At 57.7% G+C, this 140,128-nt stretch overlaps 1 protein-coding gene across 2 annotated transcripts; it reads left to right on the top strand.

Moving 5' to 3' along the window:
• Window positions 1-88,557: 88,557 nt before the first annotated feature.
• On the top strand, window positions 88,558-139,915 carry WNT7B (Wnt family member 7B). Of its 2 annotated transcripts, none has more exons than XM_068971848.1 (4): window positions 88,558-88,628; window positions 115,112-115,338; window positions 133,356-133,627; window positions 139,436-139,915. In XM_068971848.1, exons 1-4 carry the CDS (start codon window positions 88,558-88,560, stop codon window positions 139,913-139,915), a joined length of 1,050 nt encoding a protein of 349 aa, XP_068827949.1. The 2 variants fall into 2 exon arrangements, with proteins under 2 accessions (XP_068827949.1, XP_068827948.1); XM_068971847.1 differs by lacking the exon at window positions 88,558-88,628 and adding an exon at window positions 92,851-92,933.
• The last annotated feature ends 213 nt before the right edge of the window (window positions 139,916-140,128 follow it).

Raw genomic sequence — 140,128 nt, 5'->3', positions numbered from 1 at the left:
CAAAAACAGGAGTGGCAGGGCCACCCTCCCACCAGCCCACCGCAGTCCTTAAGACCCTGCCCCTGCTTAGCACACTCTTTCCCCGAAACCCCATGAGAAAAACCAGGCAGGCACCAGATCCATTTTCCGAACTTTGTGTCATGTACACATCCTCAAAAATGCATTTTCTCCAGATGAGACTGTCCCGCATGGTGAGAAGACCTCCCCGCATGGTGAGAAGACCTCCCTACGTAGTAAGAAGTCCCTGGCCGGGACTCGGGTCTCCACGAGGAGTCTCCAGGGTGTCGGGCTGGCCCTAAGGACAAGGACAAAGGCAGGACAGGATGGCGTGGTGCCGAGGCAGAGCCTCCCTCCACGGGGCCGACCCGGCTGTTGGCTGTGGCCTCTCAGCCCCAATACATCCCCTGTGCCGGGGTGGGGAGGGGGGCGGTGCTGGGCCCCTGGAGCTGAGTGGCCCTGGGGGTGCCTCCTCGGATGTTCAGGCCTCTCTGTACTCCTGGTGTCTGGCCCGTGGGCTCTCAGAGGGAGCAACCAACACCCCTTATTTTGGGGTCTGCTTTAACCCTGGGGGAATGCCCAACAGTCTAAGCAGAACACCACACCATGCCTGCCCATCGTGCGCTACACTACAGGTCATCTGTGGACCCAGGAGAATGTCTCCTGCATTTTACAAGCAAGGCCCCAGCGGAACCCGGGCTTTTTGTAATTACTAACCCATCGCTGCCAACACCACGGCCAGCGTCAGCTCCTGGCCAGAGGGGCAAGCCACCCTCCATGTCTGAGGCCACTCCCCAGGGTCTCTCCCCGTGTTTCAAGTCTACTAGCTGCCTCTGATAAAGTCATAAAGACAAATTCAAAACAGGGCACTGGGGTAAGGGGCGATGGCCTAGCTAAAAAGATGGCGAGGATGGCTCTACAGTAGTTCACAGAAGCAAACCTTCAGCCTCGGAGCCCGGTGAGCAGGACCTTACTGAAACCGTCTCTTCGTTCCTCTGGGTTCTCCTCTCAGTTCTGGAAACCAGGCAGCCCTGGGAGAGGGAGGCATGAGGCAGGCCTGGGCTACGCAGGCCTCTGTCCACGTTCCCGGAAACATGGCCTCTGAGCACCAGCTCACAGCACTGAGGAGTTATGGAAACAGGCCCCCCTCCCCATTATGTTGTGGTCAAAGCACCCCGCAAGGCTGTCCAAACCACATCAATAAGATGAGGCAGAGTAAAGGGGAAATCGCACCTGTGATACGATCATATTAAAAAGCAGGTTTAATCTCCCAGTTATGGGTTTCATTTTAACAGGGTAAGTAACACGCAAACATGCTTTTTAAAAATCCCAAACAGCTAAAACCAACGAACTAAATAAAATGAACATAGTGCTGGCCTACAGAGACTGTCGTGGCCTCTGAAGCCCAACTTTGAAGAAATTAATTTCAGCGTTACCTTAAAACCCTGTAATTACGGCAAACGTGCATTCCTTTACCCCTTTCTTGCTCCCCACAAATTCCCCAGGGCTGTGGGCTGGGCCCGTGTGTGACCCATCTATAAAGAGGGATTTATTATGAAAAATTATGAGTTGTTTTTGTTTTATGCCACCATAAACAACAGCATCCACACACGGGGCTTTCACTCCAAGGGCCAGAGCGGCCAGTCCTTGACCCAGGGCCGCCCTAAACCAGCTCTCCATAAATGCCTGACCAGCAGGGATTAAAAAAAAAAAAAAAGCAGCACTGATGGTTTAGGAAGTGAATGAAAGATTTCAGTTTTTCAAGAAAGGGCTGTGGCTTCCAAACAACCTTTCAGAACACGTCTGATCTAAAAACTGTTGTTTTCTCTTTTCCTTATGTTCTATTTAGGAGGCCTGCTATTTGACGTGTTCAACCAAATTCTCTCTGGCAAATGGCCGGGACACATCTGAGATTAAAAGCTGTATTTCACAAATTCCAAGTTCCAAAATTTTAACGACGGCCATGGAGTTGCTGCAAGCTGGGGCAGCTTCGGGTCCAAGATCAACCTTCCTTCCCAGGTCCCCGGGTCTGCGGAAGGCCTGCCCTCTTCTTAGAAATCCCTTCATCAATATTTAAATATTCACTAAGTAGCGAAAGTGAGAAATGCACTTACCATCCTCAAGTGTCGCCTTGAACCCGACCGAGCCTGGGGCGCGCTGGTCGGCAGCTCTGCCCTTGCCGGAGGATCGCGCTCGGACGCAGCCGGCACTGCGCTATCGCACCCACGGCTGCACAGGCCCTGGCCCATCGGTCCGAGTCCTGGCTTCCAAAATGATTCTCCCCTTCACGCGGCGACAGGGGCAGAGAGCAAAGCGGTGCCATCTCCCACAACTCTTTCCAAGGCGGGACAGCTCCGGGACGGCGCGGGCGAAGCGCACGGCCAGGCCCCACTCCCCGGGTCCCGCACCGCGCCTCCGACCGCGCCGCTCGTCCTCTTCTCGCTCCGGCTTCCCCCGGTTGAACGATCGGACCAACCCGCAGAGTGACCCACAGGACACGGTCTCCACGTCCGCGACCTGCGCCGCGAGGGACCTTTGTCCGGGGCGAAAACGAAAGCGCGCGGGGCCGGGGGCGCCCACGCCCTGCCGCGGAGGTCCGCGCCAGCGCGCCCGGCGACTTTCTCCAAGTTCACGTGCATCCCGGGGCGGGCGGGCGAGTGCCGTGGGCCCAAACTTCCAGCGCCCGGCCGTCGGGCGCGCTGCGGGGCGCGGGCGGTCACCGGACGGCCCGGGGCGCAGGCCCGGGGCACAATGGGAGCCGGCCGGCCGGCGGACCGGCGGGTGAGCGCGGGGACAGCGCGGGCTCGGCCTCCGCGCGGCCGCTCATCTAGCGCGGCCGGGGCGCCGAATGCCGCGGCGGCGGCGGCGGCGACTGGGCACAGACGCGCCGCGCGCCCGGTGCATGCTAATGGCCGGCGGCCGCGCCATGAATTATTCAGCAGCGGCGCGGAGAGGGCGAGCGCGGCGCGGAGGGCGGCCCGGCCCGCGTGTCCCCCGCCGCCGCGAAGCCGCCGCGGCGACTTCCCAAACTTTCCCCGATCAGCACCGCGGATGCGGCCCCCGCGGCGCCTCCGTCCCCGCCCGAGCGCGCCGGCCGCGCTTCCCCCGTTGCCGCCTATTTTATGTCTTTTGTCTCGGAGTTGGCACCTGTCCCAGAGAGCGCGTTTCCCTGCCCACCCCTTCGCCGCCGGATCAGGGCGGGGGAGGGGGTCCGGGGGACCTGGAGAGGAGGGGATGGGCGGGGGGAGCGAGGCGCCTACGGCCCCGCAGCCTGGGGGAGACCGCCCGGGGGGGCGGCCGTGCAGCGCTCCCGGGCGCCCCAGTTCCGCGGGGAGATCAGGGCTTCGGCTGTGCCCGGAATACCAACAAGGCCTCCCGGGGCCCCCGGCCGTGCCCGCTGCGGGCAAGGACCCGGCGCGGCCCCTCCCCGACTCCCCCTCCGCCGCGCACCCCCCTCCCCGGGCCGGCGCGCGCGGGCGGGGCGGGCGGCGCGAGCCGCGGATTCGCCGCCCGGGCCCCGCGCCTCGCCCCGCAGCCCCGCGTGCGCGCCCCCGCGGGCACGCCGCCCCGGGGTCTCCCCACCCGCGCGGTCCCGCGGGGCTGGGGGCACCGCTTCGCGGGGACTCATCAGCCTTCGGCTTCGCGCCGTGCGGCCCGTAAGCCCGGGCCCCGGCCCGCCCCCGCCGCCCTGGCACCGAAGCAGCGGCCGGAGCGCGCTCGGCGGCTGCGCTCCGAGGCGCCGGCTGCCATGATTGCGGGCAGCGGAGCGCGCGCGCGCACGCTCGGGCCCGGCTTGGGGACCCGGGGCGGACCGACGGTCCCTGGCCTGACCGCAGCCCAGCCCGGCGGCGGAGTGGCGGCTAGACCTCCGGCCTCCTCCCTGCGAGGCTAGGGCTCGCCGCGGAGCTCTAGACGAAGCTCTAGGACACGGCTTGGGATCGCGGGTGGCAGCGGGCTTCCCCCAGGGCACGGTGCGCACCCGGAGGAGCCCGCGGCGGCTTGTCCCGACCCTGCCTGCGGGGCTGCGGGAGGGGCGCGGGGTCCAGTGGGGTGGGAGACGAAGTGCAGGGGATCTGGTGCAACGGAGGGGGCAGCGCGCTGTGCCCAGAGATGGGGGCCGCAAGGTGCCTGGCAGAGGGGGGCCCTCATGGTGCCCGGGGAAGGCATGAAACGGGCGGGGGCACCGTGCCCGGAGCCGCTGCCCAGCTCCAAGCTCTCTCTCTTCCTTCCCCGCAGAAACAACTTCCTGCCACCCCCCACACCCCCCATCCCCCGGCCCAGGGTGCAGGAGCTGCGGGGAGAAGTTCTAGGCCGCAGCTTTGCTATCTGGCGGCCGGACGACGACGCTGCTGTCCCCGGGCCGCGCGGTTCCTGCCCGCGCCCTCTGCCGCAGTCGCGAGCGGCCCGGGGCTCCAGGGTCCGGACCCTGGAATGACAAGAAAGCCACAGCTGCTTTTTTTTTTTTTTTTTTTGGCTATTCTGTAAGGGCGCCTGAGTGATTCCTGGCGCTTGGGGACGCCGACACGGGGTCACCCTGCATGGACCCCATCCCCCTACCCGGGGCATGCCCTCTCTCAGAGCCAAATGGACCTGGTTGTACCCAGTGCCCGCGACAGGGGCCCAAGTGAAACGAGGCCTCCTGGGCCCCATCCCAGTGTCTCTCTGTGCCTGTCTCTCCCCACCCCCCCCCCACCCCAGCCGGCCTTGGCATTCTAACCAGTGTCCCTTGACGTCACATCTCGCCATCTCTGTCAACCAATTAAAACTTGCCCGTTGTCATAAAAATATATATACTTTTTATGCCATTGGTAAATTCAAAAGTTCCTCGTGCGCCCTGCTTCCCAGGAAACTTCATTCCACACTGGACTGCCCAGGCAGGGGGTACCAGCCATGGTGCCAGGCTGGGCTGGGGCAGGCGAAGCAGCTCAGGCCAGGGCCTCCCTTGCCCACTGACCCACCTAGGAGGCTCCCTAGGCCCACCCTGACCTTGGCGTTGAATCGTGCTAGACACACACACACACACACATTACTGCCACCACCGTATGACATATACGATGTGGGGAGGAGGAAGGGAAGGAGGGGGGGAAATAGGATGGATTAAGAAATCTTCCAAAATTACTTTCTTGTGTGTTAGAATCTTCCTAATGGCCTCTTCTTTGTAGGGACAGACATTCCACCCCCCACCCCCAGCCATGAGAAAATTCAGTTTTAGAGAATGGAGTGGAAATGTTTTCTGATTAATCTTTTCACCAAAACCCTGACCAACTTTCACTTTCTATGGCTGCTGACACCAAGCGAGAGGGCCCAAGCTGGGGTAGTTCCACGATGGAGTGGGTTTTGCTCCTGCCCCGAGGAAGTTTCGGGGTGACCCTTCCCAGCTTCCAGGGCTGTGGGGTCCCCTTGGGAAGCCCAGGAATTCTGTGCTCCCCTTCCTCAGAAAAGGACTCCCAGCAGCCGTAGCCACGTTCCAACAAGACGGCAGGAAAAACCAATCTCTCCTTAGCGCAGTCCTTTATAATTTTCTCCACTGTGACAGTTGCCAGCCCTGACCAGGACGTATGGGGGAAGAGGACACACTCCCATGAGATGAGTACTGCAGGGCGCCCCCGCCAAAGCCACACAGGCCCTGCCGTCACCTCCTCCTGCTCTGGCCACACCAAGGAAGAACCCAACCACTAACTGCCATTATAAAGTCCCCCTTTCCCCGTCTTTACTGTATGGTTCAACTACTTTATAAAAAAACATATTAAAGACATTTTGTGGTTTAGCAACTTTGGGGACTAGAACAACAGAAATGCCTCAGAGACCAGGCTGGATACAGAGAGCTAAACACTGGACGTACTGGGCCCTTTTAATACCAAATCTCTGTTTTTCCAAAATAATCAGCCAGCTTGGTAAGGACCAAATGGAGATTTTGAAAATAAATATCTGGTGACTCTTCTCACGGAAAACCATTCCCAAGTGCAAACTCCAGAAAGGCTTCATACCTTCGAGATAAATTCACACACACACACACACACACACACACACACACAGACAAATACTACAACCAACACATTCAACCACCACACTATAATCTATTTATAATCACTTTCCTAAACACTATAAATATTATAACTAATGTGATATATGTTGTGTGATTAAATGGGTGGATTAAAACACTGAATTTAAAAAGCCACAAAGAAAAAGATTATCTTCCATTATGCCACTTACAACTCTTGTTCCATTGGCACAAATACCGATTTGACAACTGTATCATTATGAAGGCAATGACTAAATGCCAAGATATTAGCTTTGTAATTTTCACCTGAAATCACTGTGTAATCGTACTGGCTTGCTAACCTTTTTATTAGCTGATTTTTTTTTTTCTTGCTCTCACACACAGTAATAAGTTAATTTTTCCTCCTCCCAATTTTTATTTGGTAAAACAAGAAATTGGGTGAGTCAGAATAATATTCAAGAACACACACTTTTTTATCCTCTCTATACTTGGCAAGGATTTACATATAATTTGGTTGCAAATTCAGAAATCAAATTCTGCTTTACGTAAAGAAAATAATAGCACTCCTGTTCTGTTGGGTATTTTTCAGGTTTCAGGTTTGTAAAGTCTTTTTCCAACTCCCTATCATATTGTATTATTCAAAGTAAATGAATTTTTAAAAGGGCGCTCACATTAGCAAAAATGAAACGTGGAAATTGACTTTGTTGGATGAATATTCTGATGAACAGCTTTCTTGGAGGAAGAACTTGGTCTCTGCCTGTGGGCCGCACCATGCCCATGGTCAGATATTTGAAAAATAAGTCATAGGAAGGCTCTCGCTATACCAGGATGTTTATAGTACCAGCCTTATACAGTTATTTTTTCCTGATTTCTCCCAAGATTTGCCTAATGGGAATGCGGCCGGCCACTTCCTGCTGTGCTCCAGCACAGCTTTCGGCCACAGTCCAGCCTCACAAGGCCGGGGCACTTGAGTTTAGTTTCCCTGTTCTTAACCTAGCGACGTTAAATAGTTTAAAATTTTCGGTGTGCAAAGCATTAGGAGGACTTGGTACACAGATGCATTTAATCTAATTAAAGTAAGAAGGATGAAGTGTGAGTGAAAACTTACATGTTCGGTTGGGTTTTAGACATTCGACTTGCCCACCCCAAGACTCCGATGCTTTAAAAACTAGCCCAGTAAACCGGAGGTGGCCAGTTTGTGGCAGCTCGTGGGTAAGATGCCACCCTTTCAGCCATCCCAGACAGTGCCCTTTTGGACAGCCTCTGCAGAGCTCTGAGCGCCGTGCGGAAAAGCAGCCCAGGCTCGCGGTTTTATTTCTTCCTTTTGCCTTTGTCACAAAGTACTTTGTAGGTTTGGGATTCCATTTTGATCCATCTATTTCGTAATAACTTGCACCCTTGCTTTCTGAAGCCTTCATTTTAACCTGCAAACCTATTAGCATCAATTTACCTTAGGTAAGCTTTTTTTTTTTTTTTTTTTCTTACAGAGAGGGGACAGAAGCCTTCAGGTGAGTAAAATAGTTTCTCCGGTCTCAGAGTAGTTAAAGAAAAGTGAGCAAGTATCCATAGAAAGGATTCTTTCCTTCCAAACGTAAAGAAGCATTTTTCAGAACCTTTTGCTTTAGGTTACTTGGTTTTTGAGTTAACGAACAATAGAAAGGAAACTCCGGGCATGGGACAAGCATATCTGAGGGACAAAGCACAGGGCAGGATACTGCACTGGTCGCCAGCCCTCGTCCCCACAAAAAAAGCATGCTGGCAGGGCACTTCTATGCTTGCTTTCTTAAAAAGAAATGTGCACACATACAAAGAACAGACTCAGTGTGCCCGCTTCCGACAGCGACGCGAGACTGGCGGGGGAGCGCCACACCACGCAGTCACCTGCCTGGGTAGAAAGCTTCTGTGAGTGGCTGTTTTCATCGTATTAAACACGCTTTGGAAGTCTACACGTTCACGTTCCATAATGTTACCTGTGCGTGTATATCAAAAAAGTATATTAACCCCGAGGGCATTCTTTAAGGAGTTAATATTTTTCAATTAAGAGGAGAGCATCCAACAACTAGAAGTCTAAAATAAATGTGTGTTCGATCATGGATATAAATATGTGAATATACTGTATATAATACGTATGTGTTAGTATGAGAAATTTCCCCTTACCAATGAGGAATTACAATGCATCTTTTCCATTCCAAAATAGTGAGAAGCACAAATCAGAAAATACGAATTAAAGAAGATGGGCCAGTATCCCTGGTTATATATGCATGTATCAAACGCCAAAGCTATATTCCTGGCTTAATATAAGGAATGAGAAAAAGCAAAGTACAAAGTAAATTTTTTAAAACATCAAAATTACCTTTCAAAAAGATGTGGGTGATGAATTTATGCATTTAGGTTGCTCAATTCTGCAATTTCTAAACTGGAATCATCATAAATTGGGAAATTAACATTTTTCTAAAGAATTTATTGTGCGGCTCATAGCAATTTTTTTTTTTTAACAATTAAAGATATATTAGAATTTGAACTGTAACAGTTTCTGGTAGAAGGAGGTACTAATTTCCACAAGAACTAAAAGACATCAGAAAATCTGAAAAGAATTTCACTCCCTCAGTTTTCCAGGAATGTCTTCCTTTCATGGTTGAAAACTATCGATTTTTTGGAAGTACTTTTTATATCTTATCAATCCTTTATAGGAGTCTGATAGTCATTGTTAGTCATTATTCTTTTAAAATTATATCTAAGCAGAATTTAGCAGTTAAGAATTGAAAGCAGTTTTTAAAACTGTCAAATGTTTATATTATTTTTAGTTTAAATAATGCTGAAATGCTAATGAAGATCAGTATAGAATTTTTTTTCTTCCCCGCAGACAAAATGGGAATTTTAATATCATTTCTTAGTCCTTCAGTGAGCTAGATAAATTATAACCCCTCTAGACTAAAGAAAAAAAGAAAGGAAAAAACCCTGATTTAGAATTCAGATGGTTCACTGCTAAATTGTAAGGCATAGCAGGAACTTATTTTTTAAATAAAGATTTCACAGATTACATCTTTAAAATGACTGCAACAAGACCTAAACTGCCTGCAGAATGAATCCATACAGAAAGAAGGACTTAGGGAATGGGAGTGTCAATTACAAATTGTTTGAAATTTGACCACACTGGTCTTATTTATTGAAATATTCCCTTTTTCTTTAAAACTCTAACATGATTTCACAGAGCAGAAGTACTTCACCTTATGCATAATGACAGTTTCATTTTCCTGACTATGTATAAATATTATAGCTTTTAGATCTGGTTAACAGAAAGATAAGATTAAGGTTGGATTTTTCACATATGCCCTTTCTATAAAAAGTGAAAAAATGTCTCACCTAAATTTATCACAAGATAATATTTAATGGCTGCAAAATAAAATACTAAAAAAGAAAGCCAATGCTTTTGTTCTGTTTTGTTTCTTGCTATTTATAGAGCAACTTTTGGTGTAATTCCTAATTTTAAAGAAACATGAAGTTCATTTTTTTTTAACCAAAAGAAAGAGGTCATGTAAGCAATCAGACAGTGGATGACATTAGACTTGAAAATGAGGGTCTAAATAATTTTTACATGATGAACATATATTTTTTAGATATATTTGAAAATAACCAGAGATGTGGACAAGCATTTTCACAGCTGTGCTTGGCTTCCAACGATGTTCAGAGAGAGGGATTTTCAGCTACCGTCAATGTAGCTGCTAACATTTCAGCCATTCACCCATTTTTCAGCTCTGTATTCTAAACAAGCTACAAGATTCTGCTTCCAAAGTCCTTCCCAGACTCGGTGTCTGAGGGGAGGCAGTGGACGCAGGCACGGCCACGTCTTCCTCTCACTCACAGCTTCTCTGAAATTGGCAGTCTCTCACACACACATTTCTAGGAGGACCCCAAGGCTCACGGGGAAACATCTTGCGTTGGGAAAAAACTTCGCAGTGCACACCTGGATGTACAGATTCGGAAAAATTAACCAGCTGCAGCCAAAAGCCGAAACACAACCACCCGAACACAGCCTGCGAGAAACACAGAGCTCTTTGACGTGACAAGAAGACTTATAAATAAAATAGCTCCAAGGCAGACAGGCTGAACGAGCTTTTCAAGACAGCCTGTCGGTGCCTCAAACTTGAATATTAGAACATGAAAACATTGGCAGCATGAAGACAGTATCCTGGGATGTGTGCATGTGCGTGCACACGCGTGGACTCCCATGTATGTGTGTGTGTCTACGTGTACGTGTATGTGTAGGGACATAGGTTTTGCGGCTCTTACGGCCTGGGGGCTCCCCTGAGGTCCTGGTGGCCAGCGCCGAGCCCAGATGAAGGGCAGGCCCTACCTGTATTTTTGGGGGGATCACTCCTATCACGACACATGTGCAAACATCAAAAGCCAGTGAAAACATAACCTGCTGTAGGCATGAAGGACCGACCTCAGATATAGAAACACTTTCCCTGTAATTAAAAATCATGTTTTGTGAATGGGAAACCAAGCTGACCTCATTCAGCGTAGTCAGGACTAAAGCGGCCAGGCCAGCTTCGGGCAGCGCGGCTAGGGCCCGGGGCCGGGGCGTGTTCTCTGGCCTGTAGCTCTGAAGCTGGGTGAGCCTGATCCCTCAGGAGAGGAGGTCAGGCTGGGTTCAGGCCCCAAATATCACTACCTAAGCCAGGCTGGGTGAGGCTGCACACAGAGCCGTGGGCCCTGGGATGAAGGTACCCAGGCCCTCAGTAAACACGCCAGGAGGAGGAGGGTCTCCAAAGCACACAGTCTAATCCTCCAAATCGGGGGCCATCTTGCTGGCAGGATCGAAGGCCTTGAGGGCGCCAGGATGCTCCGCATCTTGTCCAGACTCTCCCCACGCTCAGCCCACACCCTGCTCACATCACTGCACAGCGTTTTCGATACAGTTCAAATCAACAAAAGCACCCCAAGCGTTTAGTCAGTGCCAGGTATCACAAAACATGTTCAGAAAGCAGCGACTCGCAGTGAAGATTTTTGCTAAGGTAGCAGGGATAGCATCTCGTGTGAGTGTGTAGCAAGCGTCTCGTCACTTACACGGCGAGTTCCGACCCCCATCCCACGTGATCCTCACAACCCGAGTGGCAGACAGAACAAGAATGGTCGAACCTCCTTAAAGACGAGAGAAACTGAGGCCCAAGTGGCTGGAACAGAGACTCTGGCCCAGCGTCACAGAGGGCACACACAGTGCTTTGTTATTTTTGCTTTTTTTTTTTTTAACAGAAAACATCACCGCTACCCCTTCGCACTCATGCACGCTCAGGCTTTATATATATATATAGGTAAGAACAGTTCCCAGGAAAAACAGAGCTCCATTGAAATCTGGATCCCAAGACTGTCTTGAGCTGGCCAGCTTGGGCAATCTCCCGCCCCCCACAACCAGCTCTGGTCATCTGAGGCGTCCACCCTTCCCCGCCAGGTGCATCACCCTCAAAGCTGGGCTGGACCAACCGACCTCCTGATGTAAAATTGCACCCGAGCTGGGCCTGCCAGAGTCCTCAGAACAAAGCCGCCTCACCTGAGCTGAGGGGTCAGAGTGCCCCCTGTCCACCATCCCTTCTGTTGGGGTGCCAACACTCCGCAACCAGAGACTCCCCCGCCATGCAGCCAGGAAAGCGCAGAGCCCCCACCCGAGCCTTCCCTGGCTCTCGGCCCTCTGTGAACCCGGCAGGTCCCAGCCCATAGTCTCAATGTAAAAGGCCAAACGGGTGACGAAGATGGCCTGGGAGAACCTCAGAGCGACCATCCCTAATGACCAGCTCCTCGTGGAGAGGCTCCGAGGGCTGCTCTCTTCAGGAGGGGCAGCCAAGGTCCTGTGCCCAGATGCCAGCGGTCTGCAGGGGCACATGCGTTCCCGTCAGACGGTTCCTGCTTCTCAGAAATGGGAAAGCACAGCGGAAACTGCTGTAATTGGGGAGGGGCCAGGACCACAAGGAAGGGGTAAAGAAAGAGGGAACCAGCTTATTTGGGAAATGGTTGTACTGAAGGTGATGCTAGCAGGGCGGGTCGCCATGGTGTTGCCCTCTCCAGCAGAGACCTGCACCACGGGGAGAAATTTCCTCAAGCGCCTGCCTCCTCCCGGGGCTCCTGGTACACGCTGACCCCACCAGATCACCCTCAGGATAGCAGGTCTTCCCCAAAAGCCAATTTCCATCTCAGAATATTGCACCCCACAAACGACCAGCTCAGAAACAAACTCAGCATTTTATAAAGTTTCCTCGGCAAAGCCAGGTGAACAAAACCCACAGGACACAATGAGGCACAGGCCAGAGGGTCTGGCTTGGCCAAGAACTTGAAGCCGCCACCCTGTTCACTTTCAAAGGCAAAGTCTTCCAAGCCTCCTTTTACTTGCTTTCTTTTTCACTTAGTTACAAGACAACAGGCTTAAAAAAGAAAAAAAAAGACAAAACGTTTAAAAATTTTGGAAAAAGGTTACAAGGCGCTAAGTCTCAAAAGCTGCTTGGGATAAAAATTATAACGTTGTTCAACATTGGAGGAAAAAACAAAGAATGCGGACGACAATGCTCGAGGCTGAGTGTAGCCTCAACTGCCTCCAGCACGTCCTGCTTGAGGGCTCACCTGGACCTCCCCCGGGGCCTCTGTAAGGCAGTGATTCGGAGGAAAAGGCAGGGCTGGGAGGGGTGGGGGCCGCATCCCAGAGCAGAAGCGTGGGAAGGTCTCTGTGTCCCCGCTGAGGACTCTGGACTAGGCACTCCTGGAGCACTTCTGCTTTTCCGACGGCAGGATGCCACAGAAACCGAGGCGGGCAGAAAGGAAAACTCGGCACCGCAGACCCTCCTCCGCACCTCGGGCGGCGGCTCGCGGTCCCTAAAGGCCCTGCAGAGGCGCCTCCAGCCGGGCGACGGCCTGGACCGGGCTGCGGCCGCTTGGGGTCCGTCGTCGAACCGGCGCATCGGCGACCTGGGCGGGCGGCGGGGGCCGGGGCTCTTCCCCTCCGGGCGGGTCCGCACGGCCCTGGAGGCTGGGCGGCCTCGTGCGCCTCCTCCAGGCGGGGCCAGGGCCGGGCAGGCGGCTCGAGATCTGGGGCTTGGGGTCCCCATCGGGTGGGGAGCGGGGCGGCGGCCGGGTCCACGCGGCTGGGGGTCCTGGAGTCAGTCTGGGGCGGGTCCGGCAGGCAGGGATCAGGGTCCGAGCAGGGGCCGAGCGCCCGCCGGATCGGATGCGCGCCGGGGTCCTCAGGGCCGGGGTCGGAGGGCCTGTCCCAGTCCAGGTCCGAGGCGGGCCGGGGGTCGCGGCGGCGGCACGCGCCCCAATTAGCCGCGGGCTGGCGGCGGGGCGGCCCCATTGAGGGCGAACAAAGGGCGCGACCCTGGGGTCAGGGAGTCGCGGGCCGCCGGCCGCTGCCCGGTGGGCCCGCCTTGTTTACTTTGCCCAAGCAAAGCACACAATATAGCGACTAAAGCGGATTAGAGGGTCGCGCCCCGGAGGCCGCGGGACCTCCCCGCCCGGCGCCTCCCCGCCGGCCCTTTCCCGGGTTCCCCGCCGCCTGGGCCGCCCCGACCGGCGCAGCCGGCGGGAATACGGAGGCGGCGGGTCAGCGCGCGCGGGCGGCTGTCCGGGGGGCCCCCGGGGCCCGGCTCACCTGCGCCCCGCGGCGGCCCGGGCGGGGGTCACTCTGGGAACCGCCCCCCTCCACCGAGCCTTGTAAACCAACCTCGGGCAGGGAGTCATTGATTTCCGGACCCTTTCCAACACTGCAGGTCCAGGGAATTCATTTAATTCATTTTACGGGACAGCAAACGGCACTTGCTTGAAGGCTGATGTTTTTAGATGCAAACACGGACAGCGTTTTTCAGGTCACACCATCCTGCAGCGTTAGGGTTAAAAAAGAAAATGCCCGCCTCTTGTCTGGACACAGATATGCACCGCCCGGCAGCAGGTGACTTAAGGCTGCAGAATAATATACATTTTAAAAATAATATGTTGAGGTAGAGAAGTCCCGGGAAGTACAAGCTGGGGGAAAAAATTACCTTTTCTTTCTTGTAAAAGAAAGCACATGAGTGTATAAATAAACCCTAAGATTTCCACCCAAAGACCACAGTGTATCATCTGGCATGCTGAATTCAAGATCATGTTCTCCAGATAGGAACTTACAGGATCTTTTTAATCGCCCTTTAAAAACAAGCAGCAGGAGCAGAAAGCACAAACTCGAAATCAAGCAGAGTCTAACCATGGTGGGGGCGGGGGAGGCCACTGGACCAAATGTCCACGAAGAATAAGAATGCCTTTCCCCCATTCTCGATGCTGTTGCTTATGGGGACAAAAATACTCCTCCTTAAGTTCAAACAAAATCCTAGTTGACATTTTTATGCCCTAGCTGTTCAAGTATATATGTTTGACTAGGAAACTCATATAGGGTTTGATTAATAAGCTATCAACATAGCTTTTATAAGAGAAATCTTTTATACGAGAACAAATACTATTTACTGACTATACATATTTGTTGACCTAACGAATATTTCTGCTACATGCCATCTATCCACAACTATTGAAGGAAAATATGCCATTTGTCTAGATTTCTACTCACAAGACTTTAAAAATGATTTTTCCTTGCTTATAAAAATACCACATGTTTAGAGAAGGCACAGCCTAATCTAAAACATAAGTAATTTAAAAGTAAAATATGAAGATAGACATTTTAGAGATAATTTAAGTAATAAGAAGTATAAATAATCCAAGTCTAAACTACAGGGAAAAAGGAAAATTCACCTATATGCCATTATCTAGAAAATAATATTCATTAAAAAAAAAAAGAAAATAATATTCAATTGCATTTCCTTCCCAACAGTGAACATATGCATACAATATTAATGCATAATTTACATACATATTTACTGTTTGGGAAGTATTGGCTCCCATACGTCCCTACACGCTGACAAACTCTTTGTCAACACTATTTTATCAGTGACATAATTAATATTCCATTATACTATTAAGTGATAATTTACCCCAGAACTCCCTATATTATTACAAACTTCAGTTCTTGCTAGTATTTCTGTACCGTAACTAACACTATGACCAATGACCTTGCCTGTGAAGTTTGTCTGCGATGTGGGTTGTTAACAAATCTCTTAAGGATCCATTGGTAATCTGACGTTGAAGCCACAGCGTTATCTGAGGGGGTCAAGACAGAGCTTCGGAGACTTCACAGTAGCAACAATGAACTCACAAAGTCTAGAATTCGCTTCAGATGACAGTCACTGCAGATAGTGATGTGGAAGTTAGTTTGTTTCCCCTCCAGAGGCCTGGTAACTGTGGAACTTTTGCCTGATGGGTTTGTGGGACCAGCTGAGGCACATGCCTGATTGCAACACAGCATTTGGGAACTGTGCCCTTGCATGAAAGCCCTGGCCTCTGTGTGCCTACCGAGTCACTTGGCACTAAAGGCCATCCACTTGGTGAGTTTAAGTCAGGACCAGAGAGCTGAACACCTTGGAAACATTATCTCAACAGCTCTGTCGAAATTCTGCACATCTGAGGAGTGCTTTGGCCTGAGGGGCTTTCTTTGGGAGAATTCAAAACCTCAGGCCCGCTTTTCAGCACCGCCTGCCGGGGTGCCTGCCATCCTCCCACCACCCGGCCCTGATCAGCTCGGAGGAGGCCCAGCCAAGCTGCTGCCCATCACCACCGTGGGCACCGTGAGAGGCTGTGTTTTCAGCCACTTGCCCTTGTCCCCGAGGTCCTGGGAGAGGCTGGGCTCTGCCTTGGGGCCTCGCTGGCGGCCTGGTCTTCTGCTGACACAGCTCCCAGGAGGACTGGGGAAGGAGCCCCAGGACCACAGAGCCGAGGTCTTCTCTCCAAACACCAGGACTTGCATGAAGGAGGTGGCCTGGAGCTGGGCGCTGCCACCAGAAAACAGAAACACAAAGAGGCCAGGTGGCCCCAACCCAAAAGTGCCGTGGAGTCATCAGAAAGTAGATGCTACGACTAGGCAGAGAAGATAGGCTCGAAGGAAATCTGTAGACGTGACCAGAGCTTTTGTGGGTGCTGAACGATTTCTCCCTGTCATGCCTTTCCCTGCATCTTCCAATTATTTGCTTTCATAATAGAAAGGGATCCTATTGCTAATACAACTATTATAAGTCCAATAGACAGAATTCATCTTAAGACTAAGATAAATGATTATTACTACTCAAGGGTTGAACATAAACAATAAGAACCATATATTGTTGCCAGGCAAGTTTTCAAGATGATAACGCTCAGTCGCGTGTCTCTGGCACTTTACCCTTTTAGAGAAACGCTTTCAAACAGAAAATGAAACCCGGCAGCCTTGCTATGCAAATACTGGCCACCGGGTGATTAATTCTCACAACAATTCTTGACAGTGAGCAAGGAAGGACACCTTCCTCCTCTTCAATTTGGGAGACTCAGGAGTGGAGGAGCCGAGTTAAGAGCCGCAAGATTTGAATGGAGGCTCAGAGTTGCCCCCCCCACCCCCCACCACCGCCCCCACCCCACTGTCCCTCTGGGAGCTTCCGGGACTCCATCTTAGCACCTTCCTGCAGGGGAGATATTTCCCCATGGATCCAGTGTGTTTCCCGTTTTTTCCATTATTTTTCCTCATGACTGGAGGTGGTGCCTATGGCCGGGGCGGAACTGCAATGAATGAAGATTGTGTTGGGTTTGCTCGAAAACAATGGTATTTGCCCAGGATCCAGTTATCTCAAGAGGTGTGTTGCAGCGAAGCGGCCTGGCAGAGGTGTGACAGCGTCTCCGAAAGGCAGGGGCTGTCCTGTTTCCATATGATGACACTATAGCTGAACGCCGCACTCCTCTTGGGAAGGAAAAACATCCCTGTGGCCCCTCTGGGGCTTGAGTCCACCCTGAAGCACTCTCTCTGCCTGAGTGGGCACACTCCTTTTCCTATCGTACTTTGTTGAAGTGGGCCATTTCCAGCCCCTAGATAACAATGGATGGGAGCAAATCCACAAAGCAAATACATTTGATCTTCGGTGTCTTTCTTTCCAAGGGAGTTAAAAGGCAAACCAGAATGCTGTTTTCTACTCTAAAAGGCAATTTCTAAATTTGGATTTTGAAAAAAAAAAAATTGTACTCCAGCTTGAAAATCCAGTGGCCCTCAGAAAGCAAGTAAGCTATACCACTCTGTGTGAAAATCATCTTAACTGGTTTAAAATACATCAGAATGAAAGGGTATGAGCTGACCATAGGTCTCCCATCACGCATGATCTGAAAGTGGGATGTACACAGACCGTATGCTCTGTCCCGAGAGCAGGCTGGGCCCAGAGGCAGCGTTCAGTGATTTTTAAGAGAGAGTCACCAACATCGGAGGGGCCAAACAGGTCTAACCTTGTGATATTCCAAAGCCATCCTCAATTTTTAGATAAATAATTACAAAATGTCACCCACAGGTAAGGTGAATACATTGGAGACATCTATTTCCTCCAAGAAAACACGTCTGGCTCTTGGCTTTTTAAGCTGTCAGGAGATGGGCACATTTTCACAGGACCTTTTCTTTTACTTCCCCTTGTTACCCAGGGCACAGCAAACCATCTCTGCCTTCTAAAATAAAAACACATGCCACTTTAATTTCACAAAGAAAGCCAACATGCAGAATCTCTGCACGGATCATTTTTAAATTAGAGAGAGAGGGGGGAGACTGTTAACTGTGTTTTATACCTTTTGTGTGTGTGGGGGGGGGGCAGTTACCTTCTCCACGTGTTAATAATTTAACTGTCAAATCACAACAAACAGCTAATTCCATTTCTGAGATGCCAGGATTGCAACCTACAAGGGGAGATTTTAATTGTAACTGCTAAATAGCAAATGCTGACAGAAGTCCTGTTTTCAATCCCCAGACAAGGCTGGGACATGACTAATTTATTTTATCTTATCCATCTATCTGTACACAGGATTAAAATATTTATATCAGTCTGTTCACTCTAAAACACGCAGTGCAGGCACCAGGGCCACTCCTCAATTTTTCACAGTTTTGGCTTTTCATTGTTTCCAGAAACGCACATTCCCTGTGTGGCGAGTACTCTCAAATGCTGATGGGATCTTTAAGTCACACGGATCCAGTCCCAGAGCCACACAAATGCCCCTGGCCACGCTGACAGCGACAGAGCTGTCCTGACGCCACTGTCCCCAGAGATGCCAATGAAATCACGCAGGCCTGAGCCCAACTTCAAGAGGAAAGCTTGCCTCTGGCCGGGGTGGCTGATGGAAACCAGAGCCTGGGAACACTGTCCCGGCCAGGTGGCCAGGTAGGCAGCGGGCAGCAGGGGGTTAAGCAACGAGTGGGGAAGGGTGCAAACAAAAGGCCACGGGCAGGGCAAACCGGGCTGCAGGGCCCAGCCCGAACAGGCGCAGACACAGGGAGCTCTGTCTGCCCGCCCGCTGCCCGGCACTGTGACTAACCGCCCCACTATTGTGCCCTGAAGCCAGCCCTTTGTACCATCCCCCTGGCGTCTGGGAGCGCGGCCGAGGAACCTTCCTTGTCCTGGAAACTTGCAGCCTCGACACCCATTCTTTCAGCTCTCAGGGCTGCTGGGGGCATGACTAGCCAGTGGCAGCGTCCTTTCCCCTGGTCAAGAAGGGATATCAGCAAAGAAAAAAAAAGAAGCAGAAAAACCAGTCTCCCCAACTCTGGGGGAGGGGAGCCCTAGGTACCGCTAAACTTGCCCTGCCCAGTGCCATGGCCCTTCCCGACACACGGCCACTGAACCTTTGAACTGCAGAGAGTCCCTCAGAATGAAGATGTATGTGCAAAATACACTCTGGATTTTAAAGACTTAATACAAAACCAGGGGTGGGGGGGGCAGGGAAGGGAAAATATCTCATTAATAATTTCGTATTAATTACACATTGAAATACATTATTTCGGAAGTATGTTAAAGAAGTCATATTGTTAAAGTGAATTCCACCTGTCTATTTTTACTTTTGTAAAAATGTGGAACATGTTAAATTACAGATGCGGCTGCCTTGGCAGCTCACGCGATGTTTCTACCGGACAGAGCTACACTGGGCTGTGGGTACTGGGGTCTGGGAATGGGCCTTGCCCGCAGCCCGCTTCCTCCTGGACACCACTGTCCCTCCCCACCCAGGGACAAAACCCTTCGCCCAGCGGCCAGGAACCCAGGCCCTCACGGCCTCACCTGTGTGCATTGCCTGTGTGCATTGACTCGGGGATGGGTCTTGCACACTCAGGTGTCTGGGACTCCTTTGTAAAGCATGTAAGTGTGCATAGGAACACGCACACGCGTGCTCGAGGGCCCTGACTCTCCACTGCAGGCCGTGTCAACTGTGCCGGCTGGTGTTCAGAGAGAGTCGGTTCACAGGGCACCGAAAGGCCATCTGACCCTTTGCTCTGGGACTCGCCCAAGGCCCCATCATGACTTTCCTGGACTCAAGCACTTTCGCTTTCATGGCTCCTTCCTCCGTAAATATTAAAAATTATATTTTATGACTGCATTGGTGTCAAGAACAATATAACCCACACTGAATTCATCATTATGTGTTCATTATTGCTATAGTCATTTTTTTTTCTTCTGATTAAAATTAAAACATATTTCTGAACCCTGGGTACTGTGCTCGCCTGGACCATCACTCCGAGCACCCCTGACCACTCACTGAGCAGCGTCCTCACCCACAGAGGTGCGCCGGCCTCTCTTTCTGCATTTGGGGCTTCCCTGCCACCCCTCCAGTGACCAGATCACCCTCTAGAATTCCTTCCTTAAGTCCTGCCCTGGATGAATGGCTTGTGAAGTCCCACTAGACACCAAAAACCTTTCTACATTATTTTAAAAATACAAATATTGATCATGAGCAAGGCCCAGGATTGCAGCATGACTGAAGGCCCCAAGTCGGCGAGAACCAAGCCCCCCCATTCCCACCCAGCTCAGCGCTGGGGTCCGCGACCGGGTGCTCTGGGTGCCACATTCACCACCAAGAGACGAGCCCACTAAATATGTGATGGCAACCCAAGGGGTAGCTGTTAGGGTGTGCAGTGGGCCACCACCAGCCAGCTCTGGGCACCCATGCCCTCCAGGCCTCACACCCCCGTGTGGGGCCCAGCTTCTGAAACTGGGGTGAGGAGGCTGGGCTTCTCAGCCCCTCTCGGAAGGAGGCATCCAAAGCTCTGGCCACCCACCCCTCCTCTGGCGCCACCGTGCAGGGCCTGGGCCACCCTGTGGGGGAAGACGGTGCAGGAGATGGTTAAAATTCTGCATCCTTTTTGCATCCGCCTCCAGAGGAAGCGCTGCTTTTTTTTTTTTTCTCTCTCTCTCTCTCTCAAGCAGGAGGAGAAAAAAAAAAAGCTGAGAGCAGCAATTTGCAGGCCTTGGGATGTTTTTCTCCTTGACAGTCCTGGGCCCCGCCTCGCTGGGCCTTCCTCCGGCCAGAGCGGCCACAGCGCGGTCTGCAGCGGCTGGCCGGCCCCGTGCACGCGCAGCCTCCCCGCGGAGCCGGGCCGGCAGGGCGGGCGGGCGGGAGGCAGCGATGCCTGGCACTGCCCGGCTTTGTGGCCTCGTCCTCTGCCCGCCTCCCCTCCACCCACCCCGGGCCTGTTCCAGGCTGGCCGTGCCACCCGCGGCCTGCTGCTGGGCCACCCTGTGCCCACCCGGGGGTCCCTCACCTTCTGGGCTCCGGCCTCCGGGCCTTGGGTCCTGCTGGCGCCCAGGGTGCCCGGCCACGTCCTCAGTGTCGCCGCTGCTCACCCCACCCGGCTGCCCGCGCTCGGCGGCGAGCCTGGCATGGCGCCAAGCTGCCTGGGAGCCCGGCCCGGGCTGGGGAACTTTCCTGTGAGGGTGTGTGTGCGGGGAGGGGCGGGGGTGCACTGGTGCTGGGGGACAAGAGAGGCCCAGATGCCCGCCGGCCGCCCCCCCACCCCCGGCCCCCGTCTCCCGAGTCCCATAAAGGCACAGACAACACGAGCGGTTTAGTCAAAACAGTCATGTGCAGGAGCCGGCAAACAAACAAAAGCCCTTATTTATTTATTTAGTTCACACACTCAGATGAGGAGACGCCTTTTGTGCACGTAATTTCACACACACCAGAAAGGGGGCGATGCCACCATGCTCCCCGCAGCCCAGGGCCCGCCCGGACAGCCCGCCTGGCCGGAGGAATAATTGCCTTGCCCGGCCTGGGCATTTCCATATTTAAATTGGGCAGTAGCGTATGATTAATTAAGAAGGAAAAAAGGCAAAAAGGGAAGAAAAGCAGTGGGGGTGGGGAGCCGGACGTTCTGGGCGGCACGACGTGCCAAGGTGCCCGCGGCGGCTTAACTCCTCCCATGCCAGGCCAGGCCCGGTGCGGAGGCGGCTGCAGCAGGCGGTGGTGGGGAAGGGTCCAGGCCTGGGTGAGGCACACCCTCAGCCGCCCTTGAGCCACCCCAGCTTCAAAGGAGGCCCGTGGAACATCCTCTTCCTCATTTTCTTGTCCCGAGTGGCTCAGCTCTGTGCCGGTGGCGGGGAGGGACGCCCCAAAGCCCCCGGCAGGGCACTGGCCTGTGAAGAGCTCTGGGACCACTTGTCCTTTGCCCTCGGCACCCTGACCCTCCCTACCGACATGCAGCCTGCAGTGAGGCCCTGCCCACCGTGAACCCCCCCAGATCCCTCCACACTCACATAAGCCCCCTGCCCAGGGCTGCCCCAAGGCCCTTCTGTCCCCTACAGCAGTGGCCTATACTGAAAACAGGGCAGGAAGCCTCGCCACCCTTCTGGAAAGAATCATGAACTATGTCTGAGAGCTGAGAAAGACCACATTCCTGGAAGCAAGTGGTAGGTCCCCTGGATCCCTGGTTTAAGATCCAGCCATCTGAGCCCTGCCCCTTGCCAGCTGTATGGCCTTGGACAAGTTATCTGGCCTGTCTGGGCCTCTGTTTGCCCATCTGTAAAATGGGGATGATAGCAGTGCCCACTGCGCCTGCCCCACAGAGCTGAGGAAGAGAAAGGGGAGCTCCCAAATTGGCACAGAAGCTGCCAGAGTCCCCAGATCCTCTGCCTTTGAGGTGGACAAGAGCCTGGAGCCGGAGCAGCCTCAGGCAGGAAGCTCCGCAGCCCAGGAATAAATCCGAAACAGTGAATCCACTCTGGAAGTGATGAAGTTAAAGGCCTGGAGCTGGGAGAGCAGCTGGATTATCCAGGTGGGGACGAGCTGACGACAGAACTCCTTCCCAGCTACCAGCAGAGAAAGCAACACGCCGCTCTCTCTGAAGATGAAGGAAGGGGCCATGAGCCAAGGAATGTGGGCACCTCCAGAAGCTGGAAGAGGCCAGGAAACGGATTCTCCTCTGGAGCCTCCAGAAGAAGGCAATCCTGCCCCCACCTGATCTGAGGCCCAGAAGACACTGCGGACTTCAGCCTCCATAACCTCTGACCGCTTGAGACATCAGATCAGTGGACTTTGTCACGACAGCACCAGGAAAGTGACGCCCCACCCTGCCCCCAGCAAGCCCAGGTGCCTCCGAAGGAGACCCTGGGGGTGCGGCCCATTCACTGCACACACGGAGCTCTGTGGCGCCAGGCAGCGCTGGGCTGGGGTCAGCAGATCTCACTCCTGCGCTCAGGAGCCTTTGGGTGGGTGGCCGGTTGTTCTGATAGCCCTCCTCGCCCAAGGGGCTGTAACCTCACCTCCTGGCTCCCCCTCCTTCTACTCCCCACCTCCTCCTCCTCCTGGTCACCTCTTATTGCACATCGCCCACGAGTGGGCACCTCGCTAAACCTTGTCTCATTCTGCCCCCAGCCTGACAGCCTTGGGGTTCTAGGCAGCCTGGACCCCCAGATCCTCCCAGGAGTCTGCTGGGGAGAGGGACCGCTTCCTGCTTCATCATCACGGACGTGGCCTTCTCAGCACAGGGCAGGCAGGAAGCCCCGGGCCAGTGCCTCTGGCCTTTTCTGTGAAGGGGGCTGGTCACAGCCCCTCACGGGGCAGCCGTGCCGTGTGTGATCACCACTGCCCGGTCGAGTCAGCTCCGGCAAGGGCTAAGTCTAAAAGTCAAAAGAGGTCCAGCAGGCCCTCCCCTCAGTACTGTTGCTGTGCAGATACGCTGGGGGCTGAGCCCCTGGCCAAGGTAGAATTTCAGACAACCTCCAAAGGCTTCTGGAACCTGAAAGTCTCTCCTAACAGCCTTCTATCTCTTAGGAAATAAGCCCCAACGGGCACACAGACATTCCCCAAACAATACAAAAAACCGGAAATAATTGGGAATAACCAAAGTGAAAGTGAAAGTGAAGTCGCTCAGTCGTGTCCGACTCTTTCCGACCCCGTGGACGGTAGCCCACCAGGCTCTTCCGTCCATGGCATTCTCCAGGCAAGAATACTGGAGTGAGTTGCCATTTCCTTCTCCAGGGGATCTTCCCGACCCAGGGATCAAACCCAGGTCTCCCACATTGCAGGCAGACACTTTAACCTCTGAGCCACCAAAGTGTCCAGTAATAAGGGGTTAGTTAAAGAGCTTCGGGGCTTCCCCGGGTGCTCAGTGGTAAAGAGTCCCTCTGCCAACGCAGAAGACACAGGAGACGTGGGTTCGATCCCTGGGTCAGGAAGATCCCCTGGAGAAGGAAATGGCAACCCACTCCAGTATTCGTGCCTGGGAAATCCCATGGACAGGGGAGCCTGGCGGGCTACAGTCCATGGGGTCACAGACGGTCGGACACGGCTGAGCGACTGAGCCCGTAAGGGGCTTCAGCAACGGAATATTAAACAGTCGTTAAAAACCAACTTACAGAAAAGCATCTTCTGACTTGCAGAAGGAGTTGTGATCAAATACTTAGTGAAACAAGCAGAAGACAAAATGATACATATAATCAGATGCTAAGATGCTCGTTCTGCTTAAAATTATGTTTCACAGAAGCTAGATGAAGTGTTCCCACTGGCTATTTCTGAGGGTGGTTTCACAGGTGATTGAAGACTTCTTTTCTTCTTTTATGAGGATTCAAAAAGTTCTAAAATTAGCATGTAACATCAGGGATGGAAAAAAATCATTGCAGGAGAAGAGTCATGCTCCTTCAATAGAGCTGCCGGCAGGCCCTCCCCGGCCCTCGGCACGCGGCAAGAACACGTGCAGGGAGCCGGGCCAGCTTGGGGCGGGGGGGCGGAGGGGAGGGCGGTCTGTGGCCTCTGCCACACAGGGCCCCACACTCAGCAAGGCCCTGCATTCCGAAGCTCCCATACTTGCTTTAATGCTCTGCTGTCACCGTCCTGAAATTCTTAACACTTTCAAGTTTTAATTTTGCCCTGGGTTCTGCACCGATGTTGGGCTTCCCTAGTGGCTCAGGAAGTAAAGAATCTGCCTGCAATGCAGAAGGCCCAGGTTCAATGCCAGGGTCGGGAAGGTCCCCTGGAGAAGGGCAACCCACCCCAGTATTCTTGCCTGGAGAATCCCACAGACAGAGGAGCCTTTGGGCCACAGTCCACGGGGTGGCAAAGAGTCGGGCACGACAAGCGACTGACACCGCTGCAGCCAGCCCCAGCGAGGAGCCCGGGGTCTCGAGCCTGCCTGTACTTTCCAGCTGCCTGCTCGCGGGCAGCGGCCAGCTTTCTGCCCTCGGTTTGTCTTAGTCCCCACTCCGTGGCCCTTTTCTTCTGCCTCTCCTTGCAGCACATACTATTGGCAAAAATAGGAAACAGGGCTCTGTTCTGCAAAAACGTGCATCAATCATGTGCGGTGCTTTCCCTGGAGACTGAGAATCAGCATCTCGCCAAGTTTTCAGGGCCTTCTTTCCAGGTGTGTGTTTTCCCCAGGAAAACCAAATGCCTTGGACCCAGAACCACTGCTGCAGTCCTGTCTCCCTCTGGTCCTACCAGTGAAGGCTCCTAAGAGCCTTCTAGGAGGCTTCCTCTGACAGCTTCTACAGAAACACTGCTAAAGAGGTAGTGAGCTGCTCACCCCTGGGGGCATTCAACAAAGACTGCACAGCCAGCAACAGGGGCATTGCAGAAAACAACCTTGTCTGGACAGCAAGTGAGCTGAGAGAGGCTCATCCTGGTGTTACAGTTGCACAGGGCACCCTGCAGCTTCTCAAGGCAGGGTCTATGTCAGACTCGCCGCTTGACCCGCTGTATCCAGCACAGGGCTATAAACACAAGGGAGTGACTCGGTTATGGTTTCTTTAGGGGTAAGAAAAGAAACACAAAAAGTGGGGAGAGGCAAGCAGTTGAGAGTTGATACAAGATTTGAGAAGCTGCCCCAGAAGTAGGTGCAGTCTCAGAGAAGCAGGAAGCCACAGTCCACCTCAAATAACAGCAGCTAGATTTACCGGGTGCCTCCGCATGCTCAAGCCACGCTGAGCAGTCACACGCCTGTCACAACTCTCCCCCAGGACTCCACTGAATCAGAACTGCTATTTAGCCCACTTTATGAGTGAGGAAGTTGAGGCTCAGAGAGGTTAGATTACTGGCCCAGGGTCATCCAGCCATCACAAGACAAGGGTCTAAGTGCAGGCCTGCCTCACAAAAGAGCTGACCCTCGTTGCAACAATACACCCAGGCTATCTTAACCAGCAGCAGCAGTGGCTTAATTGCCTGGGACATAAGAAAGTTCAAGTTCAGGTTCACTTTCTGCATCCTGCCTCTCCTTCCTCACTTGCAGAGCACCAGGGGCCCAGCTCGAGTGGACAGGCAGGTTGCCCAGAGGATTGGGTACTTCAGTTTAGGAAGATTTTAATTTCAGAACAGTTCAATTAAGCAGATCAGGTCTTAAAGAGACAAACCAGCTTCAGCCAACTGAATGACTCAGTATATGGAGGTGACTCCTCTGAGATGAGAAATAAATGAGGCACAAACTCCCCCTTTCCTGCACCCCAGATCTACAGGGCTTCCTTGTCATAGCTTGGGCTGGGGCTGGGGTCTTTAAGAAACCTGCCCCCCCTTAAACACTAAACAGCTCACGGGGACACAGGGGCTGCAACCCAGGGGGCCACGGGCTGGCTTCACCCCAGGGATGCGTTTCCTCTGTCCTGCATTTGGGGTTTTCAGATTCTGGGCATCCTGTGCACAAATCTAGATTTCCTTCCCCCAAAGAGCCAGAAGCTCTGGAACCATAGGCTTTTACCCACTGGGCAGCAAGTGGCCAGAGTTGGCACAAGGCCTCCTCTTAGGGCAGGTCTGGGCTCTCTGTTTCCACCGTCCCCCAAACTCTGCACTGCACCCCACCTGATCCCTGTAGACTGTCCACTCGAGGCCCCTGCTGGAATGTCCAGGGTGCTGAGGGCAGTGACCGGTCCAGCCCCTGGACCAGCCCAGGCCTTTTCAATTCATGGCCTTCTGTGGAGAGGACACTGGGGTCCAGGTGTCCTGGAGATGGAAGTGACCTTAGCCATGGCCTCTGGAAGGTTGGGAACTGGCCCACGGGCAAGAGCAGGCCCAGTCAGGCCTTCCCTGCTGGGGTTTGGGGGATCTGGCCTGGGACAGGGGGAAACGGGTGGTAGTCAACCTCAGAGCCTCAGAGGCCGGGCACTGCTCTGGGGGTCTAGGACGCTCTGCCACCACCCACTGCCGAGGTGTCCCCCAGGGATCAAGCCACTCACAGGGGCCTTGTCTCAGGCAAACGGAGGAGGAAGGTGCAGAGAAATTGGCCCGAGGGGGCCTAGGTCTGTGGGCAGAAGCCAGTGGGGGCACAGTGTCCCTAGCCCTGCTTCCCGGGGACAAGGCCCCACAGGGCCCAGGCCGACCCCTTCCCTCAGGCCCTGACCACGCTGCGAGGTTGTGTCCCCCAAACCAACCACTGCACTTGGCACTGATGTTGCCTGGGCACAGCAGCCTCCCCGCAGAGCACGGTGGGGGGTGGGGAGAGCTGGTGGCAACTGGGGGTCCACTCCGGAGGGTCACCCCGGAGGGCCACAGGGAGGCAGCTCAGGCAGAAGGGGAGGATCAGAAGCTCCCAGGACCCCCTGGCATGGCAGTGGCCGGGGTCAACACGGCAGGGGTCCAGGGCTGTGTCCCCTGGCTGCGGGGGTCTTCTACCCCACAGGCCCTGATCCGCTTGCAGCCCCAGGCTGGCCCGGACCTGGGTGGGGGCGGGGGTGGTGCTTAACACCTGAAAGCTGGAGCGGCAAGGTGCCCCCTTCTTCTACTCCGGCCAACGCGGGTGGGGGTCGAGCAAGACCGGAGAACAGAGAAAACCAGAGCGAGCTTCTGTCCCCTTTAAGAGCCCTGATGGCCGCCGCCCAGACCCAGCGGCCGAGGGTGGCGGAGGTGGAGAGGGGGACGAAAATGTCGGGAAAGATTCCCTTCCCAACTTCCCGAGTCTTTGTTCGCAAGGCCAGGGCGGGCGGCTTCGCTGGGCGGAGGGCCGCGGGCTCGGCCGTGCGCTCCATGGCGGCCACGGTCACGGCGGCGCCCCCCGCGCCCGCGCCCGCACCCCGGGCGCCCCCTCCCGGCCCGATCCCCGGCCCCGAACCCCAGCCCAGCCCCGGACCCCGGCGGCCGCGGGGGGCGCCGAGGGCGAGGGCGGCAGAGCCGGGCGCCGCTTACCAGGTCATCCCCGGTGCCCCGCGGTCCCTACCGGAGTCAAGTTCACGTCCGGCCTGCGCACGGTCCAAGGTCCAGGCGCGGCCGGGCCGAGTGAGGCCGCGAGAGGCCGCCGGCCCCGGGGCACGCCGCACCCGTCCCCGCGGCGCCGCTGTCACCCCGGTCCCGCGACCCCAACTTTGCGCACAGTCGCGGAGCTGGAAGTTTCCGGGCTTCGCGGGGCTCTGGGCTGGGTTTCAGCAGCGTCGTCTGAGCTTGGCAACAAAGAGGGAACGCAGGCCTGGAGAGGGGAGGAAAGAAAGAAATACGATGGGGAGACGCCTGGCTACTCAGAAATCTCCAGGACCTGAAATTCCACCCAGAAACTGTTTGGGGATGTTCTTTTCCTAAGTGGTAAACAACCGCCCCCAGCTCAGGGCGGGGCTGTTTCCAGGGCCCCTGCTGCCGCGGCTGAGGCACCTTCCTCGGGCACCTGCCTGTTTTATAACCCATGCCAGTGCATCCTGGGCAAATTTTTGGCGGGGGCGGGGGTGGGGAGTGAGGTGGCCCCAGATTTTCCCGGAAGGTGGTGGACCCCAGTGCAGCAGCAGCAGGCCTGGGCTCTGAGGGGCTCCCTGCTGTTTGTCCCCCCAGCACACTGGCCAGGTCAGCTGCTGCAAGCAGCTCCCTGTGCTTCTGTCTGAGAGCAGGGGGACAGCTGGGACGCAGGTGCCCAGAGAGGACCTGGGCTCCATACAGGGTCCGGGGTCCTGCCCACCTGCTCCCGGCCACGTGTGCGGTGAATGTAAGACCGTCTTTGCCCTCTGGGCAGCTGTCCTGGGCAAGGCAGGGGGGTTCACAGGCTTGCTCTCACCTGGAAGCGCAGGCCTCCTCTTCTCGGGAGCTCCCTGGATGCTGGCACCATTTTCTGTCCTTTGGGCTCTGCTTGGCAGGGTCCTAGGGACGTGTCTGGGGCTAGAAGAGGCAGCCAATGTCCCCGCGGCTGGGAACCTTCTGAGCGGCCAAGCCCAGTCCCGTTAAGGGCCATGTGAACCCTGAAACAGGAGCAGAGGGACACGGAGCGTCCGTTGTCACTCGGCCTTGGGATACTCGAGCCCTGTTCGTCAGTTTGTCTGTCTTTCCCAGGAAGATGTGTTCATAGAGAAAACAGTCCCTGGCCCACTATTCCAGAGCTCTATGAGAGGCTGGGAGAATGGGGTGGGTTGCTCTTTTAAAGAAAAATAGGCAAGGGAACTGTTGGAGACAGGTTGGGGCTGGAGAGGGGGCGTATGTTGTCTCTTGTCCCAGGAAAGTGGGTATTCCCTCCAAGTGTCAGAGAACTTCTCCCCGCAGTGGATATTTGCCCCCAATGCCCCCCCTCCACCAGTGACTTCTCAAATGTGACCCTTTGCGGAGTCAGTCCTGGATGTCTACAAGCAGGTCACAGAAGAGGCTGCACATGGGGCCACCTGGTGGGTGCCGCCCATTCATCTGGAAACTTCAGAACTTGACATGGACACAGTGGTGGCGGAGGCAGGCAGGTCAGCCTGGGGCTGCCCAGGGCGGTGTGTGGAGCAGGTGTTCAGAGCCTCGGGCATCTGTCAGCTTACGGACCTAGGCTGCCGGTTCACCCCCTACAGTACCTGCAGTTTGCCTCACCTGGAAAAGAACCCACCTACTGATGAAGCCCAGGAGCCTTCCCCAGAAGTGGTGTTTTCACAGGACCAAGCATTTCTCCCTAAGACCTACTCGGTCAGGCCCACACTCAGGCAATGCGCTGAAGTTCCACCCGGCTCAGTGTTGAGGTGCGTGCCACAGTAGGTATCTCTCATTGACACGAAAGCCCCTCGCTCAGAGGCCAGGTCCTTTCTAGGAGTGGGGACCAGCTGCCTGTTCTCTCCCCGGCATCCTCACTGGGGACTCCACTCCCGAGCTACAATCACTTTGTGTTTCCAAGACTGAAAAATGCACCCATAACTGCATGGCTTCCTGAAGCTTGAGCCCACCCATTTGCTTTCAAATATGTGGTCGCTGGTGGTCAGCTTGTTCCCAAAGGGGACATCACCTTAGCTTTGCCAAAAACTGCCAAGATCTTGTTTACTGGTATGTAGCTTGCACAGTTATGCTCTATGCTCCGCTGTCCCTGTCTTACATTTATTTTTTAACCAAATTTTAAAAATTTAAGTACAGTTGATTTACAATGCTGTGTCAATTTCTGCTGTACACCAAAGTGACTCAGTGATACAGATATTTATGTATATATACACATGCATATATATATGTTCTTTTTTTACATTGTTTTCCATTATGATTTATCAGGACCTCGTTGTTTTTAAAATTCTTAATCCTTTTTGAACAAGGGGCCTTGCATTTTCATTTTGCCCTGGGTCCTGGGCTGTTGCCTACTTTGCCCGTTGGCTAACAGGGTCATAAAGTTAAAGGCAAAAAAAAGAGACGATTTTCATATTTGGTTTATTAAATTTTGTATATAGAAATAACTTCAGATTCTATCTAAACAAGATAAAATATTTGAATGAAAGGTCATTGTATGTAGGAAAAACGTTCACCTTGAAGAGGCAGAAAATTGTTTCGGAAAATAATGTAGTTCTAAGAATTGGAACCATCCATGTTCAGCCCCCAGCTCTGCCACGTGGGTGCATGCAGGACTCAGGGCCTCGGCTGGCGTGTGCGGGGGTGACACCCCCCGCCTGTGGAGCGTCTGAGGAGCCAGGATGGTGGGAGAGTTTGGCAGAATATCTGGCACATATCAGATACTCAATAAAAAATACCCTGGATTGTCTGTTGTGTTATGTCATTTGCCGTGAAAGCTCAGATGAAATTTGACTAGTTTTAATAAGAGTATATTCTGTCCCTTCTTGGTATAAAATCAATACAGACGACACTATGCGCACACACACAGAAAGCAAGCATGTCCCTCTTAATCCTTTTAATTGAAAGCCACCTTTGGCCACTCACACTACGGTTCATTTCTTTATATACATTGACATACAAACACATTTCGCGTTTTAAAACTTAGCTTCGATTGGAGAATAGTTCCTTCACAGTGTTGTGTTAGTTTCTGCTGTATAGCAAGATGAATCAGCTCTGTGTACACCTGTAGCCCCTCTTTTTTGGATTTCCTTCCCATCTAGGTCCCCACAGAGCACTGAGTTCCCTGTGGCATACAGCCAGTTGTCATTAGTTACCTATTTTATACATAGTGTCAGTCGTGTGTAGTCCTGTAGTGTAATAGTCAATGCTAACTTCCCGATCCATCCTATCCCCCTGCACTTCATTTAAAAATTGTTTTCTTTGACTCCATCGACTTGTTTTCAAATGGGAACCCTGTGAGGCCCCACAGAAGAATCCAAGCAGAACGAATGGCCCCCGCACTGTGAACTGAAGCCAGGCTGAGCACAGTTCTGCGCAGCTTCACACACGGGTGTGAACCCCTAGTTTCTACTGCTGCCTGCTCCCAAGGACCATAAATTGTGACATTCACAGTCACCAAAGTGCCGGGTGATAAAAACTCTATATCACAAAATGTCCTTAACCTGCTGTGCCTCATCTTTCCCATTTGTGACTTGGTTAAAAAAAAAATTTTTTTTTAACAGTTTCAGGCTCTTATTTTTAATTTCCACAGTCTGTTGTCAAATCTGCTCAGTTGAAGAGGGCAAAAACCCCCATTCAGTCAAGTCTCCTCCTCAGCACCTTTGTGAAGCCAGGTGGTTGGAGGGGAGAGGCCCGATAGGGGAGGGGATCCCAGCAGCTCTAAACTCGGGCAGAGCCCTGCGCTCAGAGGAGCGCACGTTCAGCCATTCAGCCCAGCTGACCGGTCCACCAAAACTGTAGTAGATGGTAAATCGCACGATACCAAGAGCAGACAACAGGCACAAGAAAAACACAGCCTGTGACCCCCAAACCCATGCTGTGCTCATGAGCTGTTTGGGTCCCAGAAGCTCCTGGGAGCTGAAATTTAAAGGCAGTAGAAACCCAGGCATTGGGTCAAATCTGAGCTGCCAGGGGCTACCAACAGGTTGACTCTGGGCAAGTCACTTCTCCATTCAGTGTCCCCCAGCTTGGAGGGAGTGGGAGTAATAAACAATAGCCCCAGCCTCCTGAGGCCGCAGGGGCAGGAGACTGCTGCTCATTTGCTGGCACCGGGTCTGCCACCCCCTCGGCCCCTCTGCAGACCTCCCCAAGGAGGACCTCTGGTAGCAGGGACAGTGGCACTGGGGCAGAGACCAGAACCCCCACCTGCCCTTGCCCACGGCAGCAGAGAAGACTGGCACACTTGCAGCAGGGAGGGCTTGGAGTCACAGGTTCCTGTCACTCCAAACAGGAAGGTCTGGCTTCCCGCTTACCCAGGCTGGCCCAGGGACCCTGCTTCTCCCTGCATGCATACTGCCCAGTGGGCATGGCAGCTCTCAAGAATAACCCAGCACAGAACCTGGGCCAAAGGGGTGGGGCAGAGAGCCCCACCCTCATGCTCCCATCGCCACTACTGCCTTCCAGGCAGTTCCCTTTCGCTGGACCCGGGCATAGTCACTGTTCTGTCCCAGAGCACAGCCCCGTGTCCCTGGCCTGCTACAGCTGGAAGAAGGGACAGGAGATGTATTTGATTTTATTTAATCTGTTTACAAAAGGAAAAGTGTTTGTTGTAGAAAATTTGGAAATACAGAAAAGCACAAAAAAGAAAACAAAAATTACCCATGAGTAATTACCAGGTACACTTTGTTGAAAGTCCTGGTGTATTTCCAAACCACATATGTATATGTACTCCGTGAGTGTGTGTGTGATCACAGTATAGGTTATTTAAGAATCTTTTGGTTTAACATGCTTTATGTCATTAAATTTTATTCTTTCCAGAATTTGAAAAATGAAATTTAAATACCATTAATTTTTTTAAAATCAGCTTTACTGAGGTTTAATTTCCATGCAATGATATCCTTTTCACTTCACTGTTCAATGAGTTTTTACAAACGTTTTCATCCCTCTAAGCACCATTACAATCAAGAAAGAAAATACCATCACCACAAAATGTCCCCTGGCAGGCAATCTTTGCCTCCTTGGGCCCAGGCAACCACCGATCTGAATTCTACCACTATAAATGTTTTACCTTTATTTGCTATAAATGGGATCAGAGTGTGGACTCACACAGCCTCGTTGACATCCATCTGTCTGTCAATATGTCCGTCAGCAGTGCACTCTGTCGACTGTTTTATTTTATCCCATTATATGCCCATCACAGCTTGTCTACCTGTTCTGCTGCTGCAGACGACTGAGTTGTTTCTGATGTTCTGGCTGTTGGGAATAGAACTATTACGAATGCTTTTTTTAACAATGTCACTGGCATAGGTTAAGGACCAACATCACACGGGCAAAGCCTGCGTACTGCCTGCCTGGAGTACACCCGAGAGCCGTGTAGTCATCCGTCTTATCATTCTTGCCACTACTGTTGGACGTATGAAGTGAAAGTGAAAGTTGCTCAGTTGTGTCCAGCTCTTTTGTGATCCCAGGGGCTACACAGTCCATGGAATTCTCTAGACCAGAATACTGGAGTGTGTAGCCCTTCCCTTTTCCAGGGGATCGTCCCAACCCAGGGATCCAACCCAGGTCTCCCACATCGCAGGCCGAGCCACAAGGGAAGCCCTGTTGGACATGTAGTTTTCCTTAAGATTTTTGCAGGGCTTCCCTGGTGATTAATGATCCACCTTCCAAAGCAGGGAACAGGCTTTGATCCCTGGTTAGGAACTAAGATCCCACATGCTAGCAGGGAAACGAAGCCCGCAAGCTGCAACTACTGAGCCCCTGGGCGCTAGAGCCTGTTCTCTGCAACAAGAGAAGGCCGCACACTGCAACGAAGACCCAGCACAGCCAAAATAAAATAAAATAAGTGAAAATAAACTTTCTGCTACTACAAATAATGCTGCTGGGGGTCTCCCCTGGTGGGAACTAGTGGTTAGGACGCCGCACTTTCACTGCAGAGGGCACGGGTTCAACCTCTGATCAGGGAACTAAGATCCGAAAGCAGCAAGGTGTGTCCGACCCCAACCCCCCAAATGCTACTGGAACATCTTTGTACTGACAATTTCAAGTGTGGCTATGTTTCTTTCCTGAAGAAAAATTCCCAGAAGCAGGCATGTTAGGTCAAATGGTGTCCGTGTTTTTAAGGCCCTCGCTACATGAGGTCAGGACTTTTAGACACGTTTTTATCCATCCCTCCAGCTCCCAATTTACTTTTCACATTAAGGATAGACAGCATGATCCCCATTGTTCAGATGGAAAAGCCAAGGGCTGGAGAAGTGATTAGCCAGAGGCCACGGAGCCCGTTAAGTACAAAGTCAGGAGGAAACCCCAGCCTCTGAGCCCTGCACTCTTCCAGGACCACTTCCTGCCTCCCTCTCACGCATCTGCCTGTGCCACAAACGCTCGGAATTTTCCCACACAGATTTCCATGAAACTCGAACTGTGAGCTGAGAGATGAAAGGCAGCCTTGTGTTAATTAGCCTGGCTTTGGTTTAGCTCGTCCACTGAGCCTGGGTGTGTGTGCCTCTCCTGGGTTCATACGCCCGCATGCTGGCAGTCTCACACCCGCGAACACTAGCAGCGGCCAGTCCAGACGATCCGGTCAAGATTCACCTTCCAAACTGCCTGCAGAGCTGGGAGCCACAGGCCTCCTGACTTTGCAGTTGTGGCACATTCCGGCACTGAATGGGTTGGGGAGGGGGCCGCTGGCTTGGCTTCTGCACCTCTACTCAGCCAACTTGGCCCAAAGCACATCTGGTTATTTCCAAAATCAAATCTCTCCCAAGGACAATGATCAGGCTGGTGGGGTGATTCGAAAGAATGATGTGTTCCCAAGATGACTGCTTCCAGAGATGCTGAGGCTGGTCTAGGGGTCGCTGAGTCGTCATGCTCATCTAGTGGACAGGGGGTGTGGAGGTGCTCTGTGAAGTAAGGGAGTCCTCCGTATTTGTAGAGGGTTCTCAGGCCACTCTTGTGGACAGAGCTCACCAACGGAACTTAGGCGTTGCTTGATTTACTTATTCATTTGTTCTCTGTGTCTGACAGGCCAAATACCATTATTCCCATTTTAAAGATGAGAAAACTTAGTCTCAGAGAGGTTAAGAAACTTACCTGAGGTCACACAGCAGCGCACACTGTCTGCGTGCCTGCTATCTGTAGACATCAGGCCCCAGCCTTTCTTCTGAGTTAAGACACGTCTCTAACCTGGTGTTTGACTAGTAGGCCTCAAGAAACACACATTCACCTGAAGACAGCTTGAGCACAGCCCAAGATGATTCTCAAGTGCTTGGAAGATACAAATGGCCCAGACTCCCCCTCCCTCCACCCCAACCCTGTTCAGGCTCCTGAGGGTCTTCCTTCCCAGGACCACACCCCAGGCCCACCCCAGTGCTGAGTGGACTCCTAACACCCATTCCCACTCCCATTTAAGAATATGGGTGTTGTGCCCTGAGTTGGGGCAAAAATAATCACCTTCTGTTGGCCCTGGGTCTGAGGCCTCCTGGCTCTTGAAGCAAGGAGACCTAAGAAGGCCTTTGTCCATGGGAGAAGAAACCAGGAAGGGAAGAGCCCATTCTCTCAGAAAACATGTGTTTTCTGTTTACAGAGAGCCCTGTCCAGTTCCCATGCTTTGTTCTTTAATATGGAGCCAAAAAAAAAAAAAAAAAAATCAAATGTGCAGCTTCCTCTCTGAGGTACTTTTGGAAGCTGGAAAATCTGGATTGCTGCAGGCATGCCGTGCTGGGCCCCGAGCTGGCCAGGGCTGCCAACGTCCAGCATCACGTGGTCTTCAAATACCAACCCAGGAAGCCCTGTGGAAAACAAAATGCCCCTCAGCGCCTCCCAGGAAGAGGGTGCATGGAGATGACGGAGGCAGGCAGCCCTGGTGTAGCTGGGGCTTTGGTTTCTTCAACAGAGTCTGTGTGTGTGTGTGTGTGTGTGTGTGTGTGTGTGTGTGTGTGTGTGAATATCCTGGGTTGCTCTCACTCACACTTCCTGGCCTTGCACCACTGGCATGGCTGACCTGGTCCAAAAACCAGACCATTCTGGAACCACTCGATTTTTCATACCCTCTTCTCAGAAGCTGGGTAGAGGGTGTCTTTCCCAACACCTGAGGCAAACAGGTGGGTATGGACCGAGGTCACTAGGCTCCTGCGGCAGAGCTGGTGGGTGCCGGGCACCTTCAGTGGGGCAAGATGGCCTTAGCTCTTAGCTCTGGGTCTACCTGCTGGGGATGAGGCAGCAGTGAGTTAAGGTAAGTTAAGGGCTGGCAGCCAGCTGTGCCCCGCACCCCTCAAGAGTCAGGTTAGCATCAAGTGTAAGCCTAAGATCCACAGCTGGGGATCGGGACCCGAATGCAGACTGTGAACCTTCTCCTGGGAGGCCTTGGAGGAGCCTCCTCTCGGAGCTCTGCCCCTCATCTGTGAAAGGAGGTGACCGGTACTCAGTGGAGCTGCTACGAAGGCACACGGCCCAGGCCTGCCTGGCAGTTTTTCAATAACCGGCAGCTGCTCTCATGACCGCGAGGCCTCCTATCTTAGAAGCGGCACTGCAAACTCTGCCTGGCTCACACCACTGAGGCCACCGCGACCCCTCACGCGGGGCAGAGTCCACCGGGGGCCGGAGGAAGTCGCCTGGCTGGGCCCTGCCGGCCGGCTCACTGCAGGTCCGGCGTCCCGGCCAGTCGCTCGCTCGGAAGGGCGGGCCCTGGCCTGATGCGCTTTGATCCGCCCGCAGCACGCGTCCCTGGGGGCAGGGGGGGCCCCACAGCCCGCCCCGCTTTGATCTCTGCCCCCCTCGACAGCGCGGCCTCCTGTGGCCTCCGCGACCTGAGCACCTGGGGGCAGGCGGGGACAGGCTGAGGCAGACAGAAGCAAGCACGCTCGGGCGCTCCTCAGGGAACCGCGCCCTTCCGTGGCTGGGCCTCGCAGCCTCTGCCTGACTGGCTGCCCGCCCTTCCGTCCCGCTCCGGAAGCCAGGACTTGCGCGACGGGCGGCGCGGACGCAGCGTGGCGGCGAGGGGGCGTGGCCCTACGTTCCGGGGGGCGGGGCTCGTGGCGCGGCCGGCTCCGGAAGCCCTGGGGAGGGCCCGGCCCGGGGGCTTAGAGGACCGACGCAGCGGGGCGGCCGAGGGGGCGGGGCGGGGTCTGAGGGCGTGGTCTTTACGTTCCTGGGGGCGGGGCCTCTGCCGGACCGTCACCGAACAGCCTGGGCAAGCGGGCTGTGCGGACGTCGTGTCCCGGAGAAGCCGCCGAGGCCTGGGCGGGGCCACGCGCGGTCGGGGGCGGGGCTGGGGCGGGGCCTCTTTTCTGGCGCTGCGGTAGTAGGTCGGTTTCCGCATCCCGCCTCCTGCCTCTGGCTTGCTGTTTGGTCGCGCGTCCGAGGTATTTGAGCTAAATTTTATTTCATTCAGATTCTCATTTACTTTAGGTTTTCATTTGTGAAAGTTTAGCAGTTTTCCTTCTTTTTCTAGCTTGCCTAACCAGATAACAAAACAACCAGACCCTAGGGAATTTGGAAAACCTAGGAGAATACAAATAAAAATGAGACATCTCAGAATCTCATAGCGCAGAGACCTTTTTTATTCGTTTTTCGATGTTGTTATTCAGTCGCTAAGTTGTGTTCGACTCTTTATGAATATATATGTGAATATATTTTCACATAATCAGGGAACACTGTATATACTTGTGGATGCCATAAAAATAATTGACTTTTTTTTTACTGTAAAGCCACATGTTTATTGCAGAAATAATTGGAAACTGGAAAAAACTACGGAGAAGAAAATAAAAATAACCTGAGTTCCACCACAGAAGATCACCACTATTAATATGTTGGCATTTTTCCTTCCTCTTTACAGAATCACACATATGTTTGAACCAAAACTGGGATCGCACTGTAAATAGTTTTGCAGTTTTCTCCTTTCATGCATGGCTAATGAAATGTCCACTCATCATGCAGAGGGCTCATCTACAATGTTACTGGTAATGGCAGAGTGCTGTGTAGAGTCACCGTGTTTTGTTTAACCTATATGCTCTGGTTAGACATTAATCCTTGCTTCCTCCTTCCTTTATGATGAACATTCTTATGGTTAAATCTTTGTGCATGTTCACAAAAATTCCTTATGACAAATCCCAAATGTGGAATTGCTGAGTCAATGAATAAAGTCACTAATGCTTCTTGTGGCCCTCGTTTTTCTTTCTGTGTTTTCCAAATTTAAAAAGTAATAAATGAATGTTTTAACAAGTAATATGACCCCAAAATACATATATTGAAAAAATGACTGTGCATATTCTTGAGAGTCCCTTGGACTGCAAGGAGATCCAACCAGTCCATTCTGAAGGAGATCAGCCCTGGGATTTCTTTGGCAGGAATGATGCTAAAGCTGAAACTCCAGTACTTTGGCCACCTCATGAGAAGAGTTGACTCATTGGAAAAGACTCTGATGCTAGGAAGGATTGGGGGCAGGAGGAGAAGGGGACGACCGAGGATGAGATGGCTGGATGGCATCACGGACTCGATGGACGTGAGTCTGAGTGAACTCCGGGAGATAGTGATGGACAGGGAGGCCTGGCGTGCTGCAATTCATGGGGTTGCAAAGAGTCGGACACGACTGAGCAACTGAACTGAACTGAACTGATATCCAAAATATATAAAGAACTCCTACAACTCAACAACAACAAAGCTGATTAAAAAGCAGGCAAAGGACTTAAACAGACATATCTGCAAAGTTGGTATACAAATAACCAATAACATAGGAAAGGATGCTCAACATCACTAATCATTAGGGAAATGCAAATCAAAACCACAATGAAACACACATACTAAGATAGCTATTATTAAAATAATAATAGCAGGCATTGGTGAGGATGTAAAGAAATTAGGACCCTCATGCATTTGCTGGTGGAAATGTGAAATGATGAAGCTGCTGTGGAAAACTGTATGGCAGTTTCCTTGAAAAATTAAACATAAAACTTGAATGTGACCCAGAAATTCCACTGCTAGGTGTATGCCCCAAAGGAACGAAAGCAGGGACTCCAGTTATTCATTCATCCATGTTCGTAGCAGCATTATTCATGGTAGACCAAAGGTAGAAACAATCCCGTGTCCACCCACAGGTGAATGGATAAACAAAATGTAGCACATATATGCAATGGAATATTATTCACCTTAAAAAAGAATGAACTTCTGACCCATGCTGCAACAGGGATGCAAGTTGAGACTATATCTTAAGTGAAATAAGCCAGACAGCAAAGGATAAATACTGTGTGAGCCCACTATATGAGGCTCCTCGAGTGATCACATTCATAGAGACAGAAAGGAGAACTCTGGTTACCAGGGGCTGGGGGGAGGGAGAATGGAGGGTTATTATTTAATAGGTAGAAAGTTTCTGTTGGAATGATGAGAACTTCTGGAGATGGACAGTACTGATGATGGTTGCACACAGATGTGAATACTTAATGACACTGACACGGTAAATGGTAATTTTTATGTGTGTTTTACTACACACACAAAAGACATTTCTTGTGGAGGGTGGGGAGGTCTCCCCCAGATTCTGGTTCTAAGGTGCCTGGGTGGGACAGGGCTTGTACATTTCACAAATCTCTTGGTGGGTGACCCTGCCCAGGTGATCAGGACAGCCCCTTCTGGGGAGCTCTGTTCTAGAGAAAAAGGGGCCAAGATCAGCCTTACATATCCAGCATTTCCCATAAACATTTCCAAGCTGGAAGGAGAAACCTGCTTTGGGGAAGTAATGCATCACTGTGGATCTTTATCTGAACTTGGTGTTTTCTTTCTGGGCCATTGAAACACACACACACAAAAGCAAATCTCTTTGTCTTGACTGTAAATATGATACACGTTTATTGTCATCAACAAATGTAGAAAGGCACTCACAAGGAAGTAACGAATATATAAAATCCTATCTCCGAAAAACCACAGCTTACATTCAACCATATATTTGATCAGTGTTTCTTCTGTATTTGTAACACATACCTAACATCATGGTGGTTATCAGTTCAGTTCAGTTCAGTCTCTCAGTCATGTCCGACTCTTTGCGACCCCATGGACTGCAACACACAGGCCTCCCTGTCCATCACCAACTCCTGAAGATTGTTCAAACTCATGTCCATCGAGTCGGTGATGCCATCCAACCATCTCATCCTCTGTCATCCCCTTCTGCTTCTGCCTTCAATCTTCCCCAGCATCTTCAATCTTTTCTAATGAGTCAGCTCTTCGAATGGGGTGGCCAAAGGATTGGAGCTTCAGCATCAGCCCTTCCAATGAATATTCATATATTGTGATGATTCATGACCAATGGTGGTTATATAGCATGTTTTATCATCTTGTTCACTTTTGCTAATACGCAATGAACAACTCACTTTCTCTTTCAATATATTCCTATAGCCCACATTTTTTTATGATTAATGTATTTATTTTAACTGAAGGCTAATTACTTTACAGTATTGTGCTGGTTTTTGCCATACATTGACATGAATCGGCCATGGGTGTACATGTGTCCTCCATCCTGAACCCCCCTCCCACCTCCTTCCCCATCCCATCCCTCTGGGTCAACCCAGTGCACCAGCCCTGAGCGCCCTGTCTCATGCATGGAACCTGGACTGGCAATCTGTTTCACATATGATAATATTCATGTTTCAATGCTATTCTCTCAAATCATCCCACCTGCGCCTTCTCCTGCAGAGTCCAAAAGTCTGTTCTTTATATCAGTGTCTCTTTTGCTGTCTCACATACAGGGTCATCATTACCATCTTTCTAAATTCCATATATATGCATTAATATACTGTATTGGTGCTTTTCTGACTTACTTCACTCTGTATAATAGGCTCCAGTTTCATCCACCTCATTAGAACTGATTCAAATGCATTCATTTAATAGCTGAGTAATACTCCATTGTGTATATGCACCACAACTTTCTTACCCATTAGTCTGCCAATGGACATCTAGGTTGCTTCCATGCCCTGGCTATTGTAAACAATGCTGTGATGGACACTGGGGTACACCTGTCTCTTTCAATTCTGGTTTCCTCGGTGTATATGCCCGGCAGTGGGATTGCTGGGTCGTATTATAGCTCACAGTTTAATGCTTGCAAAATGGCCCATTGTTCAGATATCCCCTTTATATAACTTCTGTACCTGGGTCACGGTTGACTATCTGGGTGATTTACAAATGTGGTGTGCCGAACATCCTCCCTGCACATCTTTAATAATTCTCAAGTTCTAAATTCTTTTTTCTTTTTGAGTCTAAGCTGTGTTTTCTTTTCTTTTTTTTTTTAGTTTTTAATTCAAGTATCGTTGATTTAATGTTGTGTTAATTACTGTTATACAGCAAAGTGACTTCAGCCAACGGTGAACCAGGTACAGAAGTTATATAAAGGAGATGTCTGAATAACGGACTATTCTGCAAACATTAAAATGTGGAGACTACCCCTTTATATGGAATTCCAGTTGAGCTATTTCAAATCCTAAAAGATGATGCTGTGAAAGTGCTGCACTCAATATGCCAGCAAATTTGAGAAACTCAGCAGTGGCCACAGGACTGGAAAAGGTCAGTTTTCATTCCAATCCCAAAGAAAGGCAATGCCAAAGAATGTTCAGACTACCCCACAATTATACTCATTTCACACACGAGCAAAGTAATGTTCAAAATTCTCCAAGCCAGGCTTCAGCAATACGTGAACCGTGAACTTCTAGATGTTCAAGCTTGATTTAGAAAAGGCAGAGGAACCAGAGATCAAATTGCCAACATCCGCTGGATCATCGAGAAAGCGAGAGAGTTCCAGAAAAATATCTACTTCTGCTTTATTGACTACACCAGAGCCTTTGACTGTGTAGATCACAACAAACTGTGGAAAATTCTTCAAGATATAGGAATACCAGACCACCTGACCTGCCTCTTGAGAAATCTGTATGCAGGCCAAGAAGCAACAGTTAAAACCAGACATGGAACAATGGACTGGCTCCAAATCGGGAGAAGACTACGTCAAGGCTCCAAATTGTCACCTGCTTATTTAACTTATATCAGAATACATCATGTGAAATGCCCGGCTGGAATGCACATGTGAAATGCTGGGCTGAAATGCACAAGCTGGAAACAAGATTGCTGGGAGAAATATCAATAACCTCATATACATAGATGACACCACCCTTATGGCAGAAAATGAAGAAGAACTAAAGAGCCTCTTGATGAAAGTGAAAGAGGAGAGTGAAAAAGTTGGCTTAAAACTCAACATTCAGAAAACTAACATCACGGCATCCGGTCCCATCACTTCATGGCAAATAGACAGGGAAACAGTGGAAACAGTGTCAGACTTTATTTTGGGGGGCTCCAAAATCACTGCAGATGGTGATTGCAGCCATGAAATTAAAAGACGCTTGCTTCTTGGAAGGAAAGTTATGACCAACCTAGACAGCATATTAAAAAGCAGAGACATTACTTTGTCAACAAAGGTCCGTCTAGTCAAGGCTATGGTTTTTCCAGTAGTCGTGTATGGATGTGAGAGTTGGACTATAAAGAAAGCTGAGCGCCGAAGAATTGATGCTTTTGAACTGTGGTGTTGGAGAAGACTCTTGAGAGTCCCTTGGACTGCAAGGAGAGCCAACCAGTCCTAAAGGAGATCAGTCCTGGGTGTTCTTTGGAAGGACTGACGTTGAAGTTGAAACTCCAATATTTTGGCCAAATCCTGAAAGATGATGCTGTGAAAGTGCTGCACTCAATATCCCAGCAAATTCGGAAAACTCAGCAGTGGCCACAGGACTGGAAAAGATCAGTTTTCATTCCAATCCCAAAGAAAAGCAATGCCAAAGAATGCTCAAACTACCGCACAATTGCACTCATCTCACATGCTAGTAAAGTAATGCTCAAAATTCTCCAAGCAATACGTGAACCATGAACTCCCTGATGTTCAAGCTGGTTTTAGAAATGGCAGAGGAACGAGAGATCAAATTGCCAACATCCGCTGGATCATGGAAAAAGCAAGAGAGTTCCAGAAAAACATCTATTTCTGCTTTATTGACTATGCCAAAGCCTTTGACTATGTGGATCACAATAAACTGTGGAAAATTCTGAAAGAGATGGGAATACCAGACCACTTAACCTGCCTCTTGAGAAATCTGTATGCAGGTCAGGAAGCAACAGTTAGAACTGGACATGGAACAACAGACTGGTTCCAAAAAGGAAAAGGAGTACGTCAAGGCTGCATATTGTCACCCTGCTTATTTAACTTCTATGCAGAGTACATCATGAGAAACGCTGGGCTGGAAGAAACACAAGCTGGAATCAAGATTGCCAGGAGAAATATCAATCACCTCAGATATGCAGATGATACCACCCTTATGGCAGAAAGTGAAGAGGAACTCAAAAGCCTCTTGATGAAAGTGAAAGAGGAGAATGAAAAAGTTGGCTTAAGGCTGAACATTCAGAAAACGAAGATCATGGCATCCGGTCCCATCACTTCATGGGAAATAGACGGGGAAACAGTGGCAACAGTGTCAGACTTTATTTTTTTGGCTCCAAAATCACTGCAGATGGTGACTGCAGCCATGAAATTAGAAGACACTTACTCCTTGGAAGAAAATTATGACCAATCTAGATAGTATATTGAAAGCAGAGACATTACTTTGCCGACTAAGGTCCATCTAGTCAAGGCTATGGTTTTTCCTGTGGTCATGTATGGATGTGAGAGTTGGACTGTGAAGAAGGCTGCGCGCCAAAGAATTAATGGTTTTGAACTGCGGTGTTGGAGAAGACTCTTGAGAGTCCCTTGGACTGCAAGGAGATCCAACCAGTCCATTCTGACGGAGATCAGCCCTGGGTGTTCTTTGGAAGGACTGATGCTAAAGCTGAAACTCTGGTACTTTGGCCACCTCATGCGAAGAGTTGACTCATTGGAAAAGACTCTGATGCTGGGAGGGATTGGGGGCAGGAGGAGAAGGGGACGACCCAGGATGAGATGGCTGGATGGCATCACGGACTCGATGGACATGAGTCTGAGTGAACTCTGGGAGATGGTGATGGACAGGGAGGCCTGGTGTGCTGTGATTCAGGGGGTCGCAAAGAGTCGGACACGACTGAGCGACTGAACTGAACTGATGCAAAGAGCTGACTCATTGGAAAAGACCCTGATGCTGGGAAAGATTGAAGGCAGGAGGAGAAGGGGACAACAGAGGATGAGATGGTTGGATGGCATCACTGACTCAATGGACATGAGTTTGGGTAAACTCTGGGAGTTGGTGATGGACAGGGAGGCCTGGCGTGCTGTGGTTCATGGGGTTGTGGAGAGTCGGACATGACTGAGCAACTGAACTGAACTGATGTTATACAGTAGGACCTTGTTGTTCATCCACCAAGTTCCAAATCCTATTAATTTAGGTACTCCTCAGAGAATTCCTGGAGAAGGAAATGGCAGCCCACTCCAGTATTCTTGCCTGGAGAATTCCATGGACAGAGGAGCCTGGTGGGCTATAGTCCATGGGGTCACAAGAGTTGGACATGACTTAGCAACTAAACCAGGAGAAGAATTGGGCTTCCCTGGTGGCTCAGAAGGTAAAGAATCTGCCTGCAATGCAGAAGACTGGGGTCAATACCTGGGTTGGGAATATCCCCTGGAAAAGGGAATGCCTACCCACTCCAGTATTCTTACCTGGAGAATCCTGTGGACAGAGGAACCTGGGGCAGGCTACAGTCCATGGGGTGGCAAAGAGTCGGACATGACTGAGCGACTAACACACACACACACACACACACACACACACACACACACAGAGGAGAAGAATTGTGACATCACAGAGGATCTGCTTTTTAAAGGCTGTTGAATATATTACCAATTGGCCGTCCAGGAAAGATGAACAGAGTGTTTGCCAACCTTTTTAAAAATCTTTTAATGAATGGGATTCTACGTTTTATTTTTATGCTTTTATTTTTTGATCGTGCCTTGGGCCATGCAAGATCCCCAACTGGGGATTTAACCCGTGGCCCCTACAGTGGAGAAATGCAGTGTTAACCACTGGACTGCCAGGAAAGTCCCTGCCCCCCTCTTCTTAAGCACATGGTCCCATGCTTCTCTCTCCAGCCTCACCTCCCACCCTTTCTCGAACACTGCCTCCCTCTTCTCCCTCCAGAGAGAACTGCCTGCATTTTCTCACTTGCTGTTCCCTCTGAAAGGGATGTTCTTCCCACCCACGTTGCCTTCCCAGCTCCTGCTCCCTTACTCCTACCGTGAATAACAATAGCAGCTGCCATTATTGGTTACTGAGCAAATACCACAGACAAAGGCTCAGCCCAGCTACCACTTCCTCCAGGAAGCTTTCTGGGGTGGATCCCCTGGCTGAGACCCACCACTCCAGCCATCCAGCTTTGGTAACCAGCTCTACATCCTTGCCTTGGAGCCCCACCGAGCTGTAGGTGTTCGGAGAGCAAGAACATGAGTCTTTACTGTTCTCAGCACCCAGCCCAGGGTCTGTCCCTGGTGTCCACTCACATCCTGTTTGGGGCAGCAAGTCCAGGACCCCACGGCAGGTAGAATTGAGCAGCTGAGCACTCATACACCGAACAGAGCTGATCAGAAGTTAATTCAGACCATCTAGTTTAAAACAACCAACTGGAAACAGGAAAGCTTGAACTTTTTTCTCAACAGAGGGATAAAAGGGTAAAGGAAAGCTGGAAACAAGATTACAAGTTCATGTCACCCAGAAGAGCAATTGTTTTTCCATTGTAACCCTGCTATGTGACCTTGGGCATGAGCTGTCCCTCTCTGGGTCTCAGCCTTCAGTGACCACCCAAGGCCTCCCAGCTCTAAGACGGGGTGCAGGGTATCAATGTTAATTACCGATGGTATCCACCTTGCGGACCCTGGACAGATAGCTATTAACCAGAGTTTAGATGGTAAATTCTGCCTGCTGTGCGGGAGACCCAGGTTCGATCCCTGGGTCTGGAAGATCCCCTGGAGAAGGAAATGGCAACCCACTCCAGTATCCTTGCCTGGAAAATTCCATGGAGGAAAGAGCCTGTATAGTCCATGGGGTCGCAAAGAGTCGGACACGACTGAGCAACCTCACTCACTTTTCCACCTTGCAATCAGCCAAAGGTCCGTGGTGCAGCCTGCTGGTGGAAGTGAGGATGACTCTCCTTCTAGAACGTTCCTCAAGGTGCAGTGCCACAGCTTCACTTGAGGTGGCCCTGCCCTCCCCTCCTCCTCCAGTGGCTGGCACTCCCCTGCCTGTGGCAGGTCCCCTGCAGGCCGCCCACGGGACCCTCCTCATGGTTCAGCCATGAATGGGATTGTACATTCATGGTTGACCATGTACCCTGGGATGGTTTCTGAGTGCTGCAGAGTTAGAGGACCCCAGTGGAGTCAGGGGGCCATCAGGAGACCACCTGGTCCAGTGGAGTCAGGAAAGGAGTAGTTCAGAGAGGCCAAAATGCCCCAAGGAAGGCCTGCCTCAGTGAGGGCCCTGCCATGGGACCACGGCTGCAAGTGTTGATGACGAAGAAATGGCAAGCGTGAGGATGACGTGGAAGTTATTCATAATGCCACGTTTGATCTGCATGAAGAGATGGCCTTTATCTTGAGATTCTCTTCCTATTTTTTTTCTTTTTGTTTAAAAGCATGCTTTCAAAAAAGGAAATTATAATTAGTTATTTTTCTAAAGATCCCAACATGGAAAAGTAGAAAGTTGCCAACAGATCTGCAAGATTTTCTTTGAAACTGGGACTGATCTGTGAGTTCCAGATGTCTGAGGACCCCTTTCTGCGTGCTCCCTGTTGAGGCCACTGGCGAGCGTTGCCGCTCTGAGTGTAAAGCTTGCAGTGGCTCCCTCCTGCCCTCGGGTTTGGAGCCTGGCATCTTAATGCGGCATGGGAAGTCTAGGAAGGTGGGAGGAGGGAAGGAGGAAAGCAAGGGTCAGGGCAGCTTTCCGGAGGAGGCGGTAACTGAACCACACCTTACAGGCTCAGTAGCGGGCAAGAGGTGGGCGGAGAACGGTTGGGGGCAGGCAGGAGGTCCTTTTGAGCCACTGAGAAGCATCGCAGGAAGGGATGGTTGAAACAGCTAGGAGTGGGATTGGCTGAATGGGGACGGGGTTAGGGAAGCTGGACAGTCTAACCTCAGGATCCTGAGGAATGCCCCGGCAATGAGGGAAACATAATCACGCCCATTTCATAGGCTCTCAGAGAAGGAGGCAGGGGCTGGGGAAGGGACTTGAACCTGGACCTGTCTGATTCCTTAGGTCAGACTCTCCACCTCTGGAGGGCCTCTCTGAAGCTGGCAGTCCCCTCTCTGGTGCCCTGTGCCCTCACCCCACCCACTCCCCGCTTCTCTTCTAGGGCCTGAGCCTGCCTAGGGCAGACTGGCCACAAGGCTCAGCTCAACCCCCGGCTGCTGCTGGAGACCCACAGGAATGGACCCAGAGCACGCACCTCCCCACCTGCAGGCCTGAGCAGGTGCCCCAGGGGCCCCTGATTCTGCAGCGCCAGCTTCTGGACCTCCTGCACTGCACTGGGCCCCTGCGTGCCAACTCATAACCCTCCCCGAACGGTCACACATGGGGACACTCCTGGGAGACAGTGGGGTTCCCCTGATAGAGGCCTGATTCCACTTCACAAGACAGGCTCTCTGCCTCTTTCCCTTAAACACCAAACGCCATGGCCTGTACACCTCCACCACCACACAGCTGCACCCGCACAGGCTGGCATCCATGCATTCGATTATGAAGACAGTAGGTACATCCTGAGTGCCGCTGTGAGGTGGGGCTATAGCAGCTTCTGCCCCCAGGAAATCAGCGGGTGGGGGACCAGAACACCAGGGGGTGGTGGCCTTGAGGGGCGGGACACTCACGAGGGCATCTCCCACAGAGCCGCACAGTCCGTCCTGGAAATGCCTCAGGCTTTCAGAAGGAGCTGCCCTAGGCCTCCAGGCTGCCAGGCTGGAGGGCTGCAGAAGAGGCCAGACCCCAGGGAGGGTGGTCTAAGCACCCCGCTCCCCCAGGCCTGCAGGAAGACACAGCCCGGTCCAGATGGGTCCCTGGAGACCTTCCAGGGCAACCCGCGGGGCTGTTCCACGAACCTGAAGCCCGGAAAGGATGCCCCCGCTGCCCCAGGGGCCTGTCCACGCCCTGGCCAGCCACTCCCCTAACGGTGGGCCTGCCTTTCCCACGGGCGCCGCGGGAGGAGGGGAGGGTCTCGTGGTCGAAGGGGTGGCGGTGGAGAGGGACGGGGGACCCAGCAGAGGCGCGGGGAGTGGGGAACCCCTGGCAGGGGACTCGAGGGTCTCCGGGGCCGCAGGGGGAGGCTGAGGGCCTCCTGGCAGGGAGCGCGGGGGCGCCCACCGGGCCGCCCGCCCGGACGCGCTGCCAGGCTGATTAGCATGGGCGAGGGGCGCTGGCGCGGGGCCTGCGCCGGGCGAGCTGGCACGTCCCTCGCGGGCCCAGCTGGCCGGGCCGAGACACAAAGCGCCTCAGACGGCGGCGGCGGCGCTCGGCCATTCACGCGCAGGGGCGGCCCGGGCGCGGGCGGCGAGGAATTCCCGCCGCCAGGGGCGAAGAATAGCGCCTGGGCCGGGCGGGGCTCGGCCGCCCCGCGCTCCTGACCTTGAACCTTTGTGACTGGAGCGCATGCAAATCGCGGCGGGGCCGCGCCAAGCCCCGAGGGCGCTGCGCCGCCCGGGGTGTCCGGGCGAACAATGCGCCACTGTCCCCGCGCGGAGCCGCGGGCTGGGAACGGCGCGGGCACGCACCCGGCGGCGCGGCGCGGAATGCCAATGCGGATCCACCGCGCCCGCGGGCGGCGACCCCGGCCCCGCGCCCCCCGCGCCCCCGCGCGGCTGCGGCCCGGAGATCTCGCAGGCTTGTTTACGTGACTACCTCTCCCGCCCTTCCTGTCTTTCTCTGATTGATGTTAATTTTTTAGATCCTCTAAGTAATCGGTAAAAAATAAAGGTGGCCCCAATAACCGCCTCCCCCCGGAGGGACCTGGTGCTCCCCAAGGTGGGTCCCTGCCCCCGTTCCCTCTCCTCGGGGAGGGCTGCAGTCCATGGGGCCTCAAAATCGGACAGGACTGAGCGCTCATGTACACACAAATTGAACCCAGAACGGTTGTGCCAGGCCAAAGGGTGGGCTCTCCAGCATCAGACCTCACTGGCCGGGATACTGTCTTTATTATGTGACTAAGTAGGCATCTTAGAAAGCATACGTACCACCTGGGAAGCTTAAGCAGGTTTTTATGCACATGTGAGTGACCAGATGATTCCACACCTTCTATGGATTTGAGTTGGACATATTCACAGGAGCAGACAGAGGCCCAGCCCAGAGACAGATGTTCCAGCTGTTGCAGGAAAGGACCCCTTCCAGGGCCTGAAGAGGGGCTCTGGTCTAACTCTCAGCAATGAATTGTCCAAGAAGACACACAAGCTGACAAAGAGAGACTTTACTGGGAAGAGGCGCCGGGGTGGAGAACAGCAGGGTGAGGGAACCCAGGAAGACTGCTCTGCCACATAGCTCTCAGTCTCGAGCTTTATGATGATGGGATGATTTTCCAGCTTTTCTTTGGCCAGTCACTCTGATTCAGGGTCCTTCCTGGTGGTGCACACTTTACTCAGCCAAGATGGATGCCAGTGAGAAGGGTTCTGGGAGGCAGTAGGACATGCGGTGTCTCTTTTTTGACCTTTATTGAACTCTTCCAGTTGTTGCTGTTGTTCATTTGGGTAAGTCCTGTCTGACCCTTTGCGACCCTGTGGACTGCAGCACACCAGGCTTCCTTGTCCTTCGCTATCTCCCAGTTTGCTCAAACTCATGTCCATTGAGTCGGTGACACCATCCAATCATCACATCCTCTGTCGCCCCCTTCTCCTCCTGCCTTCAATCTTTCCCAGCATCAGGGTCTTTTCCAATGAGTCGGCTTTTGGCGTCAGTTCAGTTCAGTCGCTCAGGCATGTCCGACTCTTTGTGACCCCATCGACTGCAGCATGCCAGGCCTCCCTGTCCATCACCAACTGCCAGAGCTTACTCAAACTCATGTCCACCCAGTCGGTGATGCCATCCAACCATTTAATCCTCTGTTGTCCCCTTTTCCTCCTGCCTTCAATCTTTCCCAGCATCAGGGTCTTTTTCAATGAGTCAGTTCTTCGCATAAGGTGGTGGAAATATTGGAGCTTCAGCTTCAGCATCAGCCCTTCCAGTGAGTATTCAGGGTTGATTTCCTTTTGGATTGACTGGTTTCCCGGTTGGTGGTAGCTTGTTAGTTCCGTGTTCTTTACCAAGACCTCCTGTGGCACAATAACTCACGAACATGGTTACTATGGTGCCTGGCCAGGGTGGGTGGTGTCAGTCAGTGTATTTTTCCCTAACGCAGCCTGGAGCCTGGCTGGTGACTGGCACCTTGTTCTCCTGGGACTTGGGGTCTCGCACCCGCTTGCTCATGTCACAGACGCAGTGGGTGCGAGGGCTGAGCCTGTGGGTGCCAGAGGCTGCCCAGGTGTGAGGGAGGCCCTGTGTGTGCAGGCAGTATGCACAGGCCCCTTCCCACCGAGGTGCCGGGGAGCCCATTTCTGCCGCAGAGAGGGCCCAGGGCGAGGTGACCTTGGCCTCCGCTTCCCCAGGTGACGAACAAGGGAGCTGTAGAGAGAGTCTCTGAAAGTTGTTCCCGCTGTCTGAGAGACACGAGGAGGATGGATTTTCAAAGGATGGAGCAGAGCCCAGGGCTGCATCCTTTGAAGCCAGGGCTCCTGAACGTGCCGTGCCGGTGTTACTGGTTCTTAGCAGCTGACTCGCATCTGACACGTCTTTGGGCTGGATGCTGGAACACTGACTGACACCTCTTTGGGCCGGATGGTGGGATAGACCCCCAAAGGGCATGACCCCCACCCCCTGCCCCTGCTGTTGTTTTTTCTAACTTTTTGGTCGTGCCTTGAGGCATGGTGGTATCTTTGTTCCCCAACCAGGGACCTTGGCCCCCTGCATTGGAAGGGCGGAGTCTTAACCACTGGACTAGCGAAGTCTCTGCCCAGTCCTGTGTGTCCAACTCTTTGTAATCCTTTAGACTGTAGCCCACCAGGCTCCTCTGTCCACGGGGATTCTCCAGGCCAGAACACTGGAGTGGGCTGCCATGCCCTCCTCCAGGGGATCTTCCCGACCCTGGGGGTTGAGCCCACACCTCTTCTGTCTCCTGCACTGCAGGTGGATGGATTCTTTACCACTAGCACCACCTGGGAGGCCCGCCCAGTCCTTAAGAAGCTCAAAGCTGGAGGCGGGGGCGGGGGTGGGGGTGGGGGATTGGGGGGGACAGGATCGGAAGGGTGGAGGGGAGGGTGGTGAGGCGCTGTGCATGGTGGAGCAGAACAGAGGAGGAAGTAACGGTGGGAGGGATCTAGGAAGGCTCCCGGGAGGGGGCTGCCTGAGCTAACACGTCTTCAGGAGGATGTGTAACTTTATCTGGAAACGAGAGTGGGCCACACTTCAGAGCGGGTTCAGGGGACACAGAATGAGCATTCTAGGCAGGGGAGCCTTCTAACAGGTCAAGGACGGGAAGAACGCACAGTAGGGAAATCCCTCCCGCGGGCAGTGTTTTGCTTCTTTGCCTGTCTATGCTCTGCCTCCTGGGTGGCCAGCAGAATGAGAGACACCAAAATTAAAATAACATCTCCAAGCAGGTCTGGCTAAGGGAGGTGTTCAGGCAGGAGAATGAGATGGGGGAGGGCTGAGGCGGGTGAAAAGGCTCCTCTTGCTCTTGAGGAGTCGCAGGTGGGGCCTCTCTTGACCTCAGCGCAGAAGACTCAGGGTGCTGGGGAGCAGCTGTGTGACCCGGATACCGGAAGCTGGACTCTGTCCCTGAAAGCAAGACCAGGTCCTCACCTCGTCCCTCCAACAAGCTAAGCAGCAGGTATCGCTGAGTGTGGTGCCAGGGGCCAGGGCTGCTGCCTTCAGCATGGGCACAGCCGTGAGGGGAGAGGATGTCTCAACATGCTGGGTGGCATGGTCTACTCAGCTGGGGCGGGGGCAGGAAGGGAGAGGGCAGTGCCAGGCTTGGAAATCAAGGAAGGCTTCCTGGAGGAAGTGATGCGAGAGAGTTGGCCTGATTCCGGCAGGCAGGTTAGCATGGCTGCAAAACGGCGACAAGCATGGTACAAGCCTCCTGGGATGGGCAAGGATGAAAATGAGCCTGGCACACGGTTAGCCCCAGGGGCAGAAAGCACCTCCTCTGCGTCCTCAGTTGGCTGAAAATCTGGCTGCTCCAGAGATAAAGCTGAGACATGCAGAGGGCTGCAGGGGGGGTGGGGGGGTGGAGGGGGCGGTGCGCGGCGGGGAGAACCACGGAAAATTGGTAAGTCACGGTTGACTGCTCTTCACTCCCAAAGACACATTTGAAAACAAACAAAAGCCAGGAAGGCTGCAAGCCCCAGCTGCTGCCCTGACCCTCTTGGGCCTCACCCGCACCTGGGCATCTTGGCAAATCCGCACTGGGACGGGGCCCTGAGCAGCACGGCCCCTGGCTCCTGACCCACCGGAGGGGAGACTGAGACCCCGGCGGCGCGCTTGTCTGAAGCTCAGACAGGCCAGGTCTCCCGCCTTCTACGTCTTTCCACTACTTCACCAGATTCCTCGGAAATTAGCAATGGAAAAGCGATCCCACGCTGGGGGAGGAAGAGAGTCATATTTTCCGTCCTGGCTCCTTGTGAGCACCTGGGGCGTGGTGGGTCCCCCCAGATCCCGTGCAGAGAGGAGAGCTGGCTTCTGTTCCCCTCAGGGGCAGTTAACGAGGATGCTTTGGCAGTGCCGACATCACAGGCTGGGCTCCAGCGTGAAATCAGTGCTGGGGGCTCCGGCTGGGGCAGTACCCGCCCACCACCACCCCCATTCCCCACCCCTGCCTGCACCCTGGGCGCTGGCCACCGGCAGAGGGAGGGGTAAAGGTGGGCGGCTGGCTGGCCTGGGGGCAATGGCAAAGCCTCAGAGCCTCTTGGGCACAGGAGAGGAAGGACATATAGATGCTGGGCTCGGGGGGACCCCCAGCGCCGTCCTGCCCTTGCCCTGGACCTGGAGGCCAGGAAGGCAGCACCGGAGCTGGCCGGCCTGAACTTGAGTCTGGCTCACTGCTCACCGGTCCTGCTCCCGCAGCAGGCTGCTTCACTTCCCCGGGCTCCGTCTTCTCCCCCTGTGAAGCCAGCTAGCAAACATAGCCCGGTGCTGGGCCCCTAGTAAGAGCTCAGGAAGTACCAGGGTTTATCTGATGCTCAGACTCCCCCACCCCCACCCCCAGCCTCCACCCCCAGTCCTATACCCAGACGTGGAAACCATGTCAGTTTTGTCTTTTCTCCCCCACCTTCTGGTCCCCAAATCTGAGGTCTCAAACTGCTCCACGTGGAACGAGCTGGCGGCTGGAGGACAGGGTCTGAGGTCCGACACCCATCCGTGGCATCCAGGCAGAGCTTGCTGGCGGGGCTGTCCTGCCCCAGGCTGTCGGGAGAGGGGTTCAAGCCGAAGGGGTCAAACTGATTGAGACCCTGAAGCTGGTAGCTTCGCTGAGTGGCATGAAGGCCTCGAGGGAGGCCTTGGTCCCAAACGGTTGGCAGGAAATCACTTTCTGGGTCCACTGCTAAGCTGGTCCCCCCTCTTCCATCCTCCCATCCTTTCCTCCCTTTCTCCTTCTTCCCTTCCTTCCCTCCCTCCCTCCTTTCTCTCTCTGCTCTTTTCCTATTTCTGTCCCTGTCTCTGCTGGTCGCTGGAAGCAGAGGGTGAAACTGAGCAGACACTGACTGTCATTTCCATACCAACAGTCTAGTGCAAAGCAGCAGGCATCTTGCAAATAACCCAGAGAAATGGCGTCCAGTAGAACTTTCTGCGTTCTGTATCTGAACTGCCCACCGCACTAGCCACTAGATGTATGTGACCGGGGAGTTCTTGCACCGTGGCTATCGAGGAGCTGAATTTTGAATTTTGTTTCATTTAAATCGATTCAGATGTAAATAGTCCCCCGTGACTAAGGGCTACTGCAGCAGACAGACAGCACGGGTCTAGTCACAACTCCATGTCACCAGGCTGTCACTTCCGCACGGCACATGTCTTTATCCAAATGTGTGAGTTCAGTTTTTCATAATCTGTCTCTCTGAGATGGCATGTGCCTTAATCTGCTGTCCTTGAAAGCAGGTCCTGAGATGAAGGCTTGCTGTCCGGTAGCTCGGTAGAGAGTGAGACCCTAGGGATAGCCAGGAAAGGCTTCTCCCGCCTGCCCCCGGCCTGGCCCCTCCTGCTAGTGTGGTGCCGGGCACTTTGCCTGATAGTACACTGGCGTGGGAAGCCAAAAGGACCAGCAGAGGGCTGAGGCCTCAGGGCTGTGGGATATGCAGCCTGTCCCCTGGTGGAAGAATCCCTGGGGGAACCAGACCTCTTGCTTGACAAAGCCTGAGGCTCGGGGATGACCGAGGAGCTGGTTCTACTTCTTGGGCCCATGTTCTCCCCTCGGTTTCCTGGACTGCCATGCTCTTAATCTCGGGGCCACAGCACCGTGGTGTCGGAGCCCGTCTCCCATCCTCTGGTGCTGAAGGAACCTGCCGCTCACGGTTCATGGGACTTTGAGGAGCTGAGCAGCAAGTGTCTGAACAGAAGGAAAGTTTCAGAGAAACAAAGCTCCTGTCCCTGCGGCTCGTTATTCTGTTTCCACTCCCTAGAACAGTATTGGACTAAAAATAGGAATCCAACAAATAGCAGAATAAGAATTTAATATCTGTAAAATGTGCTACAAAGCAAATATTTTCAAAAAAAAGTGTAGGGCTATCACTGGGCTGTGTGGATCAATAAAAAGGATAGAAAATCTAGAAAGAAATGAAGGTAGGGGATATAAGCTTCTCTGTTTAGGTATACCTTTTTTTAAAAAAACGATATAAATACATTTTTTAAATCTCTTGTCTTCTGACTTAAAATACAACTGCATGAGGCAACAATATCAAACTGTGGTAATGGGCTCATAAAACATAGAGATAGAATTTGTGTGACAATTTCAGCACAAAGAAGAGGAGAGAACAAAGTCACAGAGGAACAAAGTTTTGTCGATAGTTGCCATTGAGTTGGTATTGAGCCGAGCTAGATTTTTAGAAGATGCTAATTATAATTTCTATAGCATCACTAACAAATCACTTTATATGTAAAAGATGTATAAAGAAGTCCAAAAATTAGTGGTACACTAGAAACTGTTTAACACTAGAGAAGATAAATGGGTAAAAAGCAAATGGTAAAAGAGCAGATATAAATGTCTCGCCTCCTTTTTCTTTAGATCAGTATCAGCATTCATATTAAAAACATCCTTTCCAGCATTCTCATAACATTTGTCCATGGTGTTCCCGTCACCTGGAATACCTTCTCCCCTTCCTTTTCTGTTACACTTAAATTCTATCAATCTATCAAGACCCATGCAAGTTACAGCAGAAAAGTTAGGGATGGAGCACCTGGCAACCATTCCGAAAAATGACCTGGCGGTAGACCCAACCTCTCTTCTTGCACCAAAATAAACTTGAGATGCATTAAGGATCCCAAGATAAAACAGTATAGCCATAAATATGCTGGGAGGGTATATATTTACTTATGTAATTTCTGAGTGGATAAAAATCTTCCTAAGCAATGTCACATGCGTCAGGAGCCATAAAGGAAATAATGGAGATTTTTGCTATATAGAAACATTATAAACAAAGTCAAAAGACAAAGAATGAACTGAGAAAAAATATGCACCAGAAAAAATAGTTCTAACTCGATATACAAAAATCCCCTTGCAAATCAACAAGGCAAAATATCTGCGGAAATATGGGAAGAAAACTTATAGAAGAGAAAGTTCAAATCTCCAATACATCTGTGAAGAAAGTTTAATATCAAAGGATGCCAATTAAGATTACAATCTTCAAATATTAGATTGAAAAAGCTTATGAAAAGATGAAATTACCTATTAAAGATCATAAGTGCCGGTGAGAGTTCAGGGAATGAACAGTCTTATGTGTTGCTGGTGAGACAGCAAATTGGGAAAATACCCTGGAGGCAAAGTGGGCAACGTTCATTCATTAAACAAATATTTATGAAGCTTCTCTGTGTGCCAGGCACGTGGCAACAACAAACTGCTCACCTTTGCTCTCATTTCCCATCCAGTGTGGTGGGGAGATAGACATGAAAGAAAAAAGTATACAAACAGGTTTGTAATTACTCCAGTAGTAGGATGTACTTATAATACATTTAGCAAGGGGTCCTAACCTGGTCGGGATGACTAGGGAGACTTCCCCAGCGGGCAATCCTACAGCCAAGTCTAGCACGAGGAGAAGGATTTAGTGAGAAGAATGGAGAGGAGAACTGTTCTGGGCAGAGAAAATGACGGTGTGAACGCTCCGACGAACTCTGGGGCTCTCCCCTGTCCTGCGCCTGTCACTCCTGGCATGCTCTGCCCCTGCTTGTGTTTCTTGACTCAACTCCTGATTCCAGGGCTGCTGCAATATATTATCTCCAGTAGCCAGTTTTCACCTCAAAAATTATCCGAGAAACTAAAAGTGTGTCTCACAAAGGAAGTCAATAGATAAAAACTCTTGAGTGGACACAGATTTCAAATTTAGCAGACATGTACTTCAAAGCAGCTACTCTAAATTCAAAGAATTAAAGAAAAACATGTTTAGAGAAAAACATGTTCAAGGAATTAAGTGAAAATGTCTTGCCAATGAGTGAACAGATAGGGAGCCACCACAGACAGATGAGATCTTAGTGGAAATCCTTGAGTTGAAACGGGCAATAACTGAAATTTAAAAAAATTCACCAGAAGTGCTCCAGTTCTGAGTGGCAGAAGAAAGGATCAGTAAACCTGAAGATAAACCAACAGAAAGCATTCCACTCAAAGAAAGGAGAGAAATAGGATTGGAAGAGAGAAAAAAAGAAAAAGAATAGAACTTCAGAGACCGGTCCAAATGCATGTCTGTTCTCCAGAAGGAGAGGAGAACGATATAAGGGCAGGGAAAAAAATAAGGAAAGGCGCCCTCTCGATATTAATGGAAAATTTAACTTAAATACCCAAGCAGCTCAAAAACCCAAGCAGGGTAAACACAAGCAAAAGCACTTCTAGGTAAATCGCAGTCAAAGTCTGAAAGCCAGAGAAAAGGAAAAATCTTGAAAACTTTGGAGAAAAAACAAAAACCCGACTTGTTCCGTGAAGGGGAACTGTGATACAGTTAATACCTGATTTCTCACCGAGAGGCAAAGAGGCGAAGCCAGAGGTTACCTCACTTATCTGTTGTCGTTGCTGTTCGGTCACTCAGCTGCGTCTGACTCTTTGTGACCCCCCATGGACTTATCTATTCAGATTCTCAAAAGTAGAAATTAGTGAGAGGGAAAATAATTAATATTCAGTACAAAACTAACCGGGAATCCCCTAAAACTGAAGACAGATCTGAGAGCTTAGATTGAAAATGCTCAGTGAACATCAAGCAAGAAAAATAAATGAACAAAGAGAAAAATCTCAACAATGCCACACCAAGGTACACCATAATGGAATTATAGGACATGCAGGAAAGAGAGAAAAAAAGCCTAAAATCATTTTAAAACTATAAGTCACTACAGTACTAGTTTTTAAAAATAATTCTACAAAGATTATAAAGGTATTATACATTACAAAACATACTTATAAAAGTTTATAAGTACCAGCTTGGTTAGAGTAGAAGTCAAGCTGTAGAAATTGACTACTGGGCAAATGGTTTTTGTCCATAACAATGCAAGTGAATTTTTTATAGTAGAGCTCCAACTGTATTCTGCCTCATAGCAAAGATAATCCAAAACAGTACTTCATAGGATGTTAACAAGTTTTGTACCTATTAGCAAATTCTGATTGCCTACCTATACATCTCCCCTTCAAATTCCCCTTTGAACTGTTTCTCACATATTACTGGTCCCTGTATTAATTAGTGAGTTAAAACCTTAGATGTGTTCATTTTCTATTTGCATGAGGATCATGCTTTTAAAAATTTAATTCTTTTAGTTCGCCAACCAGGAATTGAACCCGCACGTCCTGCAGTGAAACCTGAGTCTTAACCACTCTACCGCCAAGGAGGTCCCATGAAGATCAAGCTTTAATCTCTTTAAAAATCATTCTTTGTCTACAAGAAGCTGAATTCGTAATATATGATATATAAATAGAAAAAGAGCTCCTATACAGAAAAAAGAAAAGCACAGATTCACTTAAAAGTGAACAAACCTGTTAAACAGAGAAGTAACCTCATCACTATTCAGAGAAAGGATCCTTGCAACGGGAACTAATCGTTTTTCACTCACAGCAGTTTTCCACGGGCCTGAAATCATGGTCAGCAGAAAACTGGCCAAGAAGGGGAGAGGGGCGGGGGAGCAGCGAGGGGCTGGCCGGGGGCAGACTCACCTGTGAGGTCTGAACATGCTAGAAAGGGGCTGGGCTGGGGGGGGTGACACCGGTGGTACCCCAGGGGAGGGACAGCACGGCTCAGATCTAGATGGTAGCAGAGATGAGGCCCAGAGAAGTCCAGGTGATGCGGGGTACCAGCCTGCGATCTGAGAGTGACCCCCGGGGGCCTGCAGGACAGGTTCAGTCTCCTTATGCCACGGGTGAGTCAGAGACCAAAAGCCACGGAGATGGGATAAACAAGGGATAAACGGCTGTACAGCGTCGCTTTGCCAACCAAGGTCTGTCTAGTCAAAGCTACGGTTTTCCCAGTGGTCACGTTTGGATGTGAGAGATGGACCACAATGAAGGCTGAGCGCCAAAGGATGTTTTTCCCCCAAGAGGGAGAGGGAAGCACTGGGCGCTGGAGGGAAGGGGCCCAAGAGACAGGCGCTAGAGGCAGGAGGCGGCTGTCGCCGAGGCAGAGGCGACGGCCGGGATCCAGATAAGCAGGTGGCGGTGCAGAGGCCAGGGTGCGGACCCCAGACGGCGGCTTTGGTGGCAGGGTGACAGGGCATGCTACCGAGAAGAAGGTAGGCGAGGCAGCGACTTGCCCCAGGTCAGGGGACTGCCTCTACCACCCCCCGCCCCAGCCTGCCCCAGCACCTGGGACGCTGACTTATCCGTGTGACAATCAGACGGGCTGAGGCAGCCCTGTGGGAAGACAGCTGGAAGGATGTCTGGGCTCAGGAATGCACAAGTTCCAACAAAGAGCTCCACCCGGGCAGTGGCGCGGGTTGCCAGGCACCCAAGGCTGCAGGTCTCGCCCTGAGCCCAGCGCCAGGGTAAAGGAGGCTGATCCCAGCAGGTCCCGCCTTCCCGTGGGTGCAGGTGGGAGGTGGAGGCTGACTCAGGCCCTGACTCAGCAGGGCTGCCGCTGGGGTGATGAAGGGGGTCCCGGCCCACCCTGAGCGCCCTTTCCTGGGTGTGTTCTGGGAATGCCTCTTAGAGGTCCTAAGGGGAGCCTGTGGCTTCCTTCCTTCTCTTGGAGTTCAAAGACATTTTCTGGGCTGGTCCCACAGCCTCTGAGCTCAGGGCTTGCCCTTCGTGCGGCTTGAAAGGAAATCCTTCACCATCTTCAGTTCAGTTCAGTTCAGTCGCTCAGTCGTGTCCGACTTTTTGCAACCCCGTGGACTGCAGCACGCCAGGCTTCCCCTGTCCATCACCAACTCCCGGAGTCTACCCAAACCCATGTCCATTGAGTCGGTGATGCCATCCAACCGTCTCATCCTCTGTCATCCCCTTCTCCTCCTGCCCTCAATCTTTCCCAGCATCAGGGTCTTTTCCAATGAGTCAGCTCTTTCCATCAGGTGGCCAAAGTGTTGGAGTTTTCAGCTTCAGCACCGGTCCTTCCCATGAGGGAACCATCTTCAGCGTGATGGAATCGGTTCACGGTCACCCCGATCTCATTTGTTTGTTCACGTGTTCATTTGTTGGCTCCTCCCTCCCTTCCCCCTTCTCCCGAGTGTCCACTGTGGGCCTGCTGGGCCCTGGGATGCTGTGAGATGGAGGAGACGTGGCCCTGCCCTGGAAGCCCCCAGGGAATCTTTCTCCTGCAGCAGCAAAGCCAGTCAGTGGCGGAGAACCCTGAGCTGGGGCCATGAGCCAGGGAAGGCCTCTAAAGACCTCAGCTGAGAGCAAAGGGGTGACTTGGGGAAAGGGCAAAGGAGGGTTTTAGGGGCACAGATGGAGGTAGGTGGGATGTGTGGCCAAGCTCTGCAGGCTATGCGCGTGGGTGAAGCCGGGGTATGACTGGAGGAGACCCAGGGCAGGGACTGCACTCGGCAAGGCCTGGGGACTGGAGGCTGGGGGCCTGGGAGGTCAGGGCCGCAGGTTAGGGTAAGGGTGCAAAAGTAGGGAGGGGTTCCGGGGGCGTGAGGCTGGCACCGTGGAACCGCGGCTTCCCCAGACCTGCAGCAGGAGGGTAGTGGCTGGGGCTGGGGGCTGAGGGTGAGGGGCTGCGGGCACAGTGGGGGCAGCTGGACAGGAGAGGCCCCAGGGCAGCGCCTCACCGTGGGTGCTCCGAGCCTCCTCTGCCCCAGCTTCCGAAGGCCTCCCCGCAGCGTGCTCAGCCCTGGGCCCTCGCCCTTTCAGGGCTGGCCTCTAGACGTGGAGACCTGCCTGGCCCGAGGTCGCGGCTCTCCCGGGCCGGCCACATCCAGTGGTGCTGGCAGGCCGGCGCACCGGCTCTGCCTGACTGCAGTCCACTCCTTCCCGCGCTGGTGGTCCCTCTGGTTCCAGAGCTCCAGTGGGGTCAGTCCCCGGTCCAGGCCTGCATCCCTCCCTCCTGGCCTCCGGGCCATCGTGAACTGACATCCGGGTTCCCGAAGCCCGCCCCGAGTAGCTTCCCCCCACTGCCTACGCTGCCCCCCACCACGGTGCCCGCCCCCAGGGGAGGGGCTGAGACTCCAGCAAAGAGGGCGGCTCAGCCCAGGCCAGGGATGCTGGGGACTGCCCCACCTGCTGCGGAGGCACAGTTGAAGGGTGAGCAAGGGGCTTCTGGAGGCCCCAGAGCTGTGATTTGTGCAGACTCCTTGCTCGGAGACCTGTCCCACCTCCACTCACCACTGCACACCCCAAAGCCCGGTAACAGAAACACTGGCAGAGACCCCTCTGGGAGCCCCTGGCTCCCCCCAGGTTTTCTCAGGAGCCAGCCCTGAAGCACCACTTGTGTGAGCTTGGCTTACTTGGGAGGGGACCCCAGGAGACATGCGGAGGGTGTGAAGCAGGGTGGCAAGGAGGGGACCCGGCTATTACAGCCGGTGACATCAGGCAAGTCACCTCTGTGGCTTCCGGAGCTCAGTCTCCAGGCCCCTGGGGAGTGCTGGGGGCCTGGGGTGGGCACAGGCTGGTGTGGCCCCGGCCGGAGGCAGTCATCTGCCCGCTCCAGACATGCTTGAGTGGGGGGCTGCTTCTGGGCATCTGGGCTTTGTCTGACTCAGAGCCAGAGATAGCGTCTGTCTGCAAAGGCAGCAGAGATGCCCTCCGGGGGGGGGTGCCCCTGGGAGGGGCAGGAGATCCACGGGTGTGTGGTTGCTGGCAGCCTGGTCTCTTGGCTCCTCGCCCACGGAGGGGGCATCTTATTCCTTTATCCTAGGAGATTCTGCCAGGCCCCAGTCACCTGGGAGCCTCAGTCAGGGAGCTGGGGAGGGGGCTTCCGCCCCGGCCCACAGCCCCAGCACACCCTCTAGGGCTCCGAGGGGTAGGCCGTGGGGCTGGCAGCTTGGTCTGGACCGACGTTCCGCCCCCCAGACCCGCAGGCTGCTGTGGGCGCCCAGCAGCCAGCCTTTGTCCTGCTGGTCACAGGCGCCACGCTCCATGCCCAGCCTGTGTTTCCCAGGCCAAGCCGGGCGGGCAGGAGCCGTGCAGCCATGGGAACGGAACGACACAGACCCCCTGTCCCGCCCTGCTCTGCGCTCTGCCCAGCCGCTGCCTCGGTCTCTGCGGGCCTCCTGGCGCGCTGGCCCGGGCCCAGCTGCGCTCCGGGCAGACCAGGACTCGGCCCCACCCGCCCAGGGACCTCAGCTGGCCCGCTGCAGACGGGGCCCGGGGGCTCTGGAGCCCTGGGGTCCCCTCACCTGCTCCTGGCACTCAGGGCTCCGAGGATCTCGGGTACTGAGGGCTCTTTCCTCTGCCACGTGCCCCTCCTTCTCTCCAGCCGCTTGCCCCTGGGGCCCAGGCAGGGGGCCAGCTCAGAGGCTTGCTCCCTGATCAGAACAGCCCCAATATAAGACAAGCTGTCTCAAAAAGTGGTGAGCTCCCCATCGCAGGAGACATGCAAGAGCAGACTCCTGGAGCTGCTCTAAGGGAGTCCTGGTGGGCGTGGAGAATGATTGACTGAATGAATGAGCGTGGGAAGGGCCCTTTCACTCAACAGTCCTTGTTCTGTTCTTTTGTTCCGTGAACACCAGTGGTGTCCGCCTTTGGGCTTGTCCACGGGCAAGGGCTGGGCAGGCAATGGTGACGGTACATTCAGGAGTGTTGTTTCCATGGCAGGCAGAGGCCTGTGGATAAGCAGGCTTTGGGGCAGACACACATGTTCGGCCCAGAGCCAGGCAGACTGGGAGCCCAGAGGGGTCCCAGAGGTCAGGACTTCAGTGCCAGATCCCGTTGGTGGGGAAACCGAGGCACAGGGGGTGACCATGCCGCCCGGAACCTGGATAATGCCCCAGAGCTTTGAGTCCAAGGCCACCCACGCTGCAAAGGCCTTGGGAACTTCTGAGGAAGTTCCAGATTTGGGGAGTGACCCGGGAGCAGCACCATGAATGAGGCTGGACGTTGTGTATTTACTCAACAAAGCCCTAGAAGAACTGGGCACACGTCAGGCTGGGCTGAGGGCCGTCATGAGCATCCGAGGAGACTCAGCTCCTGGGACAGCGTTCCAGGTTAGGACGATCCTGCTTCCCAGGCGGTTCCGTGGTAAAGAATCCGCCGGCAATGCAGGAGACTCGGGTCTGACCCCTGGGTCGGGAAGATCCCTTGGAGAAGGGAATGGCAACCCACTCCAGTGTTCTTGCCTGGAGAATCCTATGGAGACAGGAGCCTGGCAGGCCCCAGTCTGTGGGAGTCACAAAGAGTTGGACGTAACTGAGCACCTGAGCACTGAGGTGTGCTTCACAGGGCCGTGTGGCTGGCTCGAAGGGTCAGAACGTTCTGAGCTTCTCCCCGCTCCGGTCAGCTAGTGCTGCATAACAAAGCACCCCAAAACAGCGATGCAGAACTGCCACTGCTGCCTCTAAGTCGCCTCAGCCGTGTCCGACTCTGTGCGACCATAGCCAGCAGCCCACCAGGCTCCCCCATCCCTGGGATTCTCCAGGCAAGAGCACTGGAGTGGGTTGCCATTGCCTTCTCCAATGCATGAAAGTGGAAAGTGAAAGTGAAGTCGCTCAGCTGTGTCCGACTCTTCGTGACCGCATGGACTGCAGCCCACCAGGCTCCCCCGTCCGTGGGATTTTCCAGGTGAGAGCACTGGGGTGGGGGGCCATTGCCTTCTCTGAATGTAGAGCCAGAACCATGTTATTCTCATGAAGGCTGTGGGCCAGTTATCCTGAAAGGCCACAGTGGGGACATCTCTGCTCTGCTCTGCCATGTCTGGTCCCTGGGCCAGGACCATCTCCCAGCACCGCTCTGTGTGGCCCCTCCACGTGGTTCAGGCTTCCCCAGGGCACGGAGGTCTCGGAGGAGTTGAACACCCTTCCTCTCTGGTCACTCAGGACTCTGGAGTAGCAGCTGTGTAGCCTCGTGTGGTCAGCCTGCGGGGATACGGGAAGCATCACGGCCTACAGACCCAAGGAGCCACCAGCCCCCAGACCCACGAGGAGAGGACAGAGACCTCCGCTCTCCACAGGAGGAGAGGCAGGGTGTTGGCAGCCATATTTAACACTGCTGCTCGACTGCCTATTCCTAGCCTCCAGTTTCATTCTCTGTGCTTTGAAAACTCTGCCATCGGCCAAGTGAGTGAAAGTCGCGCAGTCGTGTCCGACCCTTTGCGACCTCATGGGCTACAGAGTCCATGGAATTCTCCAGGTCAGGGTACTGGAATGGGTAGCCTTTCCCTTCTCCAGGGGCTCCAGAGGATCTTCCCAACTCAGGGATCGAACCCAGATCTCCCACACTGCAGGCAGATTCTTCACCAGCTGAGCCACAAGGAAAGCCCATGAATACTGGAGTGAGTAGCCTATCCCTTCTCCAGCATATCTTCCCGACCCAGGAATCGAACTGGGGTCTCCTTCATTGCAGGTGGATTCTTTATTAACTGAGCTGTCAGGGAAGCTGCCGCCGTCAGCCAAGGCTGGGCTTAAATCTTAAGCCAGAAAACCATCCTGATAATCCCTCTCCTGAGTAGCACTTTCTGCTGACACTTTCACCCTTGGTTAGGACCCCTTTCTAACGGATAATGGGGACAGCCTTGGGCATGGTACTCCTTACCTTGCCTGTGTGCTCACACATGTGTGTTCTTTTTTGGTTCTCAGAGAAACCCTGTGAAACATTTCAGAGGATGGGGGGCATCTCACCTGGAGTTTTGGAGGATGAGTAGGAGTTCTCCAGACAGAATTTGAAAGAAGGTGTGGTAAGCTTGGGCACATGCGCAGTCGGGTGTGGCTGGAGGACAGAGTTTCACTTACCCTGGGGCAAGGAGGTTTTAGTGGGGCCGTGCACCAAACAGCCCTGACTCTGACCCCAACCATTCTGGCCCCAACTGCATGAAGATTGGCAGCTGGCCCAGGACAAGCTGATGCTGGTGCTTGCCCACCAGCATCCCCAAAAAGCCGGTCTGCCTGTCTTCTCTGCTTTATGTGGTTTCAAGAGTCCTTCTAAGCATTCTCTGGGGTAGGTGGGTGGGTGCTGTTAGCCCCATTTCACAGATGAGAAAACTGAGGCTCTGAGCGGTTCCTCTGGAGTCTAGGTGGAGTGAGAGAGCTGGGACCAGGGGTTGGGAGCTCCTCTGGTCTGCCCCACAGCCTCATCCTTCTGGACTGAGCTCAGGCAGGGCGGGAAGTTCTCCCCCCAGCACCCCAGCTGCCCCCGCAGCTCCCCACCCCTCTCAGCCCTGACCACATGGCCCAGAAAGGCCGATTCAGAGCCAGCTGCAGCCAGCCAGGCCTCTGGTTTAGATCAGCAGGCAGCAGAGAGGCTGGTCACGTGCTCACTCACGTCCACTGCTCCTTGGGGCCACGGGCGGGGGAGGGCGAGAACTCGGGGGGAGAGGTGCTGGATGAGGGGAAACCAAGGCCTCTGCCACCAGCTTGGGCCCGGCTTCCCCTCCCTTCCAGCCCTTTGCTTCTGGCTCTTGAAAGTCTGCCTCCGCCCGCCAGGTAGCCAGCCAGCCCCGGGGCCAGTGCCCCGCTGCCTGCCTGCTCCCGCCTGGCCCGGTCACCCCGAAGAGCTGACAAAAGCCAGCTGCCCTCCCAGCGGTCGCCCAGCAGGCAGACACCCGGAGGCGTGACGCCCGCCCTGGTCTGGCACCGGAGGCTGCCAGGAGGGCCCTTGGAAAGCTCCTCTCCACTCCCACTCCCAGGGGCTCTGCAGCTCCTTTCCGGAATGGCTTCCCGATGAGGTCATGCCGCTTGGAGCGAGGGAGGAGGCCGCCGGGAAATGCTGCTGGCCGGGCCCCAGTTCGCCTGGAAGATGGCTGCCCGCGGCCTCCTGGCCCCGCCGCCTGAAGATCTGACAGGGCCCCGCAGGGAGAGGATGTGGGGTGGCGTGCCTTGTGGCCTCGCCCAGGGGCCAGGACCCGGGGCCTTCGTTCCTCTGCCGGCCTCGATGCCGCGGCCCCAGGGCCTCACACTGAGCCCAGAGCTGGGCCTGGGACCGCTGCAGCGCCCACGGGGAGCTGGGGCTGGCTAGGCGGGAGTGGACGCTCACTGGGCCACGAGGGAGGGAGGGCCCTGGCCGGCATGCGGGCTCTGACCCGCCAGGCTGCGTGTTCCTGGAGCGCGAGTTCTTTCCGGCCACGGGGCAGAGAGCTCGAGGCCGCCCACCTTCCGGGGCTGGGGCCGAGCGGGCCCGTGAGGAGGCCGGCTGGGGCCCACCCTTGTGCCCCCCAGCCACGTCCCTCTTGCGCCTCTTCTTTTGAAACCAGGCCCTCTTCCCTGCAAAATGGAAACTGCCCGCAGGGAGTGGGAGAGACGCGGCAACTGAGCGCAGAAGTGTCCCCAGAGGTGACTCCCCTCCCCACCTACAGAGGCCGCAGGAACCGGCTGACCCCGCAGCCCCCGGGGCCTCTCGCAGGGAGGAATGGGCTTTAAGATCTGAAGCCGCCCGGCGAGAGCTGGCGAGGCAGGGCTCACAGGCCTCCTCGGGTCCTCCCTGGGTCCTGGGAGCTGGAGGAGGTCACCTCCGCTGAGTGGGGCCCAGCTGGAGGCCTGGCAGGACCCCTGCGCTTGGCGGCTTGGGGACGCCGGGGGTGTGCAGAGCAAGAGAGCAGGCCTCGGCGTCGGCAGCCCTGGGCTCTGTCTCCGCCTCCGATGGGCTGTGTGACGGCCAAGCCCTGCTCGCATCTGCAGACCGGAGGCTCGTCCACCCCCGGGCCTGACGACCCAGGACCAAGCCTCGCAACTATGCGGGGGCAGCCTGTCTCTGGGTTTCAGCTTGAATGCCTGTGTTGGAAGAGACCCAGTGGCCACAGAGCGGTGCCCTGTGCGCAGAGGAGGGCCGGGTGCGGGAGTCAGCAGCAGGGCCAGGATCCGAGCCCAGCCTCCTCTGCTGGCCCCGAGTGACCCAGCTGGGCCTCCTTGTCCCCCTCTCGCCTCCCCCTGCACAAAGCACAGGCTCCCAGAACAGATATGCTCCCGTCTGCTGCCCCCTGCTGGCTGAAGTCACACATGGCGGTCCAAATCCCTCGCCCTGCAGGGTGGGGTACCCATCAGTTCAGTGCAGTTCAGTCGCTCAGTCGTGTCCGACTCTTTGCGACCCCATGGACTGCAGCACACCAGGGCTCCCTGTCCACCACCAACTCCTGGAGTTTACTCAAACTCATGTCCATTGAGTTGGTGATGCCATTCAACCATCTCATCCTGTGTCATCCCCTTCTCCTCCTGCCTTCAATTTTTCCCAGCATCAGGGTCTTTTCCAGTGAGTCGGCTCTTCGCGTCAGGTGGCCAAAGTACTGGAGTTTTAGCTTCAGCATCAGTCCTTCCAGTGAACACCCAGGACTAATTTCCTTTAGGATGGACTGTTGGGATCTCCTTGCAGTCCAAGAGACTCTCAAGAGTCTTCTCCAACACCACAGTTCAAAAGCATCAGTTCTTCGGCGCTCAGCTTTCTTTATGGTCCAACTCTCACATCCATACATGACTACTGTACCCACCTACTATAGACACCCACAGATGTGTGGCACCCATGGGCTGGGGCGCCCACAGGGACACAGCTACGCTCCCTAAGAGCCCTGGTCAAGAGCACGACGGTGCCTCCCTAGGGCATGGTACAGACAGGAGGCACCTGGCTCTCATTGCCCCCATGCCCTGGAGCAGGGGTCCCCAGCCTCTGAGATCTAATACCTGCTGATCTGAGATGGAGCTGATGTCATAACAACAGAAGTAAAGGGCACGGTAAATGCAGTGAGACGGAATTGTCCCAACACCATCCCCATCCCTGGCCCATGGAGAAATGGTCTGCCATGAAACTTGTTCCCGGAACCACAAGGTGAGGGACCACGGCCCTGGAGTCTCCCATCTCAGGCAGGGGGTGTGGAGGGAGGCGGGGCCGCGTGAGCCTGCAGGAGGCCCTGCACAGCTGGATGCAATTAGGAAAGCTGAGAAGTTATTGTTTGGGGTTAAGTCGAAACTGATCTCCCCGAGGTGACGGCCAGACACCTCAAGGGTGTGTTTCCCTGATGTAGCCCCTTGGGCGCCAGGAAGCAGGGCCCCTGGATTCCAAGGACATGAGGAAAGAGGACAGTGAGGGTGCCACTGCCCCCCCAGGGCTGGTCCAGCGGGAACAGCATGGCATGGGGGTCTCCACCCCACCCTCCAGGTCCCGGCCCCGTCCACCTCCCACCAAGGCCCTGCCCTGGCCCGGCTTCCCCTGGGTAGGCCCAGTCCTGCCTCCACAGGGGCCTCCCCCGCCTTTCCTCTGCCTCTGTCCACAACCTGAGTGGTTTTCTTAGAATTCCAAATGGCCCAGCCCTGACCCCTGGCCCTTAGGGAGGCTTCACAGTACCCCTCAGAGCTTCCCTACTCCAGTCCCCACCTTGCATCCCAATTTCCATGGCTTCTGACACCCGCCTCCTTGTTTGTCCTATGACAGCTGGGGGGCATTTTCAGCCCATTTCACAGATGGAGAGACTGAGGCCAGGGAGCAGAAGGAACATTCAGAAGGCCCCAGGGTGAAGGTGGCAGACAGAGCCAGGCCTGGGAGCAGGGTCTGAACCCCCATCGGGGGCAATCAACCCCCACTCCCTCCCAGTGTCCCCCAGACAGAGGCCTGTGGGATCCAGGAGCTGTGGGCGGGGGAGTGCGGGGCTGCCACCACCCCCACCAAGGGACACAGCCCGACTCTTGGCCTTGAGTGGCCTCCAGGGCCCAGGGCAGCCAGGCTGCAGGGGGCCTGGAAACTTGACTGTGGCTGTTTATTCAGCTGTCTGAGTTGGCGCCGGCTCCCCCACTGGGCCTTCTGGAGTTAAAACACTCGGCCCTGTCCCCACCGCCGGGCAGTGACCTGCTCAGAGCCGGAGTCCCCTGTGGGCAGCTTGCAACACCGCGGGGGCCACCCTCTCTGAGCCGGAGGAAGCATCTCCTCTTCTTGTTGGGCAAAGTCCCTGTGATGGAGGAGCCGAGAGCATCCTGGGTTTGGGTTGAAGAGCATTTAAAGAAGGGACGTGGGCGCAGAGCCGGGGACTAGCTGGAGGGGACGAGCAGTCCCCTAGGGCTGGTGGTGGAAGGGTGAGGGGGGCTCTGGGTCCCAAACCTGGAGCCGGCTGGCAGGAGAGGACCCCCTACCCCGAGTCCTGCTGGGGCTCCTCCCACTGGCTGAGCCCAAAGGGATGTCAGTGCTCAGGCAGACTGTCGATGCCTCCCTCCATCCAGGTCAGCCTCTGGGAGGCTGGAGTGGGCAGAGAGTGGGTCTGCAGATGCAAAGAGGAAAGGGGAGAGCAAGCCCCCCGAGGAAGGGAGCCTGTACCTGTGGAACATTCCTCATGGGGCTGTGGGGCGGGGGGTGGAATTCCTCATGGGGCTGTGGGGCGGGGGGTGGAAGCCACAGTACTTTCCTGCCGCAGAAGCGCAGAGAACACCACTTGGTGCCAAACCAAAGGCTGAAGCTCTGTGGTCTTTCTCTAGAAGCTTGCTGAGGTCCCGTCCAGGGGTGGCGTCTGAGTCCCTTCCCCTTGGGTTTGGGGGGAGGCCCTGATGGCCCGGGTGAGTACAGAGTGTGGAAGGGCACCAGGTGGGTTCAGAGGCTGGGCTGTGACTACCCCAGCCTCTGCCTGGCTCTCTCGCACTGGCACTAGGAACCCGGCAGGTGAAGGGCCACCAGGTACGGGGGCTCAGGCGAGAGCTGGCCCTGCCCGACGTGTGAACGAGGCTGCCTGCCCTGATCCCAGCCCCCCCCCCCGGGGGCCCCGAGCCACCTCCAGCAAGGCCCCCAACCTGGTGGAACAGAGATGAGGCATTCCCACTGAGCCCAGTTCAAGTCCTGGACCCAGGGAGCCCCTGAGGGTAATAAACCAATCGCGACAAGCCCCCATCTTCTGAGGTGACCTGTTAGCAGCTCACCCAGCCCCTGGAACGGGCATCACGACATAGGTCGGTCCTCTCTGTGCTGGAAATGAAGGAATTTCTGCGCTGTCTCTCTGGACAGAGTTGAACCACCAGCTTCTCGCTCTTTACTCCGAATGACGCCTTCTAACCTTCGTGGGCACCCCGCTGCTGGTCTGCAGGGGGGCAGGGAGCAGGCTCGGGCTGGGCAGTGGTGGGGAGGGATGGAGGGGGAGGATAGGGGTGGCAGCACCCGGGAGTCAGGCGGAGGCGAGTCCGCCAGCACAGGCCCACCCTCCCTCCGGAAGCCCCCGGCTGGGATGACGGGGTGACCAGGGGCCCCGTGTTCCCATCACAGGGTCACGGGATCAAGGGGTCAGCCAAAGAGGAGAGACAAAAGGGGTCCGTGGAGTGAATCACCAGCTGAGGCTGAGGGGTGGTGGGCACACAGGCCCGCTGAGCATGAACGACAGCCTGCCTCTCTTCCTCACCCCCCTGTCTGTACACCCGCAGGAGTGACAGGCGGGGGGCTGGGCCGGGGTCAGGCCGATGGGCACGTGCTGAGGGCCTGGCAGGCAGGGGTCATTGTGCCCCGGTGGTGTGATTCGAACTGAGACCTGACACCTCTGACTCTGACCATAGGAACAATTTGTGTAAATTGCCACTTTGCTCTGTTGCCTTGGATGCTGAGGAGCTCTGAACCAAAGCCGTGAGCTTATCTCCGGCTCCACTTAGACTAAAATCATTTTTAAACACTTAACTGCATTTCCATTTATTCTTTTATTTTTGCGAGTCTTTGCTGCCTTTGCAGCCTTCTCTCTGGGCTTCAACAGCATGTGAACCATGAACTTCCAGACGTATGAGCTGGATTTAGAAAAGACAGAGGAGCCAGAGGTCAAATTGCCAGCATCTGCCGGACCATAGAAAAGACTAGAGAGTTCCAGAAAAACATCTACTTCTGCTTCACTGACTACACTAAAGCCTTTGCCTGTGTGGATCACAACAAACTGTGGAAACGTCTTCAAGAGATGGGAATACCAGAGCATCTGACCTGCCTCCTGAGAAACCTGTATGCAGGTCAAGAAGCAACAGTTAGAACCAGACATGGAACAATGGACTGGTTCCAAATCAGGAAAGGAGTACGTCAGGCTGTATATTGTCACCCTGCTTGTTTAACTTATACGCACAGTACATCATGCAAAATGCTGGGCTGGAGGAAGCACAATCTGGAATCGAAGTTGCAGGAAGAAATATCAATAACCTCAGATATGCAGATGACACCAAATGGCAGGAAGCAAAGAAGAATTAAAGAGGCTCTTGATGAAGGTAAAAGAGGAGAGTGAAAAAGTGAATGTTTAAAACTCAGCATTCAGAAAACGAAGATCATGGCATCCGGTCCCATCACTTCATGGCAAATAGATGGGGAAACAATGGAAACAGTGAGAGACTTTATTTTCTCGGGCTCCAGAATCATGGTGGATGGTGACTGCAGCCATGAAATTAAAAGACGCTTACTCCTTGGAAGGGAAGTAACGACAAACCTAGACAGTGTATTAAAAGCAGAGACATTACTTTGCCAACAAATGTCCATCTAGTCAAAGCTATGGTTTTTCTAGTGGTCATGGATGGATATGAGAGCTGGACAATAGAAAAGGCTGAGTGCCAAAGAATTGATGGCTTTAAACTGTGGTGCTGGAGAAGACTCTTGAGAGTCCCTTGGACTGCAAGGAGATCCAACCAGTCCATCCTAAAGGAAATCAGTCCTGAATATTTATTGGAAGGACTGATGTTGAAGCTGAGACTCCAATACTTTGGCCACCTGATGTGAAGAACTGACTCATCTGATAAGACCCTGATGCTGGGAAAGATTGAAGGCAGGAGGAGAAGGGGACGACAGAGGATGAGATGGCAGGGTGGCATCACTGGCTCGATGGACATGAGTTTGAGTGAACTCTGGGAGTGATGGACAGGGAGCTGGGCGTGCTGCAGTCCACGGAGTCGCAGAGAGTTGGGCACGACTGAGCGACTGAACAGAAACTCCAGTTGCGGCAGACGGGCCTAGCTGCTCCCCAGCACGCGGGATCGTGGCTCCTGGACCAGGGGTCGAACCCATGTCCTCTGCTTTGGAAGGTGGATTCTTAACCACCGGCCACCAGGGAAGTCTCTTTCCCTTCATCTTTTGCCTCTGCTTGCCATACCATGCCCCGTGGCTTCTTGGTCGCACGACCAAATCCTTTCTGAGCGACGGCCCCCTGAGTCCTCACTTCAGGCTCCTTGGTCCCCACAGCCCTGCAGAGGCCCCCCACCCGTGGATGACAGGGACTCCTGCCCTCAGGGAGCACGCCTGCCAGGCCTGGGATGTTCACACCCTCGGCTCGGGCTCAGACCCCTTCTCCCCACCTCCCACCAGGTCAAGGCTGTCCCTCCACCAGCACGCCTGCTTCCTGGGGGTCAGCGCGTCCAGCGAGGCTGCAGGATGGGAGGACTGGGGGCCCGGCACAGGTAGCAGCTGCCAGTGTCTCCTCTGTTCCTCTTCCTGGTTTGCATAGTTTTATTTACTGATTTTTCACCATGCGGGGTCTTCATTGCTGTGCGGGCTTTCCTCGAGTTGCCGTGAGCCGGAGCTACCCTCTAGTGGCTTGAGATCCCGCTGCGGTGACCTCTCTCGCTGCAGAGCACGGGCTGTAGGGGCACAGGCTTCAGCAGTTGCAACACGTGGGCTCAGAAGGTGTGGTTCCCGGGCTCTAGAGCACAGACTCAATAATTGCGGTGCCCAGGCTTAGCTGCTCCGAGGCACGTGGGATCCTCCCAGGCCAGGGATCGGACCAGCGTCCCCTGCACCGGTCAGTGGATTCTTCACCACTGAAGCCACCAGGGGTGCACTCTCCTCCCGCTGTGACCCTTGTCTCATCTTTCGGCCTGGCCCTCAGTCTTCTGAGTAGTGGAGGCAGCAAGCTCACAGCAAGAGTGCCCCAGCGCTGTGGCACCCCAGGCCTCTGTCCCGAGGAACTCAGGCTCACCAGGAGGCAAGGTGATGGAGCAGGTCCCGGGGCTGTGAGAGCCTGGGGGGCGTGAGGCGTCAGGAGAGGCTGCTTGGAGGAGGGGACCTCACAGGTGAGACCTGACGCTCAATAGTGTTGATCAGGAGAACGGGGTGTGGGAGGAAGCAGGCAGGCAGGAGGCTGTGAGGAGCGGTCAAGACAGGTGGGTCCATGGCCCTTCTAATGCCAAGGAGCTGAGAAGGTCCTCCGAAGCTGGCCCTGGGGCACCGGGGCCTGGGTCAGCGGAGGCAGGACTCCCCTGTGCCAGGGGAGGAGGGAGCAGGCAGGAGGCCCGGGGGGCACACGGAAGCTTCAGAGAAGAGGGTGTGCCGGGCTCTCAGACATTCACTCGGGGCACAGTTCTGACTTGATCATTCAGTTGGGCCTGAGGACCCCTCTGACCCCTGGCACCCCTTGCCTGGTGTTGGGGGGAGTGTGTCTTTCTCCCCAAGATTAGCACCAAAACCCCCCAACCCCACCAGGCAGCAGCAGAGAGAATGGTGATGACTTGGGGAAAGGATAACGGATTCTGGCCAGATTTCTGACGTTAAAATAGACTTTGAAAAGTATGGCTGAGACAATAGTTCTGGAAGAAAAACAACAAAAGAAGCTTCTAGAAGCCAGCGCCCCAGCCAGCATGAGTTCAGGCCCCAAACAATGGCTCTGGGGAGACGATCCGTTGGTGACCCTGACCTGCACAGCTGCAGGCCTCCGGGGGGCTTGGGAACTGTGGGGGGGCCCAGACCCTCAGGGCGGGGGGCGCTTCCCAGGGTCCCCCACCCTGGGAGCACAGTGAGCGGAGCCCCGTGCTGGCCCCAGCTCTGTGGAAGGTGGGGGGGGGGGGCGGCCCTGCAGTGGCGACGAGAGCAGGTCCACCTCTTCAGGTGCCCCGGGAGACCTGGGTTCGATCCCTAGGCCGGGAAGATCCTCTGGAGAAGGGAACGGCTCCCTACTCCAATATTCTGGCCTGGAGAATTCCATGGACTGTACAGTCCACGAGGTCACAAAGAGTCGGACACGACTGAGCGACTTTCATGACACGGCTGTGCAGGGATGGAGGCATGGGTGACCTCGGGGGCACCTGGCTGGAAGGGGGACCCCAGAGTCTGCCTGTCCAGACAGAGAGGTTCTGAGGCTGGGCACCGCTGGCGGTGAGGCTGCAGGAGTCAGATGCTACTGGAGGGGGACTCTGAGCTGCCTCAGTTTACCCTGTTGACCAAGATGCTCTGCTGCTGCGTACCAGGTCGCTCAGTCGTGTCCAACTCTTTGCAACGCTATGGACCGTAGCCCGCCGGGCTCCTCTGTTCCTGGAATTCTCCAGGCAAGAATACTGGAGTTGGGGGTCTGCTCAAGCCAGAGCACCAGACCCAAACAAATGAATTCCGTTTTCCCCTCTGGATGCAGCTGTCTTTCCTCAGGGATGCTCAAGGTGGGGGCAGGGGGAGTGCTCCGTGGTCCTGAGACCTGGGGGAGGCTGACTCAGGCGGGGATGTCTCGGACCCTGCAGCCCCTGCCCAGGCTGGGCACCATGGAGTCCAAGGAACACCGGGGTTCCCAGGCTTGACCTCTGTGCCAGCCCGCCCACCAAGCCCTGGGCCTGCAGTCTAAGGTCCAGTTCTCTGGGGACCAGAACTGAAGCCTCTGCGGCTGCACTGCCTTGGTGGGAACCTAAGAGCTGGATTCTTTTCCTTGGGGAGGAGGCTGCGGCCAGCCCCGGAGTCATTTCACTTGTAAATTAGGTCTTGGCTTTTCTTGTCTCTGGCTTCTCCCCCTCCGCCTTGGCTGGGAGGTGACCATCTGCAGTAGGGCCAGCAATGGGCTGGGCACCCCCCAGCTGGGTGACTCGATAGTTGTTGGGGGGTTGGAAGGATAGGGAGGGGGCCCAGCCTGGGAGGCTGTGCTGGAGGCGGGGGCCTGCCTGCGGTGTCCAGCCTCCTCACTTTAGGTTTGAGGTGGCCCTGAAGGGGGCCCAGTTGGGTCGCCCTGCCTCCAGCCCCACGATCCAGGCCCCTGGGCGTTTTCGGGGGGCGGGGAGGGCCCAGTGGTGTCTGCGCAGACGCGGAGCCTGAGCTGGGTCAAGGTCCCCCAGGCCCCGCCTGCCCTGGGCAGGAGCCGCTTCCGGCCTCAGGGCAGACAATGCGCTGGCTGGGGAGCCGTGGCCCCCGGCCAGATCCCCCACCCGCATCCCAGCCACACAGGAAGCCGGAACTCAGAAGACAGCGTGTCCTGGAGTGAACCCTCCGGCAGGCGCTGTGGTCCAAGGCATCTGATTCCCAGAGGAGGCGCCTCCAGTTGAATCAAACTGATTTCTTCCAGCCTTAAAATGACTAGGGGCCCCGGAGCCCTCCTGGGGGTGGGGGGACTTCAGTCCTCGCCCTCGGGGTATGCTGAGTTTCTTCCTAACCTGGAGGCCTTTGCACTGGCCGCGCCCTCTGCCCACCACTCTGGCCTCCAGGTCCCTTCAAGGCCACCTCCTCCTGGTTGCAGCTGCAGGGCCCGCTCCTGGCCCACATCTCCCCTTCCTGTCAGGGTTTCACGGGCCGTCTGCCCCCCTTCCCTCACCCCAGCCCCCAGCACGGCTCAGGCCTGAGCTGGACCTGTTGGCCTCGGTCCCTGCTGTCACCATGGGTCTGGGTGAGATCCCCCCAAGCACCCCGACCCCTGCGTCCACTGCCCACCCCTGCGTGCACTGCCCACCCCCTCCAGGCACGCCTCCCTGCAGGCTCAGCTCGCGTGCTCCCCCAGCCCCGGGGCACCTCCAGTAGCATACGCACCGCCTCCGTGTGCTCATCTCGAGGGGGCCCAAAGGCTGGGGTGAGGGTCCAAGCGGCTGGGGGCTGCGTACCCCAGTGACTGTCGGGGTCAAAGTCACCGACGACCCCTTTCCTCTGCACCCCCAGGGCTTGCCCCTGGAGACAGGCCTGCGGACCAGGAGGCCGGCCCCTCTGAACCGGATGGAAGGAGCTGAGAGCCAAACTCTCCAAAGAGCAGGGCGGCCCTTCCCTGGGCCCTGCTCCCTGGCCGGACGTCCCACCTCCCTGCCCCCAGCGGAGGACCAGCTCCTTCCCAGGCCTGCTGGCTGCACGGCCCTCGCCAGGCCCCCAGCCTCCTGGGCTCCTTTCCAGTGAGAGGCCCCTCAGGGCCTCGAACGCCCCTGCCCTGGGCCAGCAGCGCTCCTCACTGCCCGTGCTCGCCCCGTGGGCCTCAGGGAGTCCCCGTCAGTCTGTGGCGCTTGGGCGTCGGTAGGTGGGTAGGAAGGGTGGTTCGTGCAGCTCCAGCTGGGTCTCACCGCTCCTGCCAGGCTTGGCTCTGTTTTTTATTTTCAAGGTGAAGGAGTTAACTTTTTGCTCACTTCTGCATTCTCCAAACCCTTTTGCATAAAACCTGGTACACACTAGGCCCGAAAAAGATGCTTGTTGGCTGACACATGACTGAGGGATCTGTGGGGACAGCGCAGCCCTCAAACAGCGAGCGGGTATGTCTGTGCTTCGGTTTGTATGTCTGCGTGTGTGTCTGTACGTGTGTCAGGATGTGTCTCTGTGAGTGCATGTGGGCGTATGTGTGTCTGCATGTGTCAGTCTGTGAGTGCATGAGTGTGTGTGTCTGTCTGCGTGTGTCGTTGTGAGTGTGTGTTTGTCAGAGTACCTGAATGTGTATGTGTGTCTCTGTGTAAGTGTGTGTGTCAGTCTCTGTGAGTGTGTATATGTTTGGCTGTGTGTGAATGTGTGTGCCTGTGCGTGTCTGTGTGTATGTGAGTGTGTGTGCCTGTGTGAGTGTGTCTGTGTTCATGTGAGAGTGTGTGTCTCTGAGTGTGTGTCTGTGTGGATGTGAGTGTGTGTGTGTGTCTGACTGTGTCGGTGTGCCTATGTGTGAGTGTCTGTGTGTGTCTGTGGGCCTGTGTGTGTGTCTCTGTGTGTGTCTCTGAGCCTGTGTCTGTGTGTGTCTCTGCGTGTGTCTGTGTGCCTGTGTGTGTGTGTGTCTGTGTGCATGTGAGAGTGTGTATCACTGTGTGTGTGTGTCTCTGTGCCTGTGTGTGAGTGTGTCTCTGTGTGTCTCTGAGCCTGTGTGTGTGTGTCTCTGAGCCCGTGTGTGAGTGTGTCTCTGTGTCTCTGTGCCTGTGTGTGAGTGTGTCTCTGTGTGTCTCTGAGCCTGTGTGTGTCTCTGAGCCTGTGTGTGTGTGTGTCTGTGTGTCTCTGAGCCTGTGTGTGAGTGTGTCTCTGTATCTCTGAGCCTGTGTGTGAGTGTGTCTCTGTGTGTGTCTCTGAGCCTATGCGTGTGTGTCTCTGCGTGTGTCTGTGTGTCTGTGTTTGAATGTGTCTCTGGGTATCTCTGAGCCTGTGTGTGAGTGTGTCTCTGTGTGTGTCTCTGAGGCTGTGTGTATGTGTCTCTGCGTGTGTCTGTGTGCCTGTGTGTGAGTGTGCATGTCTGTGTGTCTGTGTGGGAGTGTCTGTGTGCCTGTGTGTGAGTATGTCTCTGTGTGTGTCTGTGTGCCTGTGTGTGTGTGCGTGTCTGTGTGCCTGTGTGTGAGTGTGTGTCTGTGTGTCTGTGTGGGAGTGTGTGTCTGTGTGCCCGTGTGTGAGTGTGTCTCTGTGTGTGTCTGTGTGCTTGTGTGTGTGTGTCTCTGTGTGTGTCTGTGTGCCTGTGTGTGAGTATGTGTGTCTGTGTGCCTGTGTGTGTCTGTGTGTGAGTGTGTGTGTCTGTGTGTCTGTGTGGGAGTGTGTGTCTGTGTGCCTGTGTGTATGTCTCTGTGTGTGTCTGTGTGCCTGTGTGTGTGTGTCTCTGTGTGTGTCTGTGTGCCTGTGTGTGAGTGTGTGTGTCTGTGTGCCTGTGTGTGAGTGTGCGTGTCTGTGTGTCTGTGTGGGAGTGTGCATGTCTGTGTGCCTGTGTGTGAGTGTGCGTGTGTGTGCCTGTGTGAGTGTGTCTCTGTGTGTGTCTGTGAGGCTGTGTGTGTCTCTGCGTGTGTCTGTGTGCCTGTGTGTGAGTATGTCTCTGTGTGTGTCTGTGTGCCTGTGTGTGAGTGTGTGAGTGTGTGTGTGTGGGAGTGTGTGAGTGTGTGTGTCTGTGTGGGAGTGTGTGTGTCTGTGTGCCTGTGTGTGAGTGTGTGTGTCTGTGTGGGAGTGTGTGTCTGTGTGCCTGTGTGTGAGTGTGTCTCTGTGCGTGTCTGTGTGCCTGTGTGTGTGTGTGTGCATGTGAGAGTGTGTGTGTTCTCCACCACCGCCTGGAGCACGCTGGACTCCACACTTGCTCTGCTGGCCTGCTCGCCGTGTGTCCTCGAAGTTTCCGGGAAGAACTGATGTCCCCCAGCCCCTGCCTCCGTGGCCGCCCCTGAACTTGGGGGCGTCGCCTGGCTTCAGCGGTCTCCCTCCTGCGCCTGAGCCCCGAGGAGGAGCCCCGGGTGTTATTCAGCCGTGAAAGGCACGCGGCCTGAGATGCCCGTCTCCCCGGGAGGCTGAAGAGCAGCAGCAACGGAACAGCAGGGAGGGCCGCAGGGGGAGACTGGAGGCCCGGGGTGCGGGGGCGGCCAGGCCGTCACGGCGGACACCAGTCTGGCGGCTCCTCAAAGGCAAAGCCTGGTGGGTGACCGGCAGTCCGTCCTGGGGTGCCCCAGGGACCTGAAGCAGAGTCCCTGGATGCCCCCACCCCGGGCGCGTCCACAGCCGCGGCGGCCGGAAGAGGACACACCCCGGCGGCCCCAGCGACGACGGGACGCACACACCGCGCCCCGCACGCCCCACGCTCACCCAGCCTCTGCTGTGTCCGTTTCGAGGTCCTCGGGGGACTCATGTAGCCCCGCAGCCCCGTGGGGACCCCGCATCCAAATGGTCGTCCCGCCTCAGTCTCCCCGCCTGGGGGAGGAGCCCCCTCCCCAGGCCCCCCGCCGTCTACCTCCCAGCCCCCCGCCAGCACCCCCAGGGAGGGGTCTGCCCGATCTCAGCCCTCCGCCAGTCTGTCCCCCCAGCGCCCTGCCTTAAGCCCCGCCGGTCCCCGAGCCACAGCCGTTTCCGGCCGCAAGGCGCCCTCTGGTGGGAACAGTGGGGGATGTCAGGGACTCCAGAGGAACCCAGAACTGGGCTGGACCGCCAAGGTCAAGGGCAAGGGGCTGCGGGCTGTCTGGGAACAGGGATCCGCCCGTGTGAATCCTAGGGACCCGGGGCGGGGACACTCTGGACAGGGCGGTGGAGGAGACAGAGGCCTGTGACTTGTCAGAAGTGAATGTTGCTCTTGTCCCCACGGTTCAGAGGAAGCCAGGAAGGGAGGTTTCCCCAGGCCCCTCACCCCAGGGACCTAATTCCTCTGTCTCGCCTCTGCCGCTAGGCTGGGGCCACCCTGCCACCCCGGGAAGCCCTCCATGCCCAGGGGGTTCCAGGCCTCCCCAGCCCCCTGCCTGGCCCGGCTGCAATCACCCAACCCTGATCCTGACTCCCCCGAGAGGAGAGGGAGACCCCTGCCCTCCACACTCAGGGCAAAGAGGCCCTGGAGCCCAGGGCTGAGGGCCAGCTGGGAAGGGCAACGCTGAGATTTATAGTAAGAAATACAGGGACTTCTCTGGCAGTTCAGTGGTTGACTTCATGCTTCCAATGCAGGAGACACAGGTTTGATCCCTGATGGGGGAACTAAGATCCCACAGGCCGGCCAAAATCTTTTTAAAATAATTTAAAAGTTTTGGCAAAGGTTGTCCTCCTCCAAGAAGCCTTCCCTGAACACCCCTGTCTGGCCTCCTTGGGGTTCGTGGGGTCCTGGGCTCTTGTCAGTTTCTGGGGCGTCTTCCCAGGATGGCAGAGTCATCCGATTTCTTTCTGGACCCCGGGGCCCTGGACAGCATGTCTTGCCCATCAAACACAACTGGTGGTCCCCGTTCTTCTGGGGCTGCTGCCAGTGCCCTGAACGAGACTCTGTCCCAGCTGGGTGTGGACGCTGGGCCCAGGGATGCTGGAGCCTCCCCCGTGGTCTCCCTCCGGGTGGGACAGCAGGCCCCTCCGTGCACGCCCTGTCTCTGGCCTCCTCCACGTGCCTGCGGCTGAGGTCTGAGGGGGCATAGCAAAAGCTTCAAAACCTTATAAAGTCACCCCCTTTTCTCTGGGCTCTTTAAAGCTCAAACGGATTATCCTCCAATTGACATAATTAATTTAAAAAGAAAACAACCAGAAAAGGCCCTTTTCCTGGCCAGAGCAGTGAAGTGAAAGTCGCTCAGTCGTGTCTGACTCTCTGCAACCCCATGGACGGTAGCCCACCAGGCTCCTCTGTCCATGGGAGTTTCCAGGCAGAGAAGGATGCATCAGCCACGTGGACCCCGCCAACCAAATGACTGCAGGATGGTTGTCCTTTGCAGCGTGACGCAGCCACAGGCCCGTCCAGCACCCACTTTCCTCTCTGGGTCAGGTTCAGGTTCCTCCTGGCCTGGTTCTGAGAGAAGACCAGATGCAGATACTTTCACCAGCCAGGAAAACAGTGAGATGTGCGTGTTTGCAGCAGGCCCACTTGAACCATGCTGACTTCCACCCTCTGAAACGTTTCCTATGTTGTCTCCAGTTTCTGGAGAGAATGTCGTAAAAGCCCCAGACCCCCAGGAACAAATCGGGTGGCACTACCCTCCAGGGGAGATGCCTTAGAAACAGACAGGAGCCTAGGGCCGTGGGAGCCCCAAGGAGGCCAGCACCAGGTGGGGGAGGTCAGGGAAGGCTTCCTGGAGGAGGCAGCCTTTGCAGAGCCCTGAAGGATGAGCCAGGCAGACCGTCTTAAGAAGCAATCACTGGGTGAAAGGGCCAGCACCAGGGAAGGTAGGGAGATGTGCAGGGGCAGGGGAGGGGAGGCTGAGTGTGGTCCCCAGGCCCAGGCACCGTGGCATCTCGTTATGTCTACCACCCACAGGCAGGGAGGGGAGAGCCAGCTGGAGCGCTCAGGTGGCTCCAGGGCCATGCAGCGGGGCCCAGGAGCTGCTGTTCCTCGTGTTCCGGATGGTAGGCAAGGGGGCAGTGTGCCAGCAGGACCCACTTTCCTGGAGGCAGGGCTCTGTCCTGGGTCCTGGTCTGGATTTACCCCGTCCCTCCACAGGGGTCCAGGCTGCCCCTCTGGAGGAAGAGGATGCAAGTGGGTCTTGCCCTTCCCATGTGCCCACCCGCTCTCTCTCTTGGGCACAGCTCCTCACAAGAGGAGGGTCTGGACTTCCCTGGTGGCTAGTGGTTAAGATTCCACCTTCCAGTGCAGGGGGGAGGTGAGGGTTCGATCCCTGGTCGGGGAGCTAAGCTCCCACATGCTTCTGCAGCAGAAACACTAAGACATAAGGCAGAAGCAATTCTGTAACAAATTCAACAAAGACGGTAAAGATAGTCCACATTGGGGAAAAAAATCTTAAAGAAAAGAAAGAGGAGGTGTCACAGAGCAGAGCGTCCTGGAGACGCCCCGGTGTTTGCAGTCATGCCTGCACTGGCAAGGCGCCTCTCCTCACGGGCCACGAGATGTGCACCAGGCCCCTTCAGGGTGACCACCAGGGAGGCAACAAGCAAGCATTCCATGGGGGGGAAACTGGGGCTCAGAGTCACAGAGCCTGGCGCCCACAGCCCCCGCCTCCAGGCCTAGGAGCCAGCTGTGAGGCGCCCATCCCAGAGCCCCCTCACACCATGCCAGGGTTGGGGGGGCTGCGGTGTGAAGATGCCGAGGGAGGAAACAGGTCTGGCAGGCCCGAGGTGGGGCCGTCACCTCTTTCATTTTCTTGTTCACACCTTCGTTCATTCATTCACCATCGCGGAGATGCCACCAGTGCTCAGGGGTCACAGGGCATCAGTGCTGGCCAAGGCCTCTCGAGAGCCAAGGCCCAGAGCTTTCCAGATCCTGAGGCGTTTCCTGGGCCAGGACTGGAGACGGCCCTGATGCCCAGGGTGCTGCCCTCTGGTGGCCTGTGCACATCTCAGGCCAATGTAAGAGGCCTCTGTGGAGTCCGGGTCAGCGTGCCCACCTCCCCAGGGCCCTGCATGGTGGGATGGATGTAGGTGAGGAGGTCGATAGAGCCAGGCCAGGGACCTGGGCCCAGGGTTGGATGCTGGCTCTGCCAGCTATAGCTACAGGAGCAGTGTGAGAAGCCCAGGCACCCAGGGTACTGGGGCAGCAGGCTTGGGCTCCTCCAATCCTCGGTTGGCCACTGGGTGACCCTGGAGGTCCTCTTCCTCCCTGACTGTCAGTCTTCCCACCCTTAAAGCTGTGGGGGCCATGAGTCAAAGTCTGTGTTGTTCTTGAGTCCCATGGGGTGTGGGGTGAGAACGCAGAGCCTCAGCCATCACTGTGGTCAGTGGTTGGCCCTGGTGCACTGGTTCTTGGTGCCCAAGACGAAGAACAAACACCCCTTTGCTTTGAGGAGATCAACCTGGTAAATAGGATTATGGCTTCAGATGCAATTACATTTCAGACAGTTAATCCAACTTCTTAAGGATGAGTCCCCGGTTCAGAAATGAGCTTTCCCCTCCCCCACATGATTGGCCAGTCATTCTCGGAGAGGCTGGGAAAGCAAGTGACTCAGTCCTGTTTTCTAAAGAATACTTGGCTTAAGAGGCATGAAAAATGCATGACGTTAAACGCAGTGGCGGAGTGACGACCAGGAGACACGAGAGTGTTTGCACTACACAATGAGGCCTCGCCTGCGCCGGCCCCCCCACCCCGGCCCCGTGCCAGCGGCTTTGCCCAGATCAGCCTGGGCTGGCTCCGACTCAAAACTCTTCTCATGAGCAGGGGTGGCTGGGGGTGGGGTGGGGGGAGTGGGGTCTCAACCTGCTCCTTTATTCCTTCAGCCCAGAGCTTCCAGATCTGACTGCAGCCTGGGGCCCAGCTGAGCCCCAAGGGAGGAGAGTCTGGACAACCAGTTGTCCGAAATCTGAATGGACTGGGGATGAGGGTGTCTGAGTAGATCACAGGGTGGGGAGAAGTCAGGGGTCATGCGCCCCAGTAGCCATCTCCCCACCTGCCTTAGTAATGGCGCTCCAGTTTTACCTGCGTCTAGTGCCGCTCAGCTGAAAGGTTACATTTGCCACCTCCCTTGCAGCTTGGTACGATCACGTGACCAAGTTCTGGCCAATGAGAAGTAGGAGTACCCAGGAATGGGAAGAGACATGCCCTTCTTTGGCCCTTGGTCCATCCAGCAGCCTGGAAAGCCGACGTGATGGCAGAGCTCCAGCAGCCGTGTTGGAGTCTGAGGTGAAGGGACACATGCTCAGGAAGGTAGAGCGATGAGCAGGCAGGACCCTGAGTCCCTGATGACATGTATGGCCTTTACAGCAGCCCCAGCTTGCCCACATTTAGCGTTCTTTTATGGGAAAGAAAAAACCCACATTTACCTTATTTAAGCACTGCAGTTTGGGGCTTTGCTGTTATAGGCAGTCAACCCTAGTCAAAGCCAGTATAGTGTGGAAGAAGTCTTGAAAAAGAGAGACCAACAGGAAAACCAGAGGAGTGATCAGGCTGAAAGACTGCATGTGGTTTGGGTGGCTCACGTGGGACCAGGGGATGACTGGCTGGGTCAGGACCTGACTCTGGGTACAAGGCCTCCTAAGGTAAGGGAGTAAGGCTGTACCCTCTGGACCAAAGGCCTAGAGGGGCCCATGGGAATCCGATGGATAGCAGGGGAAGATGTCAGAAAATGGCTATGAGCGGGACCAGAGCCTAAAGGAATGTGAAGGACTGTCATCTGTCCTCCAAAACCCACTGCCCCTTCTCCCCAGTCTGGGTCTGTGTGCCCACCTGTCCTCTAAGTGGAGACTGGCCTGGCGGAGGCCCCACCAGGCCAGCCAAAGGCAATGACAGGTGATCTTAGAACCTTGTTGGCCCCTGGGAAAGAGAAGCTCTCTTTTTCTGTAGTTGTCAACCTGCACGGCAGAACCCTGGAGCAGTGAGGGGCCACTGCCTGCCTGGGATGTGGCTAACTTCCAGGTTAGCAGAATTGACGGAGAGATCAAAAATCACTGGTAAGTTTGTTTGAGCCCTGATCCAGCTATACCTGAAGCCACATCACCATTAGACTCTTGGGTTACGTGAATCAGCAGTTTCTCTGCTTTTCTAAAATTGCCTACAGCTTGGCTTTTGTCGTTTGCAATGGAAAATATCCTGAGTGATACAGGGGTCAGCAAGCTATGGCTGGGGGCCAAATCCCCAAGCTAAGAATGGATTTTACGTTTTTGAAGAGTTGTTAAAATTAATAAATCAAAGAAGACTGTTAAGAGACTGCATGTGGCCTGGAAAAGTCTAAAATATTTACTACCTGGCCTTTTTTTTTTTTAATTGCTAAATCCTGGACTAATGCATTACTTATAAAAATTCTTAATCTCAATACTTGGTTCACTTATTTTCATCTTTCCTTTTAGTGATGAAAGCAACACATTTGCCTCTGAGTGTGGCTTTCCTTGCTTTCTGCAAGTTGTGTAAATCAATGGCGGTTATTTTCTCAACTGTCTGCTCCCATCCGAGTTCTGATACAGGGACTTTTCTTTCCATACTCACTGTCCATCCCTGTCTCCAGCCTCCATCCTGTGGGACTTCTGATGACTATGGAACTTTGAAAAAAGTGAAAAGAAGGTGTTTGCATGGGGAAATTTGGAGAGGGAGTGAAAGGGGCTGGGCCCCCACGAGGAAATGTAAGGATGTCCTAGCAGGTGCTGACGGAGGCTCTTAGTCCACAGCAATGAGAAAAGGAAGGCCACCAACTCGGCCCAGTTTGCCTGGAATTATCTGGTTTTAGAACTGAAAATCTCTCATCCTGGGGACCCCACTCTGTCCTGGGCAAGCCAGGACAGCTGGTCAACCTAACAGCCTCTCCTCCTCCTGGGCAAGCATGCGGCATTCTCCTGCATGATGGTAATCCTCAGATACTGGATGGACTTCCATGTGACGGATCACGTCCATGTAACTCTCCAAGGACTGGCCCGAACATCTTCCCGATGCCAACATCTAGTCCTGCCCCCTCCCTCTGCCAACCTTGAAGGTCGCAGCTCCTTTTCTCTCAACCTCATCTAGCCCAAGGGGCCTTCCTCCTATAGAGGGGCTTCACCCTCTCTTCTTTCTCCAGTTCTAAGACTCTCAGCTCATAGAGGCTGCCTGAATTTCTCACCATGAAGTTCCTTCCGTCTTCAAAGCTAGCAGGGGCACATCAGATCCTTCTTGGGCGTAGAGTCCTCTCACTGCTTATCTAGACGGGGCCCAGCACACGCTCGCTGCCACCTCAGCTGGAGTTGCTGGGGTTCAGGAAACACTTACAAGTGAAGCCAGTGCAAGATGCAAGGATGAGGCAGGAGGACGTGTGCAAGAACGGGGTGCAGTCGGGGCAGGAGAAGGCGGCGGAGCTCAGGCTCGAGGCTCAGAGGCGCCGGTGCTCGGTCCCCGCTCTGCAGCCGTGGAGGCAGCTGCCTCCTGGACGGTCACTTATTCCATAGCTGCTCATAGAACCTGTGCTATGTGCCAGGTTCCCTCTTCTCTCGGGAACAGGGCAGGAGCCAGAGCAGAGGTGGAAATGGTCCCCAGTGAGAACCTGTTGCTGTTCAGCCACTAAGTGGCGCTTGACTCTTTTGTGACCCCACAGCATCACCAACTCAATGGACATCACCAACTCAATGGACATCAGTTTGAGCAAAGTCTGGGAGATAGTGAAGGACAGGGAAGCCTGCGTGCTGCAGTCCGTGGGGTCACAAGGAGTCGGACACGACCCGGAGACTGGACAACGGCAACAACAGGGACTGTAGCCCACCAGGCACCTCTGCCCATGAGCGTCTCCAGGCGAGAACACTGGAGTGGGTGGCCATTCCCTTCTCCAGGGGGTCTTCCCGACCCAGGGATCAAGCCCAGGTCTCCTGCATTGGCAGGCAGATACTTCACCACTGAGCCATCAGGGAGGCCCTGAGGAATAGTCAGGAAACAAATCACGACATTTAGCCCCCTGTGTCACAAAAGGAATAGCAGAGTTGTGACAGAGAGCACCAGTGAGTACATTTGGGGGGAGAAACGTGAGCCCCCCGCCCCCCGATGCTGGACGCTCATGCTAAAGCCACATAGAACCAGGGGAAAGAGCGCTGTGCCAGAGGAGACAGCATGCGCAAGGGCCCTGGGGTGACCTAGCTCGGTGCGTTAAAGTAGCAGAAGACAGAAGGGGGAGGAGGCTGCTCACATGTGTGATGGAGTTGAGGGGCAGGCAGGGGCCAGAAATGCCAGCCCCCTTCACGTGGGTTAACTCAGTCAAATGTCAGAACCCCACACGGTGTGAGTGGTATTGCTGGCCTCATGTAGCCATGAGGAAACCCAGGTTGCAGAGCTTGAGCGCTTTGCCTGAGGCCACACAGGGAAGAGGGGCTGAGGCCACTGAGCCCCACTAAGGTGCCTGAGACCCATCTGTGATCCCCAGGGCACCCTGATTCTGGATAACGCGTCCTTTGGGCATCGGCACGTCTCCACGTTTGTCAAGTGCCAGAACCCCTTTCCTGGCAGGAGCACCTCGTCTGCCATCAGCCAATTGTTCCCCCACCCCAAACAGGTGAGGGACACTTGGAGCCAGACCCGGGTCACCACCTTGCTCAGGATGTCTGGAGCTACAAACCCACTTGGGAGGAGGGGTCGGGGAGGAGGGATGGGGCTGGAGGAGGCAGGTAACTGCCTGTATCTTCAGACCTGAGAGCCTTTGGAATGGACCCCGGGGACCCAGGCCGGGAAGGGACCTCAAGCATGCGGCCTCTGTGTGTGTGTACGCACAGACACACGGAGAGGGATTCATAGAGCTCTTCCACACTAGACTTCCGCCAACCATGGAGCTATTCAGGAATCCCCTTGGAGATTCCAACAAGAAACCGGGCCCCACACGGGTGGGCCTGGAAGCCGCCCACAGGTACCTGCTCTGCCGACATTCGGCCCCGCGGCCAGCAGGGGGCAGCACGACGCTGCGCAGCGGTACCCGAGTCCCGAGAGGCGCGCTCTGTGCCCAGTTCTCCCAGGGAAACGGAGGCCAGGAGCAGCAGGCAGAAGGGGCAGACTAGCCGAGCGGTCCCACCCGCCGGCTGTCACCCCCTCCTCTCCCGGCCCCACCACGCCCGGCTTGTCCGGGAGCCTGCCCGACCTCGGAGGCCTCCTTGCGCGACCGCGGAGCGGATCGAGGTCGGGGGCCGGGGTTCACGAGGCATGGGGTTTGGGCGGTCGCCGAGGCTCCAGGCCGGGGGGAGGCGACCACTGCAGGAGGTGGGGGCGGTCTTTTATCGAAGTCCCGACATACTCCGCAGGTCCCCGGGATTCGCCCCGTTATAGGAGGCGGAGACTGAGGCTGGGGGCAAGGTGGCCCCCGGAATCTGTGCCCAGATGGGCCACGCTGTCCGCCTCGCAGTCCCGGGGCCCCGCGTGGCCCAGCGTCCCGCGACATCCCCTCCCATCCCGGTCATGGAGAGCCTGCAGCCTCGCGTCCTCACGTCGCCGCCGGGTGGCAGCATCGGCTCGCGCGCCCCAGCCGGCCCAATCCCGGCTCCGCTCCAGCCACCGGCAGCTAGGTCTCGGCCCGACCCTCCGGTTTCCAGGGCTCAGCTTCCCATTCCGTGAAATGGGGTGACATCTGGGGCGCTGGGACGCAGAGAACACTTGGGGGTGAGGCTGCTATAGTCATGTCTCTTTTTCTGTGCCTCAGTTTCCCTGCCTGTGAGGCTGTTTAGTGTCCCTCTCCATCTATCTGTGAACGCTCCATCTGCCGGCTCCGCTCAGCTACACCAGCATCCCGATCAGAGGCCGAGGAATGGCCCGCGCCTGGGTGGTGGCAAAGGTTCAGGGGATTTGCAAGGATTAAGAGGGGATCAGGAGCAGGGGGTCGCACAGCAGGGTGGAGGGAGCGGAGCCTTCAAAGTGGGGGTGGGTAGGATAGGTGGGACCCAGGCTGGCTGGAAGCAACACGCTGCCCCTGCCCGCGCCTGCACGCCGGCAGCCACCCCGGCAGGTTTCAGGCCTCTGCTGGTCTTCTGAAACTAAGTACGTCCCAGTTTCATATTTTCGCCCAAGAGGAGTCCAGGTCTGTACACCCGAGCAGGACAGGCGTCTGCCCAGGGCAGTGCTTAGGCAGAGGGCCACGGACCAGCCCTTTCCAGACAGAGCTTCAGCCAAAGGCAGGCCCTGTGCCCACCCAGGTACCCGCTGGCCGGCACCGAGCCAAGTCAGATGCTCTGGTGTGCGAGGCACCACGCTGGTTCTGACCTTGCACTCTGGGCACTGCAGAAGAGAAGGTGCAGACCGAGGAGTCCGGAGCTGAGGGGGAGCAAGCAGGGGATCCTTGGGGTGGGAGCCTCCCACAGGGCCAAGGAACCCGCCCCAGCGCCCTCCCATCTGTCTCCACCACGGTGCTCAGCCAAACGGCTTCCCAAGGAGGTCACGGAGTCAGTCTCTTGCATCTGGCCAGGCCTGTCTGTCTGTCCGTTTCCTGCCCCTGCTCTCAGTAAGCGCCGCCGGCAGCGGTCCTGACAGGTGTGGGGACCCGGGGGCTGGAAGAGGGGCTCTGACTGAGGTCCTCGGGGGCTGGCAGAAATGCCTGTGTGAAGGGCGTGGTGCGGGGGGACCCCAAACGAGGTAATTTCTGAGGGGTAGGGGAAACGTGCCCAGAACGGGGATGGGTATGGGTGGTCTCTCCCTTCCTCTCTAGAAGCTGGAAGCCGAGTGGCTACACCGCCCGACGGGGCCACTCCTGCGCCCTCGAGGGCGCAGAGGAGCCGCCAGCCCCTCCGCAGGTGTCTTTTCGGTGCAGCGCCCTCCCCGGCGAACCCCCCCTCCCCGCGCACCCAACCCCCTTCTTCCCTCCCAGTCTGGGCTCAGCGATCGGAAGGGAGCCGGCCTGGGGAGGGGGTTCCGGGGGAGAGATGCGTTCGTGTGTCACGGGGGAGGGAGGAGAAAAGGGAGGGGAGAGGCCGGGAGCGAGGGAGAGAGAGCGCGCGGCGAGCGAGGAGGGCGGGCGGGAGGCGGGTCCTCCTACCTGGGGCGCGCTCGCTCTCTCGCAGCTCGCTGGCCGGGGCCGCGAGTCACCTGGGGAGGCCGACAAGTGCGGACACATTGGCCGCCGCGGCGCTCGGCGAGGCGCGCACGGCCCCAGGCGGCTGCGCCCGGCGGAGGCAGCGCCCGCCCGCCCGCCGCGCTCGGGCCCCGGTCCCCGCCGGCGCTCCCGGGGCCCCGCGGTCACAGCCCGGCTCCGAGGTTGCAGCCCCCGTCCCAGGTCACTCCCACAGGCGCACACGGCGGCGGCGGCGGCCCGGGCTCACCATGGTGGCAGCGCGCGCCCAGTGCCCGCGCGTCGCCGGCCGCCGGAGCCGCAGCGCCGGCTGAGCGCTGTCCACCGAAGCCCCCGGCTCCTGCCCGTCCCTCGCCCGGCCCGCGCGTCCCCTCCGGCCGCCGCGGTCTATGGCGCAGCCCCCCTCCCTGGATCATGCACAGAAACTTTCGCAAGTGGATTTTCTACGTGTTTCTCTGCTTTGGCGTTCTCTACGTGAAGCTCGGGTGAGTAGCCCTGTGGGCAGGGGCGGGAGCCCAGGACGGGAGCAGCCGGTGGGAGCCGCCTCCAGGGCTCCCTGCGGGGATCGGAGGGGGGCACGGGCAGCTCTCGGGGATCCCAGGCTGGCCTGTGGGTTGAACACGCAGCCCGGCCCGGCGGAGACGCCGCTGAGCCCCTTGAGCGGCGGGTACTCGCGAGGGGCGCCCAGCCCAGGGCTGGGGCAGGGAGAGCCGGACGCGCGGGCTGCCAGGCTCGCGGGTAGCGGCGAGCGTGCCCGGCGCGTACTTTCACCTGTTTGGGCTCCAGGCCCCGGGGGTGGGACGCGCCTTCCCTCCCCCGGGCTGCGCTGGGCGCGGAGCCCGGGCCGAGCGCTCGCCGCCCGGAGGGCGCGCCGGGGCGGGGGCGGGGGGCTTCAGGCTGCCGAGGGCCCCGGGCGGGAGGGGGGCGCACCCCCCAGGAGCGAGCGCGCAGGCCAGGGCACCCGCCACGGCACTTCGTCTCTATCCATCACGCGGACGTGTTGAAATTACCTTGACAACTCGTCGGGCTGGCTCGAAACGGGCCGCGCGGGCGGCCGGTCCGCCTCGGGCTCCGTCCGGGCCCCGCCCGCCCCGGGCCCTCGGCCGGGCCCCTGGCCGGGCCCCCTCTCGCCGCGCTCCCCCTCGCGCGGCCCGGCGGGCGGGCGGGCGGGCGCCCGGCGGGCCGCGCTCGCTGCAGTAGCTGCTCCGAGTCGTATTTCCACATTCCTGAAGCCAGCCGAGTCCTTACCTGTTGAGCTGCGATCTCCTTTAGACAGAATCTGTCTCGGCCTCGCTCGAAGTCGGGGGCGGGGTGGGGGGCGCGCAGGATGACTGCGACGGGGGCGCGGTGTACCTCCATCGCCCGGACGCGCGCTGCGAGCCTACTGTGCGCCGCCAAAGGCGGGAAGGCAGGCCGGTCCGGCGGTGGGCAAAGCCAGTGAACAGCCCCGAGGCAGGGCCGGCCGCGCAGCGGCCTCCCAGGCGGAGAGGTAGAAGCAGGCCTGAGAGCCATTTCATCCATCGCCCTCGGTCCGTCGCCTCCTCTGCCATTTTACGGATGGAGAAACCGAGGCCCGGGAGCCGGTAGGGACCGAGGCCAGTGGCCACAGAGGCAGCCTGGAGGCTTCCTACCCCAGCCTCAGCTCTGCAGGCCTGGGCGGGCGTGCCTGCGGCTGCTGGTGGCTCTGTTTATCGTGGGTCTGTGTGCAGGCTGTGTCCCTGGGTGTTTGTTTATGGGTGGTGAGCGCGCAGGGCACTGACTGTACTCGGGTGGGGGCGGGGAGGAGGCGCTGTTTTCCTGACCCCCCTGGTAGGCAGCCCCTGGGATTACTGTTGCTGGGCCCTGTAAATAATAGGCAACCCCCCGTGGGTCCTGCCTTCTGCTGCCTGGTCCTCAGCACTCAGGCCTTGTGGCTTTCTGGTGGCCCTGCAGGTGGGTGCCTTCCCTCTTCTCAGTAAAGACTGGGAAGCGATGGGGCAAGGGAGGCCAAGCCACTGTCTGCAAGGGTGAGAGGCAGCCGGGACAGGCACCTCGACAGTGCCCCTAACACCCACTCCTCAGCGAGGGTCATCTGAAAGCACCCCTCCCCCAGCTGCGGGAAGGGCTCTGTGAACCCACCGCCACCTCCCCAGCCCAGGACAGTGGAAGAAGCTGAAGGGGGTGCCCAGCCTGAGCTCCCAGAGCTGGGGCCAGGGTCCCCCCCACCCCTAGTCCTTCCTGAGCCCCCCTCTCCCCTCTGGCAATGGGACTGAAGCTCTGGCCACCCTGGACAGGATGGCAGCTGGTGTCCGTGCAGAGAACCCAGGGAGTGAGACCAGTCTGTGCGCCCAGGCACCTGTGCCAACCTCCCTGGGAGTGTGTGAGACAGCCAGGGGCGGGCCCCAGCTCTGTCCTCCGCCGGCACCAAGGAGCCCTGGAGGGGAACTCCTTCTCTTGGCGTCCCCCTTAAAACATACACTCGCCCAGACCGGTCCCAATACGCCCCTGTGGAAGCACATCCAGTAAGCCAGAGAGTCACCCTGGGGCCTGCCAGGGGGAGGGGACTCAGCCCTGCCCCCATGGCATCGATGGTGCCCGCATTGCAGAGGGAGGGGGATGCGCGAGATGGGGAGAGGGGCAGCTGGGCCAGATGTGGCCTAATGGGCTCGAGGACCTGAAGCCTAGTGCCCAAGGAAAGGTCTGGGGTTCCTCCCCCCGTCACACCTCACTGGGTGGCTTTGGGCGAGCTCTTTCACCTGCCAGCTCACCTTCATCTGAAACTTGGGGTAACACTCGCACCCCCTGCCCTGGGCCCTGGGAAGGTCAGTCCCGGAGTGGGGGGGCGCCTTCGCTCTGGGGGTGGAAGAGGTCCCAATCAAGTCAACACTTTCCTGTTGTTAATGACATCACAGCCACCGCAGGCACCCCGGGACTCCTCCAGGACCACGAATCTCAGGAGTGTGGGTTTTAGGGTCACATGAGTTCCAAGTAAATATCTGAGATCGTGTGTATTGGGGGGACTACTCCGTGATCACAGCTGCCTACCCCAGCCTGTCCCCCCATGTTTATCAATGTTCAGGGAAGCATCCCTCACCCCCACCTCAACATGTGTATGTGTGCACGCACACACACACACACACACACACACACACACATGCCTCACAGCCCCGATGCCAGTGCAGACGTGCAGCCCCGGGGAGCCTCTGGGCCGGCAGGAGGGGAGAGGCTCAGTCCCTGGACGTGCCTTGGATTTCAGGCAATTTCAAAACAAATGACTCTGCAACTGAGCAACCTGTAGGATGCCGCCCTGGAGGAAGCCAAGCCGGGGCTGGACGGAGCCACCTGGGGTCCAGGCACCCTCTGCCCCCTGGAACTGGGGTCGTGAAGTCTCAGGAGCAACCTTGCTTCCTGCCCTCCCCATGCTCTTGGGGTTCAGGAGAGGCAGAAGGGCCCAGAGGGATGAAGGTCGAGGAGGCGGCCCCCTCCTCCTGGGTGTTGGGGACAAGTCTCCATGCCAGCTCTAGAAGCCAGAAAACCTACTACCTCTGGGACCACTGGCCCCACTGCACAGGCCTCTCTTTTCTTGTCCTTGTCCCTCTTTGTGCCTTAACTCCTGCTTAAGTGATCTACACGGCATCGAGAGACATTCATATGCAGCTCCAGCTGGGCAGACAATAGGAGATGGGAATCAAAATCTTTTTGTTTGGGGCTTTAAAAAAAACACACCAAACACTGGAAGTTCAGAAAAGGGTGTTCTCCTCGGTTGGCTCCACCCCACACCTGCCCCAACCAACTCCTCAGAGGAGGGCAAAAGAGTGAGGTAGAGGAAGCCAGGGTTGGGGGCTTCTGTGCACTTGTTTGGGGGTGTGTTTCCATTGTCAGGCTTTCCAAAGAGGCTCGGAGGCCGGAGCCTGCGGAGATACCGGTGCGCTGGCGCACAGGTGAGCCCTGCCACGCTGGGCCCGGATGGCCATGACAGTGAGCGTCTGCGACCAAAGCCAGTCTCCCCAGACCAGGGGCGCACGCAGGCAGAGGCGCAGTGAACACACCTGCACCCTCGCAGACGCGCCCACGCCGCCGCAGGCACGCACAGGTATATGCAGGCACGCGCACGCACACAGGAGCACAGAGCCTCTCTCAACACCCCAGAGGAGCGCACGCCCCCGCGCGGTTAGCCCGCCATGCCTGCCCCCCAGATGCGCCCTCCAGAGCGGACCAGAACGGTGGGGCTCGCCGAAGTCGGTGGGGGAGCTGTCCGAGCCGGGGTGGTTTGGGCAAGCCCTGGAGGCGGCTCCCGCCGCACGCTTCGGTCAGCCTCCCCTTTAAAAAAACCCGCCCGCGGAGGAGGCGGATGTAGGGGTGGCCCGTCCAATGGCAGCTGGGCGCCTCAGGAGACTTGAAGACGTGAGGCTGAGCAAGCGACAGAGCTGGTTCCGACCGATCGACGGACGGAGGGCCGGACGGCGGCCGAGGCGCACCCGCCGCCCACGGCCCGCGCCCCCACCGGGCCCTCCAGCCTCAGCGCGCGCCGCAGCCCCAGCCCCGGCGAGATGCGAGGCCCTGGAGGCGGGGCACGGGCGACCGCTGCGCCGGGGCCCGCGCGCTCGGGTCCCTAGCGCCCGGTTCCGCCGCCCTGTCTTGGGGAGGGCCGCGGAGACCCCGGCCCCAGCCGGCCCCCGCGCTCTGCCCGCGGGGCCTGCGCGGCCCCGCCGGGAGCGCCGGCCCACCATGCTCCTGCTGTCGCCGCGCTGCGCGCTGCTCTCCGTGTACTGCCCGCAGCTCTTTCTCATCCTGTCCAGCGGCAGCTACCTGTGAGTGCCGCGGGCCGCACGCGGGGCGGGCGGGCGGGCCCCCCTCCTGGGCTTCCGGCGGCGGAGCTGGGCTCGCGGGGAATACCGCCGTGAGGTCCGGGGCGGGGCGCCGGGTGCCCGGCACGCGCGGGAGCCGGGATACTTTGGGTCTCCTCGCCTGGGTCAGCCGCCAAGGTTGAGGAACTAGGGGGGCGGCTGAGGCAGTGAGAGGTTCTGGCTTTGAGGTCAGAGAAAGGGCCGCCCGCTGGAGGCCTGACGGCGCCGGTAGACCGACTGCGCGCACCGAGCGCGAGCGCGAGGTCCGGAGGGCGCGCGGGCAACGCGAAGATCCCCGGCGCGTCCCAGCCGAAGTCCTGGACCAGCAAGGTCCCCCTCCTAGATAAACCCACGCGGCCCGCACGGCTGCGCCACCCTCGAGAGAGCCGAACGCACACGCCCGTTGCCCCGCGTGCACATTGGCGCACACGTGCACAGCGCGTCCCACCAGACAGCACCCAAGCCGTCCCCCAAGTTTGCCGAGGTTTCGCGCGGCTTCCTGCCGCGGCGAGCGGCCGGACCCTCACCAGGGGCGAGGCGGGGCGCGCAGTGCCCGCGCGCGGCCGGCCGAGGTGCGCCCGGCTGTTCCGGGCAAGGCAGCGCGAGGCGCGTGGGCCCGCGTGCGCGTCGGGCCGGGCAGCGCCCGCCGAGCTCGGGAAGCTCCGGGCAGGGCCCGACAGGGCCCACGGAGCGGAGGGGCGCGTCGGCGCAGCGGTGGCTTCGCCGGATTCCCTAATGGGACGCATATGCCCTGGCCTCCGATTTAAAAAAGACGTTTGATTTATGGAACCGCCGTTTGGGGGAACTGAAGCTGGATGCTACTGATTAAACCTCAGGGCCAGTGCTGCCTCCCCTCCCCCTCCCTCTCCTTTACACGCGGGCCACGTCCGGGGTCGCCTAACGCGGCCGGAGGGGGCAGCCGCTGCCTTCCCGCTCCGTGTGCCACCCCCGCCCCCCGCGCGGCCGCAGTCCTAATAAATCGCCGCGCCCCCACCCCCTTTTAATAGAGACTCAGCCAATTTCTCCTCAAGCTCCTAGGAAATTACTATCCTACCAGTTTTCCTTCTATAAATAGTCGCGCATCTTGAAACAAAAGTTCGCAACCGCAGCCAGATGCTGCGAGGCCCGCGGTTTCCCGGGCTGTGGGACATAATTACAAGGTCCCGGCGCAGAGAGCGCTCCAGGCCCGGCGGGCAGCCCCGGCTGGCTGCGGAGGCATCGCCTGGAGCGGGGAGGGGGGCAGGCCGCCCCGGGCAGGGCGCAGAGCCGGGTGGGGACCGACTGATCGTCGGGGACTCAGGCTAGCAAAGTGCCAGGCTAGAGTGTCCTGCTTCTGGCGTCCCTCCGGGAATAGGGGTAAACTCGGGGAGGTCTTGAAATCTCAGGCCCTGGTTCTCAGAGGTGGGAGGTGGAGACGGTTCCTGCTCCCCAGAACCCCCCGCAGTCTGTCTTAAGCCTTGCTGGAGAATCAGCAGCTACTCTGCTTAACAGATCACTTTCGGGGCCAGCTGGCTGAGGTCTGGCATTGATGGGGCGGTGGTGTCCAGGGATGGGAAACCAGGAGTCCTCCCAGGGTGGTTTGGAGCAAGAAGCAGGGAGGAGGGGGTTGGTCCTCGGTCTCAGGAGCTGATGAGAGTGGAATGCCCAGGCCGCAGCTGAGGGGCTCAGGGGCAGGTGGTGGCTAGTGTTCCTCCACGGACCCAGAGTTTTCCACTGGGGTTGGCACCCCAGATCCAGGCCTGCAGTGAGGACCATCTGTGCCCACAGAGGCTCACTCCACACACTTCAGAGTGTGCGCTGCCAGCTTTGTTGGCAGAAATTCTCCTCCGGCGACAGCTTTCTGGAACATTCCTGGGCTAGTGCTGGGGTCTGGGGTGGGTGGTGGTGGGGAGGGCAGTCAGACAGACTCTGCCCCCCGCCCTGCCTTCAGCACCCCCACCCCAGTGGGGTGCTGGTCTTCAGCACCGGGGGGTGGGGGGTTGCTGAAGCAGAAACTAACCCCACGGTTCCCAAGAGTGAACCAGGGAGGCTCCCGCATCCCTGGGGTTTCCCCACCTGCTGGTGGGCACTGGGCTGACTTGGATTAGAGTTAGGAGTGTGAGACGCCACGGGGTGGGAGCAGGGCCTCAGTAATGCAAACGAAGGTGAGTGTGTGAGAAGACGCTGCGTGGCGTCTACAGTCCTGGCCTGGATGCAGGTGAGGCTGCAGGTGAGGTGCCGCGGTGCAAAGTGCTTCCATCAGCGTCGAGGGTCAGCGGTAAGGTTAGCACTGCGGGATCCGCAGATGCCAGGGGCAGGAGGGGCCCTGGGTGGAGGCGTCTTTCTGCTCCAGAGAACTTTCCAGAAGGCATCCATGGCTGGGATCACAAGCACTGGCGGACAGTTGATCCTGCCCCTTTCATCTGGGCTGCTCTCCCAGCTCCCCGTCCCGGGCTGTGGTCCGCGCACAGCGAATCCCAGATGCATGCCTGGGCTGCTGCCACTGATCTGGTCGGACGGGTGTGCTGGCCTGGAAGAGCCCTGAGCCCCTGCCGGACTCTGAGCTCGGCCCGGCCAGCCAACCAGGCAGCTGCTGCTCTCCCGTATCATCAGGACAGGCGCTCTCAGGGCCCGTGGGGGTCCGCAGGGCCTCTGGGAGGGCAGGTGGGAGACCCCAGGCTGAGGGGAGGGCTGGTAGGGGGGCCTGGCCGAGGCCCCGTGCCAGGACGAGGCTGGCCTGCCGTCCCAGGCAGGTCCCTTGCGGCCTCGGCCTCCTGCTCCCAGATGCGGGGGTTGGCTGCAGCGATCCCCCCCAGACCTTCCGGTAGGAGTTTCTCATGGTGACCGCCCGCTCTGGGGAACTGGGTGAGTCATGGTGACGGGGCAATTACTCACCGACCACCTGGCTGCGGGGGGTGAGGGGCGCTCACCGCTGCCTTGCCAAACTGGCCTCTTCCCGGCTCTGCCCCTGTGGCTTTACTGGTGGTGCCAACCGCAGACCCAGAGGCCCTGTGGGCATGGCCCTGGGGGGTGGGGGTTGCTGGATCAGGCTCACTCCTGGGGCATCACCAGCCCAGGCAGGGGCAGAAGGGGTTCAGGAGGAGCAGCTCGCAGCCAGGGGGACCGTGTCTGTCCAGGTGCGGGAGGAACGCTGCTGGGTGGCCTCTGGGCCTCAGTCTGCTTGTTGTCGTCGGTCGCTTCACAGGCTCAGGTCAGGCCCACACACCACTGGGATTCAAAAGTACCTGTGACTCCAGAGATGGGTGTGCACACAGGCAGTGGGAGCCGGGGATCCCGACGAAATCTCAGCCCCCAAGGGACCCCAGCTCAAGATACACAAATAGAGGCGCTTTGATCGCAGAGAACTTCAAGACACCGATGACACATGCGTGAGGCTCTGCAGCCACTACAGGGGGAGTGTGCATTTCGACATGGCTCCTTCGACCCCTGTGTGTGGGGTGGAGGGTCGGCAGGGGAAGGAGGGTCTCCCACATGCTTGCTCCTGGGGCCGCATTAGGCCCTGCAGCGGTGTACTGAGGCCCGCAGGAGAAGGGCCCATTTTCTGACCAGGTGTCCCTGTTGGTCCTTATGAGACCAAGGGGCCTGATGGTGACCCAGATACCGGGCTCACAGCTCTGTTATTGCCTGGGTGCATCCCATAACCTCAGCTATGTCCTCTGTACAGTGAGGGGCAGGGGAACATTAATTCAGAGGAGTGTAAGAATTCAACAAGCAAATGCAAGGATGTGCTCAGCTGGGTATCTGGTATATAGTTAGTGCTCAGAAGATGGGCCATTTGCAGTTATTAGGAGCAGAGAGGCTGCCCACCCATGACGGGGGCAGCCCTGTGGCTGTAATTGTTCAGGAGAGAGTAATGAACTCTCTAGGGTATCTCTGAGGGCTTCCTGGAGGAGGTGACACGTAGACAGAGTTTTGAGGGATGGATAGGAGTTGCCCGGACTAAACAGGAGCATGAGAGAGACTCCCAGAAGAAGGAACAATACTCACTGTCAAACACATTCACCCTGGGTTTCTCTCCAGGGAGCCTCATGGTGTCCTCCTGAGGTGGGAAGACACGAATGCCAGGGTCCAGTAGAGAGACCCTTTGCTCAGGTCAACCAGGCCCCAGGATGTCAGCCCTGCCAGCTCTGGTCCAATAAGGAGAGGAGCCCGGCAGCTCTGGGGCCCCAGGGTGACCTGCTGCTGGGGATGCTCTGGAGCAGGGGTGGGGTGGGGTGGGGTGGCGTGGGGTGGGGTGGGGTGGGGTGGGGTGGGGGGTGGGGAGTGGGGGTCTTGACTGTGGAGAGGTGGGCGCCCTGTCAGCTCAGGATCGGGGTACCCAGAGCAGGCTATTCCATGCGGCCTGCGGGCAGCCCCTCACCTCGTGGGCCCCGCTCCCCCAGGGGCCGATAGCGGGGCTTCAGCTGACTCTTGAGGCCTCCACGTTGCAGGGCCCTGGGTCCGGCTCAGATGGGGCTTCGCTCCCCCCCACCCTCCCAGCAAGGGGACGGGAGCCCGGCGCCCTCCCTTGTCAGATGAAACCCGGGCCCAGGGCTCCCTCAGCCTGATGAAAGGGTCATTGTGTGGCGCGGGCCGCCCGCTGGCCAAGGACAAAACCAGCGTTTGTCCTCCTTCCCTGGCTCGGGGTGGGGGCCTCCCCCCAAGCTGACCGGCGGGAGAGGGGGGTGGGCACAGGTGTGCGCTCTTCCCTCCCCATCTTCCCCGTCTCCCTCACGGAGGAGCCGCTGCACTCGCCCAGGCACCCCCTCCCAGTCCGGCCTCCCACCCAGGGCATCCACACCTTCTGGGCCAGCCCCGCGGTTGGCATGGAGGCAGTGAGCTCTCTGGCCCTGGAGGCATACAAGCAGATGTAAGAGGGAGGCTCAGGGATGACAGGGAGAGGCCTCGCCTGGAAGGAAGCCAGCACTCCTGGTCCTCTGTGCGAGTCAGCCACGCGGCGTGGCCGACCTGCTCTGTGAATGGGCTGCTGAGGCCCCCGGCAGGTCATCTCACAGCCTTAGCAGCAGAGCACTGACTGAGGCTTGGCACCCTGCCCACCGAAGCCTCGCCCAGCCTTGGTCTGGAGCAGGTGGCCTCTGAGGTGCCCGGGACGCCAGAAAGGCTTGGTCTGAGGCTGTGAGTGGAGGACACTGCAGCTCTGCAGTAGCCACTGCGGCCACGGACCCTAAAGCCTGACAGCGGCCCAGAGCAGGCCCCGGGGGCTTGGCCCTGCCCAGCGAACAGCTCCCCGCATCAACAGAAGAAGCCCAAGTCAGCAGTCCCGGTGGTTCCAGCCCAGGGACACCTGTGGGTTTTCATCCCTTTCTGGAGCCACTTACCAAGGCCACACCTGCTCCCGACCCTTCCCCACGTGCCTCCTGGGCCAGAGGTATGCCTTGTGCTGGAAAGCCCCAGTGCCATGCCCACTGGAGCCGTAAAGGGGCCAGACCCTGGCGGGAGTCTGGGCGGGGGGTGGGTTCACCCTCCCGTGGCACCTGGCAGTGTTGCCAAGGCTGCCGAGGGATCCAGAGCCAGGACGTAGGCCTTCAGTGAACCAAGCTGCCAAACAGACGGAAAACGATTTTGAATGGGAATTCCTTCACTACCCGCTCCGTGGGCCCCTGACTGGGGACCAGGGCTTCGCATTCCACTTCTGCAGGACCAGGGCTCCTCGGAAAGGCTTACTCTCACATCTGGGGCCTGCTCTGAATCTGTTCCCTCCTGGCCTGCCAGAAAGGGGAGCTAGGAAAGGGCCCCCACTTGGAGAAACCTGAAGGTCAGAGCATGGAGTAACTCTCTAGGTCATGCTCAGTGGGGCTGAGCCCAGATTGAAGCTGAATCTGCTTGACTCTTGGGCTTCCCTGGTGGCTCAGCTGGTACAGAATCTGCCTGCCAATGCAAGAGATGCAAGAGACCCCGGTTCAAGCCCTGGGTTGGGAAGACTCCTTGGAGAAGGAAATGGCAACCCACTCCAGGATTCTCGCCTGGAAAACCCCCATGAACAAAGGAGACTGGGGAGCTACAGCCCATGGGATTACAAAGAGCCACACACATACACTCTGCCTGACTCTCAGGTTCCGTGCTGCCTCTCACGGCGTCCTGCTGATGTAGGCTTCCTGCCTCTTTCTGGACTTCAGTTTCTCCCTCCAGGTGATGGGCCTAGATGCTCAGGGACCACCCGCCCCCTCCAGCCCTCCCGCCATCAGCTGGCAGACTCCCAGCATTCCGAGCTCACTCTGCAAACCAGCAGCGCCCACGCAGCCCCTGTGCCAGGGGAACAAGACTGGCCGTGTTGCTGTTGTCCAGTCGCTCAGTCGTGTCCGACTCTTTGTGACCCCATGGGCTGCAGCACACCGGGCTTCCCTGTCCTTCACTATCGCCTGGAGTTTGCTCAGACTCATGTCTGTTGAGTTGATGATGCCATCCAACCATCTCATCCTCTGTCGTCCCCTTCTCCTCCTGCCCTCAGTCTTTCTCAGCAGCAGGGTCTTTTCCAGTGAGTCAGCTCTTCGCATCAGGTGGCCAAAATATTGAAGCTTCAGCTTCAGCATCAGTCCTTCCAATGAATATTCAGGGTTGATTTCCTTTAGGATGGACTGGTTGGATCTCCTTGCAGTCCAAGGCACTCTCAAGAGTCTTCACCATGGTTCGAAAGCATCAATTCTTCAGCGCTCCGCCTTCTTTATGGTCCAACTCTCACACCCGTACATGACTACTGGAAAAACCATTGCTTTGACTATACTGGTCATGTTCGCGGCTGTAATTGGGAAGCTCGCTTCCTTCTCCATCACTGAGCCAAGCCCTGTGGTGCCCACAGCAGGAGCCCTAATCCATCAACAGTGACGGTAGACCAGAAGGTGACCTCTGACCTGGGTCCTAGAGAATGTGCCGGAGAGGAGAATGGTGTCTGTGGCAGCGAGGTGACTGGGAGAGGGGAGTGGGGGCCTGGGGGGCGTGGACGGCGAGGAGGTGGCCCTGGTTAGGGTGGGGTGGGGCAGTGGGGGGCGAGGGCTGCGTGGATGCAGGGCAGGGGGCCCCAGGCCTGGGGAGCTGCAGGGCAGGGGCAAACTGCTTCCTTCTGAGCTAAGGGAAGACCCTGGGTGCAGAGTGGCTGGTGGGGGAGGGGAGGAGGCTGGTCCGGCCAGCCTCAGAGGGAGGGGTGCCCAGGGGAGGCGGATCGGCAGGGCTGCTGGGAGGCCGAGTGTGGGAGGGGAGCCCTGTCAGCACCCAGGCTCCGAGAGGCCAAGCCTGTGGTTGTGGGATTGACCGCTGATCCCCCAGCGCCCAGCACAGCACTCGGCTCTCAGCTGGTTCCCAGTACACACAGGTCGGATGGTCTGATGGCGGCTTGCATGTCTGGGGCCCAGCAAGGCCCACGGACCTGGTCAGGGCCCCCTGCCCAGCGAGGGCAGAGGCCTCCCGGCCTTCGGTGTATTGGCGCAGGTGGGCCCAGGGCGTCGCCGGGGGGCGGGATGGCGGTGAGGCTCCCCAGACTCCCATCTTCCCAGGGTGACTGGCAGGAGACCGGGGAGTTTCCGGGGGCTGCTGACACCCCCTCCGGAAGCAGCCAGATCCGTCCCCTCGCTGCGCCCATCCTCCCGGGCCTGTCCTGCGTCCCCGGTCCCTGGCTGGCCTGGGTCACTCTGCGGCAGGCCAAGTGCTGGCTCGGCGGCCCCCACAAGCCAGGCCCCGGGCCCCGCCCTGGCAAGGTCCTGGCCTCTCATGGTGCCGCTGTTCCTGGGGAGTGGAGCCTAGGGTCCTGCCTGCCCAGGTTCCCATGGTGACCCTCCTGAGCCTCGGGTCCATGGACTGGGCTGGGATGGCGGTGGCCTGGGGGTGCGTCAGGTCGTGTGCCCAGGAGCTGGCTGGGCCAGGAGCCCAGGGCTCGCAGTGAAGCTGGTCGCGGTGCGCCGGACAAGGGGTCAGCCGCCTTGGGCTCGGCCACTCCCCCTGTTCCCAGGGGTTCAGAGCACACAGGGACTCTGGGTTCATCGCCCAGGGCCCAGGGGGCCCCCCGGACAGCGGGTGGGAGATGCCGGCCCAGGGCTGTGTGGTCAGGCAGGGCTTCGTTCCCGGCCGCAGCTCCCGGAGGAGCCGTGTACGGGACCGTGCCCTCCCTGCCCCCTCCCCCGCCCCCTCTCCCGTGGGAAATGGAAGCCATTTCCTTCCATGTGGCTCCAGGAGCAGGCAGGGGCTGAGGGCTGATGACCCCAGTGGCTGGGGAGTCCCCCTGGACGTCTAGCTTCTGCCCCAGCAGTGGGCACAGGAGGGAAGGCTCTGGCTGACCCCCTGGGGCCACCCTGTGCTTGCTGCTCAGCCTGGCGACTTCTGGAGACTTCTGGCAGCGGGAGGGGGGTAGAGAAGATGGCAGGAGCTGAAGGATGCTGAAGGGACAGGCGGGGCCTGGGGCTGAGCCGGAAGTGGGCAGAAAGGCTGCAAGCCTGCTCTTGGCTCCGAGACCAAATCCCCGCCAGGTGGCTGGGCGGCTGGGGCCAAGGTCCTGCCCCCTCATTTAACCCGGGGCGGGCTGTAGGAGACAGGGCTGGTGCTCAGGACCCGGGCCACCTGGGTCAAGCCCTGGGGAGCCCTGAGCTCGGGGAGGTGTCCTGAGGGGGCTGGCCCCAGGAAGTTGTTCAGGGCAGTTGTTCAGGTCATTACAGCCAGGCTGCTGGGGGGTGGCGCGGGTGGTGGACGGGCTGCTCCTGGGAGGTCCTTGGCTGGGGAGGCCCTGGCGGCCCAGGACTCCTTGGAGGGATCAGTCCAGAACAGAGGGCTGCTTTAAAGAGACGGGGATGGCGAGGGCGCTGTGCAGGAGCGACTGGCCCAGAGGGGCTGCCCGGCTTTGGGGAGAGCAGAGGGCGGACTGTGGAGCACGGGAGAGCCTGGGTGAGTGGGGCTCGCTGAGTCACCGTCACTCGGAGATGCTGAGTGGCCAAGGCAGGCCCCCGCCCGCACCTGCTCCTGGAAGAGGGACGCCGGCCTGAGGCTTGGTGCCCGGGATGGGGACTGGACCTCGCTGTCTGCCCAGAGGGGACGGTTCGTTGTCCACTGTCTGACGGGAATGTGCCCCCCAGACCTGCTGCTCAGACTGTGTCCAGGGTGGTTAGGAAGGCCGCGGCGCTGGCCAAGCCACTAGGTGCCCAGACTCCCAGCCTGGCCACAGGCCTACGGGGCCTGCCAGCTTCCTCCCACCTGTCCCACCCACTTGTCCGTCCGTCCGTCTGTCCTGAGGTTTCAGACTGCATCCTGGTCACCCAGGCCTGCAGGCGCCCCCGCATCCAGCAGGTCTGGGGCATCAGGGCTGAGGCCGACCCCCGGGCTGGGGGCCTCATGCCTGCTCAGGCCTCAGCTCACCGTGGGCCTTCAGGTGCCCGGGCACCTCTGGGTATCAACATCCCCACCTGCACCTCGGGGAGTGAGGAGAAAGGTCAGGGCTCAGGCCTGGGGAAGGTCTGGGCACAGCAGAGGGTGCAGGAAGCGTGGCCGTGGCCTGGGCAGACAGGAGCTGCTGAATCGCAGCCCCTAAGGCCTCCTCAGGAGCCTGGCGTCGATGCGCCCATGTTGGGCAGAGGAAGGGAGAATGGAGGAGAGATCCAGGTGGGCTTCTTGGAGGAGAGGGCATCAAACTGGGCCTTGAATCTTGCCTGGCTGCTGGAGGAGACAGGGTGGCCGGGAGGGGGAACTGGCACAATGTGGCCAGAGCCCCAGGAGTGTCGTGAAGGGCCTACACGCCCAGCAGAGGTCGGCATGTTTCTGAGGTCGGAGGTCAGTGTCCTGAGTGACCGGGTGAGGTTCGGACTTCACAGATTTGGCTGACGTGGGAGCTGGATGGATCCTCCAGCTCCCCAGGCCAGGGAGGGCCTGGGAGAGCGAGGCTGCGTGTCTGCCTCTGGTGGCTGCAGTCTCTGCCCAGGACCCCCTGCCCACCTCCTGCTCTCTCTCAGGCCACCTGGTTTCTCTCCAGGGTGGGGTCCCCGGATGCCAAGCCAGGAATGCCAGTTATGCGGGGAGGGTGGGGGGGGTGCGCCACCCGCGGGGGCGCGAGGGAGCGGGCGGACGCCGTGCTCTCTTCCCCGGAACACTGCGGGCAGCGAGCTGAGCGGGGCAGTGGCCTGGAAAGACTGCAGCCTGGGACCCGGCACGAGGAACCAGCCCACAGGAGACCCTGCCTGCGAGCGGGGGCCATTCCCCACAGGGGACAGATGGGTAAACTGAGGCTCCCAGGGGCCAGCGAGAGTCAGGGGCTGAGCAGAACCCGAACACAGGATCCCGACCTGGAGAAGGCTCTAGGATCCAGCTGCAGTACCTAGATGGTCGCCCAGCCCCACTGCGCGGATGGGACATTGAGGCCTGGGCGTGGTCGGGGGGCCATAAGGCACCCCTCCTCTATGCCCCCGACCACGGAGCTCCCCGCAGTCTCCCCCTCTGGAAAGGGGGTTGGCAGGGCACACCCTGAAAAGACCTGCTGCAGATGGTGTGGGACACAGGGAGGAGGCTGCTCGGGAAGGATGGTCTTTTTGTCCTGTGGCCGCCTCCTCCCTTCTGGTGCAGGCCCTTTGACTGGGCAGGCAAGGGTTGCCTCACATGGCCTGGCAGACTTCAGTAAAGCCAGCCCTCTGCACATCCCCCCCTCCCCCCGATTGTCCCGGGGGTTAAAGCACTTCCTGACCCAGTAGAGGAAGAAGCCGTTTGCCAGCAGAGGGCTGACTGTGCTTTACTATCAGATGAGAAAACTGAGTCTCAGAAGAGTAGCCTTGGAGTGGCCTTCCCGAAGTCTGGGGACGTCCCCAAGTCACATGCCTCCCCTCAAGCTAGCCTAGAACCCCAGCCGGGGAAGGAGACAAGGAGACGGCAGATTCAAGGCCGGTTCAAGGGCGGGGCAGGGGGCCGGTGCGCCCCTGGGCCTTTGCTCTGCCTGCACCAGCCTCCTAGCCTGCTGTTCCGCTCCCTCCTGGTCCCTCCGGCCGAGGAAGGCTGTGGAGACCCTGCCGGTGCCGAGCCCTGGGGCTGTCATGGGGGCCCAGGAGGTCTGCCTAGTGGTCCCTGACCCGGAAGACATTCTTGTCCACGCTTGACAAGCAGGAGCACTGAGGCCACCATGCGTTCCTTCCCCCAACTCTGCCCCTCGGGGCCCTGCTGGGCTCCAGAACTGAGAACCTCTTCCGGCTCATCTGTGGCTGGGAAGTTCTGGGCCAACCCCTGGCCACCCGAGGAAGAGGCTGGCGGGGACGCAGCCGTGGGTGGGCGTGGGGGCCAGGTGCCTCCCTCCCAGGTATTTGCCCAGTTACTTCCTGGACAAGTGGACCCAGGCTCGCCTCCTTGGCTGATCGCAGATAATTAGAACATTCTTCAAATATTTTGCCGGAGGATGCCCGAGAAGGAAGAACTACAAAGCGCCCTGGGCCAGGAACGTGGGCTGGAGGAGCTCTGGGCCGCTGGGCCCCCCGGGGCTAGGCCAGGGTTGGGGGCCTGGAGGGAGGCGGGATCTGGTTCAGCTCAGCCAGCCTGTCCCTGCCTCCCAGGGAGCTGGGGGCAGGGCTGGGGTGGGGAGGGGGGTCATGTCCAAGGTCTGGCTGGGTGCCCTCCCAGCTGGCAGGGGTGGATAGACCCTGCCCCGCATGGCCTGAGGGGTCAGGCTTAGAGTCTGGCTCTCTTGGGGGACCGAAAGGGTGGGAAGGCCTCTCGGAGGAGGGTCTCTGAGGTGCGGAGGTCAGGAGGTCTGGGAGAAGGACCGAACGGTGAAGATGCGGAGGCAGAGCACAGAGCTAGTGACCCGAGGGAGAAGGGGTGTGGCAGCCTCGTGATTGACAGCACCCTGGGCCAATGAGGAACAGTCCAGAGCGGGGCTCAGGCCTTGAAGCCACGCCCAGCCGGTGCTGGGGCGGGGCAGAGGGGCAGGCCGGAGCTGGGGAGGGCATCCCCAGAGGGAAGAGGGGGCCGGCTGGCTGGCGTCCTGCGGGAAAACCCTTTCTTCACTGCTCACCTCCCCAAGACAGGTACATGCTTCCTCCCTAGGGGGACGACAGGGGTCAGAGGTCGTCCCCCGCCCCCTCCCCCGTAACTCCCAGCTCCTGGCTCCGGTGGCTCTGGGAGGGGTCTGGGGTGTGGAGGCCCAGCTGGGCCAAGTCATGAGGTCTGGGTTCTGGAAAGTCCTTGGCTGCCAGCTGCCCATGGAGTGCTGCCCCTGTCCTGCGCTCAGGGGCGCTCCCAGGACCCTTTGGTGGGTTCAGGGCAGGCTTAACCCCCAGCCCTGGGGTGGGGAGGTGGGCCGCATCAGGGCGGGGACTCTGTCCTGTGAGGGGAAGCCGGGGGTCCCTGCCACAGCGGGCCTTTGCCCTCTGCGGAGGCATCTTTGGGTGGGGAGGTGGGCCGCATCAGGGCAGGGACTCTGTCCTGTGAGGGGAGCCGGGGGTCCCTGCCACAGCAGGCCTTTGCCCTCTGCGGAGGCATCTGTGTCCCGGGCTGCGGTTTGCGGGGCTGGTCATCAGGGAATCTGTAGGCGAAGCAGCATGCTGAGGTGGAGGTGCCTGGCCCAGCGGCCGCACGCGTGGCCGTCGCCTTAAGGCCCCGTGGACGGGTCAGATGGCTTGAGGCTTCCTCTGGGCCTGAGAGGCTGTTCCGTCACGTGGGCCGGGCTGGCAGTGACACCATCTCTGTCTGGCTTTCTCAGCAGGAAGACAGGGGTGCCAGCAGAGCAGGGCCCAGGGGAGGGCACTCTGGGGTGGCCTCCCCCATAATCACAGCAGCCTGCCCACCTCCGGGGCTCGCAGCGCTAGACCTCACATGGAGGCAGGCATTCGCTCAACAGTGTGTGAAGTGGCAAGGTTCTTGTTCAGTCGCTAAGTCAGTCGTGTCTGACTCTGCGACCCCGTGGACGGCAGCACGCCAGACTTCTTTGCCCTTCACTGCCATAGGCTGCTTTCTATGGACCTGGAAAAGTCGAAGAGAAGATGGGGTGCGCCTGGGGCCCCTGCCCTGCCGGGGGTATGTCAGTGGCAGGGTCCTGCTCTCTGTGCAGGGGGTGGGGTCCCTGTCCTTGGGAGGCCCCAGCGGATGTTCTCACTTGTTCTGCTCACTCGCAGGTCCATCCGGCGTCCACGAGGACCACTGAGGCTGGATGGGGCCTGGCGGGCGGGGCAGAGCGCACTGTGGGGAGTGAGTCAGCGGGGGCGGCGGAGGGCTGCCAGCGTGGGGAGGGCCTGGGACTCAGGCCCTGCTCCCAACCTGGCACGAGTTTGGGGGCCTCCTTCAGCATCCCCCTGGGGAAGCCCCCCAATGTGGCCCCTGGGGACCGATGGGGGAGGATGTTTCTCCAGGTGGACAGGTGACCCTTTAACTGTCTTTGAGGGTCAAGGATGAGGCGATGAGGTACTGACCACCTGGGACCAGGCTCCTTCCCTCCCTCCCTCCCTCCCTGAGTTCCTGGGCAGGTGGTTGGACCTTCGGGACCTTTCATGCTTATTCTGAGGAATAACAACAACAGCTATTACTATAATTGTTATAACATTCGCCTCCCCACTACTCAGGGGACTCTGAGCCAAGTCCAGCACACAGCAGGCGCTCATGCCACCTTGAGTCCAACAGCATGAAAGATTTAGGCTAGACTACTAGCCGCCGGGGTGGGTTTGGAGGGTGTTGGCTCCTGACCACAGCAGGGGCGTCCTACACGGGACGGGGAAGGACAGGATGGTTCTAGTCCTGAGCACTGGGGAGACTCTGGCTCCCCCCAGTCGACCCCTCTTGGGCCCTCAGCATCCCTGAGGTTGTTTCGCAAGGACGCTCAAAGAGCCCTGAGGCTGGGCCATGGCAGGAGGGGGGCTTGGCCTTGACAGGGGTCTTAGTGGGGCAGTGCTGGGAGGAGGCTGCCCGTCAGGGCCCAGCCCGGCTCCTCTGGGCAGAGGACAGCTAGCAGGTGGGCAGCTCTGCCTCCGGCCCCGAGTGCTGGCCAGGCGCAGGCCAAGGGCAACAGGCCTGCCTAGTGCAGTCCCCCGCTACCACGTAGGGCTCCCTTCACCCCCACGGCTCTCAGGGTCCCTGTCCCCACCTTCCTTATTCCCTGGGAGCTGCTAGCGGAGCCTGCCTCCCTACTGAGGGTTCCCAGAGGACCAGAACCCCGTGGGCACAGGCTGGCCACATCAGTGGACAGAGTCTAGGCAGAGGCAGAGGGTGGTGGGCACTAAGCAGAGCCAGGCTGGGGGTGCCCTTTGATCCCAGAGCCTCTGAGCCTGGATTTGGGCCGTGTTGTGGCCCACTCTAGCTCTGCTTGCAGAGGGGGCCAGCACACAGCTGCCCCCACAAGCCTGTGCTGCAGGAGGGGTGAGTGGCCTTCAAGCACACAGGAATCATCTTTAAGGTTCACGTTTTTAAAAAATACGTTATTTGGCCGTGTTGTGGTCATAGTTGTGCCATGCGGATCTTTCATTGTGAAACAGACCCTTTAGCTGTGGCCCGAGCGCCTAGTTGCTCCGCAGCACGTGGGATCTTAGTTCCCTGACCAGGGATCGAACCTGTGCCCCCTGCATTGCAAGGCAGATTCTTAACCACTGGACCACCAGGGATGTCCCCTAATACTCACATTTTATTTCTTAAAGGTGTTTTTTTAATTTTAGTTTTTGTAAGAAAACTTGGATTTTTCATTCTTGCCTTGTTCTGCCACCCCAGTAAAGTCTTGCACAATAAGACCCCTACACATGAAGGAGTTTTGTTCTGAGAGTGTGTTCGTAAGTCCACAAAGTTGGCCCAGGTATCCAGCTATCACAATCGGCTATATAGTACTGTACCGTAATAGGTTTATGATACTTTTCACATAAACCATACAAACATAAAAAACAAACACAAAAAATAAAGAAAGACAGTTTTATAGTACAGAGAAGCCTGGTGGGCTACAGTCTACGGGGTCGCCAAGGGTCAGATGTGACTGAGCGACTGACGCTTTCACAGTACCTTGAAAAGTACAGTAGTACGGCACAACAGGTGGCATCCAGGGGCTGGCAGGTACGTTTAGATCTTTGAAAGTTCACAACGTGAAGGTTTGTATGTGGGGGACTTGCTGTAACTTTTTTTATTGAGGTATAACTTACCTAATACAGAGATCTCAGATGGACAGTGTGATGCATGTCTATATACGCGGGCACCCGAGTAAGCACTGTCCAGCTCGGGACAGAGAGCGTTCCAGCCCCAGGAGGCTCCCCTGTGCACCCCTTCCCCCCCAGTCAGCACCTCCCCGCAAGGGTAACTCCCTCCCGGCTTCTGGCTTGATGCGGAGCCTTACCCGGCCTGGAGCTTCTCTGTGTAGCAGCATTAGTGTTGTGCCGTCTCTCACGCAGTGTGGCGTCTGAGAGAGTCACCCGTGTGAGTGGTCTCGTCCTGCGGGGTGAATATGCCGCAATCTGCCTGTCATCCTCCTGGTGATAGCGGGTGGTTGTTCTCAGTCTGAGCTGGAGACCTGCATGCGTGTCCTTTGGCAGACATAAGTGCTTGGTTTCCTTGGGTGTACAGACCCCAGAGTGGAATTGCTGGGTCAGAGGGGAGAGCTGGTCCAGGAATGAACCCCTTGGTGGGTGGGTGCAGAAGCTGATGTGGCACCGATTGGCTGCAGAACTGCTGGTTTAAGCTTTGGTCCTCCGAGTGGCGCAGCTGGTCTCTCCCTGGTCCCCACAAGGAGGCTGGACCCTGGCGGCTCACTGAAAAGGGTCAGTGACGGATGCAGTCTCAGGCTGTGAGGATTGGTTACTAATGGCTAACACTGATGACCTCTCCCCACAGGCCAGCTACAAAGCGCCATGTTCTTCGACTCATGCACCCCTCCAGGCAGTTCTGTGATATACCAGTGCAGTTATTACTCTCACTTTACAGATGTGGAAACTGAGGACCAGCGAGGTTAAGAAACTTGCCTGAGGTCTCACAGCCGGGAAAAGGCAGAGCCAGGGCTCCAGCCAAGCTGGCCAGCACCGGCGCTCGCGTTCCTAGCCCCTCCCCACAGCATGGCCAGGCAGCAGCCTGGCTAAGAGCACTGCAAAAGCCCCGCCCCTGGCCATTTCTCTGCTCATCAGCCGCCTGGCAGCACGCCTTCCCTCACCCCCACTGGAGCCCCTCACCCTACAGGTGGTCCCACCCACTTGCACTGCTCTGGCAGGTAAAAGACCTTCTAGTTGTTCAGGGGCAGCCGCCTCCTCTGCCAATGCTGGTCTCAGCACCCTCTGCTTCTGAGACCGGATAGCCCTGTCCACAGCCCCCAGTGAAGAGGCAAGGGCTTCCTGTCTGCAGGGCCTGAACCTTCCTCCTCCAAACTCCCCTCACCAACCCGTGGGACTGGTCCCGGCTGGGGTGAGCAAAGTTCTGGATTTTCAGCTTTGCCCACTCCCTCTGGTATTTGCCTGTGTCCCGAGGCCCCCGGATAGCGGAGGGGATGAGTCCGGAGCAAAATTTTCCATGGAAAAAGTCAGTGACTGAAACACAAGCGCCCCACCCTGCTTCTCTGTGCTCGGGGCCCCACAGAGCTGCCCTGCCAGCCTCTCCCGGGGCACCTGGGCGGGCAGCCTCCCGGAGGGTGAGAACCACCCTGCCCCTGGTGGGGCATCTCACTTGCTAAGAGTCCCCTTAGCCTGTCCAGCACCCCCCCAAACTGCCAGTTACCCCAGCATGCCGCCTGCGTCCGCCCGCCTGTCTCCTGCAGGGCACCAGCTATTTTGCGATCATGTATCTCTTCCCCTTTCCCACGCGGATGGTTTGGTTTCCTAACTCCCTGGCCTCTCACATCTGCAGCCCCTGCTCTTCCAGGCAGAAGGAACAGTCCTGGGGTGTGGGGGGCCAGGCCTGCTCAAGGAGGTCAGTGGCGGGAAGGGGATGGACTGGTTGCCAGACCTTGAAGGCCAGCCATGGGAGCTGCCCAGAAACCTCGATGAACTAACAAGTGACCTGGAGGATTCATTTCATTTATCTGCTTATTTACGTATGGCCACACCGTGTGCCATGCGGGATCTTGGTACCCTGACCGGGAATTGAACCCTGGGCCCCTGCAGTGGAAGTGCGGAGTCTTAACCACTGGGCCGCCGGGGAAGTCCCCCTAGGGGATTTTAAATGCGGGATGGATGGAGGCTGTGTTGGGAGAGTGGAGAGTGGGCGCAGGTTCCCGCCCCAGGCCGTCTTCTGTATTATGCTCCTGCTACGCGCTCGGCTCTGTGCATGGTCCTCCCCAGCGGTTCAAGTGGCAAAGCGTCTGCCTGCAATGCGGGAGACCCAGGTTCAGTCCTTGAACTGAAGGGGAAGATCCCCTGGAACAGGAAATGGCAACCCACTCCAGTATTCTTGCCCGGAAAATTCCATAGACAGAGGAGCGTAGTGGGCTACTGTCCACGGGGTCGCAAAGACTCGGCCACGACCGAGCGATGGAGCACACATGTCTGGTGCTCTGAGCCACGCTGTGCTGAGCTCTGGAAGCAGAGGCCTGGCGGGGTAGCCTTGGGCAGGACCCCCAGCCTCTCTGAACTCCAGTCTGCACACCTGTCACGTGGGGGTGACAAGGCTCATCCTGCCAAGAGAGGGTTGAGACTCTGCAGAGGCCTGTGTGGTCCATGGAGGGTGCTCAGAATGGGAGTATTGAATATCTTTAGGGGAAAAATAATCCCTGCGTTCTAAAGGACACAGTTCTGAAATCGTTTCTGAATTATCAGCCGTATCTGATTACTTATGCTTCTGGGGTGCAATGCAGCTCTCTTCTCAGAAGCCCTTGTTGTTGCTCAGTCGTGTCCGACTCTTTGTGACCCCATGGACTGTGGCCCGCCAGGCTCCTCTGTCCATGGGATTCTCCAGGGAGGAATACTGGAGAGGGTTCCTCCTCCAGGGGATCTTCCCGACCCAGGGATCAAACCTGGGTCTCCTGCATTGGGAGGCGGGTTCTTCATCACTGAGACACCTGGGAAGCCCTGTCTCACCTCTAAGGCACACGCTGGCATCTGGGGGATGTCTGGGGCCCCCATCCCCATCTGCCATCAGCACCACCGCCCCGGGGGAGGCAGACTAGCGGCCACAGGCAGGGAGTCAGCCGGGCGAGGCCCCTCTCAGCCCCTTCCACACATCTCACCCATGGCCAGGGTGTGCAAGTCCCGTGTACAGGTAGCATTGTTTAAAATTGTGTTTAACCTAAAATGTCCCCTTCCATGGGTAAAGTGTACAGTTCTGCGGCACCTGGAGCATTCACAGTGCCGTGTGGCCATCACCTCTGTCGAGTCCGTAACTCCTCCGTCACCCCGGGTGGAAATCCCGCAGCTACGAAGCGGGGACTCCCCGCTGCCTGTCCCACAGCTGTTTCCGTCTCCGCGGGTTTGCCTTTGCTTGACGTTTCTTATCAAAGGGATCCTATAACACGTGACCTTCTGTGTCTGGCCTCTTTCACCGAGCATAATGTTTTGGAGGTTCATCCATGGAGGGTGTATCTGAACCCCATTCCTTTTTATGGCCAAATAATGTTCCATTGTCTGGAGAGACCGTGTCCTGTTTGTCCATTCAGCCGCTGATGGGCCTTTCGCCTGCTTCCTCCTTTCGGCTATTGTGACTGGTGCTGCTGCGAGCGTTTGTGAACGGGTTTTTGTTTGAGCACCTGGCTTCATTCTTTTGGATGCACACCTAGGGGTGGAATTGCTGGGTCTTGTGGTCATTCTATATTTAACTTTTTGAGGACCATCCCAACTGTTGCCCCACTTTGCAGCCCCACCAATGACGCAGTTAGTCCCAGTTTCCCCATGTCCTTGCCCACGCCTGCTATTTTCTGTTATCTGATCACAGCCGTCCTGGTGGGCAGGAGGTGTCTCTTCACTGTGATTCTGGTTTGTATCTCCCTAGTGGTGAGCGATGTTTAGAATCTTTCCACGGGCTCGGGGGCCATTTGTCTTTCTTCGGAGAAATGTCTGAGTCCTTTGTCCATTTTCAAATCACGCTGCCTTCTTGTTACTGAGTTGCAGGTGGTCTTTTAGACACAATCCTTGAGTATTTTTATTTTTATTATTTTATTATTTTTGGCTGCCCTGGGCTTCGTTGCTGTGTGCGGGCTTTCTCTAGTTACAGCGAGCAGAGGCGACTCTCTGGTTGGGCTTCTCATTTTCGTGGCTTCTCTTGTTGTGTCTCACAGGCTTAGCTGCCCTGTGGGATGTGAGATATTCCCAGACAAGGGATCGAACCGGTGTCCCCTGTGTTGGCAGGCGGATTCTCAACCACTGAACCACCAGGGAAGTCCCAGTCTCTGAGCATCTCCTCATTTGTCCATTCTTTCACCTACTGCACACTCGTGGTGGGCTACACAGGGGCAGCCCGAGGCCCCAGGGCCAGCTCACATCTGCACTGCCCTAGGCACATTTGCGGTCTTGGGTGGAGAGAGGCCAGGTGTGGAAATAACGACTGTGAGACCGGGCGGGAGGGGTCTGTGTCCACGAGACCAGTGTCCCCCATACTTGTCCTTGGTAACGGGCCCACGTGATGCTGAAGCTGAAGCTCCAATACTTTGACCACCTGATGTGAAGAACCGACTCATTGGATAAGACCCTGAGGCTGGAGGGCAGGAGAAGGGGACGACAGAAGATGAGATGGCTGGATGGCATCACCGACATGATGGTCATGAGTCTGAGTGAACTCTGAGAGGACGCCTGACGTGCTGCAGTCCGTGGGGCCTCAAAGAGTCGGACGCGACTGAGCAACTGAACTGAACTGAACTGAATGGGCCGAGGGGTTTGAGCCCATGTGGGCTTGCCCTGGGGCCTGGGAGGGAAGAAAAATTTGCAGGACAGAAAAAAGGGAGGGAGACCAGCGTCCCAGGCAGACGGACCAGCACCAGCAGAAGTGGCAGCAGGGTCGTTAGGGGGCGGGTCCTAGAAGGCCTCTGGCTCTGGGCAAGGATCCTGGGGAGCTGTGGGCTCTGAGGGGCATGATTGTGGGGTGAGGAGTGAGGGATGGGGGAGGGGGTGCTGGGGTGGCCAGTCCAGAGGAGGGGACCGGAGCTGCACAGCCTGTTTCTGCCCCCAGGTCCATCCTGTTAGACCTCGTTTGCCTGAGGCCCTGCCCCTAGGCGCGGGGGGTTCTCACCCTTGGCGGCCCAGAACCTGCTGGAAGAATCCGAGGACGGGGAATGTGCTTTCCGTGTCCAGGCTCCAGCCCGAGGCCTGGAGGCCGGTGCCCGGCAGAGTTCCCATCCATCTCGTTTCCCCGGCTTGGTTTTCTGAGCGTCTACGGTTACTTTGGGCTGAATTCCCCAGATTCCAGCCCGCTCCCAGCCCCGCCTGCCCAGATGCTCTTCCTCCAAGCCAGCCCCGGGCATTTCTGCCCATTGTGCCCGTGGGAGACCCAGGGGGGTCCTGGCCAGATTAGCGGGTGGGGCGGGCGGGCCATGGGGATTGAGTGTCGCCAGAGCGTCCTGGGCGCAGCACGTGCTGTGGGCTCAGGCCACATGGGGACTTTCCCAGCTGTCTGTGGGTGCCCAGCTGCCCTGGAAAAACACTGGCTCACTTCTGTCCAGAAAGGGGCTGGCAGGCCCTGGGCAGGAGGAGCGAGCTCTTCGTGCTAGGAGACCAGGGCCTGGGCAGTGGCTTCGGGGAGCCCCTCGTGGCCTCCCCACTCCCGCCTCTTGCCCTCTGGTCTGCTGTTTGGAAGTCAGACTCCGTCTTAAAACCAGCTGTTGCCGTGGGCCTGTGAAAACCAGCTCCCCTCTTTTCAGCTTGCTGTCCCTTCCCTGGGTGCTTAAAGCCAAGCAGTGGACGCAGCTTCTGTGGGAAGCAGTCAGAAGGTTCTTCACAGAGCAGGACAAACGGCCCGGTGACCCAGCAGTTCTGCTCCTGGGCACCTGCCCTGGAGAACGGAAAGTGAGGACTCAGACTGAACCTGCGTGTGTGTGTCCAGAGCAGGGTTATTCCCAGGAGCCAAAAGCTGGAAGCAAGCCCAGCGTCTGTCAGTGCCGAGCAGATAAATAGCATGTGATCTCGCCAAACGAAGGAATATTATTTAACCACAAAAAGGAAGTTCCTGATACAACGAGGATGAACCTCGAGCAGGTTATACTAAGTGAAAAAAGCCAGACACAAAAGGGCATGTGTTATTTGATTCCATCTGTATGAAATGTCCAGAACCAGCAAGTCCAGAGTCTTGGCTGCCGGGGGCTCGGGGGGTGACTGCCAAGGGGTAGGGGGTGCTTTCTGGGGTGGTGGCGATGCCTTGGAACTTGGTAGTGGTGGCGGTTGATGAACATTGGGGATGTGCTGGATGCCACAGCATTATAAGCTGGCAGAGTTCCTGCCGTGTGAATTCGACCTCCTTAAATAGACAGGCTGATGACACCCAAGCGAAGAGAGAAAGAGCCCAGCAAGTGCCCCGGGTTCCTGCGGGGTGCTGGGGGATTAACTCAGAGCATTTTCAGGAAGCGTCGCTCTGAGGATGACTTAGTGCAGTAAAGCACCTGCCGAGTCCGGCACACGGCTCAGTTCATGCCAGCTCCTGTCTTCTCCACGTGCACCCTGACTTCCAGAAACGAGAATAAAAACGACAGTCATCCCCATGTGTTCAGCCTTTCTCCCCCATGCTTCTCTGGTCTGAGCCTGTGTGGTGGGAATAGGTGTTTTATACCCCATATTGAGGGTGTGAAAACCGAGGCTCAGAGAGGCAGGCTGCACGTGGGCTGCGGCTGGAGTCAGGACCCGCTGGGCTTGGCCCCTGGCCTGGCCGGCCCCCGTAGCAGCCTGCCTGGCTTTGGGCCCCTGAGGGAGAGGGGAGTTGGGGGTCTCCAGGTGATGGGGAAGTTGCGGTTTGCCGCTTGGGGGCAGCTGCGGACAGTCCCAAGTTCGTGGCCGTCAAGTGCCTGCAGAGTCTGTGTGTCTGATCCCGAGGTTCAGAGAGGCGTGGTTCCTGTGTTTGGAGGACTGTCGATTCGTCGGACTTGTGACTCTGTGGTCCTTGCGATCCTGTTCTTGTGAATCTGAGGCTGAGGGGACTTGGGGAGTGTGTGCATGTCTTTTCAAAACAGAGTCCTGCGTGGGGGTCAGTGGGACCTGGTCCCTTGAGGGCAGGGGTCTGCGCTTCGCTCCCTGGCAGGCAGAGCATGGCGAGGGGACGCGTTCGTGGCCGGAGGGGCTGGGCGGGGCAGGCACAGCGGGCAGCTCACCTCCTTGGTCCTCTCCCCTCCACAGAGCGCTGTCATCCGTCGTGGCCCTGGGAGCCAACATCATCTGCAACAAGATTCCTGGCCTGGCCCCGCGGCAGCGCGCCATCTGTCAGAGCCGGCCCGATGCCATCATCGTGATCGGGGAGGGGGCGCAGATGGGCATCAACGAGTGCCAGTACCAGTTCCGCTTCGGGCGCTGGAACTGCTCCGCCCTCGGCGAGAAGACCGTCTTCGGCCAAGAGCTCCGAGTAGGTAAGGGCGCCTCCGGGCCCGCGGGAGCCCGCCGTCCAGCTGTGGGCGCTGGGGCCAGGCACGCCCTTGCCCTCGGAAGGCCGGCCCGGCCGTGCCTGCTCGCTTTTCCGCACCTGCTGGCTGGTTCCTCTGCCATCCCAGTGCTGCTCTGTGCCTGCGCGGCCCTCTGGGGCTCTGGGACGAGGCAGGTGTTGATGGAAGCCAGCCCGTGTGAATGGATGCTCTGCGGTGTCCCAGGGTGGACATGCGCAGCGGGACGGCCGTGGGGTGATGCGGGGCGGCGGTTAGAGGCCCGCCCTGCAGATCGGTGGCCACTGGGCAGTCCCGGGTGTGAGGCTCTGTCTCCCCACTTTGTTTCTGTGTCTGTGTCTGAAAATGAGCTAAGGGTCACAGCACCTGCGGGGGGTGAGCGGGGGGGCTTGATGGGAAAGGCCCCCAAGATGCTGCTGTGATTCTGCGAGTGGAAGGGGTTGTAGGCAGGGGTCGGCGCGAGCAGAGGGTAGGGGATGCCGCAGCGGACACATGGGGCAGGGAGGCGTCCGGCTGAGGGACGGCCAGGCGGGTGGGTGTGCAGGGCAGTCGGGGCGGGGAAGGAGTGGGCCTCTGGGAACACCGGCAGTGATGGCCACCGCAGCAGCCAGGCAAGGTTTCGGGGGGCTGAGCCCCACTGTGCTTGCATGGCCGTGCATCGGGCTCCCCGCATGGGCCAGGGGCAGGCTCCCTGGAGCCTGCTTTCCAGGGAAGGAGAGTGAGGCCTAAAGGGAGAAGCCCGTGCGGCAGCCGCTGTGCGACCTTTGCTTGGCCTGGCACTCGGGGCTTCGAGCCTCAGTTTCCTCATCTGTCTGGGCTCCCCTCCCAGGGCCTCTCCCAGGGCCCACCTGTGGGCAGGCTAAGTCGCCTCAGTCATGTCTGACTCTTTGCGTGCCTGTGGACTGTAGCCCTCCAGGCTCCTCTGTCCATGAGGAGTCTCCAGGCAAGAGTACTGGAGTGGGTTGCCATGCCCTCCTCCAGGGGATCTTCCCCACCCAGGGATCGAACCCAGGTCTCCCACACTGCAGGCAGATTCTCTACCGTCTGAGCCACCAGGGAAGCCCATGAATCTTGGAGTGGGTAGCCTATCCCTTCTCCAGGGGGTCTTCCCGACCCAGGGATCGAACCCAGGTCTCCCACCCTGCAGGCAGATTCTCTACCGTCTGAGCCACCAGGGAAGCCCATGAATCTTGGAGTGGGTAGCCTATCCCCTGTGACCCGGGGATCTTCCCGACCCGGGGATCACACCCATAAAGCTTCCCGCATCTCTTACGGCTCCTGCCTCGGCAGGTGGGTTCTTCCCCCTAGCGCCGCCTCGGTAGCCGTAGCTGCTTAATAATCAGCTGCTGCATGGGTGGTGGGGGTGGCAAGCCAGCCTGCCCCTTCCAGGAGTGTCAGAGGGCGGGGAGTGAGGACGGGGCGCAGTGCCCAGCACGAAGCGCTGTGCTGTGACCCCAGGCCCCCGCTGCGGGCACAGGGTGGGCCTCCAAACGTGTGCGCAGTGCAGGTCCCTCCCGAGGAGCCCAGGCCTGCCTGCCGAGCGGAGCCCCAGCTGCCGGGACCCAGGCCAGTGCTGAGCTCGTGGGGCTGGGGGAGGCGCAGGGGAAACCCCCAGGGGCCCCTTTGCGGTGAGCAGCCTGTGGGTGGCACCTGGCAGCGCCAGGAGGGTGAGACCGCCCCCTCCCGAGGGCCCCACCACCCAAGAGCGGCTTCCCCTCTCCAGGTGCCGGGGAGAGGGCGGGGCTGCCTCCACACCTGCGGCGGTTGGGAGGGCGTGGGCGCCGGGCGTGGGCCCGAGACCCTGGGCTCCCAGAACACGGAGGCCGAGGGATGTGTGCGGCGTGGCCACTCGAGGGAGCTGGGTTCAGATCTCCCTCCGATAGCCTTGCCTGCCTCCCTGGGCACAGGGAGACTCGGCGGACGTGGTCCACGGCCTGAAGAGAGGTAGGAGCTTGCCCTCCACATAGGACCTTGAGACACAGGCGGTGAGGGGGAGCTGGCCACTCTGCGCCTCTCCTCAGGGTCACGCCCCGGGCGGGGAGGTTCACCAAGAGTACCCAGGAAATGCCGGGCTCTGATGCACCCTGCAAAGCCCAGAGGAGTGGTGTTGCCCCCCCAACTCCCACCAGGGACTGGCCCACCCCCACAACAGGGAACCCAGATCACTTTTCCTGAAAGCATCCCCTGGTGCTTCCAAGGCTCTTGGCTCCCAGCTCCCAGCTGTTCCTTCTTGGAGACCAGCCCTCTGCCCCCGGAGAGAGGCGCCTACCGCCAAGGACTGATCGATGTGGGTGGGGCGGCTCTGCCTGTGACCTTCTTCATGCCTTGAGCTCCTCTGGGATCAGGCCTCTCTGGCTCTGCTTCACCCATTTCGCTCTCAAGAGCAGTTCAGAGGCAGACTTTAGGCAGAGATGTCCACCTACCATCCGCGTCCCTCAATTTCCCCTCCTCCTGTCATCCCTGTGCACGCTCAACCACTCAGTCGTGTCCGATGTTTTGCCTGCCAGGCTCCTCCGTCCATGGGGAGTCTCCAGGCGAGAGTCCAGGAGTGGGTTGCCATGCCCTCCTCCAGGGTATCTTCCCGACCCAGGCATCAAACTCGCCTCTCCTGTGCCTCTTGCCTTGGCAGGCAGATTCTTTACCACTGTGCCACCTGGGATGCCCCCCGGCACCCTCTGCTAGGCCGTTCATTGCCTTCACGTGGCCGACCGACCCTCTTCCTTGGCTGGCCTCAGCTTCCATGGCTTCCTCTTGTCTCTCTGGTTGCTCCTTCCCAGCCCCTCCCCAGGCAGCTCTCCCCCAGGGTCAAGACCATTATGTACCCTGCCCCCTGGCCGTGGACCACTAGGCAAGGCTGATCATGGGCACCCCCGGCTGAACGCGCGGCGTCCTGCACCTGAAGGCTCCACCCTCAGCCCCCTGCTAGCCTGGCCGCCCCATCGTCTCAGCAGTAGCCGTCTCTGCCCCTCCCTCCACGCTGACCCCGGGTCTGCCTCTCCACTGGCGGCTGTCAGCCCCTCCCTCTGCCTCCTAGTCACCCCAGCCTTGTCACTCACTCCCTTCCTCGAAAACCTGAAGTAGCTCCCTACTGCCCAGAACGGAGGTAGCATCTAGGCGTGGAGTCTGAATAGCGCCTGCCTCCCTTACCCCTGCCTCCCTCCATCCCTTCTCTAGCCGAGCTCCAGCCATCGCCTCCTGCCTTCCCCTCCCCAAACCGGCCAGGCCCCTTCCCTCCTCTGGGCCTTCCCTCCTCTGGGACTTTGCTCCCGCCACTTCTCGCCCTGGGAGGCCCTCCGCCTCAGCTCTGCTTGCTCGTGTCTGATTACCCCACTGGCAAGGGAGCGCCTTTGTCCACCCGCCCCTGGCTCCTCCTTGTCCACAGCTAGGCCAGAGTCACGTCCAGGAGCTTCACCCTCCGGGGGTCGCTCAGCCCCTGCCCTGAGACCCCCCTGCAATCTGCCCGCAGTGCGCGGGCCTCCTCCCACCAGACTGGCTCCCGCCTGGGGCCTAGCGCCCTCCCCGGCCCCTTGCTGACCTCTAAGGAAGGCCCGGCTCCCAACCAGCGGGGCCCCGGCGGCAGGCCAAGCCAGGCTGAGCCCTGGGCCGTCAGAGTCCTGCTGGGTGCCGCAGTGGTGGCCCGAGCTGGCACCCTTCTCCTGCCAGGGCTCAGCTGCTGGGAGTCACGAGCAGGAAGTGAGGCCAGCCCGTGTCAGCAGCATGCGGGTGCCCCGGGCACAGGATCGGAGCCTGGCTCTGGGCAGGCAGGCAGGCACTCAAGCGGTGCCAATTAATGATTGGCCTTGCGAGGAGGGATGGCCTGGGTGGGTGGGACAGGCCCCCTTTAGGTCCTGCCTGTGACCTTGGGCCATGCCCAGATCTTGAGAGCTGCAGGGAGACCCTTTGAAGGCACTGTTCAGCCTTGTCCAAGTCCCAGCTCCTTTCCCAGCTCCTGGTGCTGTTGCCTGTATGCTTCCTGGGATGAGGGGCTTACTACTTCAGGTGAAATTGGCGTCTCTTATGATGATGACCCTGCACCAGCTTTGACCTGCGGCCCTCTGGGTGCCAGTCTCTGTGTGCTGGGACTTTCCTTTGGGGAGCTGAGGCCCACCCTTGCCCACCCTCCACCAATGCAGTCTCCCCTCATGCCTGGCAGCCTCCACCCTTGGACCCTGAGCCCACCCAGGCTTATTTCCTCATCGAGAGAGCGAGGCTTGGCCACCCTGGCCCCTTCAACCCGTCTCTCCTATTACCTGGAAATGGGCTTGTGGGGGTGGGGGGTGGGGTAAGGATGTGGGGGGACGTGAGAGTCTCCAGAGTGAACCTTGTATTCCAGGGACACCTGTTAGCAACTCAGGGCCCCCAGGGCCCCTGACTGAGGCAGGGCGTTTCTAACGGGTGCCATGATGGAGCCAGAAGTCCTATCGAGGGCTTCCTTGATGGGGTGAGCATTCGTGGAGACCCAGTGACTATCAGAGTGACCCAGATCAGTCCAAAGCTGAGAGCAGGGAAGGGGGCCCCGGGTGGAGGGAGCACCAGGAGGTTTTTCCAGGAACTGCGGGAACATCAGAGCAAACCAGAAGATGGGGAGACCCGAGGCTGCCCAGGAGGGGTCAGGGCTGGAGGGTGCCCGCGGCGTGAGTGCTGCAAAGGCCAGGAAGGCCCAGATGGGTCTGAGCAGGAGAGGGTTCCCTGCCACCACTGCCCTGCCCCCGGCTGTGCCTGGTGCCCCTGGAGACCCACTGGCACAGGACACGGGGGCCGCGGCTGCGTGCCCTCAGCCCCTGCCCGCACCCTGAGCTGCCACGGAACAGAGTCCCGCCCATCACATGCTGCTCGGACATGGCCAGGCATGGGGCCACCCCTAATCCCGCCTCACGTGGGGCCTGTCTGCTTTGTGGGTGAGATCGGCATTGGGAGCAGGCCCTCTGCCTGCTGGCCGCCTGCAGTGAGGGCTCAGCAAAGGCCGTCAGTTCCTGAACAGTCCGAGACCTCCCTCCATGCGTCCGAGGGGACGGTCTGGGGCTTCCCCTTGGGGCAGTGGCCGGGGCCTTGGAGTAAGAAGGGCAACTCCGCAGCCCTGCGGCCCTGCTCATGCTGGACCCCTGCCTGGGGCCTCAGAGCGCAGGCTCAGGGAGGTGCCACCTGAGTCCCCAGGAGGGGCCAGGGCTCGAGGGCTGCCCTGTCCCCTCTGGGGACACAGGCCCCCGCGGGCAGAGGAGCCACTTGAAATATGGCCCGTGCAAACCGCGATGTGCCGTGAGTGCGGGATACACAGCAGATTTCAAAGACGTCAAAAGAGAAAAGCAAGTAAAATGTCTCTTTCATGATCTTTACATTAAGATGTTCAAATGGTAATATTCTGGCGTCCCTGGTAGCTCAGTTGGCTTAAGAATCCACCTGCAATGCAGGAGACCTGGGTTCGATTCCTGCGTCAGGAAGATCCGCTGGAGAAGGGATAGGCTACCCGCTCCAGTATTCCTGGGCCCCCCTGGTGGCTCAGCTGGTAAAGAATCCACCTGCGATGCGGGAGACCTGGGAGATCTTTACGTTAAGATGTTGAAATGGTAATATTTGTATATATGGGCTAAATAAAATATGTCACCAAATCTAAAGTCACCTGCTGATCTTCACTTGTCTTTATGTGGCTGCTAGAGAATTTTAAATGACCCCTGTGTCTTGTGTTTGGGACACCGTGGCACTGTTCTCAGAGGGGTCAGGAGTTGCCCTGTGTCACCCTGGTCAGGGGCCGAGTGGACGTTTGAACCCAGATCTGAGTGTCTCCTCCCAGGACACCATCCTCCAGCTCGGCCGCGGGCAGAGGGTCACTGCCGTCTGCCTCCTGGGGCAGCACGTGGGTGTGAGGGTGGCTCCTTTCAGCAGCCCCAGATGGCTCAGCCTGCAGGCCTTGAGTGCCTGCTGTATGTCAGGCCTGGGGCAGGCCGCTGGTGGTGGTGTGACGGCCACCTGGTGCTGCTCTTGGAGCCTTGCACCCGGGATGCCCTGGGTGAGCTGATGGGGCTGGGCTGGGAGGCCCAGCTGGGCCCTGGCCTTGAACCTGCACACCCTCTCAGGGAGGCGCATCTTTGTCCTGTCTGTCTGGTCACTCCCTACCCCTACCCCCATCCTGGGGGCCCAGCCCGAGGCAGCAGAACAGAGCTTTTCAAGGGGTCCAGGCTGCCAGGAGACTAGGGACACCTGGGGCCTCCAATGTCAGAGTCAGGAAGACTTCCCTGAGGGCAGCGCTCCCACTGGTTCACTACTGGTTCAGGATGGATGAGGCCTGTGGTCACTCCGGGGGTCCTGGCTCTGCTCCCTACATCCCTAGCTCCAGAAGCAGCGGCTCCTGAGGTGAGCAGGCTCTGGACTGTGCAATGGTGACCAGCTGGGGGCTTGGGCTGGCAGGTGGCCAATCCATCCACGTGGCCCCTCAAGGCCTGCCTGGCGCTCATCCAGGGTGGGAATTTTCCAGCCTCGACTGGCAGAGCCCGGACAGACAGGACAGGCTGTGGGTGGAGAGAGGGCACTGCTGGAAATACAGACCAGATTGGGCCAGCTGCCCGGGTCCTACTGGGTGACCCTGGGCACAGTCTCACATTCTCTGGGACCCGTCTGCCCACCAGGGCCAAGGCCGGGGTCCTGATTCCCCCAGGACTTGGGATGAAGTTTCCCCAGAATAGGGGCAGGAAGTTCCCTTGGTGTCCACCCTGCGGTCCTGCCCAAGGCTCCATGGACAAGGGGTCCAGGCCTCTGGGCTCCTGTCCACCACACTGGACACAGGTCACAGTGTGGGCAGGCCTCCATCCTCGAGCTGCCAGGGCAAACCTGACCCAGATCTCAGCCTGTCTCCCCGTGGGCCCCTCCCGCCACCGCATCAGGGGCACCATCGCTCCAAGGCTGCTGCGGCCAGGCCCTCACGCAAACGCCACTCACTCCTGGTTTCACTGCCCACATGGCACAGACGGAGCCCCTGGAAGCCTGAGCTGCCCGAGGTCACACATGGGTAAGAAGCAGTCATCTGAACCCACGGTTCAGCCCTGTGCCCAGCGAGGGTCCAGGTGCCTGGTTGGGGGAGGGGGCAGGGGGCAACTGCAGGACGTGGGGAGGGGGCTCTGGTCACACCGAGTTCCCTCTCACAGGCATCTGCTGATTTTGCTGCAAGGCCTGTGACGAGGGAGCGTCTCCAGGGCAGGCTGCCCAGGGCTGACCCCCCTCAGGAGAGGGGCCGCCCGCCAGAAGCTGGGGTCCCGGGAGATGCCCGGCCAGCCCCTCCCAGAGCCCCGGGCAGGACGGGAGCCCCTGGAAGGCCAGCCCAAGCCTGGCTCCGCGGGAAGGCCGCTGCGGGTGCGAGGGCCCCGCTAGGTCAGAACAAAGGCCTCGGGCACGGGTGTGCCGGCGTGTTCGGACCTGGCAGGGCTGTTTCCAGCCCTGTGTTTATGACGACGGTGGGGAAGAGCTTAGCGCGGAGACACTGACTCAGCCAGGAACCAGCGGGGTGGGGGCCGGGTGGGGCCGGAGGGGGGCGCAGCGAGGGACAGAGGGATGGAGGCGCAGACGGGGCGGGGGCGGGGGGCGGGCGGGGGCAGGGACTGGCAGAGCCTCCCAGCAAGAGGGACCCGGAGAGGGCGACACACACAGGTCACAGGCGGGCCCGCGCCCACCCGCTCACCCACCCAGGCCCAGGGTCCAGGCGGCTCTGAGACGGCCACGCGCGCTGAGCACTTCCAGAACCCTCACTTCACTGCCTGGACCCCGAGAGGTCGTGGGGGGGGATTCAGAAAGAGGCAACAGGGAGCAAGAGCACCTCTCTGCCATCACCCAGGGGGTCCAGGCGGGGCCCCCTTTCCCAGAACCCTAGGTCAGGCTGGCAGGGGCCCTGGTGGGCCGGGGGCTCTGGGCTCCTGAGTGTTCGGGTGCACAAATGGGGCTCCGGGGCCCGGCAGCCTCGAGGTCCCTGTGGGCTCGCCTGCCCCCGCCTCCTGCCTCACCCCACGTGTGCTGGGACTCAGCGCAGGCAGGGGGCACCTGCCCAGGTCCCGTGACTGGGCCAAGGCTGGGGGCCAGGGCCAGGCTGGGGTGTGGCAGCTCCGGGGGCCACACGGGCACTGCACCTACCCTGCTGAGGGACCCCAGGAGCTGCTGGTGCAGCCAGGGGTGTCTCCTGGCCTCTGTCTCTCCACCTACACGCTGCGGGTAGGGGAGGTGTTCTCTCCACCTTCCAAGCTCATGGGAGTCTGAGACCCAGATTGGGTGGGGGTCTCGGAGGACGGGAGGAGCCCACTAGCTGGCAGTGGCCCACTGGCTGGGCCTGGAGGGCCCAGGAGCCCACCCTGGCCCATGTGCCTACCTTACTTCAGCCCTGGCAGCCTCACTTGGACCTCGAGTTCAAGTCTGGCAAAGGCTCCTGTTAAGGAGGCTTGGAACCCACTGCATTGGGCCCCACCTCCGTGTTACGTGGGCAAACAGACTTGGGGGAGTGAAGGACCAGGCCAGGGCCACCCAAGAGCCCCAGGCCCATCTGGACGGGGCTGCGGGTCTCCTGGGCAGGGCGTGAGCGCTCGGCTGCCCCCTACTTGTGGCCAAGGCAGCGCCTTGATTTCCCAGCTGGCACCGCCCCGCGCCTCTCGTGGTGGCGGCCCTACCAGCTGCCCGTTCCTTTTGGACATGTCCTTCCCCGAGCCTCCTCACCCAGCCCCCCAGCCGGTCCCATGGCTCCACCCTCAGACTGTATCCCAAGCCTGGCTGCTCACCTCCTCCACCTGGCAGCCCATCAGTGTCTCTTACCCTGACCCTTCCGCAGCCTCCGCATGGATCTCCCCGCTTCCACCACACGCCTGCCATCAGCAGAGGGTCCTTTCCAATGTCCGTCACAGCAGCACCTTCCAGGGGCTCTTCATCTTCGTAAATAAAATGTAAACTCCTCTCTGTGGGCTCCCAGAGTCGACACGGTGTGGCTGTCTCTCCTGCATCAAACCACACACCCCCAGCTCAGTCTCTCCTCAGGGCCTTAGCATTGCTGTTCCCGCTGCCTGAACACTGTTCCTTGAGCCTTTGCACAACTGGCTTCTCTTGTGGTTCAGAGCTTACCCTTGGTGTCCTTGTCTGTTTATTATTTTGGCTGTGCGGGTCTTAGTTGCAGCACATGGGATCTTCCTCTTCGTCGTGGCAGGTAGGGTCTTTTTAGTTGTGGCATGTGGGACCTCGTTCCCTGACCAGAGATCGAACCTGGGCCCCCCTGCATTGGGAGTGCAGAGTCTTGGTCCCTGGACCACTAGGGAAGTCCCTTCAGCCTCCTTCCTGAGAGGGGCCTGCACCGGCCACCCTCTGCCCAAGTGCCTCCCTGCAACCACCCCGTCCGGCTGACCCTCCGTGGCTCTGACTGAGGCTGTCTGCCTGCATGCCCTGTGAACCCTCTCCCAGCCCATCAGTTGCCAGGGCTGTGATGCGCCAGTCTTGCCCTGCTGTCTGGCGGCCTTGGGCTTGGGGATGGGTAGGGGCTCCAGTCCGTGGGGTCAGTGAGGAGGGCGCACTGTGCTTGGTGCTGGGGAGACATATGGATGGTAAGTGCAGGGATGTGAGGGAAGGAGGGGTGAGATGGAGTAGGGTGCCTGGGTCCCAGGTCTGGTCAGAGAGGCGGGAGACAGACCGTGCAGCTTCTCCTTTCTGGTGGGTGGAGAGTGGTCCGAGCATGGACTCTAGGGTCCGGGGTCAGATCCCAGCTCTGAGGTCAGCCTGCCTTCCGTGTGACCTCGGGCCGGTCCCCTTCCTCCTCTGAGCTAAGCACCCTCACTGTGAGGGGGGACCCCATGAAGGTTTAAATCAACTAGGGCGAGTTGTGTGCAATCCACTGAAAAACCGCTGTAGGGTTTTTTGTTTGTTTGTGGTTGGGGGCAGTTTTTTTGCTGTATTTTTAAAAATATTTATTTTATTTGACTGCGTCGGTGCAGCACGCAGGGTCTTTGATATTCCTTGCAGTGTGAGGGATCACTTTCGGTTGCGGCATGTGGGATCTATCTCCCTGACTAGGGATCGAACCTGGGCCCCCTGCACTGGGAGTGTGGCGTCTCAGCCACCAGACCACCAGGGAGTTCCCTGCTGTGTTTGTATAACAGCTTTATTCAGATATAGCTCATATCAGTGCAACACATGCATTTAAAGTTTACAACTCAGTGGTCTTAGTGCAGTCACAGGCTGTGGGACCATCCCCATAGTCAATCCTAAGAGCAGCGCTGTACCCCACAGCGGTTACCCTTCAGTCCCCCTCGCCCTTGGCAACACTTGCTGCTTTCTGTCCCTGGGGACTCGCCTGCTCTGGGCATCTCACATCAGTGGCATGATCTGGCAGCTGTGAGCCCCACGTTTTCAGGGCTCATCCACGCAGTAGCCTTTGTGCGTACTTTGTCCCTCTGTGTGTCTGCCGTGTTTCATTGTGTTGAGGGACCGGGCTTTCTTCATCCGCTGATGGGTATCTGGGTTGTTTCCACCTTCCGGCTGTTGAGAATCATGTGCCATGAGTATTCACATACAAGCTGTTGCGTGGACACGTGTTCGTTTCTCTTGGGTACACATCTGGGGGAGGGGTTGCTGGGTTACAGAGTCACTCTGTATTTAACATTTTGAGCAACTGCCAAACCGTTTGCATAACAAATGCACCATTTTCCATTCCCACCAGCGGTGCATGAAGGTCTGGTTTCTCCACATCCTCATCAACACTTGTTAGTGTCTTTTTATTTCAGTCATTCTAGTGGGTGTGACAGAGGGCGAGAGGGTTGGATGGCATCGCTGATTCAATGAACATGAACTTGGGCAAACTGCAGGAGATGGTGAGGGACAGGGAAGCCTGGCGTGCTGCAGTCCACGGGGTCACAACGAGTCGGACATGACTTGGCCCCTGAACCACAACAGCAAAGTGGGTGTGGCATGCTTGGATCGTGGCTTTGATCTGCACTCCCTTGACGGCTAATGAAGTCGAGCATCTTTTTGTGGGCTTAATGGCCATTTTTATTCCTTCTTTGGAAAACTGTCCATTCAGATCCTTCGCCTGTTTTTAATTGGGTGGTTTGCCTTTTTGTTACTGAATTGTAGAAAGTACTGTGTTTTTTCAAAGCAGGGGAAGTGCAGGTTGGCAGAGAGGTGGGGTTTGACAGAACCGAGCTGTTGGCCACAAGCACGGGCACACGTTTGCTCACACTCATGGGAACTGCATTTGTGCGCATGTGAGTCCAGGCATACACCCAGGACACGTGTGAGAACACAGGCAGCGGTACACAGGATGCCCGAACCTGTGTACACCACGGAGAGTCCCTGTGTGGTGTGTGACACACGTGTGGACATGAAGTGCAGGTCAGCGACCCTCTGTGTGCTGGGCCAGGCCTGCCCCTGGGACCACACATGGGTCCTCTGACACGGGGACTCAGCCATATCAGAGCAATTACCCTTATTATCCTTATTTTGCAAAGCGGGAACACTGAGATATTCAAAGGCCCCTTGATTGGTCCAAGGCCACCCAACTGGTCAGTTTTAGGGTCTAGACTTGAACTCGAGGGCTCTGACTCTGAGGCCCCTCTCTGGGACCTTCGACTTTGACCTCACCTCAGTCATTTCGGAATGTCAGGTCTGGGTTCGCCACTTCCTGAGCCACTGTGTGACTTCGGGCAGCATGCTGCCTCTGTCTGGGCCTCAGACTCCTTGTGGAGTGGCACCGGATGGCCCCCAGGCGCCCCCAGCTCTCCTTCTTGGAGGGGACAAGCACCTTTCTCACCGTGCCTCCCCAGGCCTGCAGCTAATCAGGTCATCATGAGCTCAGTTAGTGCTGGTCGTGGCTTTCTGAAGATAGCGTGCCAGGCCCCTTGGGATGCTAGAAAGCGGGATGTGGCTTAAGAGGACCATGAGGTAGGTGTGTGTGCCTGGGGCCTGGGGCGGGCCGGCAAGGGAGCTCCACTCTGGGGGCGCGAGAGGAGCCCTGTTCTGCCAGGCCCCTCCACCCTGGAGCCACACTTGTCCCCCCAGCGTGTGCGTGTGTGCAGTCGCTCAGCCACGGCTGACTCTCTGCGACCGCACGGACTGCGCCCCGCCAGGCCCCTCTGTCCATGGGATTCTCTGGGCGTGAACACTGGAGTGGGTGGCCATCTCCTCCTCCAGGGGATCTTCCCGACTCAGGGATCAAACCTGTGTCTCCTGCATTACAGGCAGATTCTGCACCCTGAACTACCGGGAAGCCTGTCTCCTCCAGTAACTGCTCGCAAATCACTGCCTGGTCCCCAGCGTCCTCCTTGAGGTCAGGGTGAGGGGATGGAAGAGCGAGGGAGGCCCTGATGATCCGGGAAGACCTTTTTTCCCTGGACCTCAGGTCTGGCTGGCATGCAGTGGTGGGGATGGGGCTGGGGGGGGTGGGTCTTTGCTCAGGGGGGCGGGGTTAAGTCTGAGTAACCAGTAGGAAAGAGAGCAGAGCTGGATGGCCCCTGAGTGGCCAGTGCCTCAGTTTACCTATGGGTCAGTGGTCTCTGAGGGTCAGCTGTTCTGGATTCATCTAGAATATGTATGGAGGGGGGCAGCTGGGCAGGCTGCCTGGGAGGAGGCTGCAGATAGCACAGAGAGGCGCCCATTCCGTCCTGGGGGCCCCGAGCAGTACCTGGTCGTCCGTGGCCCACCCTGGCCCCCTCATTTGGTGACTGTGAGGGCAATGCCTATTTATATTGTTTGCTCTTTGAGCTCTCCTGGGACCGTGGGGCAAAAGGGGGCACAGGCTCAGAGAGCGTTTGTGACGCCTGGGGCCGTGCAGCAGGTGTGAGACTGCAAGTCCAGGGCTTTCCTGCCTGCTCCTCCCCACGTCTGCTCAAACCTCCCTCTCTGCTTCCCTGAAACCTTGGGCTGGGGGCCCTGCGTGGCTTCCCGAGTGCCAGACAGACAGCCGGACCTGCTGCTGGCTCTGGGGTCTGCGGGTGCAGATCCGTCTGGTGTGGGCTCCGGACCCCAAGCGGGGCCCCTGGGCTCCCGAGAGCAAAGAGCCCCCAGGACAGCGGCTGGCCCCACACAGACTGTCCCTGCTGCCTCCACCCAGCTCCCCGCCCCCATCACCAGCTGCATCTGGAGCAGCCGCTGTGCTCACGTGTCCGTCACTGCTGCTGCCTGAGCAAATCACTTCCCGGCACTGAGGCTCAGTGTTCCCATCTGTGAGATGGGTCTCATCCAGAGGAGTTATTCCATGGGTGGTCATGGAGACAGAAGGGGATGAAGCCTGTCGCGCGTCCAGCCCCTGCCCTGCTCACGTGCGGGCTCAGGAAGTAACGCTGCGGGGTGGGGGCACACAGAGGAGTCAGACATGGGTCCCGGCCACCACCCCTGCAGCCTGCGGGCACCTGGCAAGAGCCAGGGGAGGGAATTTCACCCCAAAGTGGGGCTTCTGGAAGCAGGGGTCCTCCTATCTGTGTTCAGAGCCTGGGTGAGCTGCAGGCCCATGGGCAGGCAGGCAGGGCTCCATGAAGAGGGAGCCAGTGTTCTCCACGCAGGTGGCAAGGAATCGGGCTGCTGTTTATCCCAGCAGAGCGGTGTGCATGGGGGTGCAGCTGCACCTGCCCACAGGCGACCAGCTGTTGGGCTTGGACAAGCAGGGCTTCAAGGAGTGGTGGATGGGGCAGGTGGGCAGGGCTGGAGGGCATCTCAGGGGCCTGGGAGTCCCGGATGTTTGCTGGGACAAGGCTCACGGGTTTGAGGGGCTTCTCTCTAATCCAGGCCCTCCCCCTTGACACCCTGGAGGACAGGCAGCTGCCCCGGTGTGATCTGGTGGGGGAGGGGCCCATGTCGTCCCTCCAGGCCAGGCACACTGTGAGTCAGCCCCCTGAGTCAGTGTCCAGTCCTGTGAAATGGGGTGACAAAGCCGTTGCATTAAACGAGATGCGCCTGCAGAGCGCGGGGGTGGGGGTAAGCGATCCCCTCCATCCCAGACCCCACGTGACTCCTCGGCTCCCCAAACCATGCCTCCCTCATGCTCACCTCCCGCTTGTCTCCATGGTGAGATGAGAGGGCTTGGCTCATTAAAACCAAATAAAAAAGGAATTAGGCAACCGGGTGAGTAACTGATGAGTAACTGGGTCTGAGCTGAGCACGGGCAGAAACCAGGCGGGAGCAGAAAAGATGGGAGGGGGGTTCTGTGAAATGCCCTCCAAACACGCAGCTGGCCCTGGCCTGGGCGCCTGCTGGCCTGCTTGGCGCTTTAGGGTGGGGGATGTGGGAGTCCCCCTTCTGGCTGCTGCTGGGGAGGAAGGGCGTTTGGGGAAGAGGATGGAGGGTGCTGGGGGGTCCAGGCCCTCCAAGGGCATGCCCACATCCTGCTCGCTCAGGCAGGGCTTGGTTGTGGGACTTTTAACTCTGTGGGCCTGGCCTCCTGGTGGATTACACAACCAGAGGAGATTCCTCACCCCCTGCCCGGTGCCCAGCGTGTGGCACACCCACTCCGAGGCTAGCTCCGCCTCCCCAGGGCTCCCAACCAGTGTTCACCTGTTGGTTAGCACTCCCCCATCCCCGACCCCACTGCCCACAGATGCAGAGGCAGGGGCAGAGTCGCGCCCCCTCCAAGGGGCTGCGCATCCTCTTCCCCGTCTCCTCCTGCCCAAGATGACTGAGGGCAAAGGGCCACGGAGGGGGTAGGATGACCTCCATGACCTATGCCCCAGGCCCTCCCTCTGCAAAGCTGGGCTTGGATTCAAGTCCTGCTTCATCTATTAACACCTCGTTTCACAGCTTCCTGAGAGCTCAGCTGGTAAAGAATCTGCCTGCAATGCAGGCGACCAGGGTTCAATTCCCGGGTCGGGAAGATCCCCTGGAGAAGGGACAGGCTACCCACTCCAGTCTTCTTGGGCTTCCCTTGTGGTTCAGCTGGTAAAGAATCCGCCCACAATGAGGGAGACCTGGGTTCCGTCCCTGGGTTGGGAAGATCCCCTGGAGAAGGCAAGGGCTACCCACTCCAGTATTCTGGCCTGGAGAAGTCCATGGACTACAGTCCATGGGGTCGCAAAGAGTCGGACACGACTGAGTGACTCAATTCACTTTACTTCACAGCTTCTGTGTACCTCAGTGTTCTCACCTGTGACATGGGAATAAGGATAAAACCTGTCACATGATCGTCGGGACAGGTTGATGAGAACACGTACGAAGGGTCAGGGGCTGCTGGTGCTGTGAGAGCCGGTGAGGAGGAGGGAAGCACAGCTCCGCTGATCTGCTCCAGGAGCCCCCTCCCCCCGGAAGCCAGCGTGGGCTCTAAGATCTAAACCCCGAAGCTTCTCGCTCACCCCCACACCAGCAGAAAGTGCCACCTGCTTCACGGGACATCTCTGGCTCCCTGGCACCTGGGCCACCTCTCTTTTCACAGCTCTCGATCTCCTGCCCCTGGCCCGGGAACACCGAACTGTTGCACACCTCTGCACCTGCCGCACATGCACCAGGAGCGTGCACCTGCCACACACACCCACCATGCAACTACATGTACACACGCTCACATACTTGGACACCATACACACACACACACACCACACACACATTCACAGACACCACACACACACACATTCACACACATCACACACACATTCACAGACGCCACACACACACATTCACACACACACACCAGGATGAGTTAACACATACCTCTTGTTAAGACTTACTTTAAGATGTCACCTCTTGCAGGAAGCCTTCCCTGACTACTCCACCCCACCCCCAACCCCACACCGAGAGGCAGACTGAGCAATCTTTGGAGGTTCCGTGGTTCCTTGCACCCTTCCTTACAGAGCTCTGTGGTCGCCTCCTCTCCTGGAACCCCTCAAGCTCACTGCCACCTCCCCTGCCCATGCATGCCCATGCATGAGAGTCAGCAGGCTCTGCTGGGCTCTGGCGACACCAACACCAACAGGAGTTCAGGCGCCCACTTCACACTGTGCTCTCCCTGCCCGTCTGTCTGGTGCTCCTGGCTAGTGGCCTGGATGGGCCGGGACCAGGGCTCCTCCGTGCTTCTCCAAGAGCCCCTCACTGGGCTGAGGCTGACTTCTGACCGAGCAGTGCCATCAGAGTGGTCCCCAGGCAGGAGGGGAAAGTGTAGGCAGGACAGGCCTGCCTGGGAGGAGGGGCGGATGAGCAGCAAGGCCCTGGGAAGGCCGTGCCCTTTGCAGCCCCTGGTCTTTCTGGGGAGGAAGGGATGTCAGACACCACCCTTCCCTCAGCTCTTCTCAGAGGATGGAAGTTTCCAGGAAGCCATGGCCCTCTCCAAGAGGCAGAGGCCAACCAAAGCCTCCTCCGCCCTGGGCCCCTGAGACCTTGGTCCTCATCCTGAATGGGAGAAACCCCAGGAGCAGGGACCCCAGATAAGTGAACCCCCAGGGTGAGCCCCCAGAGTGTAGGTACTCGCTGAGGATGAGTACCCCCACCAAGGGTGAGCCTCCTAAGGGAGTGGGGACCCCCTCTGGATAAGCCCTCCTCAGCTGGTTGGTGGGTGAGGAGGTGGGCCCCAGAGCACACGGCCAGCAGCCGGGCAGGCAGTTGGTGCTCAGTGGATGCTTGTGGAATGGACCTAACTTGACTCTCAACCCTCTCTCAAGCTGGGGGGGCACCATGCCAGCCCCCAACAACAGGGACAGTAGGCAAGCACATGGGGCATGTTGGCACTCTTGGAGCACAAGTGCTGGGCTTGTGCAAGGAGGGCTCCTGGGTTTCCAGGCCCCCCGAGTCCGACTGGCTCACGCCCTGCTGTGGCTGAGAGCACTACCATTCCCGCTCACCAGAGCTGGGCTTTGGTCCAGTCAACACCGCTGAGCTCCAGACCCGTAGTGGCAGGTGCTGGGGACCACACAGTCCTGGTCACACACTCCCCAGGGAGCCTCTCTGCTTGTGGGCAAGGGGAGGGGTCCCCGAGAGACTGGGGCTGGGATGGCTGGATGCACAGGCAGGGAACGGGGCATGGGAAATAAAGAATTCAAGTTGGGACTGCCCAACTAAGGGGCCTTTGGCCCACATGGAGCCAGGAAGTCCCAGTGATAGGGCTCACCAGGTGAACAGTGTCAAGAGCAATGAGAGGGTCAGATCTGCCGCTGAGGGTGGTCAGGCAGCCCGGGCTGTCTTCTGGCTGGTGGTCTGGGAAGGCTGCTTGGAGGAGGAGACATTGGAAGGTTGTAAAAATTTGGGCATGAAAGGGAAGGAAATTCCACCCAATAGACCAGGAAACCTCCAGGAGCATGTGACCAGCACTGGAATTCGAGTTGTTTGGGGTGGAAGATAGGGAGAGGGCTGGGGATCCAAGCCTGCACGGGCTTCAGGCCTTCCCTTTCCAGCTCAGGCAGAGGAGAGCGAGGGAATATGTATGTAGTACACGTGTGTGCGGAACTGCACTTTACATCCACCTGGAGGATGGTGGGGGAGTGGGGGTGGCAGGGGAGACCCGTGCCCCAGCCTGGCAGTTCAGTGGCCCCTGAAGCAGGCAGGGGTGATGGAGAAGGAAGACTCAGGCGGCCAGGGCCTGGTGAGGGGGTGACAGTGGGTGGTTAGAGAGAGAGATGGCAGCAAAGGGGTTCCAGGTCAGTGGACCCCGAGCTGGGGGGATTCTGCCTGGCCCCTGCCCGGTGGGGTGGGCGCCCCTAAAGTGATCAGCACAGGTGGTCCGCTCCTGAAGAGCAGCGCTGGGAGGCTGGCAGAGGTGCAGACCCCAAACAGCCCCTCCAAGGATCCCCGACTGCGCTGTCTCCCAGGAGGAAACTGGGCCCCCGCCCAGGCTCCTGGGACAGAAAGAGAAGTGCCTTCCGTGCTGGCGCCAGGGCCAGGGCACGCACCGAGTGCCCAGGGTGTACTGTCCTTATGACAGCCCCACCAGGTGGGTTCCATCAGCCCGACGTGGCTGAATCGGAAGCTCAGAGAGGGCCAGGGCTGAGCCCAGGGTCACACGGCTGGCCGGCAGCAGGATCTGGGGCCGGGGCCTGCGGGGCTCACGGTCCGCACCCGTCCACTCCCCGCAGGGAGCCGTGAGGCCGCCTTCACCTACGCCATCACCGCGGCCGGCGTGGCCCACGCCGTCACCGCCGCCTGCAGCCAGGGCAACCTCAGCAACTGCGGCTGCGACCGCGAGAAGCAGGGCTACTACAACCAGGCCGAGGGCTGGAAGTGGGGCGGCTGCTCCGCCGACGTGCGCTATGGCATCGACTTCTCCCGGCGCTTCGTGGACGCCCGCGAGATCAAGAAAAACGCCCGGCGCCTCATGAACCTGCACAACAACGAGGCGGGCAGGAAGGTAGGGCGGGCGCGGGGCGGGGCGGGGCTGCGGTGGGCGGGGCGGGAGCTGGGAGGGGCGGGGTGATGCGACCAGTGAGCGGGCCGGGGCGGCGGTGGGCGGGGCAGGAGCTGGAAGGGGCGGGGCGGGGCAGGCCTGCTTCAGGCGTGACAACTGAGTTACCCAGTTATCCAGGGAGGGTCTGAACCTCTCTGAGATTTGGGCTTCTCTTCTAGCGAAGGGAGTTGGTGAACTGAGGCCTGAATGTGCTGGGTGGGTAGTGCTGAGCACAAGCCATCACTTGCCCATCCCAGAAGCTCCAAGAGGTGGGCCTTTCTATTCCCATTGCAGAGATTTGAAAACTGAGGGTGGGACTAGAGAAGGGATGTGTCCGCAGCCCCCAGCTGGTGGGCAGTGGTGTGAGACAGGGACCCTTTTTGCACATAGGGTAGGAGCCGGGCCTGGCAAGCATCGTTTTGGGGGAGGCCTCTAGACCACAGTCTGTGTCCCTGCCCCGCTCCTGTAGGAGTTATGCCAATACACCCAGAAAGGTTTCCTGGAGGAGGAGGCCTTTGATTCATTTTGAGAGGCTGGAGGAAGGGGTGGTGCCAGGAAGCAGGAGCAGCCTGAGGAAAGACAGGAACTGAGTTGGAAGCTCTCGAGCAGCCAGCTTCATGCGTGGGGTGGGGTGCAGAGAGGTGCGTGATAATGGAAGACATTCAAGCCGGGACACAGTGGGGAAGAAGTCAGGGCGAGTCCAGCCCCGCCTCGGGGAGATGAGGGCCCCAGATACTGGGCTGGGAGGAGCAGCTGGCATGGCGGCAAGATGGCCCGAGATAGGGCAGCCAGCTGAGCGGAACGCCTCTGGGTCTGGCTCTCCAGCCCCGGGGGCTGCACGCAGGGCACCAGGGCCTGAGGGACTCTGCAGGCCAGGGACAGACTAGCCTTTCCAGGCAAAGAATACTTGAAAATGCCCTCTGCCCCCAAGCCCAGAGCTGAGCTCATTCACTCAACCAGTGCTCCTGCCCGGTCTGTGTGCCAGGCATCATGCTGGGCACAGGGCACAGGTGGGGTGAGATATGCCTTGGCTGTGGGAGCTCCCCCAGCACCCAGTGGGTCCACATGCAGGGAGCCCAGGGGCCTGAGGGAGGGGTGGCAGTAACTTCCTGAGGGCAGTAGTGTGCTAGGGAGACCTTGAAGGACATTCCAGAGCTGAGAAGAGCAGAAGCAGAGTGTGAGGGGTGAGGGCGGGGAGGGACCCGGAGAAGGGGGGCCAACTGCAGAGGGTTCAGGCTTGTGGGAGCACCAGGGGTGGGTGAGACAGGGCTTGAGACATATGCAGGGGCCAGCCCAGAATGGGCCTTGAACACCAGGCCCAGGCTTTGACTTCATCTTGCAGAAGTGGAGGTTGCCTTGCAGCCAGTGGTTGTTGAGTTATTGTCAGATGAACAAATGAGTGAAGAAATGAGTCTTCATTTCTGGACCTCCATGGAGCTCACAGACAACATGTAGGCTGTGGATTCTCTGTGTCTGTGTGTCTGTGTGTGTGCGTTAATCTCTTAGTTAGGTCCGACTCTTTGCAACCCCATGGAGCCCACTAGGCTCCTCTGTCCATGGAATTCTCCAGGCAAGAGTACTGGAGTGGGCTGCCATTTCCTTCTCCAGGGGATCTTCCTGACCCAGGCATCAAACCTGGGTCTCTGGCATTGCAGGCAGATTCTTTACCATCGGAGCCACGAGGGAAGCCCCAGGATCCATTCTCTGGGAGCAGGCAATGGTGATCTGTGTCTGGAAGGGCAGAGGAAAGAGAGATTCACTTATATGGAGGACACCAGGAGGGCTCCCTGGAGGAGGAGGCACATCTGAAGTCTAAACTGAACCAATCCCCTTTGAGCCTCTGCAGGGGCTTAGATCTTGAGCACGGGCTTTCCCACACCCCTGGGAGAACAGTCTCGCTGCCTCCATTTTTTATTTGGGGACTTGATGGCTGGGGGGAGAGGGGGTGGCAATTGCCAGGTGGTAAAAAGGCATAGGGGAAGTGGAGACTAGCAGGACTGGGCCTGAGGAAGACAGGAGGGCTGACAACAGGAGGCTGGTGATGGGCCTGGGGCTGTTCGGGGAATGGGAGGAACTGGGATGGAGAAGAGTCAGTATGTTGGCAGGGGTTGACTGGGGTGGAACCGTGAAACCCAGAAGCCATGCTCTAAGGAGAAGCAGACTGTTGGAGGCAAGGGGATGCAGATGAGCCATGCGAGGGCCTGTCGGGGCCAGGGCAGCCACGGCAAAGGCCTCTAACGTGGTCGGCAGCCAGGATTCTCCTGCTGACACTGTCCCCGGCTGTCCGTGAGGCCCTGGCTGGCCCTGTCCCTCTCCCACGTCCATCTCCTCCCTGCAGGTAGAAGGTACCTTGTGCCCCTCCCCCTGCCCCCCCAACAGCCCCAACCCTGTGGGGCCGTGCAGCCCGTGTGTAGTCTGAGCTCTTGGAAAAGGCCAATGGTGCTGACCACACAGGGCCCCGTGGGGGCTCATCATGGCAGCTGAGACTGGTGGGTATGGCTTCTGAGGTTTCCTGGAGAGCTGAGTCCAGACCTTAGAGGGTCACTTGGCTGCTGGGCACCCTGGCCCACTCATGGAGCAGCCAGGCCCTATCTCCAGCCCCTGGGCCTTGGACGGAGTTCAGCAAGTCAGGAGGAGAGGAGGCTGTTGCTGCCACAGCGAAGTGGCTTCGAGAAAGAGGAATTTGTTCTCACACAGAGCCAGAGGCGCAAAGTCAAGGTGTCCGTAGGCCCGAGCTCCCTCCCGAGGCTCCGGGGGAGGGTCCTTCCGGCCTCTTCCAGCTCCGGGGGCTGCAGGCAGGCCTTGGCTTGTGGCCGCATCATCCAGCCTGGGTCTGTCTTCACACGGCCCCTCCTCTGCGTCTGTGTTCCCTCCTCTCCTGTCTCTTACAAGGACACAGGTCCCTGGGCTCAGGGCCCCCCAAACCAGGACCATCTCATCGCTAGCCTTACCTTACTTACATCTGCAAGCTTCCGATCTCCAAAGAAGGGCACGTTCTGAGGGGCTGAGTGGACACACATTTGGGAGGACACTCTTCAGCCCACCCCAGACTGGGACACGGCCCACTGAATCCCTCATGGGCCAGGAGCAGACAAGCTGAGCGTGCAGACCTGCTCAACTCTGAGCTCCTCAGGGCTTTGGTCCACCAACCGGGGACTCCCCCTAACTGAGCACCCTCCCCAGAGTGTAGGCCAGCCCCTATTCTGGGAAGAACTCCAGTCTGCCCTTTTCTGGAGCTCCCTAGGGCAGGAGTGAGGCCCAGGGCTCAGCCAGCAGCTCCTCTGGGCAGGGTGGGTCGCTCTCCACCCTCCTAGGTGGTCTCCTAGGGCAGTGGGGGCTGGCGCCACCATCTCTCTCTCCCTTATCATGAGGGCGCTGGAGCCGGAAACAGCACATTCTTGAATCCTGTGATCACTTCCCGGGAGAGTGAGCCCCGGGGACCCAGCCAAGCGAGGCTTCAGCCCTTTGCTCTGCGCACAGCAGTCCAGTCGACTTCATCTGCGCACTGTCATCAGCCTGTCCACAGAGGAGCTGACTGTGGAGGGAAGGGGTTCAGGGCGGGTGGCAGAGGGAAGCAAGGGCAGCTGTTCAACGGCACCGATGGACCACCCGGCCCGCACAGAGGCTGGCCTGGGCACTCTGCCGGGGCTCTGGCCATCTCCGCCCATCTGAGGAGGTGCCTTCTGGGCCAGCAGCATGGCGTGGGGCCAGCTGCCCCCCAGGCTGGGGCTCTGAAAGGGCTATGCATCCGGTCAGCCCCTGGCCTGGCGCATCCATGGCAGGCAGAGTGACCAGGCCAAGGAAGCTTCCAAGCTCTGAAGGGCAGATTAGTAGAGTGAGGGGCTTTCGGGGAGAGGGAAGGTCCCCGGAGGAGGGCATGGGAACCCACTCCAGGATTCTTCCTGGAGAATCTCATGGACAGAGGAACCCAGCAGGCTACAGTCCATGGGGTCACAAAGAGTCAGACAAGACTGAAGTGACTTAGCACGCAACAGTCCAAGCAAAGATGATCATGGGGTGGGGTGGAGGGAGGGGAACGAGAGGTCGGACTGGGATGAGCAAGAGTGAGGAGAGGGGTGGGAGGCAGAGGAGAGGCCTAGATACATTTTTTCTGAAGTGGTCACACCTTCACACAGACCCCCCAGACCAGACTTCTGGCCAGTGCCTTTGACCCACACGCCCCACGGCAGTCATCAAGTGCTGCGCTTCCAGTTCTGAATATTCCCCTGGGCCCCCTCTCCCTCCTCCGAACACGGGGTCGTCCCCACCTCGGCTAGCCCATAGTGGAGCATCAGCCTTCCGTCTCCTCCCCGCTGCCTCCTCCCCAGCTCCTCCCGTCTCCACCCAGAACAGCATCCGCACAGGAGAGGAGACCCTCGCCCCCTAAACTCCAGGCCGCTAGCCGCACGTTGTGCTCCTTTGGGTCGAATCTTCCCTTCGTGTTGATGGTGGCGGCTCTCCAGACCTCCTCGCGACACACCCCTCCTGGAGCGCTGCTCCTCTTTGTCTAGTGAGCTTCTGCTCCTCTGTCGACACCTAGTACAGGCACCACCTCCCCCAGGAAGCCCCCACACCAGGCACCCGCCCCCTCTCACAAGCCCCTGCACTTTGCTGCTCTGTGTGTCAGTTTCCGGGGAGTCCTGGGGTTCCTCACCTTGGTCCAGGGCCCGTGCGATCAGGGCAGGCAGGAAAGGGATTGGGCAGTCACCAACACCGTGGGATGTTTGTCTCTCTCTTTCATTTGTTCATTCATTCGTTCATTCACTGAGGGTCAGGGCTGGGGTTCTGGACCAGGAGGCAGAGGGTGGCCAAGACCAGGTAGGGCTAGGCTGTCGCAATGAGGCCAGCGGGAACTAAGACAGCTGACAAATGGCCCTTGTGCAGCCGTGGGGCGGCAGCTAATGATTCCCCATCTTTAATCAGGCCCGGCTGGCAGGGCCTTTTCGATCTGAGTAAATGAGTGCCGGGGGTCAGGGCTGGCTCTGGGAATAAGCCTTCCGGGGCCAAGGAGGGAGGCCCAAGGAAAACACATGGCTGCACCCATCACGGGCCCTCAGGGAGCTGGGGAGAAAGAACAACACTGGTCGGAGGGCAGCTTCCCAGCAGACGGCACGCCTGGGCCTCACTGATCCGTGCGCTCACCCCCCGCCTGCCCCCACTCCGTCCTTCAGCAAAGGTGTGCAGAGCTCCATGTGTGTGCCAGGCTTCCATTGAACAGCCACTTATTAAGTGCTGACTGCATGCCAAAGCCTACACCAGCGACAGGAGGGGGGACAGGAGAGACCAGAGGGGGGTCCACATTCACTGAGCACCTGCTCTTGCTGGGCCTGCTACCCCGCCTGGAGAGCGCATGCACCAGCTCTTCACCTGCCACACTGAGTCCCGCGCCTGCCCCTCCACCCAACCTCAGTTTCCTCATCAGTGCATTGACTTGCAGCTCCCTGAAGGGTTGTGAGAACCTCGTGGAACACATTTGATGAGCACACGCCTTGCTCTGCCGAGTTCTGAACATTCTCACGGGGACCCTCATAGGGTCCCATGAAGTTAGGGACCTTGTGGTCAGTAACCCCATTTCATGGATGAGGAGACTGAGGCCCAGAGAGGAGGAAACACTGATGTGTGGTCACACGGTGGGAAGTGGAGAGCCAGATCCAGGTCAGATGGAGGTGAGGTGGCGGGCCCTGCACCACCTGCCTCCCCCCACCCCCCGCCCCGCCCCGCCCTGCCCGGACTCCTCCCCAGCCCACACTGAGCCTGCCCTGTGGCCCGCAGGTCCTGGAGGAGCGCATGAAGCTGGAGTGCAAGTGCCACGGCGTGTCAGGCTCCTGCACCACCAAGACGTGCTGGACCACGCTGCCCAAGTTCCGCGAGGTGGGCCACCTGCTGAAGGAGAAGTACAACGTGGCCGTGCAGGTCGAGGTGGTGCGCGCCAGCCGCCTGCGCCAGCCCACCTTCCTGCGCATCAAGCAGCTGCGCAGCTACCAGAAGCCCATGGAGACGGACCTGGTGTACATCGAGAAGTCCCCCAACTACTGCGAGGAGGACGCGGCCACGGGCAGCGTGGGCACGCAGGGCCGCCTGTGCAACCGCACGTCGCCCGGCGCAGACGGCTGCGACACCATGTGCTGCGGCCGCGGCTACAACACCCACCAGTACACCAAGGTCTGGCAGTGCAACTGCAAGTTCCACTGGTGCTGCTTCGTCAAGTGCAACACGTGCAGCGAGCGCACCGAGGTCTTCACCTGCAAGTGAGCGGCCCCGCCCACTCCGCCCGCGGCCCCGCCCGCCCCGCCCGCCCCGCCCGCGGCCCCGCCCACTCTGCCCGCGGCCCCGCCCCGCGCCCTTGGCGGCTCCGCTCCCGCCTGCCTGACCGAGCGGGCAGAGGTGTGTGCATGAGGTGGGCGCTCCAGGCGCGAGAGAGCTCCCACGGGGCGGTCACCTTTTCCTGGCCCACCAGTGGCTCTC

Source organism: Capricornis sumatraensis, chromosome 4 (genome assembly GCF_032405125.1).
Source record: "Capricornis sumatraensis isolate serow.1 chromosome 4, serow.2, whole genome shotgun sequence".
NCBI classification, from domain to species: domain Eukaryota; kingdom Metazoa; phylum Chordata; class Mammalia; order Artiodactyla; family Bovidae; genus Capricornis; species Capricornis sumatraensis.
This window is presented reverse-complemented; position numbering and strand designations above follow the sequence as displayed.

Excerpts from the sequence above, each read along its gene's own strand:
- WNT7B (XM_068971847.1), top strand. The coding sequence starts at position 92,851 with ATGCTCCTGCTGTCGCCGCGCTGCGCGCTGCTCTCCGTGTACTGCCCG. Across the intron at positions 92,934-115,111 it reads CTGTCCAGCGGCAGCTACCT|AGCGCTGTCATCCGTCGTGG; the intron begins GTGAGTGCCGCG and ends TCCCCTCCACAG. Across the intron at positions 115,339-133,355 it reads CGGCCAAGAGCTCCGAGTAG|GGAGCCGTGAGGCCGCCTTC; the intron begins GTAAGGGCGCCT and ends CACTCCCCGCAG.